This window comes from Phasianus colchicus, chromosome 1 (assembly GCF_987193195.1).
Source record: "Phasianus colchicus chromosome 1, bPhaCol1.hap1.1, whole genome shotgun sequence".
Classification (NCBI taxonomy): domain Eukaryota; kingdom Metazoa; phylum Chordata; class Aves; order Galliformes; family Phasianidae; genus Phasianus; species Phasianus colchicus.
The window spans coordinates 119,820,513-119,964,691 of NC_143436.1; the positions used below are offsets into that span (position 1 = coordinate 119,820,513).

A 144,179-nucleotide genomic window follows, 5' to 3' on the forward strand; every position below is an offset into this window, starting at 1 on the left:
GAATGGATTCACCGTGAAGTACAAATGGCATGAAAAATTTCAATGTCATTTTTAACTTTGCTTCAACAGACATAGTTTGACAGGGTTGATTTAAGATACATGGTCTATGTGGGATACACTGTTATTTATCATATATTGATCTGGCAATAATAACCCATGCTTTTATGAGATTTAACAACTGTAACTCAAATCTTGTTTGGTAAAACTGACCTGCCACTTGCAATTGATCCAAAATGCAGCAGCACACCTTATCACAGATTTGAGTTAGCCTATGCATCCTTCTCTGTTTTCTTTTTTATCCATATCAGTGTAGCTATAACAGGGGACTGGAACTGGTGGTATTAAGAACCCCCTTTGGCCTGTCTGATGCGACTCTACACTCACCTGCCACGTGAGATGCTCTTGCAACAAGTTAGAATTAAACATCTGCTACGGCGACTCTGGCAAAAGGTCATTTATATAAATCTGAAAGTTGGCTAAATTAGTTTTCCAGTCTTTAAAGCAGCCACAGATAAACATATTTTTTTCCCTGAGTGATTTAAAATTATGATTGTTGCTTTATTGATTGATGTGTTTTTCAGTCAAACTCATCCTTACTCTGCTGACTTTGTAGAATATTTAAGCTATTGAAATGTCGTTTTGTCTTTGTTGGTCACCTCCAGCATATTTGTGCTCTTTAGATAAAAGTGTTATTGCTTTGCTGGTTTTTTTTTGGTTTTAATTTTTTCTTTTTTGTAAGAGAAAGGTCACAAAAATTGCATAGCATTGTTTATCAGCACATAGTCCTGAGAAGAATGCTGTTGGAATTTAGAACTTGAATCAAACTCTCTTCTTAATAACCAAGATCAGAAAGTGCACCCAAATGACAAAACATTTGTAAGAAAAGAGAAAATTAATCTGAAAATTCAGAATTAAATCAGACAGTGAGATTTAACTGTAGGTGAGTCATCTAAGGAAAGTAAATGGACCATCATTGTCAGAATGCTAAAGAAGAGAATTTGAGCCCAACAAATTAGTAAGTTGTCTGTAAATTTTGAGTCTAGTCAGAATTCATAAAAATTCATTTTGGTTTTGATTTTTTTTTCCTTTAAAAATCAAACATATATCTAGCAGAGTGATAATTCATTTAATTCAAATCCAAGTTTCAAAGCTACTCTTCAGTAAACAATAAAGTTATTCTTTGCTTGGGCTTGTCCCATCCCAATGGACTATATATGATTGGCTTCATAGAGATTTAAGCGTGTATTTACTATGAGCTTAGACGTAGAATGGCTTAGGATGGAAGACAGCTCAAAGATCATCTAGTCTCTAGGGCAGAGACACTTTCCAGTAGACCACATTGCCCAAAGCTCCATCCAACATTGAGCACCTCCAGGAATGGGGCTTCCACAGCTTCTCTGGGTAATTTGTTCCTGTGTCTCAGCACTCTCTGACTGAAGAATTTCCTCCTAAGATCTAATCTAAATCTCCTCTCTTTTAGTTTAATGCTGTTACTCCTTGTCTTGTCACTACAATTCCAAGTAAAGTGTCCCTCTCAATCTTTCCTATAGGCCCCTTTAGGTAATGGAAGGTCTCTATAAGATCTTCCCAGAGCCTTCTTTTCTACAGGCTGAACAACCCCAACTTCTCTCAGCCCATCTCCATAGGAGATTAGGGTACTTCAGCCTTCTGATTATCCCTGTGGCCCTCCTTTGGGCAATCTCCAACAGGCCCACATCCTTCTTGTGCTGGCAGTTCCAGAGCTGAATGCAGGTATAGTTGCCCTCATGAGAGGGAACTAGAGTTGAGAAAATCATCTCTCTTGACCTTTTAGTTGCACTTTCTTTGATTCAGCCCAGGATACGGTTTGCTTTCTGGACTGCAAGGGCACATTGCTGACTCATATTCAGCTTTTCATCCACAAATACCCCTAAGTCTTTCTCTGCAGGGCTGCTCTCCATCCCCTCATTGCCCAGTCTATATTCATGTTAGGGATTGCCCTGACCCAAGCTTTCAGAACCTTGCCCTTAGTCTTGTTGAAGTTTATGAATTTTGCATGGCCTTGCTTCTCAGACCTGTCAAGGTACCTCTAGATGGCAGCTCTACTTTGTGATTGTGGGGTTTAGGTTTAGTGGTCAGTGGGCAGAAATCCCTTGGGCACTCCTTTTCCAGGATAGGTGACACCTATGTTTGGGTACTCAGATAAGAGCTACAGTTCTCTGCAGCCTTCTGGAATCACTGGCAAGGCTGGGGCTAGCTTTGTTCATATGTAGCTGGTGTTTGAGCAAATTCTTCAGGCACCGCCCATATTATTTCTCTATAAATTTACTAACTGAAGAGTCTTTGTGCCACTTTAGATGGCACATAGTTTGTAAACTTTGCTAGCTGTTGCTCTGCTATAAACTTTGTAGTTTTAAGACTTCTTTGCCCCTGTTTTTAATCTATACTTTCACTTCCAAGGCAATTTTTATCAGCTATATGTATATAACAAAGAAGATGTAATACTGACACGAGTAATGGCTTCACTCTGTGCTGTGCCTCCTTAGGTGAGCATCTCTGAAGGCAGAGAAGGCCAGACCTTAAATGTTACAAGCCACACCACACCAAATAAGTCATATGCTGATTAGGTCATGGACAAACAGTTTTTTGGGTAAGTTTGACACCATGTACCCAAGGAATGATGTTTTGGTTTGTGGTAGAAAAGCGAGTTGGTCTGTTGTTGAATGTTAAATTCTTGCTTATTGAGACTTTGCTTGGAGCTAATCAGCTGAAGATTGAACAATTAGTGAAGAAAATCGTTGTCCTCAATTTATTGACATGTGAGAAACACTGACCTTAAAACTATTGTGTTCCCAACTTTTTACATAGAGAAGTTTGGACAATTGTCTTCCTTTATATTTTAATGAAAAGCACCTGGCCTCCTCCATGTATTCTTCTTGATAGCATGATTTTTTTATGTTATATGTTGTATATCTATCTGTATTGCACCAATGTGTCGTGACTTGCGTATTTTCTTCACCGTAAGTCTTCTATCTGTATCTGCTACATCAGCATGTCCTACGTGGCATCTAAGTGATTTAAACATAAGATCAGGACTGAACTATGCTACTTGCTTTTGGTCATAATGGTAGAACCTAAAAGCCAAGATGCTTTTTCTTAGCTTTAACTAGTTGCTTTCATTTTGCAATGTTTTTTTTTTTTGAAATAGGAATTAATTTTGGACCAATAGAGATGTAGAGTAGACATAGCAGAATGCTGTCATGCATATATAATGGCATCAAGCACCTTCTGAACCAGTTTACTTACCACACAGTTGTACTTCATTAAGATATTTATTATTTTTTACCATTAGAATAGGTAGAAGTGCTTTATCTGTCTAATTAATTATTTCTCTTTATGTACATGCCAGTGTAAAGATACACATATTTACAAATACACATGTATAAAAAATTGAAATTTGCATATGCAGTTAAGCGCAAGGGATCATTTTCTATGCACACAGTTTTAAAAAAGGATATCCTCACTTTTATTTTATTTAATGAGTGTCTGAGTAACAAACTATATGTTCTTTCTGAAAGGGCACTTGGGAACAGTCTGATGTCCAAAGAAGAAGGCGTGTAACTCCTCTGCTCGTACTGAGACACACACGCAGGGTGTTTTGGGCAAATAGGCCTTTGGAAGCATAAATCATTTTCCAGGATTTGTTAAGCTTTTGTCATTTTTTAAGAGAAATCATTGCTGTCCCTTCCTACTTTCTGCCAGATAGAAATGGAAATTATATTTAGGAACAATATACGAGAGTACATACAGTACAAGAATATTTGACTTTCTTGCCCTTTTTCTTTAGATGGTTACACTCAAGATTTAAAATGGAAACATGTGCCCATGTAAAGTGATTTACCAGTTCTCTAAAGGATTATGTTGAAAAGAAAACAACAAATCCAATAAGGGAATAAGTTAGGAAGGGAATAAATGCAAACGTTTATAGACACAGGAGTGAATACAGATACAGACAATTCAGGTTGCTCTCTGTTTTGTAGGAATGAAGGACTAGTATTAGATGGGTTCAGGTGACAGAGAAACAAGTGCTTCTGAATGCTGTAAGCAAGCTTTCTCTTTTGAGGTTCTTTTGAAAGAAATTAAGCTTACTTTATGACAATCATATGGTTATTACCTCCCTCCCCATCACCTACATGGAGAGGTTAAAAGTTGTGAGAGGGGGCTGTGGACTTACTGAGGCCCATTTGATCTCATACAGTGGAGATGATGGTAACTTGAAGTGTTGGTTTTTGTTTTGTTTGCTTTAAATTCTCAGGTAAATGGTAAGGTCAATGACATCAGATGCTGGTGTCATTCACGTGAGTGGTGATGCTGATCCTTAGAAGCACTTCTTGAGGCTTCTGATTCCTTATGGGCTTTGATTTTCTGCTCTGTGTACCTGTAGCTTGCTACAGCTTGCAGGCTTGAGGCAGGAAGGAAGCAGTGGTTCTGTGCCATGCCTGTGTTTGCTGGGGACTGGACATGAGGTGACCCATAGTTAAAGTACATCCCTCCTTAAAGTTACCATCTCCATTTTCTCTGTGTCAGCTAAATTCCTCAGTGACTTTTCTGTCTGCTAGTGAGAAAAAGATCTTAAAAACTGGGAACATTGCCAGAAGCAGTTTTAAAGATGAGACCGAGATCCAGGAGGGAGCAAGACAGCAGTAGGCAAAAGCTTGTCTCAACTACTGTGTTTTTCAGCTGTGACTTTGGCTCTGCTAAGAGGTTGGATACTCTTCTGGTCCTGGTCTGTAGTAGCTATTGATGGAAGAAGACTGGCTGTTCCTGGGAACCTGCTCCATCAGTCCCTCAAAGCATTCTCCAGCAAGAATCAAATGCTATGGAAAGAACCAGTATACCTCTTCCTTGCATCTTTTACATGATGTTTTGTCAGATGCAGAAAAGGCTGAAGTCCTGGCCTGGTCAGAAGCATGAATTGCACTTCTCACATAGCAAATCAAACCTCCACTCCAAGGTATGCATGAGATGTGTAAAGTAAAGGCAAAATTTCATCTCTCAGGCTTTCTGTTCATAGAATAGAATCATCGTAACACTGAGGTTGGAAAAGACCTCCAAGATCATCCAGTGCAGCCATCCATCTACCACCAATATTTCCCCACTAACCATGTCCCTCAGTGCCACATATAAACATTTCTTGAACACCTCTAGGGACCTCACCACCTGCCTGGGATGCCTGTTTCAATGTCTCACCTCTCTTTCTGAGAAGAGATTTTTCCTAACATCCAACCTGAACCTCCCTGAGTACAAGCTGAGGCCATTCCTTCTTATCTTACCAATGTTACCTGGGAGAAGAGGCCAACACCCACCTTGCCATAATCTCCTCTCAGGCAGTTGTAGAGAGCAATAAGATCTCCCTGGAGCCTCCTCTTCTCCGAACTGTACAATCCCAGTTCCTTCAGCCACTCCCCATAAGACTTGTGCTCCAGACATATTTCCAGCTTTGTTACCCATCTCTGGATATGCTCCAGTGCCTTAGTGTCTTTCTTGTATAAAAAGTGAACACAACACATGAGAGTGGCTTCACCAGAGCTGAGTACAGTGGTATGATCACCTCCCTGCTCCTGCTGGCTATACAATTTCAGATACAAGCAGGGATGCCATTGGCCTCTTTGGCCACCTGGGCGTGCTGCTGGCTTGTGTTCAGCCAAGTGTGTTCTTCAGATTTGAAAAGTAGGGCAACATTTTTGACTTTGATAACTTTTTCTGTGAAGAATATGGGATGAAATGCACTGGAATTATGGATGAGCTGGGGCTGGAGAGAGCCCTTGCTGTAGCGAGAGGCGGTGCTGGTACAACCACTGCTGGCGCCAGTGCAGGCTCTGAGCTGACAGATGCTGACTTCTGAGAGGAATCCTGAAGACTGCAGAGATAATTGAAGTTATACACAGCCATAAATATTTAATTCCTATTACTGCATGCTGAGAATTGCAGTACTGCCTGCAAAACACTATAAAACATAGCAGCGTAAAACATATCAGCAATGCAAATAGCTGTAAATATTGTAAGGAAAATAGAAACATAAAATTAACTCTTAAGCTTATTTATAGCCATTGAGCTCAGAATTCTCTTGTGCGTATTGTGGTGGTGGTATTTTGTAATTATACCAATTCAAAATGACCAACTTTTTTCCTGGTGTAAAATATGTTGTGATTTAATTAAAGCAGAAAGCTAACTTAAGTGGAATTGAGAAAGACTAAATCAATTATGAAGAATACAATTACTAGATTTCAAAGTCTAGCAAAATTAGCCAAGTTGTATAACACCACATTCTCCGTTTTTTAATGTAAGAAGAAAGATCACTCCATTGTTGTTTCCTATGAATCAAAGAGGATAATTCCCAAAATTTGAGGAGGCAACATTTCTAATCATTAAAATGTAATAAAATAATTACTCAATGGTATTCTGGCAGAAATTTATACTTCTTTTCATTGGAAACAAAAGTAGTCTTTGGATTGGAAGTGTTGTGCCAAATCCTAATGAAAACTGTCATTTATTTTCCTCACACTTCCATTCTGCCCTTTTAACCAGGTTTCCCAGAAGCACTGATTTTACATGACTGAGGAGGAATGATATCCTCAGGCATGACAGGATGTGCAGTTTGACCACAGAACTCAGCCTACAGCGGAGGTGACATGAGTGACTCAAATAGCAGCTACTATTTTCAGCTTTGTACGTGTCTTTGATGACAATATATTCTTTTTTTAGTTGAGATATTGCTTTTTTTATTATTATTTTTAGGAGCAAAAATTAAAAAAAAAAAATTGTAACCTCCTTTTAACTCTTTCTGTTTTCAACCTAAATTTCTCAGGTAGTTTTTAATAGTTCTCCTTTGCCCTTACCTTGACCTTCACAGTCTGTAGATCTGGGCTGATAGTTGTTTTTCAGATGCATCAGTATGTTAAGCCTATTGATCAAGTAGCAAGTGAAAGTGCTAGAGAGTCATTTAGTATTCCTGAACATTATGATGTGCCAGTCATTCCACACAGCCAGAGAAGAACATTGCGTCTTCTTGATACATATTCTTCCTTGTGCTCTTCCCTGCTTGCTCAGTAGACTGCTTATAGAAAACTAATGTATTTTCTACTGAAGTAGGAATGTTACCAACTTTTCTAGATGAGGAGAACTTCCCAGAGGACAGTTTAAGAGGCTGGAGCTGTTGACAGAAGTCATACCGGTGTGATTTCTTTGAAATAATATGGCTGGGTAGCAGTGATCTGGGAGGGCTTGCTGAAGGGATGGCACTGAATCTTTGCTTATCTGTGGCTTGAAGGCTGATACTTCTGTTTGTTCAGTAGGAGAAGGGACCATGAACTACTATCAAAACGTTGCAAGTAGAGTCCCAGGTCACGTCTTCCTGGCTACTGCAGAAGAAAGGTACTGTAGTGAAATAGCTGTACTGCTCATCGCTCTTATAGTATAACCAGAGAAGTGCAAAATCCTCAGTTGAAATGGTTCAAAAGGTTTTCAATACAGAAGCTGTGACTGCTTAGCTAGCTCCCAGACTGAAAGTTGTTGAAACTGTTCAAGCTGTGGAAGTGGTAATTTGTACTGAAACTGCCAGAGCCAGAATGGTCCAACCCACTTCACACTAAACTGGACTGAGGATGTGCAAACAGTTCACTACATCTCTGTGAACTATGAGCTGAGCAGTAGTAATGTGATTACTCACAAGTGTGTAATATAGCTCTAGTCTTTATATCTTATAAAGATATTACATTTGGTATTGCTATTTATGCCAGGTGTATGAATAAAAGAAAAAAGAGCTACAGTGATTTTCCAGCATAAATACATCTAGGCTGTCAAGTCTGAAAACATCATCTGATCTCATTTTTCCTCTCCCTACTTTCCTCTCTGTCTCTTTTTCTCTCTCCCTCCTTTCCCAGACATGCATGGGAAATGATTATAATGAAAATTATTCCAGGAGTGGATCTGTTTCTGATGAGGTGAATAAAACCCTGCTTCAGGGAACAAAAACTCCAGTAAACAATTTAACTCAAATATTCTCACTCTTTCTCTGTAAATCTGTTTCAGTCTGACCGAACACTTCAGTGCCAATTCTGAATGTTCTTAAGATCTGATGCACGGTACTCAACAACCAACACCATTTGCTGGCATCACTGTTCAAGAGTTTCTTTTTCCTATAGCAAAAAAAAAAGAAGTTCTCTTAGAAGATTTAAAAAAGTTATATAATATTTGCTCAAACAAATCTGCACATTAATTAAAAAAAACTGCACCTGGGACTTGGTAGATGCTCAGTGACCATGTAATAGTCCAACCTTAAGAGGGTGTAAGTTCTCAATATCTTTTATCAACAAAAAAACTCCTTGGTGTTCAGACAAATTGCTTTGCGGCACTCAGGCAAAAAGCCAGCCATGCTAAAGTGAAGTCCTACAATGCTTTAGAAATGAATTCTGGAAATAATAGTAGTAATAATAAATCTCTTCTCAAGAAACAAAAACCTTGCTCGTTACTTTGTATGCCTTGCTGAGAAGTTGCTTTATCAGGCTTGATGAAATCAGCTAATGGTGTGCTGTCAATGCTGTGATTTTACTTCAGAAGTGGTTTATACTGACTTTTTAAAAATCTGCAATGAACTGGCTTAATCTAAACTGAGAGAAAATGCTCTTAATTTAAATAACACCATCTACATGCTGTGGTGAAAGATGGGCTGTGAAGTTGATTTATTTTAATTGGTACCGGCAGTCCTTTCAGGGGCCTCATTTTAGGAGACAGTGATATGCATTTCTTTCAAACTGTGGTGCACCTTCAACTTCCATCCTCCAGGACTCATTTGCTACATTGATCTGGCTGGAGGAGCAACTTTCTCAGCTCATCTTCTGCACTCCAGCTGCTAATCCTTCTGGATTTGTCTGTGATTTAGACTGCAAAACACTGTTGTAGTACCCAAGACAAATACGCTGTTTAGGTGAAGGAGGTGGTTCTGCCCCAGCAGCACACAGCTTCGAGTAGCATTGTTCACCCAGCTGAGAAGCAGCTGTAATGGGATGGAATGCAGAGCACACGTGTTGTGGGCCCGGCTCACGTCTGACATAAATATGGTATTTTGTATTCAACTGTGTTACAAAATGCCCCATTACAAGCAGATGCACGACCATACAACTTAACCTTAGCTGGTACTTGGAGTTTTTTATTTACTATTAAAAAGCATAATGAATAGGATATTACAGTGCCTGCAGTGTGTAGCAGAGTTTAATGTCCTGAGATTCCTGTTAAATATTAATTTGACAGCAGGCTCCAAATCTGTACTCCAGGTAAAAACTTGTCCATTTGGAATTACAGCTTTAATTGACTCTTGTTTCAAGTCATTCAGAGGTGGTAGATTTTTCTCTTTCCCGCAGCAGCAACAGTGAAGCTCTAGCTGGTACTACAGATAGAGGATATTTTTACAAGTCCTTTCCAAGGCTCTTCAAGGCTGTTCTATGGAAATGTCCTTGTTACTGGTGAGGACAAAATGATATTACATTCCTTGTCTTAAAAAGTAGAGGAACGGAATCATAGAATCGCTTGAGTTGGAAGAGACCCTCAAGGGTCACCGAGTCCAACTCCCTTGCAGTGAACAGGAACACCTACAGTTACATCATGGTGCTCAGTGCCCTGTCCAGCCTGACCTCGAGTGTCTCCAGGGACAGGGCAGCCACCACCTATCTGGGCAAATCGTCTGCCAGTGTCTCACCACCTTCTTGTAAAAAACTTCTTTTTATATCCAATCTAAATATCCCCTCTTTCAGTATGAAACCATTAGAAATGAAGCCAAGCCATGGATATATTTAAAACATATCTACCACCTGCTCAGAGCTCGCCCTGCCTCACACTCTGCCAGGCTGAGAACTGTATGGAAGGCCTTTATGAACTCATGTGAAATCATTAATAGCAAAATTTATATTGATGGAAATGGATGATTGTGATGTTCTCTGATTGGTCAATTTATTAATGACAAGACCTCCTTTTATCTTTTCAGATTTCTGAGAGGGTTTCTTTGCCCACTTGCACTCCTGGGTTCCTCCTCCATGTCTTATAAATACAAAAAAAGTTGCCACATATTTCATGCCCGTAATTTGCAGTGGACATCTCAGAGAATGGAAAGAATTGGAAGAGTGCTTAGTAAAAGATGATTTGTGCTTTTTCCTTTTGACCTAACTTTCCTTCATTGCTCACTCGGGTTGTGTTTATCAGCTAATAGGCTGACTTCTTACTCTTATTCAGCTGCATTATCAGTTATGCCCAGTGCATGCCCAGAACTGTGTGTACAGCAGCACCTACAGTGTCTAGTACAACCGGGCTCCCCTAACAACAGGAGTTTTCACTCACTTTGCAGATTTGCTTTAGGAGATCCTAACCTTCACTGTGCAGTCACATATGCTGTAACTTCAGGAACAGAAGAACCCCAAGGTCAATTTCTATGGTACAGTTTCTAGCCAAGCACTGTAAGTTACAAAGCCAAAACCAAAACTTTTGTGGGCAGGTGGTTACAAAATTACAATGTCAGGAAAATAATAGTGCTGCTAATAAAGATTCAATTGAAAAATACTAACAGAAAATATTGCATCCTTTGGGAGCTGTAGTGGTGCAAAAGCAGTAGGCAAATATTCAGTGTTTTGTATTTTAATGAGGGTTTTTATATACTTCTACTTTGAAAACACAAATATACGTGAACAGGATTTGGGATGTTTATGTTTTGTACCACAGGCTTAACTCAAGCATGTTCCAAATAGCCATACCTGTTCTTTGTGGAATACTCTTCAAAAGAGAAATGGAGGATTCAGTATAGAAAGTACAAAATTTTTTATTGGTTGAATAATTAAAGAAAATATGATCTGAGCACTATTTAAATGTTAATTTTCGTGATTTGCATCTGATTAGGAAAGGTTTAAATAACCTGTAGTGAAGTGGTACTTTTTCCATCATCATTTTAAAAATGAATGGTTTTCTTCCTGTTGAGAAATGCAGATTCAGTGTTAACTAATGAAAACACAGTTGCTACAGGCACGATCCGTCCTTACAAAAAGGATATGAAGAAGGGGGTAGATGTTTAGCTGCCTGGAAAATGGAGTAGATGCATGCACTTCATTCTACATAGCCCATCTGTGACTCTGCCCGTCATGCAATGCATGCTGCATGCTTTGCAGCAGCACCACCTTACCTCATGGAAATGAGGATAACAGGGAGCATCAATTTCCAGAGTTGAAATTCTCTACAGCTTTTTTTGCTGCAGAGGAGACCAGGCTTGTTGCAAACACTTTCTGTTTTCCTTTTATATATGTATATTTGGCATCCCTGAGCTTTTGTTTTTCTCATTTTGGTATAAATGAAAGCATGAAAAATTTCGAGGATTCCCCTCGGAGCAGCCTTCATCACCTCTTGATGTGCTGCTTGAGACCTTATTAACCACAAAGAGTTACTGCAGAAGCCACCTGTTGCTTGTGGAAACACAGTTGGCACATTTCATTGCATCGGTTTTTAAATCAAAGAACTGAGCATGGGTGAGAATATCAAGAGGCAGAACAACCTCACACTTTTTGTGATTCGGTTCTGGCCCTGGCACCCACAGCATGCTGTGAGACAGGGGCTGGCACAACCCATTTCTTCATTTCCAATGGCAAAACTCAGTTTAAAAAGAGCAGGCAAAATATTATGCTTTCCTATGTCAATGAAAACACTATTATTGTGTTCAAAGAGCCTGGTATTAATTCTCTCCTGGGCACTGACATTTAAAAAGAAACAATAACTTTTTTTTCCCCCCTTCGAATTGTGTCTTGCAGATCATTTCCATATCCTGTAGCTGAGATGCAAATGCAATGTAATAGATATATGGAGTAGACCAAGAGAAACACGTTAAACAGCCTTAATGAAATTTGGACAGGTTGCTTAGGTGTACTTGTTTTGTCTAATTTTTTATTTACTACTCTTCTTTACCATAATCAGCATGCTCCACTGTTCTTATTCTCACATATACTATCATCTCACATGTTCATATTTTATTCTATGGAGATCTTCCCTCTTAAAATGGATGCTCAGTCCTTCAAGTGATTGGATGTGTCCTCCAACACTCTTTCTCATACAGTGAGCAAAGAGAAGAGGAGAAAACAATCTGGAAGCAGAAGCATGCCGAAAGTTTAAACAGAAGAGTTTACATAAAAGAAGCTTATTTGAGGAAAATATCTGTTCTCAGAAAAAAAGGTGACCAAGTTGAAGATGAACCTGTGCTGAATTAAGTCAGTTGTTTTCCAGAAGACATACTGACAGCTTATTTTGCAGGCTGAATTCCTTTCCTTATCCCAGTTCAACACATTTCTCTAAATGCTGGGCAAAGTGCAAGTTGTATGAAGACAGAGGGATGCCGATACCTCCTTCTGGCTGTGAACATGCAGAAATGCAGATTTACTATATGTAATATTTTTACAGTGGTCCAAAGCTGTAATATGGAAAGCAATAGATTTAATAGTCCTGGTGAGGAAAATGATAAGATTACTGATTTTAATGAGTTCTCGCAGGAGAGGCTGAAGGCTTGGATTCTAGTATTTGTTCATGTATTCTATCTGGAGAACAAGGGGAACTTAGGAAAAATAACTTGTTTTGCTGCCACTGTGAAAAGCAGCAGAATGGTGAGGAACACATCCTTCCCATCCATCGTTCTGCATGGCACCTTCTGGGGCAGCTGCCCGCCCGGCCTTTGGGGGCCCCTGGTGTGCTAAAATGGGCAGAAGGGTCACTCCAGCTGTCCTGGCAGTTGCTGGGGCTCTTTCAGTTGGTGATAGTGAGAGCTGTATCAGGCCCAGAGGCTCTATTTATCTAGTTTTTTTTTCTATTGTATGCAAATTTTTCTAGTGGCTGAAAATAAGTATGGGCTTTTCTGCAAAATACAGTCAGTGCAGGGATCTGACTCTGGCAGGAGACTTGGGCTGTGGTAATACTGATTATATACAGCTGTATTTGTTCTCAGGTCATTTTGTGGTTTGGAAGAGCACTGCACGGATTGCTTTTTCTCAGAAGAACTTCAGGACTGAACACCTTTTTCTCTTTATAGGTTGATTGCAACTCTCTCATAGGATGTCACACTGTAAGTCTGCACTTTCAACAAGCTCAGGTGCAGCCAGCAAGGTGTGTGTCAGCAAGAAGCTCAGCACAGACTGCAAAACCAGGACAAGCTCTCAGAGTCCCAGCAGCTCTTCTCTTACAGAATCACAAAATGGCCTGGTTTGGAAGGGACCTCAAGGATCATGAATCTCCAGCACCCCCATCACAGGCAGGGCCACCAACTTCCACATTTAATACTAGACCAGGCTGCCCAGGGCCCCATCCAGCCTGGCCTTGTTAGTGCTACTTAGGCTAACTGGCTTCAAACCAACCTGCCTGGATGTTTTATTGCTCTGAAATCTTGCCACTGCTGTCAAAATGGAATAGATCAGCCTGCAGGTGGTGATGCCCATTAGGTGGTGGGGTTTGGGTCTGCACCTGGAATACTGGAAGGGTATAAAAATAGATCGTTTCCATATATCTCTTTGAATTCAGCACTCTCTTGTCTGATGTGGTGGCTGCATTGTCTTCTGGTGTGGTGGCCTGCTCTGCTTCTTGTTTCCAGGGGCTGGTCTGGGCCAACACCTTTCTAACTTGGATCTTCCATGCTGGACAATGCTCTCAGACACATTGTCTGATTTTTGAGTGGTCTTGTGTGGAGCCAGGACCTTAAAGGTCCTTTCCAGCTTGGGATATTCTATGATTCTACAATTCTGTGCTCTTGTTCACTGCTTCCAACTGGGACATGCACAGGGTGCTCTCCTTACTCTTTCTTTCAAAGAACTATCCAGAAAAAAAACCAAGGCTATATTGACTGTGGTTTCGAGCTATTTGGTTGGGACAGATATGGTAAAACATTTGGATCCTGTCCCCAAATGGGTCTTATTTGAAGATGCTTTATTTATTTATTTTTCCCCAAAAAGTCCTTAAGTCCTTGTTTCTGATGAATCTGCTTGCCTGGAATCTTTCCTAGAGTCTTGTTGTCCATTTGGTTGTAATTAGCTGTCAGCATGAGCTGTTGACATAGCATTTGCAATAATAATGCTTAAGGAATCTGATAGTTAACTGGAGTTGTAACACGAACAACTCTTGTAGTCGAGATAAGCCTGTGAGACTAGTTCTTATCCTACATTCCGTGAGCTGAGTTTAGCTTGGATGCTCTTTAGTCACCTTCTGCAATAAGGCTCCAAAGCCAGAGTCAACAACTTAAAGTATACTCAATTAATGACTTGTCAGATATAAAGATTATGCTGGACCAAAGGCCTATCAAGCTCAGTATCCTGTCTCTGACAGGAGTAGCTGATAATTAGGGAAAGGGTGTAACAGCAAAGAAAGTACTGAGAGACATTTCCTCAGTATGCTGTCCCACCCCAAAGTAGTTTATGCCTTAAAAATGTTCTGATCTTTGTGTTTGATAACTCTCTGTGGACTTTCTTTCTGTTGATTTGTCAAATTCTACTCATGTTTTTAATGAGTGCAGCATTTTGTGGCAATGAGTCTGGCAATTGAATGGTCATCCTGGGAGGAAGTCCCCACTTCTTTCTTTTCAAAGCTCTGTTTCATGTGGTGCCCTGTCGTTCTTGTATTTTGAGGCACCCCTTCAGGGACTTTGTGGAACTCTAACGAGAACCTACATGGATTGAGTTTGGGTGTGTGATGTGAGGCTCAGTATTATGGTCTGTACTTACTGGCTGTTTATATTCCAATTGCTTTTGCTTTATGTTTATTTCATCCTTATTTTGTTAACTTAATCAGTTTGAGAAAATTATTTGGTCTAATTAAGGTAGAATTAATCCAGAGACAGCGATAATTTGAGAGGCAGGATTTGAAGGTAGTTTATTAAATCTATGTGTCTTCAAATCCTTTGGATTCAATTTGCCTAGCTTTCATGCTGATGGATGCTGTATTAAATTATTTAAATAGATGAATTAAATCTGGAGCAAACAGAGGCTAATGCGTTTCACCCTCAAACAACAGGCTCCTGTAGCCAGAGAGCTTTTCTAGAAGAGCTAAGGAGACCATCGGGCACTACATGCAAAAGAGGTGGCAAAGGCCACATGAAAACCCCTTTGAATTCTCCTCTTGAAATAGTTTGCCAGTTCTTTGTGGTCAGATTAGCAAAGCAAAGCCAAGGCAGTTACAGACCGTGCAAGATGGAATAGCAAGAGAAAGCTCGGGCCGCAGCTGAAGAAGCCTTCTGATCAGTGGTGCCCTGGCCGAGAGCTTGCACAGTGCCTGTCTGATGGGCAGCAGAGATTTTCAGTCTCTCGTTCGTCCTTCTCACCGAGAATTAGGGAGTCTGGAAGAAATCAAGAGGTGGAATATTGCTCTTTAGTACCCGGGGACGCTAGATGGGGCTATTTGCTCACTTTGCAACGCCTTGTATCTCGTACCGCTTCAGGTGGTGGTGATGCTACTGAGGTATGAAGGAGAGGAGCACACCGTGAGCCGCTGTCGGAGCTGTTTTTGCTATTTCTTGCCCTTTGGTTCTCCATCTCAATCAGGACCCGCCTGCGCAGCTCGGGATGTGCAGAGGTCTCTCTTCTGGCTGTGAGACACAGCTCAGCATCATGAGGGAGAGGATGACCATTGCTCTTCCTCGGAAGCTGAAGGAAGAGGGGATGAATGTTGCCTGTAGAACAAAGGAGCGGAGACCAAGATGTTTCTTCTGTGTACCTGGTGAAAGCTCTTTTGCCAGTGTCACTGATCTGAGTGACCCAAGGCTACTATATGTGCTCCTTGCCTTTCCACACGTTTGAATCTCCAAGGGGATGTTGTGCAAAGGAGACTCCTTCCCTGTTCCCAGGGTCTCAGCAAACCCATGGTGCTTAACCCAATGTGAAGCCAGGCTGCTGAAAAGGCTCATGGAGATGGTCCTTGTGGAGATTAGGGTAGGGTTTGGGATATCCCAGAGCAGAGCATGTGCACCAGCACAGGAGATCCACATGGTAGTGGTACCCAGGACAGATTTCAAAGGGATGACCATGGGATGCAAGATAGATCTGACAAGTGCTGGCACTGTGAGCAGCCAGTGATGTGCATGTGTTGTGCATGGTCAGGCTGCAGAAAGGCCTCTAAAAATGTGAAAGCCTGGATTTCTCTTGTTAGTTTGAGGAACATAAAGTGAACCAAAAGTTGTGTTGCTGCCAGCCTCCACAGAATGTAAAGGACAGGCCACGGCTCTTAGCAACCATGCGACGTATCTATTGAAATAACTGTTTTGGATCAAATGTCTACATTTAGTGAATGAGAGAGCTCTGTTGATTTCATTATGATGAGAATTATTATTTTATGTATGTGTTTGCTTGTTTAAATGCCTGCAGTGCAATACTGTGGAAATCCTACAGGAATAGAACCAAATATTTAACTTAATGTCTTGTATGAGAAATTAAGCTAGTGCAAATGTTGTCTGCTAATATACGGGCTTTAAGAAGTTTAGACTAAAAACACCTATAGCTGCTTTTCAAAAGCAGCAGATACTATCCTTCCTTGCCCTCCAGGTAGGAGCACTGTCTTCTTTCTACTTTTCTCAAAGTTTGCATATTTTAGGTTTTGTATACTGCCTAACAACTCAGCATTTGAATCCCTTTTGTGTAAAATCAACAGCGGATGTGAAGCCCCTGGCTGAGCTAATAGAGATTTTGGCATTTCTCTTCTCTTGGGATCAAAAAGCTGCTCAGGCTAGATGATTTTCTTGGTTTAGTTTCCAACTCTCTTATTGTTTGCTTGTCTGTTTTTGCTTTGAGAGCAGGTGTTTAGATGAAAACAGAAGGTGGTGAGGTTTGAGTGACTCTTTTGAAGGGGATTTGTGATGGGAGACATTAATTGATATGAACATGTGCCGAGTTAAGCAACTACCATTATTAAATTAGAATCCATATCCTTTTTGTATAAGGGCTTATATTTCTCAAATGGATGGATTTCTGAAGCTTATTTGATTTGATTTTTTTTTTTTTTTTTTTTTAAAGTGGAAATAGAGTTTTCTCTTCAGCAAACTGCAGCCTCCAATCCCTGATCTTGGGCTTGTCTACATTTGGAAATGTACCAGAATAGCTATTCCAGCATAAGCTCCCAGGAGGATATTTTAGAACTAGATTAAATTAAATTGGAATCAAGAACTCTTATTTTGGAATAAGAGTGCCCACTTTGGGATTTATATTGAAATAAACCATCTCAGAATAACTGTAGCTATTTTGGTAAATTTCCAAGTGCAGACAGGAGCTTAGCAATGTTCTGAAATAATTATATTAAAATCACACTGATGTGATAGCTAATGGGGAAAAATGTCAGTACTGAGGTAGAACAAATTGGAATGAGTGTGTCTGATGGTGTCATACACTTGTTCTGTGTGTCAGGTTTGGTTTTTGTTTTTGTTGAAAAAAAGTCATATCCTTGGGGCTGTGTGTACAGTTTGTTATTGCTGTTGTATTAACAACCCCACTGTGCTGGGGACAGTCCTACAGTCACAGGTCCACCACTGAAGAATTTAGCAATTTAAGATGAATCCAATTGCTTTGTAATGATGTAGGTGTCAGCAACTTTGTTTTGAAGATAAAATATAGATTCACAACTCCTTGTTGTTTATGCCATTACTTATTCAGACAAAACTGCTGCTTATGATTTTTTTTTTTTCTCGAAGGACAGTAGAACAGGATGGTTAAAAGAAGATAGAAATTATGAAACTCACAAATTTGTTCTGTGTTTGTATCTATCATGCCTCCCCTCTCTGCTTTGTTTAATATAGATAGCACATGAGTCATTATTTACAGTGGAAAATGTAATGTGCTTCATCACAACCCTTGGCAAGGAATTAGTATAGACGTGAAATGAGTATGTCACCAGTATTTACATATACATAATATGTACAGGGAGATAGCTTAAAATAATTATTTCTAATTCAATAAGGAATGCTCCCGGTGGAGTAAGTTTTGCTATGTGTTTGAGTGTGCTCTTCCTCTCCTACCCAGGAGCTTTCATTTGTGCCTTGACTCCTGATGAGCGGAGGTGGCAGGGCTTTCTCTGCACAAAGGGAAGGTCACACTCTGTATTTACCAGCATTCCTTCTCACTTTAATCTTCCGCATACTTTCAACTTTATTTTGGTCCCATCTTGAGGATCTAAAAAAAGACGTAGGAATTCAGTGGCACAATTTCAAGGTTATCCCACAGGCCAGTAAATCCATAATGTAATATTTTTCCCTGTTATGGTACATCATAATAAAAAAAGTTGATATAATACGGAATGGAAAGGCAAGTTCTACTTATCAAATTATCGTATCTACATCGAATTCATGCTTGATCATAATGTCAGCTAATCCTTTGTAGCAATAATTATCTATTACCTTTATCACATTGAATTTGTTTCCCCTTCACTTAATTCAATTACCTTTTACATGACTGGGAAATAATTCCGAGTGGTCGCAACACAGTTTTCTTTTAATGGATGTTACTTCACTATTCTCTTCTGGATCTTTTGTCAAGAAGTGCATTAATTAAAATGTTTGTATAATTTGTCCAGATTTATCCTTCAGTACCAGATAATTGGTACATTTGATCTTAAAAGTGGAATGCACCAGCTCCAAGGACTGTGCTGAAACTGAAATTCTGTGGGCATGGAAACTTCTGTGCAGGTTGCCATAATGCTGCAGTTTGGGATGTTGGTTGTAGTCAGAAGCCTGTCAGCATTTCATTTATAAATCTCTTTATCTAGCAGTTTGCTGCTTAGCTATTAAAATGTGCATAGAAAAGATGGATATAAATAGCCCCAAGGCAACTTCTAAAAAAATTAAGAAGAAGTATGTTTTCATAGTATAAAAATGTGCTGTTCTGTGCTGTTCTGTGCTGTTCTTTAATAGGTAGCTGCCATTGAGAAGCTCCACATATGTGCATGACACCATACCAGTTTCCTGGGGAAAAGAGCTTTTCCCATTGTTTTCTTGTGGTAGATGGGCTGTAGGTTCCCCACGTGATGGAATCTCAGGGATTCCCACTTCCAAAGGAAGTGCCTTTATGTACACCATGCATGGCCTGTGCTGCTTTCTTATCAGTTATTTTATGTATCTTGATGCTCGTCCCCTAAGAATTGCAAAATATTGTGTATAGTAAGATGTGTTGGTTGTTTAAAGACATTGTTTGTATCCACCATATGCATTTTAACTGGGGTAGTGTGGAGCCAGATGATGGATTAATACAGAACAAACCAAGTGATTCAGAAGTCAGTAACCAGTAGAGTTCTCATTAAATGGAGAAGCTTTTATTGGATGCTGCTGCCTTGGCTGCTTTCCTCCAAATTACTCATCAAGCCTGGTGGTAGTGAGTAAAGTGAAAAACTTTGTGATAGATCTTGTAGATATTTTGAAGACTTTCACATACTAAATAGTGACAAAGATAGGGCTTTTGCTGGGCAGAGCAATTTGAATTACTCAGCTGTTTGTCTGCCACATGTAGATGAAGCTGTACTAAAAACGAGTCAGAATAAGGAAAGAAAGCACTGGAGCATTTTCAGCCAAGATCTACAGGACCTCACTCAGATGTCAAAAAAATGTATCTTCCTTAATGGAAAATAAGAGGCAACAGAAGGGCCTAGCCATCAATACAAACTTTCTCTCTTCCTTAGCATCAGTCTGAGGAAGATACAGGAAGGTGTAGGAAGAAGGGCAAGTTTGTTTGAAACTCTTGGTTGGACTTGATCCTTATGGGTCCCATTCAACTTGGTATATTCTATGATTGCTTCCTTCTCAATGTTTCTCCTTGAAGGAGTTAATGCAAGAAACTGGTTACTGAGATTTATGTCCTGAAATGCTTCCTTGCTCAGGACTACTGTGTGTGGTTGAGGAGATGTTTAAAATCTGCAATCAGTCATTGGCTCATGGGGAAAGATCCAGACCTGTTGGAGGCTATGGGGCTTTGGCTCTGATTTTAGCAGTCAGGGGATGGCTGAATTCTTCTCTTTTTATGTTAACCACCATGGAAATCTGTGAGTCTGACTCATAGGGGTTGATCATAACGAGATCTGGCACATACCCCAAATATCTGTTCTTTTCTGCTCTCCTGATAATCCATTGATCGTGCTTCAGTGTGAATAAAAATATTCGGAGTGTTCCAGTTTGCTCTCATGCTGGCCAAGTGGTTTGTTACTGGGTAGAAAAGCACTTCCAGGGACACCTGATCCTTCACCCAGCACCACCCACCTGGGACAACAGGGACCCACTGCAGACAGTCTATGAAGCTGCAGATTTATGCTGATACTTTTTACTCAGGAAGATGGGTTGCTCTGAAAATAATGCTTCCTATTAATTTCCCTTCACAGGCCATGTTTAAACTTGTAGAGGTATTTAGAGGCATCAATACAGGACAAGCGCTTAAAGCACTTAAAGCATCAGCAAGCTAGGGCAATTCAATCTGCACCTTGTCTTCTTAAATTGCCTTACCTCTAGAACATCACGCCACTGCAACCTGAAGTGTCTAAGTTGAATGAATGTGTGACTACCTCAGCTTCAGCATCCTTCACCTTAAAACTGCTAAACTGAGCATCTTCAAATGGGAACCTATTTTTCTTCCTCTGGGAGGCTTATGCCACAAACTTACTTCTGTGTTAGGACAATCGACCATTTTTTCCATTACAGAAATGGAAGATTTTGCTTCAAATATATGGGAAATAGCATTTTCATCTTTTCGTATTTTTCATAAACAGAATATTAGATAAGCCACCATTTGTCTGAGGACAAATGTAGATCGTTAATCATTTTGAAACATTTCAAATATCAGAAATGTGTAAAATGAAAGTTGTGTTCAAAGCTTTTTCCCACCCTTTTACCCTCTCAAAGCCCTGGGCGAGGGAGTAAGTGTAGCTTCGAATGGAAATTTTAGTAGAATGCAGTTTTAGATTCAGCACTCACTGAGGTTATTGCATCCTTTCTGCAGTAAGGCCCAAAGGACAGATGCTTTTTCTGTGATTCCCTGGCTGTAGGCAGATCACCAGGTGCTTTCCTAGAGATTAGAAATACGCTCTTCCGTGATACTGGCCTGGTGCATCTTCCTTGTTTCTGTCTTCCTTGAGGGCAAAAACCAGATACCTTGTTCTGAGGATCTCTGACTATTCCATGTCTGGCAGTCACTACAATCTAATTCTGCTGGACTTAATTACCATAATTTATTCCCTGTAGGTGGTTTCCAAAAATAGAAGTAGGTATGATCCCTGGCCTACGGGGCTCACACAAAAGACAGAATTAAAAAGACTTGCAGATAGGGGAGAAAAAGTAAGAGGAGCAATGGCTATGAAAAGCACATGGAGGAATAGACATAAATACTGATAAACTGGTGTGATAGTGTGACTTAATAAGCAAGTGTATTAAAGGGAAATAGTATAATTCAACTAGAATATAGAGATACATGAATAGTTTTCAGAACAACACACGGACTGGCAGCACCTTTATGGTATAAATCCTTACTTTTCTCTGGTGCCATCCGTGTGATCCAGTGAGTAACTCTGTCCCTCCTTAGTTACCCCACTTCTTTCCTACATCTTTCCAGTGCCTCTTCTCATTCCCTGTTCACAGCCCAGATTATATCTGGAGACTGTCCTGTTTGCTGCAAGCCCTGGAGAAGCCCCAAGCACATCCCCCAGGGCCAGAGCTCTGGGCAGTCCTGATGGGATCAGAGCCACACTTCACCCACTAGTCAATACGCTGGCAGTGCTTGAGGTTTCCCTGTATCAGATAACCCTTGTGCAAGGCAGCGATACCGACCAAACCTTCTTCCTCCTCAAGCTTTTCATATGACTTTGTACCTGCTACTTCAGACTTATCTGTGTTCCATGTGTCTGTCTTCATCTCCCCTCTGTGATGTGTGGCCATGCTGCTGTCTCCTTGACAGATGACCAAAAAGCTTGTTTGAAGTTTGCAAAGTGAATTTGTAGTGGAACAGGCTCGAGCATGGCTCTTCTATGGTCTCACATGAGTTCCTTAAATAGTGAAATCACCTTCCTTTTTTTCTAACTTTTCTGCAAAGTAGGGGATAAATAATCTAACAGTAGGATAGTGATGCCCCCCAAATAATGTTCTGATGTCCCAAAGCTGTCTAGGTTTAGAAACTGATGTTTGCTGTGTCAGTGGCTCTGCTGTCATGAGCTAGACATCAACTTGGCATAAATCTTGAGAGGATGGCTGCAGATGAAGACTCAGTAGACTATATGTGGCTGACCCTCTTCCACAATTGCCCCTGTGTGAGGAGGAGGTGAGATGGGGCTGCCTGCCCACTGCTGCCACCTGCAGACCCCCTCTGTCCTTCCTAGCTGTTTTTTTGAGGGATGAAGGGATCCCACTTGGAGAGGAAAGAGGGTACTGTGTCAGGAAATAGACTAGCAAATTAGAGAGATGACCATTGATGGTGAGTGCCAGGCTCACCACAGCAGCACTAGGATGGGAGGACCTTGTCTGCTATCATCACATCATAAAATAAGTTATTGCTTCAATTCTGAAATCTCTCTGCATCCTTTACTCATATATATTACTCAGCTTGCAAATCTATCCATGGTTGTCTCATTCCACAAGGGCTTTGCACATGGGAATTTCTGGATAATTTGGGGAAAGGAAAAGGGCCAGTTCTGGTCTGGTTCTTGCATTAAATCACTTGATTTATTTAGCACTGTCTCTCACTGCTTTCAGGAAGGAGTCTCCAGGCCTCCACATTAAAATGCAACTCCCAGTATTTTTGTTTCTTTGTTGCTTTGTGTCTTCCAGGACAGTGAAAGACATGGCCCAAAGGTACGAGCTGCTGCTCAGCAGCGAGCATACAAATAAGGGCCGGATGGAAAGGTGCCACCCTGTAGTTTTCCCTGTGTCCCCCATGCACACTCAGGAATGCCACATCAGCTGTGGCTGCAGCACACTCCCTGCCCTGTGGTGGGTGGATGTGGGCCACTCTGCTCATCTTCCAGTGGGAAAAGGGAGCAGAGGGCACTGCATCCTGTGTGCGGCTGCCCCACTGGTGCTGAACGACTGAAAATCAGGCATTCAGCAAAGTCGTGCTTTCCCTGGCAGCTGACTTAGTGTGTGTGTGTGTGAGTGGATATCCTGTAGGTGTCTTGGGCTCGTTAATGAAGCCGAGGATGTGAATAGTACTTAGCTGCTCTGGCATAGCGCTGCTGCCCATGCTGTTCACTCATGGCAGCGGCTGGGTGAGAGGGGATGCTGTGGGTGCACAGAGCCTTCCTTCCTGCTCTTGGCCTTCCACTTCCATTGGAAGTCAAACAATCAGAGTGTTTTAAGCAGAAGATATTTTTACTAAAGTCTGCCTTTAAGAAAGTGAAACTGTGATTAAGTAGGCACAGTTATGAAATTAAAAATAAAATGGATTTTTGCGGTTAAGTTCCATTGATGACAGTGCTGTTCATTACTCAGCTCAATATTATGTTTTCCTTAATATGGCATATACTTTCTTACAGCTTTTATGTGCAAGGGAGACTTTATTTATCTTTTAGATACATATTTATCTTGGGGATAAATAGAGAACGAGAATATTTACTTTTGTACGTTTGTTCTGTCTGTTTGCCATGATAGAGGACTATAAAACAGCTTTCTGGAGAAAGAAAGAGAATGACCAGAAAACTGCTTTTAGGAAAAAGTAAATAACCAGGAAAAAAGATGCAGTGAGCTGAGACTGCACCATAAAAAACCAAAAAAACAAAAAAACCCAAAACATACAAAAATCACCAGAGAGACTGATCTGGTTTGGGAACAGCACAAAGCAGCTGATTAACTGACCGGTCCTCTCTTTCACCTTATTGAATATGACAAGAAATTTAACAGAGAACAAAATCGAGGTGTTTGTAGAACAGCAACAGTGAAACCGTTCAGCATTTATAACACAACATCTTTATCTCAGATTTCACACGGCTTTGCTAGCTGCGTCCAAAACAGAGCCTAAAAAGAATAAAATAAATATGGAATGGTGCATTGTGATCGCAATCCTGGGCTGTTTATATGTATGCTTCAAATTAAGGGTTTGGTGTCATGGAAACAGCTTCTTCATTTGGAAAGCTCTGCAGAGTCGTGAGAAGTAAAAAGACTGATGAGAGGGCGAGGGAGGGAGAGAGAGCAGGAGCCGGGTCTCCCAGTGGCACCCCAGCACTGCCTCCAGCAGGGAGCTGCTCCCTCCCGCCCCGCTGGACCTCCTCTGCTTACGGTTTTGTAACCAATTTCAAGTGCAGCTCTGAATAATTCTCATAGGCGTTTGCTCTGCTGAAGGAATGTGTGTATATGGACAGGCTGTGTACTTTTGTGCATAGATTTCCTCTAAAAAAGACAGTATTTATCTACTAAAACTAATAGGTCCAGAATTTGTATTTCAATTGTTCTGTTATGCTTGTGTACATACCAGCATAGTATGCTTTGGATAATTTTAGTGCTAAAAAGACATTTTCTGGTGTTTGGCATCCAAGAAAAGTAGGCATTTATGTGAAGAAATGTTAAAATGTACTAGGATGGGAATCTCTTAAATGTATACTGGATTACAATATCTGGCCAGGGATTTAACAACACTGATTGCATTGTCCTTGATTTGATAACAACGTATCATTTTATCATAGAATGTCTCAGATTGTGAAAGATCTCAAAGCCCACTCATTTCTAAACCCCTTCCGTGGGCAGGGCTGCCCCCCACCAGCTCAGGCTGCCCAGGGCCCCATTCAACCTGGCCTTGAGTGCCTGCAGGAATGGGGAATCACAGCTTCTCTGGGCAGCTTGCCAATTCCTCACCACTCTCTCAGTGAAAACCTTCCCCCTGACATCTAATCTAAATCTCTCCTCCTTTAGTTTAAAACCATTTCCCCTTGTTCTGTTTTGTGGGCATAATTTAGATTACTCAGTAAGTTATTACAATAAGCAGTAACACAAGAACTCTAGAGGAACAAAATGAAAGGCATGTACTATATTTCTAGTGTGGTGCTATCACACATGCCACTAAATAACAGAAACAGACCAGTTTACCATTCTCCAAAATGTGAAATATTTAGAATATGGTATATCTGGGTCCAGCAGCCAAGCAGAGGATCATAGCAGCTCATCACTAGAAAATACTGACCAAAGGCATTTTTGATGCAGGTGGAGATGCTTGTGCCAGCAGCTGTCTGGCCTCACTTCACCTGCCAGGGCAGGTGGAAGGGTGGAAAAGTGGGAAAAAAATGCAAATGTACTTGTTTAAACAGAATCACTCTGATTGAAAGCTGTCATTTACTTTCCCTATTGCCACAAGAAATGGTGTTGCTGTGCGCACTGGGACTGGGAAAGTAGAAGTATTTGTGTATTTATTCACTTACGTAATTCCCAGTTTCAGAAAAGTGCACAATGAAGGACTGCAAGCACCTGCCCCCACAACCAGCCTCGTGAAGAAACACTGCAGCTCTGCCCACCTTGCTGTGGCTCCTGCGTCGGTCTCCCTCCTGCTCTCATCTGCACAGCCACGGGAAGAGTGCTGTGGAAGCTCTAATTCTGTTGCAGCAAAATCAGTGTATGAGGAAGAGTTTGGTATTGCTGTGAAAGGTGCCCAGCACTGCAGCCGCGGCAGATAACCAGAAAGCTGCAGCTGAACCAAAAACAGCTCATTCTCTGCTATGCAGAAATAGGTGGTAAAGAAACGAGAAGTAGAATTGTTAACTTCAGAAAACTGCTGAATTCTCAGAGAGAAAATGAAAAACGTCTCATTAATGCAGAGGAAAATGTAAAAAAAATACCAAGTATAGGAAATTTTCTGTCTTAAAACAGCTCGATAGTTAAGGTAGAAAAGCTTGGAATTTCTTTCTTCAAAACAAGGCAGTGAAGTGTGGTTTAGCTGAATAGCTCTGCCTCAGACTTTTCCTCTCTTTATTATCAAAGCAACATGAAAAGTGTGCGAGCCGAATCAAAAGAGAAATGACTGCACAGCCTTTCTTCTCCTTGAGTTGTGCCTTTGTGCATGACTTATTTCAGTGTTCTTGAAGGTATTGAGGAGCAGGATGCTAGATGGGATGAGAAAGTGTGCATTTCAGGAGTGGTTTTGTTCAGATCAGGAGTGCATCCTGAAGCAGTTCTTCCAGCTGTCTGCATGGACATTGTTGATTTTCATTGCAGAGCGGTCTCAGAGCTAAATGAACTCAACTCCTCTTGGAGGACATGGAGACAAGCGCTCCCAGCCGCCCATGGGCATTCAGCCCATCAGCCCAGGCAGGAGCAGTCTGAAGAAAATCTTCCCCATTTTCTGAATAATGTGGGCATTAGGTCCTCAGCACCAACTGTTTCTCTCCATATGTATTTTCTAATTGCGATGTAGACGCTGCCCTAGGCTATGGAAATGGCTTCGGCTGCTATCCCGCAGCTCCCTATCTGCATCTCTGGAAGATCTGTAACCTTCCCTCATTGTGAAGATTGATAGTAGGTGCCTGTTAAGCTCTTTGCAGAAGAAAACAGCTGCTTAAAAAGCAATTATTACTGGTAAGTGTACATGGTACAACCTATTGCTGTCTTTCTCCTGAATAAGTGATGCACAAAAATCCCCCCGGGAGGCAGAGTCATTAAGGAGCTATCTGGATACATATGCTTTTGCGAGTCTTTCATCTAGCTCAGAAGTGGGAATGCAAATTCTGAATCGTGGGGACATCCTGTGGCTTTGTAACTCTCTCTGGGGGAGAGGAACTCACCAGAAGATGAGTAGCTCTCACTCATTCACCCTGCTGCTCCCTCACAGGCCTGCACCTCCATCTGCCACCCCCAAAGACAGGCCTTGTGATGCTCCTACCAAGAACGTGGGTCCTAGATAATGTTACACAGCCCCTGGATGTTCTTTTTTGTTAATTCTGATTTCAGGGTGATGTTTTCCAGGTTATACTTTTTCTCCTTTTTTTTTTTTTTTTTGATTTCTCTGTTGTTTTTTTTTCCGTTCGTCTGATCATTGCATTTGGAGGGAAGATCATGGCTGTTTCCTGGAATCGAAACCCATGTAAAGATTTCCTAGCAAGCCTTTTTTTAGATATAACAATTTTAATAAGCACTTTTCAGAACCATTTTGAGACTCCTGCTTGCTTCAATAGCTCTGGTACAAAGACTTGAGGAAGATTTATCTGAATAGATGCAGTCATAAAAATAGTTTTTTAAATTGTAGAACAAGAGCTTTCTTAAATTACAGTGTGATGTCAGGAATGAAAATGGCTGGTGCTGGTGCCAGAGACAGGGAGAGAAGAGGGGGAATAGAGCAGGAAAGCACCAGTGCTGAAGCATGGTGGGGTGGTTGCTGAAGCGGTGTTGGTGCAGCTGCCAGGCCCTACAGCGGCCTGTGCCATGCTATGGGGACATATATGGGGACTGACTGCTGTGCCATGTCACCAGGCCTTGGCTTTTGACACAGTAGGAGTGTAGGAGCCTTCTTTATCTGGGTGCCATCCTCAGAGACATGAAGTCAGTCTTTCTGGCCACATTGGGTAGGAGTTAGATTGGACCCTAAATATTTTGAATGGCACTGAAGCTGAGCACGAGCTCAGTAAAAATTAAAGCATTTAACTTGAAAATGGAAGAGAAAACGTGAGTGTGTGTATAAACGACAGCTGTGAAAAAATACCCAACAACAAGTCATTTTGCTCATCTTCCTTTCCAGTTTTCATTTACACATCACCTGATACCTGTGAGGGATCAGTTTGCTGTTAGGAGCTGCAAGCACCACCCCAAACCAAAGAACAATAATTAGGGAATGCAAAAACCCTCTGAAGCATGAGTTCAAGTTCTTGCTGTGGCTGCTGTGTTTATTCTGTAAGTGACTTGGATAATGGCACTGCTGTCAAATGCAGACTCTCAAGGTTTGTAGTCTACAGTGAATAAAGAGAGGATGATGCAGGCAACTGTAGACATTTAGATGACCTACATTTTACCAATTTATGTCAAAAAGCATTCAAGGAAGACATTTCAGCAAAAAAACCCCAACAATGCGATGCAACAAAATACTTCATTCAAAGAACATAACTCAATATTTCAACAGATGAGCTGTTTTCTAGAATAAACAGGCAGTGATTTGCCTGCTGCACAGGGAAATTACCAGACTCGGTCTCTGATAGGAAGAACAACTCACACTGTTCCCCCCAGATTATAAGACCATATTTGGAAAGTGTAAAGAACTGTTGATCTAAGAAAATTAAATATTTTGCTCTATTTCAATGTCACTTGCTCCAATTCAAATGCAAAAAACAATTCAAGTCAATACATGCATATGAAAAGAGAAGGAAGTAGTTCAGAATAATTATGTTGGAAAAACAGAAATTCGGCTTGGTTACAGTTGTTAAAAAGAGTGGCGTTCCTAATGTAATTTGAATGCATAGGAAGTGTATTGAGAGAAGGATGTAGCACAATGTCCATTTTTCAGATTAAATTGAAAAGATGGGAAAATAATGAAATAATCTTACTGTACCATGGTGGATTTTTCTAAAAATCTTCATTGCATGTTTTTTTTTTTTTTCTTTTTTTAATTAAATCCACTGTTTTAATTTTGTGGATGATTTGTCAGACTGTGTGTGTGCATGCAAATGACAGAAAGAAGGAGCTTGCGATATTTAGAGTTAGCAAGCTTAAGTCTGGTTTCTTAAAAATACCAGTGCTGGTGGCAATGGTAGCAGCTCTCATTCTGTATACTCTTTCTAATGTGATTCATTTGTTATTAAATATTTAAAAAGCCTTTCCAGACATCCTGGGATGATTTTCTGCAGGTCCCTGTGTTTATGTCAATGGGCCCATACGCAATTGTAGCTCATAAAAGACAATTGTAAATCTGGCTTCTGGCACAAAGGACAAAAAGAAATAGAAGGTCATGGTCAAAATTTATTTCCTGCATCATTGCTGCTATAAATGCAAGACTATCTTGCACTTTCAAAGCAGAATTTGGCCTTTAGTTTGTGGTGTCTAATCCTGTTTGATTATGAAACATTATAGTAACACACAGACATTTATTGTAATTCCTTTGCTATGCATATGCTTGCTTTTTTACTTCCCTGTAGACTTCTTACTGGCTCTGTCCTAAGGAATATGCTGCTTTGTCTGTAATTAGATCTCCTTCTCTAGCCCAGTCAGTAAATGCATCAAGATTTCAGGGTCCTGTAGGAAAGCTGGGGAGTGACTTTTTATAAGGGCATGTAGCAACAGGACAAGCGGAAATGGTTTTAAACTGGAAGAGCGTAGATTTAGATGAGATGTTAGGAAGAAATTCTCTACTGTGAGGGTGCTGAAACACTGGAACAGGTTGCCCAGTGAGGTTGTGAATGCCCCTTCCCTGGAAGCATTCAAGGGCAGGCTGGATGGGGCTTTGAGCAACCTGGTGTGGACGGAGGTGTCCCTGCCTATAGCAAGGAGGTTGGAACTAATGATCTTAAAAGTCCCTTCCAACCCAAACCATTCTATGATTCTATGATTCTTTGTTTATCTCATCTGAAGATCATGTGCTGGAGCGGACGAAGCACTTTTGCTAAACCCAGTCACTCTCTGCAGGTTGTTCATTGGCTCCCTCTCCACTGGGCAATCTGGGAATTTTTGTGAGTTACAGAGATTTGTATTAAATCTTTTCCTTATGGCACTTCTATTCCAATTCTGCATCTCTTTTCTCAGCCATTTATGTTCCTAACCTTCCTCCAAATCTTTGGGAAGATGTGGAAATCTGAAAAGCTGACCTTGTCAGTTTCTTTTATGTGGGGCTCCACAGAGGGTTTTTTTGGTCGGTATTTAAGACTGCTGGGAGGTTTAAAAAGGGGCTCACGTATTTGTGGTATGAAGGAGGATTAATTGGTCTTTTAGGGAGGCTGAAGGTAAAGCTGGGAATTCAAAGGGCATAAGCAGTAAGTTTGATAAAAACTTTGGTTTGCCTCTCGTCTGTGGTTAAGTGGTCTCTCTCGTATTTAATTTCACATTTGAGTCTGCTCCTGGACTCAGAGATGAAAAGGCAGTCATTCCTTGAGTGGAAGTATTTAGGAATGGATTCCTCCCATTTTTTTTTTGTGTGTTGTTCATTGCATAGGGATGATCGTATGTGTTAATTTAGGATGAAGATTGCGCTAGCACAACAATGCTGAATTTTCTCAGGGATAAGCTGTTGCATATCCTCCACCTGAAGCCACACTCAAAAACAATGTGGAAATCAGAGTCAGGACAAGGCAATTTGCTTTATGAGCAGTGTGATTCACCAGGAGAAAATGAAAGATTCGGGGGAATCAGTCTGATGCCAGCAGAACATTAGTAACACATGAGTATTCCTCATAAAAATCCAGTTCTAACTAAATATTTTTGTTCTAAACAACTGCTGCTGAAATGATACATGAGAAGAAATATCCTACTTCATAGCAATGTTTGGAGTCTTTTGCCTTTCGCAATATAAAAGCATCAATTTTTCTTTGGCTTTTGTAGCTCTGGCAGATAAAACATAGAGGGTAGCTTGAAGGATCATCTAGTTTAACCTGTATTAGCACATGAATGCATGAAACAATATTAAAGAGAAAATAGAAACACCTCAGCGTTGGATCAAGTGCTCAATTTGTATTTACAGGTTGGGCTGTAATTGTGAAGATGTTGAATGACAGGTACTTGTTTCCCTGACTGCTAAAAAAAAGAGGTGGAGATTCTGGTGGAAATAAAATCCTCTTTTTCATTATTAATTTTTTTTTTCCCTAATTGTATTCAACTCTTTTTCTCCCTCTTTGGATAAAAATCTGTACATTCTGAATGTTTCATTTGCTTTTCAGGACTATTTTCTCAGTGGCATAATTTGACAGTGCTGGATTCTTTCTACCCATCAACATGATAAATATGAAGGTATGGAATATAAACTGTTTTCTGGCTTTCATTTTGATTTAAAACCCTTTTCTCTTTTTCCTTAAATAGAAAGTTTAATTAGAAGCAAGGTGAACACTGGGACATCATGAAACTAATCTACATATTTTTTCATTCACACATTGCATACTTTTGAGCTTTTGAATTCAACCTGTTGGGCTGCATACTTGTTCTTTCCACTGTCGTTGTGCTGGGACAACTAGTTTCTATAGTGAAGGCACTCACAGAAATGCATTCCAACCATTTTATGAAACGCACAGTTAAGCTTCGTTCCTCCCTTCATAACCTTCAAAGGTAGACATGTAACAGTACAAAGTGCTCCTCTGTCCGACAGAGGTTCCAAGGCTGTAACTCATGCATAATGGAGAGATGCTGAACAGAAAATCCCTGCTTTAGACACCAGGAAGTTATTTTCCACAGGACATTTTCCCTTTCCATCCAAATCCCATTTGCTGCAACAAATTTAACCCTCAGCATTTCATAATTGTGTGTAAAAAAGGGAAGGGTGGCCTAAAACTTTACTGGAAGCTACAAGCAGGATGGCCAAAGATAACTTTGCAGGGGTAGCAACTACAAGTAGCTGTAGCTGTGTACCCACACCAAACCAGGTTCAATTGCTTTTAATAACAGGTTGAATGGTGAATCTGTGCTTCCGTGAATGAATATCCACGCTCTCCTGCTATTTTCATCACCTGTTTCTCCTCCTTGTGTTTGAACTCCATGGCAGGGTTGCATGGATGAGGATCCATTGTGCTGGGTTTGATTTCTGGAAGGCAGTCAGAACTTGGGTGGATGTGGTTACCTCTGGGACTTTGCCCTCCATGAGCAGAGAAATGCGTCCTCCTGAGACTGCTCAGACTGCTCAGATAAGAAATGTGTTTGTGGGAACATGACTTTTTCTTTTCTGGTCATTAGGAGTCTAGGAGAAACAGCACACTTATCAAAATTGGGTTTTTTTTTTTTTACTTCCTCAGAAAAAGGTTACCATTGTTTAAAATTTTTTATTATTATTATTTTTTAATCATTCTTCTTTGGGATGGGAGTGCAGAGGACCTCATGTTTTCAAGTCAGGATTGAAGGAGTTATAAATCAAAGGGATATCTGTGGGTGAGCTGGGCCCACCATGAGAGATCCATGAGCTTTGATATATGAACTGATTTCTTGGTTTCCATTGAGCCAGTTGTTGTCAGCCAGTTGAGGACTTCCATCTTGAAAGACAGCCTCTGTCTTCAATACACCAGCAGTGAATGCTCAGAAAATATGTTTATGATGTTATAAAAAGCCCAGTGAAGTTTATTTTTGTCTCCTTGGCTTTGGAGGCAGCGAGCCTCAGTGAGGCTCTTACGTGAGCAGATCTCATTGGATTTTGCTCTTGATCTGGTTTAAATGTTTCTCACATTCTGTGGAAGGAAACACTCAGAAATATTCTTTTCTGTTGATTGACTACTGGAAGTCTGAATGTTAAAGGCTAGTGCTACTGAGTAAAATAAGTACAGTCACCCAGAAATGACCAAACTCTCAGCATCCGAACATTTTCTCTTACTCGGTTTTATTATAGTCAGTGTAGTTGGGCTTCAAGAAATCACAAAGCTCAAAACACAAACTTTTTTGGTCAAATTATTAATTACTTAGCACTTAGAGCCTAAATTACTGTTTTTCTTGAAACACCTCATAAATGTCAAGTTTTAAAAAGAGAATATATGGTAAACAGTAAAGGGTGAAACTGCATTTTGCATGTTAAATTTAACTATGACATGGCAACAGGTCTTCTGTAATTAACTGCATCGGTTAGAAATTAATCTCACTGATTTATTTGAAAGTAGGCTGGAGCATGAATGTTTCTTAACCAAAGCCCAGATGAGAAGGGCCTTTACATGAATAATAGCTAAGCAAGAAAAATAGGGGATGATAAGAGTAATTTTTAATTAAAAAAAACAACTTTTTCACACTGTCTTCTCTCAAGTTGTCTATTAACAAATGTGTCATTGCTTAGATGAACATTTGGTCCAATCAGAGGGATCTTTACCAGAACACTGTCATTTTTCAAACATTTATAAAAACGTCCTGGTTTTATGTGTGAATGTAGTGAAGCTTGTAGATGTAGAATGCTTTGCAGAGTGACTAAGCAAGCACAGAGTCAGATGGGTCTTTTCAGTGCAGAGTCATCTGATATCACTCACGGCTCTTATTTAGATAAACGCTTTGCTTAAAGATAGATGCTCTGTGGAGGTAAGGCCGTAATAAGAACAGAGCTTACATAGGAGTAAGTAGCATAGGCAGCCAAAGCCTTCAATATGATCAGAGTCTCCCGTAAGTCAAACTGTGAAGCATTATAATTTAGCTATAGCTAATTTGTCTCAAGGCATCTGGCTCTCAATTCTATTAACCTGTAGGATGCCTAAACAAAAAATTATACGTATGGTGTTATGCCAAAAAGGAAATTATTTCCAGAAAGTCATCACTTGCATGAAACAGAGTGTTTCAACAAGCAGTGAAATAACTGCAGATGCTGTACCTATGTTACTATATCAGAAGAAGATAAAATAATTTTTTCACTGATTTCTTGAATTAAAAAATATTCATAGAAAATAGAATCATTTGAGTTGGAAGGGACCCCTAAAGGTCCAACTCTCAAATATTACGTGTGTGTATATATATATATGAAATACATATATTATTTAAGCAGAGGGAGCTCCTTGTTGAGGCAGCAACTTCCTCAACTTCTTACATTTGATTTTGGGAACTGACATCTTCCCAGTCTGAATCTTACCCAAAGTTTCCCTCGTGCATTTGGACACCACCTGGAGCTGCAAGTGCACATGGTGCAGCCAAAGCACCATCTCTGGAGCTGGTGGGTGCTGCTGTAGTCATTACCACACATGAGTTTGGCTATTGCAGTAGTGGAACACATCAGAAGCCTTGCCAAGCTTCTGCTGACAGATCTCAGGCTTGGGGTAAACATGGATCTAGGCTTGCTGCAGAGAGTTGAGTCTGTCTGTGCGCTGGTGGTTGTACTACAGCCCAATGGGCTGGTGGGTTGGGTCTGTGATGAGGCAGTGCAGCTACTCAGCACTTTGCTCACAGCTGCAGTAATGAAGGTGCTTGAAATCGGTATAAAATCCTTTCTTCATTCGACAGATTTGAGTAAAATTCTAAAAATATGCAGAACATACTCCCACAGAACATGCCCACACAAGCCTCCTCCTCTCCCCATGGCTATCTGACATCAGTAACTGTGGCAGAAGGTGCTTGGCGTCCTATAGTTGCTCCACACTTTTGAATAGATCTAAATCTTTAGATGGGCCAGCAAGATCTCATTAAGAACTGTTTGCCATTCAGCCATAATGGCTTTTGGGCATGTATAGCGAGTATGAGGTTGGCAGAGCAGGTGCTGATTGTGTTGACTGCAGTACAGATGGACACAATGATCTGACCCAGGTGGGTTGAGGGTGATATAATTTGCTGTTGTGCAGAGAGAGGAGAAGATTTTGGAGATGGCACAGTCTGTAAGTGGAAAGGGTAAACAGGAGGTGCTGCTGAAGAACTATGGGTTTTGCTTTTGGATGCAGAAGAGGGTTGCTATAGGAGGAATTCACCCCTGCAGTCTCAGCTGGTGAAGGACTGGCCGTCCACCTGAGGACACTGCACTAACCAGTGCTTCCATTGTTCGCAAAAAAGAGATGACTGCCTTACCTGACTGTAAAAGTTCCAAACTCTTCAGCACATGACAAGCTTTGCAGCAGGAATGCAGGAAAGCTGAGGGAAGAGTTGGGCTGGTGTCAGAGTTGTTTCTTGCTTTCCCTGTGAAAACACCCCTGCAAGACTTCAGTTTCTTCTTGCTTCAGTCTGCATGCACAGGGCTAGTGCAAAGGATGGAGCAGAAGGAAAGCAGAGAGCTGTAGCAGTCTTGCAAATGGTTCAGAAGGCCACTGGTACACAGTCTGAGGGATGTGTCAGGACTGTGGTGAGAAAGAATACTGTCTCTAGGAACTCCTTATATTTTTGCTGCAGGAACTGGGAAAGTAGAGTAAAATGCAGCAAGCTCAGCCTCCTGGGATGGGCTGTTAAATACTGCCCTGAAGAACTTGATTTTTTCTTGACGCTGCCTGAATCCCACAGAGATTTAAATCACATCACTTCACTGACATTTTTCACAGGTGATGCCTGTGTTCTTCAATTTCAGGGTTTCTTATCTAAGCCCATTGATCTAACTTGAAATGAGATGAAGAACATTTGGAGCTTCCAGTGGAGACCAGGAGAGCTCTGCCTTGCTCCAGGGAAATACAGGGAAAGACACCAGGTTCCCTGAGAAGAAAGTCAATCTCTAAGTGTTTCAAATGTGTTGACCTTGTTGGCATTAACATATGTGTATGTCAGCTCTGTTTGTGAAATGGACATAAAGAAGTCACATCTCATAGGAACGAGGTCATTGTTTGGGGGAAATTGCTGAGGAGTATTCAGGGAAATGGGTAATTTTGACTGTGCATCTGGATTTGAATGATAAGGCGAACGGTGAAGCACTGAACAAAGACAGAAGCAACACAGAGAAAACCTCAGCAGTGCCAAGTTCCAGCACTGAAGGGAAGCACAAGGAAGGAGGCTGACAGAACACGGTGCAGTGGTTCTGAGCTGCTCCTGTGCAGCAGGGCCTGGTATCTTTGTCCAAGCATGCTCAACTCTAAAATATGCTTGCCACAAGTGCTGGCACACCGCAGGATGGCAGCCACAGAGAGCACCAGGTAGCAGTAGGTGCGCACGTATGCAACAGGGATGAGCTTGTGAGTTAATTTGCAATTCAAATGCAGTTACTGAGGTAGATAAATTTAATTATTTAGAGACATTCAAGCCAGATTTCGGAGTGCAACACTCATATGTATTTGTCAAAAATGATCATTTGCTTCATTTACTCTGCAATGATTTTCATATTTGGAATTGTCACCTCAGCTCTTAAATTTGTGATGTATGGCTGGCACTGAAATATCTGAGAAACTCCAGACAAAGAGTGAATACTTGGGAGCACAGCCGGTGTGCTCCTGATCCAGTTTGACAACAAGCAGGCACTATTGCTTAGTGCTCATCCTCAGAGATGATGCTCAGCACCATCTGGCAGATGTACATGGGGAGAAAACAGTACGTCAGAGAGCCACGTTATCATCATGGCCATGTGTGTAACCATGTGGAGAAGACCAGGAACAGAAGCTGTAAGTTTCAGAGAACAAAGCCCCGGCAGATTAATTCTTCAGCAGCTAATGGGGAAATCTGGCTCACCTTATTGACCTTGGTAATTTCACTGAGTGTAACTTGCATGAGAAAGGCAAGCAGAAGCCACGAAGGTCTGGTGAAAGATACTGGAGGAACACACTAGAGACAGAGATCAACATTACAAGCGGTCATTAGGGCAGAAATAGAAAGAAATTGAGAGTAGACATGCAGCAAGTTTTCCAGGAGTTCACTGTCATACAAACAACTTTACAGATGCAGCATGATAAATAGTTCCTAATTTCCAGCATAAGCAAATCTAGTGCTAGCATCTCTTAAAGGTATTTCATGCAAAGTTCCACTTGGCAACTGTAGAACCACAGTGATTCCTCATAATTAATCTGTTCTGCTTTCTGTGGTGAGATCAGGAGCACCAGCAAGCTTCACAAGCACACTTGTAAATGAGAAAAATTCAGAAAGGCTTTTCTCTCAGCCCCAGTGACTGAAAAATTCAAAGAATATTGCTTGTTCATTTCAGCTGACCTCACAGCTTTGTTGAACTGTATCCTTTTCTAAATAAGAAACCTACTTGTTCTGCTTTCTGATGGATTACTCTGATTTACTACCCAGCGAACTACAAGTCATTTAGTATTTCTGGAAAGGCTCTATACTACAAATCAAATACATGATTTTGCATCACAACAAAAAATGTTTTGGGACAGTGTCCTTAAAAGTGGTCTTTATTCACTATTATTCTATCAAATTTGTCTTCTTGCCCTATCTGTTGTACATCACAGTGACACGTTCTTTTCCGAAAAGACTTCTAAAAGGAAATACTAAATTTTCTTTCTTTCACTATTTTGTGCTTGGGGACCTTGATTTTGTAAATGGAAGCAAATCCTCCTCTTGTGTTAGGGCCTAGAGATGAATATATTTGACTGTACAGACAACTCGAGTACATACCTGAGTTTGTTCCCTTGCTCAAACATGGTCAGAATTCAAAGCACACAGTACAGGAGACTGTAAGTCACTCTCTCTGGCTAATTAACATGATTGTATATTATCTGTCCTCCCATCCCCAATGAGACATGTAAAGAAGCTTACAAGCCTGATGTCTCCCCGTGGATTTTCATGGCTCCAGTAACTAGACTATGTTAAAAGGAAGAATAATTTGACGTTTGCACAGACAAAATAGGCTTGAAGACACAGACACCCTATTGCATTTTAGGGTGAACTTTTAAATGATGGTGTATCCCACTCATGCTGATCTGTAGTACACAATGTGCTGAACTCCTTGTGTGCCATCGCACAGGTAGGGCCACTGAGCCACTGCCTGTAGCATTGCATGTAGTACTTCTGCCCATCCCCTTGTCAGCATAAAGAACCTGAGCTGATCTGATGGAAACCATAAGATGAGAGGAAGTGGGGTTCTCCTCTGGCTCCAGGGCAGCCATGTCATTTGGATGGGGCAGCACAAGGGCAGCTTGACAGCCTGACCCTTTCCTCTGGAAGGCACACATCAAGGATACTTGAAGGAGCCAGAGCTGACAGTTGGTGCTGTGCTATGCCAGAGCCTACTCAATATAGGAATCCCATCACAGAGAGATAATATAGGCTGGGAGATTGTAGGAAATAAGATTACTGCTGCCTGTGAGGTCACTGGGAAATGGGCAATTCTACAGCCTCCAGAAACCGTCTGGTCTCCTGCCAGCCCCTCCAGATGGCCATGGACCTCATAGGCTACCAGCACATATACAGTGACACTGAGTTTTTGTTTAAACTGTTGGGAGATCTTTGAACTGGTGCCACCAGTGGAGCATCTCTCTAACTCTTGTGCGACTCTATTGCTACCTCACTTGACCCTTGTTTGCAGTTGTCATACCAGACCCATCATGCAGAGTGACTGGAAACTTCAACAGTTCAAGAGAAGTCTCAGTGTGAAAATCTGATTGCTTGAACACAGGCTTTGTGCAGTAAGTTGTAAGTCTGAAGAGACTGAAATGATTAAGTTTTGGCTGCTCATTAATTTTTCAGTTTCCAGAGAAGAGGAGGCGGGGGAGGTAAGCAGGACTGGGGAGCCATGGACAGAAAGAACAAAAGCAGAACTCTTGATGGGCAGTGCGGAGGTGTCAGTTTATTCATTTATTTGTTTTATCCTGTACCACTTCCTGGCTAGTTTGCATTAGGCCCAGTATGAGTTCATGAAATTTGAATGAGTTTGCAATACTTTTCAGATAAGAGTAGTTCTTGCATAGAAAAAAAAGGTAAAATATAGTATTCAATTATGCAAGAATAGGGATAAAGTACAGAGCAGCTGACTAGAGGCAAATAGACTAAGTGCTGGAGGAAGCAGGGGTGCTGTTGATGTATCTTCTAATGATTCTTTATTAAGAACAGACAGTATACTCACTCTCCTTTTCTGGCTCCTGTTCAGCTAGATGCCATCAATATAGGAAAGCTAACAACAGTGGTTTTGGGATAGGCACATATTAGGAGTGTGATGGAGACTGCAAAGAGACAGAAGTGCAGATTCAGAAAGAGTATTGTGCTTACATTTTCTGCAATGAAAACAGCATAGATTTGAATGCTGCCATTGCTATTGATTATCATTGGGTTCACTGAGAAATACACACAGTCAGAGACCTCGAGTTTGATTTTATATGGCTAAACATTGAAGCAAAACTGTCATTGGCTTTTCAAGGCAAAAAAATAAATTATTGGGATTTTGAGACTGTTTACTATTTTCTTAGAGTTGTTTTAAGGTCTAGTATTATCACAGCATTTTGCCAATATCTTTTTTTTTTTTCTGTTTTTTTTTTTCTTGTTATTGAAAACATCACACAAGTATATTTCTCCTTCCCCCCCCTCCCCATCCCTCTTATTTCTTTACCTCTATTTTTCCTCTGCTCTTTTAATCTTCCCTCTCTCCTTGCATGCCTTTTATTCTCCCATTTGCTCTGTCCTCTCCTTCTCCTCCCTTTTTCACCATGCAAGCTCTCCCACTTTTACATAAAAAGTCAGCAACAAATGGCTGTTTTAGATTGCCTATTTTGAGGTAAAGAAGATGAGCCTTTCCATTTGAGAATTGAAATGTTCTTCATAGCTTTGAATGACTTTTTTTATAGCAATTTGAAACAGTGAATGTCTGAGGTGTGCTTACAAGGAAGATGATTCTTCAGATGTAAACTATGTGTTTGACATTATCCACAGACAAAGTTAAAGAAGATGTGTTTGGAGAAGACATTTGATGGAGTGGGATGCATTAAACATCTAACAAAGTGGGATTTGCTACCAATGCTCCTTGCCACTCAAATATTTTACAATGTTCAGTTACTGTAGTCCTTAATTGTCTCCACTGAAGTCACAGTAATAGAACACCCTCCATATAATGTGATCATCCAAAGATCTGAGAACATTAGGAAAAAAACATTGTAGTCTTCTTTAATTTTCCCTTTTTCTTTTCAGAATTTTCTTGCTGAGGAGCCTTGCCAATTTTCTGCCACTGTCTGCATCCTTGGTATGTTACATGGCAGATAGGCCTGCAGACCTATCTGGCATTTTCAGATTTCATGAGAGATGTGAACTGAAAGTTTTCTGCACAAGCATTTATTCTTTGTTCCCTTGAGCAGAAGGAGAGTTCTCACTGTTAGTCCATGTGCTGTACACTATCATACTCTGATTCCAAATGGGAGTAGCTTCTGGTATGGTGATAGTTTCCTTCTGGCAGGGACTATTAAGATGAGACTTGAGGCTAAGGTCAGAATCTTTACACCTGAGTGCAAACAAGGTGAAAGCATATATATAACAGTGAAATAGAACAACTTGGCCATAAATATGGAAGACGGGGGCATAGGGGGAGAGATGGAGCGCTGCTTCTGCTCCTCTGGTAAATACTGCTTCCCTTCAGCCAACTAATTGAGGAAGAGGGAGCCCAAGGAGGGTCCCTAGTTTGGCACCAGTGGCAATTCCTGCTGTTCATCTTAATCCAGATGCAAGAATCCTATTCAGGGGATCAGATTAGGAGGTTAGTGAGAGAAAGATCCTGTGTAGGCTGACTGAAAGCAGGACCTCCTGTAGCATGAAAGAATCTCTGCTTGGAGAATGGAAGGAATCTGTTGGCGTGCTTGCTTCAGGCTGCTGGAATCAATATACAACTGTGGAGCAAAGTGACTGCAATGGAAACACACAGAAAGCTGTGCTAACAAAATTTTGAAACCAATTTGCCTTTAGATATCCCCACAAACAGAAAAAGAAACACCTGATAAATTATTCATTGTGAATTATTTGCATAGGCTGATAGGAAGTCATTAAACACCCAAAGATTGATTTACAAGAAGGAAATGGAGAAAATCTTTAGAGTGGTATTTCTCTTCTTCTCAGCTTCCAGTAATTGTCTCTCCGGTGAATGAATTTGCCTCTTTCTTCTGCTGTTATTCTGTACTTCTTGGATTACTTTATAGAATGTTTTACATCAGAGATTTCCTGTGAGCCAAAGAGCCTGGATTTCATAGCTGTATGTTAAAGTGCATCAGAAAACAGTAGAAGGCATCACATTTTCTCTTCTTACTTGTGGCTGAATTGCTACAAATTTTTAAATTGCCATACTTAAAAGTATTAGCTACAGATACATAAACCTCCCATTCTTTAAAAACACATCTCAGCCTCTACAGGCCAAAACCCAGCTCTCACGTTAAGTAATAGGAAAAGTCATTCTAAGTGCCTCTGTTTCAGAATATCCAAACTGAGCCAATTTAAAGGGACATAGCTAGGGGCAACCTAAATCACTGTACCATACTGAAGTTTGAAAATACTGGATTATACATTTGTGTTTGTAGAAAAGAGGCTGAATCTTTATCCAAGATGTTTTGAGCAATTTTTTGGTGTGACTTGTTTTTGAAACCCTAGTAAAGATGTTCCCACTGGCAGCCTAGGTAGCATATTCCCACTGTGTGCCTATTCTTGGAATTAAGATGTGGAAATTACATTATATTTGCTGCAAATTAAGCTGATTTTGTCTTACTCCACCTTCAGAGAGTGTGGCAAACACTTGATACCTGTTGTTCTTGTATATCCTTTTCATACAGTATAGTATTACTGTAATTTTCCTTAAATTAATCTCTACTTGGCTAGGCAGGCTTTCCCACAGAAGGTGCATTTTCCCAACTCCTCATTTTCATTCACTTCTGTACTCTTGAAGCATTGTGCCTGAGGTGTTTAGCCAAAGGCTTGTCCTCAAGGTAAACAGAAAAAAAAAAAAAAGTTTTCCACGTCTGTTATTGCTTTGATAAATGTAGTAAGGATTAGATTTTGTGGTTTTGTTACTAATTTTCAGTGAAGCAGCGAATGAGTGCAACCTCAGATTCTCACTTACAGAACTACTGTTTAGCTGATTTTCCCATGTCTTGTCTCCATGCACTGATTTCTCTCTGCTTGTGGATTTGTCTTTTCTGAATTTCTCATTGTCGATACCATATAATTCTTAGAATGTGCCAAGTGCCTTTTGACTTCTAAATTCAACCGTTGAAATTGTGTAGTCCTTCTTAACTTAGTACTACAGAAACTACTTTATTAATATCCTCTCCCTTCCATGACTACTATGCTAATAGTTGTGAAAACGTTGAACATAGTTGGGCCTGGACAGCCCAAGCGAGATCTCCCTTCCATGTGTCTGCTAAGTAAAACGCTGAGCTCACAAAATATGTACTCGTGCGTAGCAAGAAGGTACAGAGATGACGTTAAAATTTAGCATAATATTTTGTATTGTACCACAATAATGCTGGCATTTAAACAAAATTCAATTTTGTAGTCTTTTTTTTTTTTTTTTTTTTTTGTCCGAATAGTGCTGCTTGACACTGTGATTGCTCTGTATTCAGAAGCATAGATCAAAGCTGCTACCACAAAATACTGTGATTCACTAACCATTGAAAAAAATGATATGGCGTCTCTACAAATGATGTAACTCTAGCACTCACTGTACTTACATGAGACTTGTGACGTAGCGTTTGCAGAAATTAATAGCTTGCTTGCCCCTTGCTCCCTCTGTGGTATTTTGGGTATCAGTCTTTATGATCGCTTATCTTTGTTTCTGTGGTTTAGTGAGAAAAGAAGAAAGATGTTCACTTTGCCAGAATTACGGATTACGTTCCTTTGCCATTGAAGGCTGCATTGGCTTAAGCTGGAGGGGAATGGGCTGAGATCACCTCTTTTGCGTTGGAATATCTTATGTGTGTGTGAGATAAATGAGAATGAACATAAATGAGGATGGGAGAGAGGGAGGGTGGCAGCGCAGGAGGGCAAAGTGCCAGGAAAGCCTTCTTCCAAAGAAGCACAGAACTGTCTGGAAATGTGTGCTGTCACTTCCTGAGGAGAGGGAGGGAGACCGTCCTGAGGAAGCCTTTGAGGCAGTGCCTTCACATCTCACAGAGGCACTGCAGGCCAAGCCATGGATCCTTGGGTGAACTGGCGGGCCTGGCTTTCTGCTGAGCTGCAGGTCACCCGCCTGCTTTTTAAAGCATGCTGGAAAACTGCCTGTTCTCCATCCAGGCGTGGAAGAGTTAGCACAGGAGCTTTTGCCCAAGAGAAGAGCTCCTGTGTGACCTCCTCTTGACTGCAGCTGAAGGGGCTGTGCTGCACAGGGCCAGTGTTGGCCTGGCACTCAGCAGAGAGCCAGGTGCCTCCTGTAACCTCTGGCACACCCATCATTTGTGCAGTTCTCCAGCTCACTCTTCCATTCCTTGCCCCACAAGCTTTGTGGCCGAGGGGAAGGCCCAGACATTAGAAACTCCCCCAGAGCTTCATTACCGGCACAGTGAGCTGTAACCACGCTACTGGAAAAACTTCTGAGCAGTGACCTAATTCAGGGTCCTGTGTCTGCAGAAATGTGGTTCTCCCAGAGAGGCACTTCCTAGCTAACCCCTCTTTTTGCTTCCATTCCCTTGGTAAGCCTGCAGCTCTTTGCATAATTCAGCCCAATAGGTATGGCGTAGTCCTGGCTACTCATTGCCCAGTCCTCAAGGGCTGAGCCACTGCCTGCCCATTGGCCTCTATGGGAAGTTGCATAATGCCATACACACGCAAGGGAGAAAGGGATATTTTTAAATGTGTGCTTTATTATTATTTTTTTAAACCTGTATAAATAAATACAAAATGACAAAGAGGTTCATGTTTACTAAACATTGCATTTGATTGTATGACATTACACAGTGTGTGTCACAATAGTTCACCTTGTCATTGTGTCCCTTTTAGCTGTTGGTGCATAATTCTACAACTTAGGATACGCTTAGTCCTGAAGCTGCATCCAGCCACCCTTTTAGTGGAACCCCTGAGTGCTTACAATTGCAAGAGTGTGTTAGGGGAGCGCTTGAGCCAATTGGCTGAAATTGGAGAATTTCATCAGAGAGGTCTGGCACAGCAAAGAAGCTAATGGGAGGGTTGGGATAGGTTCTTTAGAAAAGAAAAAGAATTAAAGCTTGGAGCATTCTTATTTTGGATTTCCTTCCCCTTAGCGGTTAGTAGGAGTATATCTGTAATCAAAATCAGCAGAGAACGCGGGTTCAGTTAGGAACAAGATTTTTTTCATGCTCACTGAGAGCTGGCAAATGGACTTGTATGATCAATTTTTACCTGAAGAGCTGGTTCATATTTTGATAGGGGTGAAAATATACTCAACCATTTCATGAAGTGCTGGTTCTCCAAGCCACTTACCATCTTCACCCAATGAAGGTCAACTGCCAAGGCTTTACAGACATACTCAGGTCACTATTTGCTTGCTTGCTTCTTTGAACTGTACTCCATGAGGTTTTTCATATTCTCTCTAATTCAGAAGGCATGAATGGAAATACTTCACCTTTACCTTTTAAGCTTAAAAAAAGTATTAGCTGGAAATAATTTTTAACTTCTCTTTGACCATTTTCAAGCAAATTTTTGTATTCAGGTAGACTTGAATTTTGTGTAGACTTTCCTGCTATTTTGTGAAATATATTTATTTCCTATAGGTTTTAGTAACAAGCAGTAGCTGTAAAGGATGACCCTCAAATTTACTATCTCTGATTGGCCACCTAAGTACACTTTATTTGTTTGTTAGCTGATGTAATGCATATTAATGGAAACTATGTCTAAAGAAACAGTTATAGATTGGAGTGGTGTGTAAGCATGAGGGGACTACTGAGTGAAGTGTAACAAGGAGTTAAGATCTGTAGAGAGAACTCAGGCTTTGGTGATCCTTCCCTGACTATTTTTTCCTGGATCAGGGTATTTTTTGTAACATTTAGCAGTCTGCATTCAAGCCTGTGTTTCCTCATGTAACATTTAGCAGTCTGCATTCAAGTCTGTGTTTCCTCACGCCTATCAGGTTTGCTGGTGTTTGCAGTTGTTATCGCCTTTCTGATCAGTGCTGCTCATTTGCAGCTTGTCTGCCCCATTTTCCTCTGCTGGAGGAGTCAGACCTCAAGACACTCCCTTCCTTTAGCAGCATTTTGAAATAAGCTTGATGGGTGTCTTCCTTACTAGGGAACTATTTACCAATTTGTTGTTTCATAGAACGACTGTATCCAAACACAGACACTCCACTGCTCTGGTGCTTGGCATACTGCTGTTAGCTGGGTCTGAGACTTCATAATGTTCTCAGAAAAGACAAATCTTTTCTCAGTTCAGCTTCCACGACAGCCCTCCTGCACAGCAGCCTCTCATTCACTATAGCTCCTGAAGGCTGGTCAATAATACTGCCTAGTTTGGACAGAATTTTTGTAAATGATTTTATCAGCCTCAAGTTTCGACTTTTTATGTGGTCTGATAGTGATAGAACAAGGGGATTAGTTTTAAACTAAAAGAGGGGAGATTCAGGCTGTATGGTTGGAATGAATTCTTTTCTCAGAGGTGCTGAGGTGCTGGCACAGCTGCCCAGAGAAGCTGTGGTGCCCCATCCCTGGAGGCGCTCACGGCCAGTTTGGATGGGGCCCTGGGCTGCTGAGCTGGTGGGGAGCAGCCCTGCCCATGACAGGGGTTGGGCAGTGTGGGTTTTGAGGTCCCTTCCAACCCAAACCGTTCTGTGATTATGATTCTCTAAGTTTGTTACTCAGTAGGATTTTCTCATCAGAACTAAGGCAAATGTGAACTTTTTTATTAAAGAAATGCCCATATTTTATGCTGAAAATCTGAGGAATGATAATTCTGTCCTCCTCTCCTCTTGTTCCTGATGTCTTATTTTTACCTGCTGGGCAATGTGTTTTGGAGCTGGCTGTTATACTCTGCCATATCAGTATACTGAGAACCCAGAGATTTCCTGGCATAGGAACAGAGTATGAAGAATCTTTTGAAAATTGGAGAGTGGAAATGGAACCTCACAAAATTACTGGTAATGGAGCCTTACAAAATCTGCTGCCACTTAGGAAAAATAATGAGACTTCTACCTAGACTTTTACTTATTCTTTTTCCTGCTGTTGCCACCTTTGTTTCCTAATACGCTAACGGAGGACAGAGATGGCAGGTGTGAAAAACATTCCGTGTATACAAAGACCGGTTTGATCTAAACAAAAACAGTTATCTCAGTAAAACCTGCACTATGAATCTCAGATGGGCTGCATGGCATGAAGCCAAACGTTACCAAGCACTGGAAAAGCGCAAGTGTAAGTAGGCCTGGATGGCATCCATAGCACGTCCATGTCTTTAGCACATCTACAGAGTACCACAGAGGCCAATTTGTCTCATAAACCTTTAAAGAGCAGTGGAAATATGAATGCATGTCTCTCTGATGAAGGAGTAATAAGGCTATGCCCAGCAGCAGCTCAGGCATGGGGTGCTCCTCATTAAGGCTGTGCTGGTGCAGCCTTGGCTCCATGCCCCAGGTACTTGGGCACCTGAGCAGTGTCAGAGGGGCTATCTGCCTTTGGAAGAGGACTGGCAATGTGAAACTCAGCCTTCGGCTAGTAGGGGAAGGGAGAAACAGTCACCTGGAGAATGACCAGCCATGCTTTAACCCAGTGACATTAGACCAGCAAAGTCCATGGAGAGATGCTGATGTACACCAAGAGTTTGCTATTACATTTCTTTCTCATCATTTAAAAAAATTTTCTCCCTTACGCAAGCTCCAGAGTTTAAAGCTCTGTTGTTGTAGGTGTCAGTAATTTAAAACTCTTACCTTGTGTTCAGCCTGGTGCTGGAACAGACCACCTGAAGAATTAGTTCTTCAGGCCTGTGAGTACATCTGAGAGTTCTTCCATGCAGGTTTTTATGGAGTTCTCTACAGTAAATTTAGGTATCTCTGATGTGAGTCCAATTTTTGTCTCCCATTTCCAATATATATTTGTCAGTTCTACCTGTGAAACCTTCTCCATAAATTTATTATTTGCTTCTCACTTCAAATATTTTGTATTCTGAGATGCTGGCTTTTGAAGCACATGCTGGGAAAAGAAAAGGAACTCACAGATGTTAGCAATCCTTTCTGTAATTCTGAAGACACATATGTCAACTCCAAACTTCCCATTTCTAAGCCCAATTCTTTTAACCTTTCCTTGTAAATGAGATTCTTCAGGCTTGGTGTCACCCCTGACTGTGAGGCAATAACCGTTCCTTTGATAGAGAGATTTGGAGAGTGCCAAATGAGTCGTCTGAGAGGTATTTTTCTCTCTCTGCCTCTCTCTTTACTCTCCCCACTTCTGCAATGTCCATATTATAAATCTGCTGGATAACATCCACACAGATGGGGACATTAAATATACTATGGTGTTCTGACAATGGGCTTTGAATGTTTCTCCTTTCCAGATTGAATAACGTACGTCACATTACTCCCATATATCAGAGAAAAGCCAGCGCAGCAAGATGTTTTTGGCTTTCCTGCCATAGCTTCTGTAGCAACCCTTCCAGTAAGGTCTTAACCATAGGCAGAAGTGGTTCCCATCAGAGGAGCTGACCAATGGGAATATCCTGAAATCATACCTCCCGGCAGCCCCTTGGTGCAGTGCGGTGATTTACGCAGGGCTGAGAAGAGGCAAACCCAGGACAGCTTGCCATCGCATGCTGCGAGGAAAGAAAAGAGGGAAATTCAATTGCAGATGTTCTTGACTTGGAGATCACCTTAGGAGAGCTGGTATTTCCCACTTCCTACCGCAGGTGATGTGCATGAGGGCTCCTTTTGTCCAGAAAGAAAATCGATTGCATTGTCAGAAGAAAAAAAAATCCCTCAGAGAGATGAGTATTTTATCAGAGAGGTATGTCTGTTTCAGATACATTAAAAGTCAGCTGTTTTTCTCTGAGTAAGAATTCTGTTCAAAGAGCTGGAGGGACCATTTGTTATTTGCAGTAAGTTATGAGCCAGAGTGCATCTGACTGATCTCTTTTTCTGTATGATACTGTGTATATATCAAGCGAAAGTCTCCAGCTCTGGGCTCCAGCCTCCATTACGAATGATATCCACCTTTTATTCTGAAGCAATGAGGTATTGAATCTATATTTGAATTCGTATAATTAGGCAGCAGTGAATTTTCATTTTCCTTATGTGAACAGACCCTGTGTATTGTTAGGCAGCCCTGGTATAAATTACAGCTGCAAATCTTTCATGCCCTCATACAATTTCGCTCTCTCCTCCTTCTCCTTCAGACCTTCCCTCTCTTTGCAGCTCAGAAGTTTTTGTGTCATTTCTCTCCCATCCACCTGGCACAGTAATACCCAAAGATTTCCTTTTCTCAACGCTTCTGCATTTCTGCAGCTCTCTTCTTTGTTCCCACGCTCCTTCATAACTTCTCTCTTGCTCCATTCATGCTGATACATTCCTAATTCCAGCACAGCTAGACCATTCTTCCTACCAGCTTTCAACTATGTTTTTGGGTTGTATTTTCCTCTTTTTTTTTTCACAGAGCCATCTTGAGTTGTGTGTATATAAAATACATAATTGGTATGGGGGTGTCTGCACTATATATGTATTAGTGGGACATATCATTTCCTGATTAGAGCTAACAAAGACAAAATCATTTTCCCTTGCAGAATCAGTGAACAGATTGCTAATTATGAAATGTATGTGAAGGCATATTTTTTTGCACATTGTGTTTTCAGGCATCACTTTGTTTATATACATTCAAAATTTTGTTTCCAGCAAACTTCACCCGTTCAGTGTGGTAATTTCTAGGAACACAAGTGTCAGTTTTGCTCAGAAGTATGTCTGTTCCCAGGACAGGCTGTGTTCAGGGGAACTGAACGTGGCAGAAGTGAATCAGAATAGAACGTTCTACACACTGTGACCCCCCAGTTACATCACTTTAACCAGTGATGGCCTGATAGACATCATGTTCTACTTTTTCTAGATCGGTGCTTAGCACATATTTCAGTTGCTCTATGCCAGTAAAAAGAAATCAGCATATCAAGACCAGCTCCCCATAACAAATCTATATTTTGTTTAACCTATACACAGTTAAATGATATTTAAAGGGATCATGTAAATGTGAGCACGCTGCACTGTTTCAAGTCCCAAGTCCTGCACAGTATGTGTGTGCAATGTAGTTGTACAAATTATGAAATGTGGCAGTTTGGAATTACAGTGTTCTGATGATGTGAGAATGAACAGGTGACAGGGACTTAGGGCTGGAGCATCAGTCCTATGAAAACAGGCTGAAGGAGCAGGGCTTGTTCAGCCTGGAAGAGAATGCTGCAGGGAGACCTCATTGCAGCCTTCCAGTATTTAAAGGGATTTTATTAACATGAGGGAAATAACTTTTACATGGGTAGATAGTAATAGGACAAGGGGGAATGGTTTTAAAGTAGGAGAGGGGAGATCTAGATTAGATGTGAGGGAGGAGTTTTTTTACAGAGAAAGTGGTGAGGTGCTGGAACAGGCTGCCCAGAAAGGTTGTGGATGCCACATTCCTGGAGGTGTTTAAGGCCAGGTTGGATGAGGTTCTGGGCAATCTGATCCATTACTTGCTGTAGTGGCTGGCAGCAGGGGAGTTGGATCCTGATGATCCTTGAAGTTCCTTCCAACCCAAGCCATCCTATGATTCTACGACTAGGAGTGGGTGATAGAAGTCACCTTTGAGGAGCACTCAAACTCCCCATCAAACCAAAGTGGCTGAAAGATTTGGCAAGTGCTATGACAGCCCACAGCCCTTTCCCAGTCCTGCTGCTGTCTGCATTGATTCAGGCCTGGGTCTGGCTCCCTCACCCTCGAGAGGGAACTGATTCTTATCTCATTACTGCAACCAGCTGCAACAGAGCAGCTGTGCCTGTCACCCTTGTCACTTGGCACAGTGCCATGCTGCTCCAGTGCAGCAGTTGGCCTGAGTGGGTTTGCTCGGGGAAACCCTGGAGAAACGTGAAATAGGGAAGGGTGATGGACTGCAGGGATGGGAAGATCCTGGGGCAGCAACCGGAGAGAGAGAGATGCGCTGTGATAATGATGGGGTTTCCTAGCTTTGTGGATGCTGAAGTATTGGGAAATTCCATCACCACCAGTTTGTGATAAGACTAGTTCTTGTGTGAGCAGAGAACATGTGCCCCAAACTGCTCCAGTGTCCCTCTCTGGTGGCAGCTGGAGAGGATGCTGCCTGGCTGCTTGGAGAGGACAGGCAAATTGCTGTGCTGGCAGGGCAATGACATGGGTTTCTGCAGCACTTGGGGAGCACAGGAAGCAAAGAGAGAGACAGCCATTTTATTTTAGGCTTATGCTGTACATTGAGATTCATTATACAATTTTTTTTTCCCTAAATTAATACAAAAATAGTAAAAATAGGTTAAAAAAGCCCAAATGAAAACCCCTGACATCTTGCAAGCCATTTATGTGACACACAGATTAAGACTTCTTGGAGCTTAAATAACCTAGAATTATTTATACTGACTTTCCTTTTTTTTTTTTTTAAATTTTTTTTCTCCCCCAGAAGTGAAATAGTGATGACCTGCAGAATACCAGGGGGTGCCCCAGGAGATGCTGAGCTGCTATCCCCCAGGCAGGGAGCTGCATAGGGGCCATCTCTGCAGAAACCACACCCCTCTGCCCCAACCTGTGCATGCTGGGCAGGAACACACTCCAGATCCACTCCTGGGTCCAAGCCTTTGCCATATCTTAAAAAAAAACAAAACAAAACAGATTTTTCTCTTGCAATTTCCTGGCAGAGAATGGGATTCACAGATGCCCATCCCTGCCAAACTTTGGAACTAAATCTCCCCATTCTCTAACAAGACTGGGGATAGGGAGAGGGAGTAAGGTTTCCCCTGTGCCTGCCTTGGGGTGCCAGGGTGCCCTGTGGCAATGGTGGGGTGCCCAGCTGTGAGAGGAGAATGCTGCCCACATACATCTCCTTCTCATTGGAGATGCAGGAATATATATTTCACCCCGATGTATGTGGCCCAAATTGTACAACTTGGTTTGCATGAGTTTGAGTTTTAATATCCACGTATTTAGGGGAGGGAAAGGCTTTGGGTTACCCTTTCTGTTCAGGGTCTTCTAGACGCAAGAACAGAGAGGTGCTCACGCAGAGGTGTCAGGCAGTCCAGGAGCTTGCTCTATGCACAGGCTCTGGGCTGCATACACCCTGTGTGCAGTGCAGGGCAGGGCTGTGACATGCACTCAGTGCCCATGCTCTAGTTCTGACCCAATGCATGTCCTCTTTCCTTCCTGTGCTCCCATCCTGCCCACAGCTCCTGTCCCCACCTGGGTAATTGCAGTAGCTCCATGTGCACAGCAAACCTAAAACCAGCTCCTCCACCCTGCTCAATTTTCTCAGATCACCAAGAATGCTCTATTTCCAAAGCTAAGCAGCAGGAAAAAAAACATCCATTTGCTTTTCAAAGTTCTCCCCCTGCAAAAATCACATGCTAAAGAGCTCATTTCTGACTTTCTTCCTGTTTAAAAGAGAAATCACAACTTCTTTCTCCCTCTCCTGAATTTTCTCAGTTGTGCCGCTGCTGTGTTTTGTTTCCTCGGTTAATAAAAATAAATGAGGTGTTGGCTGTGGTGGGATTTGGTGGCTTGCTGGAGGACAGCTAGCCCAGAGAAAAGCCTTTAAAAGTACACCTTTCAATTTACAGTACACATGTTACCTGAATGCAGTGCTGGCTCAGAAAGCTTCTGAGAGCAGATGCGAATCCTCACATGGCTCAACGCAACCTCAAGCCACTCTGGTGTTGTTTTCCCTCCGGGTTCATGCAGTTGTCCAAGATAAATGCATTTGCTTTACCTCTGAAAAGAAGTTCTTTTTCTTTGCTAGGCAGATTTTTCTCAGCCTTCACAGCTCCAATTTTAATTTAAGTGGAACAATTTCACTTAAAGCTTTGGGCAGAAAATCCTGGCTTCATCACTTAATTTTTATGGTGAAATTATTCCAGCTATACCAACTTTTCTCTCTTCATTTTTTCTTCCAGTTAGGGAACTTGTAAATTGAAAATGGGCTTGTACTAAGCCAACATTAGAAAATATCTTACAAGAAAACTGGAGTGGTGTTAGTGGTCATATGCACTTAAGTTGGTTCTTTTTTCCCATGTTTACCCTGTAGTAAAAATATACTGTACACCATACCTTATTGTATGGAAATTTTAATGTTTGTAGAAGATAAACGCTCTCAGTGAGCCACAGTCCTATATATTCTCTTTTGCTGTAGTCAAAATTTTTGCTGTTAAATTTTAGTCAGTGCCTGGCAGTGTATAATAAATACTGTTACTGAATGTATACAAAAAGTGGGTCATCTCTATTGTAAACAAAACCACAGTGAAACCTGGGCTAGAAAGCCTCTTAAGAGGGTGACGAAAACTTCTTAAACCTAGGTAGTCTTCCAAACGGAGGCTCACCAGTGAGGGTAAAACTGATGCACAGTTTGCCATTTGGAATGCTTTGGACTGAGAACAGAGCACATAGTACCTGCACCTGTATCAATGGATGTGGCACATACCAATTGACTTTGGTGGAGATAATTGCTCCAGAGGAAAAAGCCTATGGGAAGGAAGGCAAAGTGAGTTAGCATAGTCTGAGACCTTGAGAACGTGCTGTTTGGGGTTCATGTTGAGGTATTTGGACTACCTGTAGAGCAGGAACATTTGTTGTCTATTAGAAACATCAGGATTCAGGCAGGAATCTCATAGACTTTGGCCAAGAACACCCTAAGCATTTTCATGACTTCAGATCACCAAGCCTACAAGCGGGGAATGGAAGGTCAGCTTGAGGTGAAACATGATGAAGCAGGTATGTAAGTTGGTTTTGTTTCTGTTTTGGGTTTCTAGGGGGCAGTGAGGCTTCAGAAACTGCCTCTCACCTGACATGGACTTCTCTGCAGGGACCGGCATGTATCTTCTTCCCCATCCCACCTGTGGGCAGCCAGCATGAATAACTGGTGAGTAACAAGATGCTCAGAAGACCTGGTGGGGGAGGAATCTGCCTTTAAACAGATTTTTAGAATGGGTTGGGTAAATATCCCTCAGAAACAACTTCAGTACCATTAGCTCTCCCTTGGGGCAAAGGTGTGGTCTTCCACTCACCCAAGCACGTACTGTGGCACTTTGCCATGGCACTGCCTCCATACACTTTCCCCAACAGATCTGAAGACAGAAAGGCAATTTTATCATGGGTTTTATCGCTTTTCTTGAAGATCTCTGAAGGCCTCTCATGCTGAGATGTAATGATATCTTTGAAAGTACAAGCTTGTCATTGGACATCTCTTTAAAGACTCTCCTATCTATGCATTTCAATTAGATGTGAAAGGCTTACGGAAGCTCCCCTTGCATCCAGTGTTTGCAAGTGATAGCACGAGGGGTAGCAGAGGTGTCAAATCAGTGTTTGCCATGTATTTCTCTCTACCATGTACAAACCAACTCTTTCACATGTCTCCCGTTTCCAGGAGTCCCACAAGCCAGTAGATTGCTGCTGTCAGAAACAGTTTGCAATTCCTCTGTAGCTCTCAACTGAGTTAATGCCATCTGAATTTTAAAAGCCACTGCAGTTGCCTGTTGAACAGTCAGAACATAGGGAAATTGTAATTGAAATGACATAATGACTGCCACAGAAATTCTACAGTGGAAATACATGGGAGGAATGATTTCTGGCTTAAAAACATAGCCCCACACCTGAGTCTAAGGAGGGGAAAAAGGCCTGTCCCCTCACCTCACATTCACTTGGCTGTCTCTGAATTGTCTGCCTGTCTGACTTCTGCCAAGGCTGATGTGGTTACTGCTTCTCAGCTGGTACTGCAGCAAATAGTGCTCGTTCAAGCAAAGAGCCTGTGCATTCCTGGACTCAGCTTCCTTCTCTTCTGGTCAGAGAGGAGTTATGCAGGGGAAGGCTAATGCTGCCAGCTGCACTGCCAACTTGTTTTGCTACTCAGAACGCGACAGATTGCCTCAGGGAGGGCAAAATATCTCTCATCTGCGAGGGAGGAAGCTCTAGAAGTATCTGCTTGCTTGAAATTTAACATTCACAAGGTGGCCTTAGTGCATTTTGCATGGGGGTGGCTGGGACTTGACGCTATAGAGCTGCTTCACACAAAGCAGCACCCCCAGTCTGCGGCCAGAGCTGTGCTAAGTCTGTGCAATGCTGGTGCCCTGCAGCCGAGCACCAGGGCTCCTGCAGGACCCGATGACCTCCAGGCACTGGCAAGCACCACGCCAGCTTGTGCAGCACTCTTGGGTCCGTACATTCATGAGATTGCCTGACGTACATGTCAGCTTCCTGCAGATGGTTTTTTTGCAGGCCATTTATAGCTGGAGCACTCTCAGCAAAACCCAGAGAATTGGCTCATGTATCCCAACCCGGTAACAAACCACTGAGTAATAATTATGTAGTTCTGAGGGGTGGAGGGGTGCAGGGTGGGAAGAAATGCTTTGTTATCTGTATTACTCCATATCAGAGATGCTGATGGAATTATTTAGAACTCACAGCTCCAACAAGAACCAGTAACGTAATCTTTTTAAGGTACTTTTTTTTTCCTTCTTTTTTTCACTTGGATGCGATGTTTCCAATAGGCTGCTTTGATATGGGCTCTTTGGGGACACTGTTCAACTTCCTAGTATTAAACTTTAGTTTGCTATGTACAACTCTCAGGATCTGCTATCTCTTGGAAGAGCCCATAGCTGTCAGGTCTATTGCTTTACTGGTACTCCAGGAAGATGGAGGGATTAAATTACACATTACATAAAACTACCTACTAATCCTTTTAGTGTGCATTACTAGTGAATGGCCTGAAATAGGCTCTTACCAAAAGAGCCCTAACATTCACTTTCTCGGCAACGTTTTAGTACATGAGGTTTGCATCATGGATTTTGGTGCTGAAATATCCAGTACACCGTCTTCTGTCTGCTGCTAGATCCGCTCGCATGTATTAGTAGAGTGCTAACAAGGTTACAGTTGGTAAAGCAGGTTACGTGTTTAGCTAGTAGCGAGACATTTATAAAATAGAGTTATATGGTTTCTACAGTGACAGAGTCACTGGGATTTTCTGGTTGTTTTTTTTTTTTTTTTTTTTTTTGTTCTTTTTTTGTTTTTATAAGAAAAAGAAACAGCTATAAAACCATGATTAAAAATGTTACGCAGGATGATTTACATTTTAAAATAAGGATATTTTTAGAAAAAAAAAAAGTGATTTATAGCATAAAAGTGTTTGGAAAGTGTTTGGTTGCTGTGTACTGCCTTCTTTCTCAGTACAGTTTGCTATCTGTTATACAGTCTTGCATAAATGTTTAGATTAGGGGAGAAAAGAAAAATTAACCATGATGGCTAAGACCTATAAGAGTGGACTCACTGACTTGAGTTATTGCTTTGCAGAAAGTTTGTAAAGCCTTTACATCCAGCAAATACTTAGTGCTACTTCATCCTTGACAGCTGACCTTTCAATCTGATAGGGTTTAGCAACAATAATTGCAGTATCTGCAGCACAGGCAATGCATAAGGCTGCTTAGGAACCCAACCTCTCTCATTAGATTTTACTTCACGCGTCTGAAATTCATCCCCTCTTTGCACAGGTGTGCAAATTCTCTCGTAATACCTGTTAGTGGAGCTGATCAAGGTGCAATCCCCTGGCTCTTTTATTTTCTTTTAAAATTTCTCATTTTGAATATTCCTGGATTTAGCTTAGAGGGGGGAGGAGAAACCTCCAAACCCCTTTCTCTCCCCAGATACTGAGTCAGTACTGGTTTATTTTTTTCTCAGTAAGACCTACTGTAAAAAAGCAACAAACAAACAAGTTAGACTGTTGTAATTTGGTCAACCACTCGAGTGCTATCCATATCCACCATTTCAACACACTCTATTTCCTCACGGTTTTCAGGATTCTTCTTCTCTTTCCTCTTCTTCTTGGACGGTGGCAGAAAAGTCAATATCACAGGTAAAATGGCAAAGCAGTGAAAGAAGGTGACTAATGCTATTAAAAACAAGCACCTGAACAGTGTACGGGTCAGATTTGAAGGCACAGCTGCAAGAGGAATCAGACCAACAATATAGCAGAGGTAGCTCTGCAAAATAGCTACCCCATGCACTTCCAGGGCATTTTTCACCCATTTAGTTCTTGTGAACTCTTTGCCCAGGACAAAGGTTGATAACAGTGGAGCACAGTTGTCAATTGTATAATTAATTCCGTAAATCAAGCACAACACAGAAATACAATCTAGTTCCACTTTCCACAAGGTCATAAAACCTATAACTCCAAACTCAACCGAGGCAACAGTTAGAGTGAGCCATACATTGATCAGAGAGTCTGCCACCAGGAATGCAGAGAAGAAGAGCAGAAATAAAGCACTAATGCAGGAGTTTTGTAAGGGGGCTCCCACTGAAGAGGCATAACGATCCATGTACACAAATGATGGATTGAAAACGATGAATTTCACCTTGGAGGTGAGAGAGAGCTTCCTCAGGGTTTCCAGGAGGTCGTAAAGTTCTTCCCTCTTGGATTCCATTGTCTTGGCCACCAGGAACATTCTGGAGGCCACGACATCAACTTCATTGTTGTATTTCTTGGAAAAGATGATATCCTCTGAAAAATGGGCAAACTGAGGGGCTTTCAAGAAGGAGTTCCTCAACATATCAGTGAAATTTTTCTTGGGCAATCCAGTAGATATGTTGAGTTTCCGAAGGTAATTTAAGTAGCTCTCAAACCAAGATATCCTCACAAAGCCCTTGGTATACTCCAGCACGTCCTCCTGGACACTGGTGTTCCAGTATTCTATCGACTCATAGATGTAGAACCCAATCACCGGGCTATAGTTACTGAAATACTTCTGCTGGGCAGTCGTATACTCAATGGTCCGTGTAGCGGTCGCTACGATGTTGCTCAGGTCTGACCCTTCACTGACCTGCAGGTAGCCCATTAAGGCAAAGGAAATATAAACAAGGTAAAAGAGAACTACAAAAGGCTTGACGTAAGTGTTTGTTATCCAGTCACAATAATAGCGTTTAAGGAACCACACCAAAAGATGACTCTCATAAGTGTTCGTTTCCTCTGAATCCGTTGTGTCCTCACTGAATCTGGCTGTCAGAAGAAACCTATACCATGCAGGCTTCTCTTGCAATACCTCTGGCTTTGGTACCTTTCTACAGAAGATACTATGCTGGTAGTTGTTTTCTATGTAGCCAGTAAACACCAGGCTGGAACCATAAAAGGAGAGTACATAGAGGTAGTTGAAGAAAATTGCAATACAGGAATTGCAGCAGAAAATCCTGGCTGCTTCAATGTTAGTGAAGGGACTGGCACCTATTCCAAAAGTGACCAGGTACATGGCAGTGGTGAGGGAAAACGAGAGCATGGAGTCTGCAAATACGGCTGCAGTCCTCTCTTTAACATGTTGGTCTTCTCTAGTTTTTCTCCAGGAGGACAACATTTCAAAAGTCCCATATAACCCATGACCTACAACAGAGAACAAAGCAAGTATTTAAAGTACTCAAATAAACATGTGGAAAAAGGTAACATGGACATACTAAAAGGCTCCAAGGAGATACACCTGGATGTTAACAATTCTTGAGGTAAGCATCCTGCAGAAGAGAGAAAATATTATGGAGCTCTAAGCCACTGAAGCGTGTTTGCTACCTGACTAGCAAACCTTACTGCCAGAGCTGGAGGAGAGTTCTGCTTCACTGATGCAGGGTTGATGGGTTAAAGAAAAAAGTATTTTCTCTGGCTGGCTGTTCTGTTTCAATATTTTGGAGTGCCTGTGATGGAAGATGCTTTGAAATTAGTTTTTCTTGGTGATGGAATCTGACCTGTGGTGGAAACAAAGAAATATGACCTTGAAGTGCCAATGCTGGAAGCAGAGCATTAGTTGGCTGCTTTGTAGAATGACTGCAAAAAATGAAACCTTCATATAAGCTGAATTCTGTCAAGTAAATCAGTCACTGACTTCTCCGCTTCCTATACAGATTTTCCATCAGGAAAAAGAAATCCTAGAAATGGAACAAAGAAAGAAAAGCACAAATAACTTTTAGAGAGGAAGAAATGCAGAATTGAAATGAAACTGCTTAAGGCATTAGTTTTCTTACTTCAGCACGTCTAAGGATTTGTGAAACCAAATGCAGCTCTTTTTCCCTCGACAATTCGTATATTTTGTAATTAATTAATTAACTCTTAAAATGGACATTGTGTTCACGAAAAGAAATAAATAACAACCAGCAGAACTAAAATCCTGCGGGTAACTTCGAAGTGCAGACAAACTGAGAAAATTGAATGGTTTTATTTTAATCTCCTGTTGGCCATCCTTCTCTTCTGGTTCCTATTTTATGACTGATAACAAAGATGCAGTCTGGGGCTACTGACCTCTGCTCACTCATAGTAGACTTGAGTTAGGAGTGCAGTCATCAAGCAGGAATCAGATGAGACTAGATGAGATGAAAGTTGGTTTTACACAGAGGTGAAAGGAAAAAATACAGCCTTAACTAAAGTGTAAGACTCTAATACTCATATGTTATAACAGCTGCTTGCCATTGAATCCTACCCTATTCACTGTCTTTTCTCCCTTGTTTTTTTTTTTTTTTTTTCCCTGTCCTGTCTTTACCTTTCCAGTTTGCTCTTGTCCTATCTCCAGAAATTCTCACAAGCCAGTACCCAGCACTTTGCTCTTACCCATTTTCTGGTAGCATTAGATGAAATGATCAGAGCAGAATTAGTCACCGACGACAGTGAAGTGCAGCCACAGGGCTGCTCAAGTTGGTGCTCCAGTCCAGCAGGTCAGGGTAATTCACAGATCTCCATTAGAACTTCAGGCTGTCTGCAGGCTACCAAAATTGTTCTGTCGGCCATGTTCTCTTCACATGTAGATGGTTATCACTTTTGACAGAGAGGCTACAAATATCAGTCAAGAAACCCTAAACAAATGGGATATCCTCAGGAATCAGGACATACTGTGCCCTTAACTGGGCTAAATATTTAATTCACTTTACAAAGTAACCCTTTTTGGTCAGTACCTTTAAAGACAAGGTAATAGGACATCTGGTTTACTTCCTTATCACTATCACCTGGTATGAGAGTAAGCAAGTCCGCACTCTTGCATCTAGCAGATACCATGCCTACATTGTTGTTTGGAATCATGGCATGGAACACGACTGTCCAATTTGTAGCAATATTACAGTCCTGGTCTTGATGTGGCATTTGGCCTTCATCTTAATTGCCCTAAGCAATGTTTTACAGCTGCTTTCAGATGCCAGGTCAAGACTGTCAATTTGATAACTAGCACTGTGCCCTCTCTTAAAACTAATGGGGAATACTGGAACTCCCCAGACGTAAAATAAAGCAAAAAGCACAATCAGTGACTGGCACCCTGCTGTTAATTATGCTTCAAATAGTTATGTTCTAGGCTCAGTAGGGAAAGCTATTAAGCTTGCTTCCAGTGTGTTCTTTGTAAAGACAGACTGACCTTTATTTAAATGTAACTGATCACTTGCCAAAGCAGGGAGTGAGAGGTTTAATCCATTTATGGCTCCCATAAGTCCTGCAGACAGGCTTCTCTGAAAATTTCACATGGCATCGTATGCATTAGCTTCTAGTGAGCAAAACAGTATAAAATGAGGTCATTGAATATTACAAATTACTTCCATCATGAGCTTTAGTTATAGCACGTTTTTGCAAAACAACATTTCAGCATTAATAGGCTCCTGACTAAAAATATTCTGATAGCTGCATTAATTCGGACAGCCTTTGACTTTGCAATGAAAAAAATATTAGAGCTAATTAGATATGAAACTGAGCAAGATTTTTTATCTGTCATAAGATTTTGCATAATGTCTGATAAGATAACTCCTGATACCCTGTATTTTCTTTAAAGATGAAACATAAAAACACTTTCAGGACATCACTCGCTTCTACACAGTCCTTGAGACTATCCTAAAATGGCAATTGATTTGGAGGACGGTTCAAGCAAATGCATGGAGAGGCATCTCCTCATGTGCTTCGCAAAGCCAATGGAAAAATAGTTAGATACCATTCTATTTTAGGCTCGGCCCCTCACTACTCAATCTGTGTGCTGGGAACTGTCATTTTCCTTCAAAGGCACACTCTCGGACTCCTCTGCCCATTTGTACAACAGCTACAGAATTCTGATTTACCTCTCGGAAGGCCTGCCTGGATGGCCAGCAGACTTGCATACTGGCCTGACCCCATATGCTACAAGTAAAAAATGAAATCTGAACTCATACACAAATTAGGATGGCTGACCAAAGATTTAGCTATCATGAGATGTACCTAACTTAATGTACTCATCTAACTACTGACTACATGCAAAACTTGGAATGACTATCTGCAGCACTGTCTGATGCTTGTACAGGTCTCAATAACAGAGATTAGGGCTGATAATTGGTTCATGGAGGCATTTTCTGAGAATTTCTTTCACTCTCCTCTAAATTTAGTTTCCATTTTTTGCATCCCTAACTGATTTTATTCTCTTGCTAGTGCTATGTCTAACCTATATAATATTAATGAGAACAAGGCAATTTTTCCATTGCAAATAAATTATGTAATTACTTTAACCGATTTTCCCTTTTTACTAGCGACTTAGCCACAAATCTGTAATGATTTGCAGCAATTTGTTCATTATTCACCGTCACTCAGTAAATAACAAATATGAACTCAAACAGCTAATGGGCTATTGGAGATCTTTTGCTGTTGACATTTGCTATTATGATTCACTGGTCGTGCCCTACAGTCAGGCTGTACAACTATGCTCTGAGAACACGGAGTACAAGGAAGGACTGGATTATTTTATGGAAAAGAGATTCTGAATGGGCAAATGAAAATGTTATAGGAATATGAGAAAGGTATTGGAAGAAATAGGGACCAAAACCTTTTTGTGCATGCTGTCCTGTTCTACTACTTTTCATTGTAGCGGATACCCCTACCACATGTCTTGGACAACTGAGGACAGAAATTATGACTTTGTAGACAAAAAAAAACCCACAGAGCATAGCCACAGTTACATATTACTTTGGAGGACCTTAAATTTAGCATGGGCTATTTTTAACTTTAGAAAATAATAACAATATCAGTCATAAAAACAACAAGTGATTCCTAGGTTCAATAGAGTACGTTTATGAGTAGCCTGAAAATGCTATAAAAAGTTTCATTAGTCTCCTTCAGGATCGACTACACATGCTCTGCAAAATCAGTGTAGAGTGCGCACGAGAGAAAAAAAATCTTGTGGGGAGTTGTGAAAGCGAAGGCAACATTTTCTACTACTTATTATTATTGTTACTTATATAATTTTAAACAGTACTTTATGTACAGGCACTGTGACCATTCCTTTTAGCACCATTTTAAAATATTGGAAAAGAAGTGCTTCCTTTCTTCCTCCAAGTGGTTGCTCAAGTAAGAGGCATCTGGCAGCTGAGGCTTCAGGCTGGCATTAAAAGCAAATGAAGTTGGGGGGTTTTGATCTTATCACAGTAAGAGGAAGTCTGAGTATTCAAACAGATTCTTCCAGTGGGAGAAAGCATGGGGAATGACTTAGAGTGAAGTTTTGGTTCATTGCAGTTTTACCTATCTATGAAGTCACATAATAACAGCACACTGAGGGTCTTGTTTTGTTCTTGCTCTTTGCAAGGTTGTGTGCCTGTGCGTGTATTTGATACGTGAGCAAAAGCACTCTGAATAAAATCTCCCTTAAGGCCCTGACGTTGCATTCTTTGCACTTCCTTTGGAAGGCAGCATTGTATGGGCAATTAATTTAATTCATCCCATTTTAGGACAGCTGCACACAAAGCTTAATGCCCTCTGATCTCTGCCTCAGCCATGATGAATGTCACACTAGCATGGATGATGCCCACTGACCAGCAGCATTCCAGTTCACAAAGCCCCAGTACAAGCACAGAAAGCTCCAGCTTTCTTCTCCAGCACTTTCTTCTCCAGCCACTTCTCCAGCAACAGGCTGCTCTGGCAGCAGAGCTGGAGAGAGAGGTCCTTCTCATCCTTTGTTATGCTCCTCCTCTCCTACCTGAGCCTGCTGCTTGCCTGCTGCTCCCAAGGCTCCTGCTCCTAGGGCTGCTCTCTGCACCAGACTAACAGGATGACTGGGATTAGAAACATTCACGACATTTTTTGAGAGTTACTTTTTAATCCAAGTTGTTTTCCTGACACCAGTGGCATGAACGATGGGCTGAAAATGGGAATGAGTCATGGCAGGATGCATAGATGTGTCCTTGTGAACTGGACCAGCAAAGCCTGACGTGGAAGCATGGATGTCGCTAGGCTTAAGTCAGGATTTTGATTTAAGGCTTTTGCCTCTATTGTAATGACTCTATCCTTGCAACACTATCGGTTCAGCTATATAGCAGTGCAGTCTCACTTAGGTTAATGCAAGTCAGAAATCATCCCAGTGAACGGAACACTTGTCTGCAAGAGGAATTTAGTGTGCAGTGAGGAAGTGTACAAGTTTACAGAGCACTGGCTATCTTGCACCAGTGTTCTTTGTGGAAATTTGGAAGAGCAACTTAATTCACATTCAGAGTGGAGTGAAATATCATCCACGGAGACAAACACTGGGTGAATTAACATAGAATAGCTAGGATGCTATAAATTCACATCCCATCTTGCTGCCAGCGCAGGCAAGCTCTCAAGAACTGCACTTGTGCAGAATTAGTGTGTGGGAGATCAGAATCATATTGCAGGAATTGCCCTTTCCAAAACGATATCTGTAATAACATATGATATAATGAAGGTGCAATGAATTTTCCTAGCTGACAGTATTAAAAATAACAATGTACATCGCTCAGCTATGTGATTGCTTTCCACAGTAATGTCAACAAAGAAGCTGAGACAATTTCCCTGTGCTGACTTACTTTTTCCAGATAGATCAGTGAGCTCATCAGCACTCGTCTTATGAAAGCCAAGTGAAAACGCTAATCCTGACTCCCTTTGCCACAGAAGTTGTAACTGACCAGTTGCTGAGGGCACAGGTGACCTGCTCCAGGTGGCCTCTCCCAGCAGGCACAATGTTAATGCAGAACACACCACAGGTTCACAGTGCAGCTGAATAAGCAGACAGAGCAAGAGAATTTGCATCCAGCTGAAGCAAACATCCAGCTTCAGACCCTTATTTACACTAAAATAACAACACAATAGAGCAAATCCAGATCCTTCTACATGCAAACAGGAATAGTACCAAGCCTAACTTAAACAACAGGCCTCTCCAGGTTTATCACAATTTAGTGGTGTGAATTGACCTGAACAGCTAAATCACCATCAGTTACACTCTTGCAACACAAGGATCATTCTAGATGAAATTGGTGGCCCACACACTGTGCTGTAACACTGCAGCTTTGTGGTGTTGATGGCAGACACTGCACAGTTGGACATCCCAAACTGCGCAGACTTTCCTGTCCCAAGCAGTTCTGCTGAGCAAAAAACCATCACAGAGCCACAGAGTATCCTTTGGAAGGGATCCACAAGGATCGTGGAGTCCAACCCCTGGCTCCACTCAGCACCACCCAAAATCAAACCCAACGTCTGAGAGTTTAGAACTCCAGCACTCGGGGCCGTGCCCACAGCCCTGTGCATCCCGTTCCATGCCCACCGCCCTGTGGTGCAGCCCCTTTCCCTGAGCCCCAGCTGCCCTCCCCTGACACAGCTCCATGCCGTTCCCTCGGGCCCTGTCGCTGTCACACAGAGCAGAGCTCAGCGCTGCCCCTCCGCTCCCTGTGAGGAGCTGCAGCCGCCATCAGGCCTCCCCTCAGCTCCTCTGCTCTGCACTGAGAAAACACAGGGACCTCAGGTGCTCCTAAAACGCCTTGTCCTCATGGCCCTTCACCATCTTTACAGCCCTCCTTCCAGTGCCCTGCAAGTCTAGCTTGCTTGTTCTGTGCTTGTCTGGGTGTTTCTGACAATCCACTCACTGTAGGCAGCCGACCATCTTAGATGTGTTCTCCTGCCCAACACGAGTGAAGTGCCAAGAACACAGCCTGACTTCACACCTCCAAGCATGGGCTCAAGGGGCAAGTACCTCCATATATAGTAAGGAAATGCACAGGGGAAAAACAAGATAGTACTGGTATAGGTATATGCTGTACAGATCACAATGCTTTCCTTAACCTACATCATAACTGGACAACAGCTATGGCAGCATACCTCAAGCATATAGCGCTGTTGGGTAGGTTCAGTATTTGCAGTTACTGTCTGAAAGACTAGTACATTTTACATATATATTAATAAGGTACACTATGCCTGCAGATGTTAACAACTTTATTGGGATCTTCCCCAAAAGAGAAGCATACTTCTTATATATGTCAACCTGCTGGGCAGTAAGGCACAAAAGCAGCAGATCAGGCTCTGAGGCTGCTTTACATCTGCATACAGCCATTTCTTCTCAATTGCTGGGGCCAATCTCCCCAGGCTCCCTTAGATCCATCCCAGCCAGAAAGCCCTGGTTAAGTCCATGTGGCTCTCAGCTTGCTGCCAGGACCACAAATATGAGCACCATGGTGCATTCACACCAGACAAAAACCTGCCTCAGTCTCCTGGAAGATCATCATTGTGCTTTGTGCTGTATTTACTTGGCAGAAAACTAAGAGAGATGTTTAATACTAAGCTGGAAGTATCTGCTGTGTTTCACAGCTGTGGGTGGCTGTGCCCACAGGAGCGCAGCAATGCAGAGCAAGCGTGCCTGCACACCACGCAGCACGAGCTGCTGCACGCAGAGAAGAAATCATCAGCTGGTGCTCCGTGCTTTATGCTAGGAGACCACAGCGTTATTTTTAGGTTTAGATCTTGCAGAAAGATTCTCTGGGCTGTTCAGCCTGAGCTCAGATTGCTCAGTGCGTAGGCAGGAAAGCAGTGTGTTTCTTGCAGTCCAGCACAAGGTTTCTGTCTTGTTCAGGTCTTGCGCAGAGCCTCCAAGCACAGCGCAAAAGGGGCTCGTTTGCTCCTAACACCCACACAGATCCGCTGCCCGGCATCGTTCTGATCTCAGCTTTCTGAATGTCTGATTTAATATCCCATCTATCTTCTCTCTTTTTCTAAAGATAATTTTTGAGAACGCAGCACAGGATTAGCACTCTCTGTGCTTTTGTCTGTTTTGGTCAGTGTTCACTCTTTCTGAATCACTCTGAGTGCACATTTGTACAAAGGATATGCTGATGGAAAGGAGCACCCTCACGCTTTCTGTCTTGCTGTACATACCCAGAACCAGTGATACCGGGGTACAGGATACACGATCTTTCCTCACAGCAAACAATCAACAATGGTCAGACCTCTCAGAAGCCAATACAAAGCACAAGCTAATTTTAAGAGCACGATCTATATGATACCATTGAAACTAAAGTCATTCTAGACAGAAGTCCTTAGCTCTGAAGTCATGCACACACACAAGACAGATGCAGTTATTCCCGTATTTTTTCTGTCTGTTGGGAGAAGAGAAGCAAAGAGCAGAAGTATTTTAAATAGCTACAACTAAACTGTGCCTCAGTACTCATAGTCCTCATGTTACTCTGACCACTAATTAGCAATGACAGTAACATCATTCGTCACTTCTAATTTTTGGTGGATATGAAAACTATACATTATAAAAAGCCATCTTCTCACTTAATAGTGCATTTTCAAAATATTTTTAAAATCAAACCAAATTCAATTAAAATCTCTCAAATCAAACCAGTTATTACATAGGTTGCTCCAAAAGTAATGCCTCCTATTTATTTACATGGAAGCTACAACAGCAACAAAGAGCACAGTAACACTATATGACAGAGCAAATTCTCAGCTACAAAAGACTGCTTTTCAATAGTGTTATGAGCTCTGCATTTTCACCAGCAATGAACAAGAGCCTGCATGCTGCTCTTGGAAAAATCTGCACCTGTGGATGTGATTCACTGTCACTGTCACTACTTTTGAAACGCACCATCCACCCCTCGCTGTGCTCACATTCACTGTTAAGTCTCCAGAAACATTCAGTAAGTGTCAATGAAATGTCAGTAGGTGCCATTTTTTTCTTCGTGGAGGAATTCAAGTGTTGCATGGAACGAAACGTAATGGAATATTGTTGGGATGGTTTGACCTCTACTGTCATACCACCATCACCTGCTTCTGACATCATGGGCGAACACCATAAAGTAGGAGGCATTACTTTGAGAGCAGCCCGCATATAGCGATATATGGGTAATCCAGCAACTACCTGGTTAATCTTGAATTGTGCCATTTATTTCAATGCAAGTTAAAAAGACTGATTTAGCATTTGGGAAAATGCTGTGTTTTGCTTGGATCATTATTTTTGAAGCAGTGTAATATTTGAGTTTCTGTTGTTACAGTGGTAGCAAGAATGTCAGATAAGCACATTTTAAAAACAGGAATACATTTGAGAGGAAATTTGAGTGGCTTTTTTATTTTGAGAAAGATAAGCAAAGCAAGTTACGATTCAAAATCTACTTCTAGATACACAGGGAATATTTCATTCCCCTGAAAAAAAGGTAAAGGCTTGTCTTGGTGCTTAAGTAGCACACTGTCAAGTCTGTTTAAATGTGTGACTTGCTTTCCTCTGTTTTTGGAAAAGACCTGGCAAAAGTTGAAAGTCATATTTCACTCAGCGCGATGGAAGGAGTTGAGCATTGATGAAATCTGATTTTAGCTGTTGGAATATTTACATCTGTGCGTCATGATCGTCTACCCCCCTATTTGAACCTTCTGCAGAGCTGACCTGACGGAACTGAAGCAGAGCCAGAAGTGCTCAGTCAGGCTGAGAGGAACACATGGGGAGTAGAGTGGCCACTTGGGATGGGGACGTCTTGCACCGGGGTGGCTAAAAAATGACAGGTGTGGCCAACAAGCTTCACTGAGATGCATGAAACTCAAGCCTTGCTGGCCAAGGGGATTGTCAGATGTAGAGTTAAGTATCATCAGGCTTGTCTTGCACCTGACATGCTTAGAGAACTGCAAATGGATTTTCTCCCTGAAGTGAGCTTTCAACAGATTTTATGCACGTTGTGTAAAAAAGCCAATAACTTAAAGGTAAATGAAAGCTACCTGCAATCATCTGTGAAAGGTTAACGCTCACCACGCAGCAGAATAGCCAAGTGACACACTGTGCCTGACAGTTACTGATGGCAGAGCAAGGCACAGTGAGCATATCTGGGGCGAAATCAGCTTTTACATCTCTTTTGAATTTTTAAGCCCACAAGCCAGAATATCATTTGCTTCTAGGAGATTTTTTTCCTTGTGGAACACAGCACAGTGGAATATGGATTAGTTTACCACACTTCAAGCTGCCTTTTCTGGTGAGAAAGCTGAAACCAAAACAACTCACGCATACTTATTCCAATTTAACTTAACGTAATCCATCTCCACCAGTGTCCTCCTTCAGAACACAGAGGTCTCACCACCTGAAATCCACAGCCCCCTGCCATATGTGCCTGTCAGCCACCTCCTGTTTGGGGAATGCCATTTACGAGAGACAGTAAATGCGATGGGGACCTAAAATGAAAAGTTGCATCAACTCCTAATGACCTTCCCCAGGTCTCCGTGGAGCATCTGAGTCTAGTATGCAAAGTATTAGAGAATCATGGAAGGGCTTGGGTTGGAAGGGACCTGCAAGCCCACCCAACCCCAACCCTGCCGTGGTCAGGGCTGCCCCACACCAATTCAGGCTGCCCAGGGCCCCATCCAACCTGGCCTTGAGAGCCTCCAGGGATGGGGCACCACAACTCCTCTTCACAGTTCCTCTTCTCCATAAAGCACTGTATTTCCTGAGTCCATACATGTAAAGGCTTCACTGGTATCTGTGGTGGTGAAAAGGGAACATGGGTGCATGCTGGCCGTGCTGCCATCACACCTGACTGGCTTCACATGCAGTTCTTGCACTGCTCAAGAAAGAGTTGTCATGACAGTGTCTAAAACACTGTTACTGTGTGTATTTTAAACCTATCTCCTTTCCATGCCTCTGTGGCTCGTTAGCATTCAGGTTCCTCAATGGATTTAGGGCAACAGATCTGTCAGGAGGAGAACTGGAGTGAGAGAGGCCAGCAGGCGAAGGAGGTGGTTCTTCTACCTGCCTGCGGATTGAGAGTCGTAGTTTGGGTGAGAAGACTGTAGTAGGCCGAGGGAGAAGGGCTGTGCCAGGGGCCTTCCCCTCCAGGAGATGGCTGAGGGACTGCAGAAGATGCTTGGCTACTCAGAGAGGCGAGGAACAAAAAAAACTGATTAGGAACATAACTGAGCAGAGCAAGATTGAATTGGGAAGGCTGAGCAGATGGAGTGACAAAAAAAGCCCACAACAGTGTGCTTCCAGGGTGTCCCTGGAGCCTTTGGCAGAGCAAAATATGCAAGGGATGAACAGTGGAAATCACTGGGAAAACTGAAGCAGCAGCAATCTTACTGCAGGGTATGGTGGGAAACTATTTGGGAGCTAAGGATGCTATTGAGGAACACTGAGAAAAGGGCTGGAGCAGTGGATACAGCTACAGCCAAGGAGAAAAAAATGAAGAAAGCTGGGGAAGAACAAAACACACTGAAAGCAGTGCTGGGATAAGGGAAGAGAGTGCTGCACCTGGAATGAGAAGATGGGCGAGATCTGCTGCAGGGGGCTGCCCCAAAATGCAAATGAGATGAGGGAGAGGAGAATGGGATGAGGGAAAGCATAGGGTGATGACCCAGCTGAGAAGAGCAGATTTCTCCCAGCAGGCAGAGATGGAGGGTCAGGTTGGCAAGAGAAGTGAGAGAGCTCAGTGCAGGGAATAAAGACAAGAGAGGCTCAGTACACTTCACATTTTTATTAGCTGACAGCAGAGAAAACGGTGGAAAAATGTTATACAAAGTCAAACATCTGCGTGTCTGTTACCTTTACGTGTGGACTGAAGGGTACCTCAGGAGATGTTTCTTTCTCTTTGTAAATCTTTATATGTAACCAAAGTTGACACTTTGGTTTTATTGAATATAGCAAACACATGGGTGCTTGATAGGGGAGATAATGAATGCTTTTAGGGCTTACAAATCTGGCATATGTCACAAGTCCCTAGTGAGGCTGGTACCTTGCAAGCTGATCAGGGACCCTGAACCCTGCTGGCCCAGCTCTGCATCACTTGCGTTCCTAAGGGGCTGTACAGTGGCTGCTCCGGTCCTTTTTTCCCTTTAACCTTTGCTGTCCAGCCTCCAGCATCCCCGTGGCCCCAGTGCAGAGCCCTCAGCAAGCAGTCCTGCCCCTGTGCTCCCTCCAACCCAGAATCCAGAAGCTGTGACCACACTGCAGGAGCTGCTGTGGTGCCATGACACAGGAGCTCGGAGTGAGGGATACAGTAAGAGAGTCCCTCCCTGCTGTGTTAGTTTTGGCACCAGGCTTGTTCCCCTTCAGTTTACAGAAAGCTTCAAACTCAAGCTGCTCTCCTAACTGCTAGCTGTGTTTCCCGTGCCAGTTCTACCTCGGACCCGATGCTAAATATAAGCGTGTGGAGCCAGCCCTGTGTCTCTCCCCTATTTGGCAGTGCCTGGCACCACCAACCGCTCTACGGAACTGAGCCCTGCCACCCAGCTGGTGGCTGGGAAAAGCTGTGTTCCTCCCCTCTAAGTATCTCCTTAAGGACAGAGGGCAGCACGCAGTTTGCTTCTGAGCCCCCATGTCTAGTGTTGTGCTGCACCTGCAAGAGGTAAGAAACTCAGGCCAGAATCTCACTCAGCCAGCCCTGCTGCTTGATCAGTGCCTTGTTTTGTGGCACTTTTTTTTTTTTTTTTTTTTTTTGAGGAAACTGGTATTTTTATAGGATTGGCAGTTATTAAACAATATTTAATGCATAAAGGAAAACTTGCAATGAATACATTAGCATCTGTGCCAGACCAAACATCTGTACATTTCAGTGGAACGAGCAGCAGGAAATCAGAATTTTGTTTCTGCTTTTCAGCTGGCACAACAACTCAACTATTTTCAATTCGTCTGAATTAGGAAGAATTTGTTCTTTTGGTATATAATTCTTAGGGTCAAAAGCGGACAGACTGCAGCCAAGTATTCCATGTGAACCAGGCATGTGAGTACCTCTGCCCTTACACGACTCTGCTAAATGCGGGTGGCAGCAGCTTCAAGGAACCGGCTAACTCTAAATACACCCAGATGAATGGTGGGAGCCTGCCAAGCTGATGAGAAGATCCCCACCAGACCTGCTGAGCCTTCCCTGGAGAAGAGGGAGGCTGCAGGCCGCATGCAGCCTGCTAGCCTCCTTGCAGGGGGAATCCTGTACAGGCATTGGCCCTGGGTACAGGCAGGCATTGGTGACTGCATTACCACAACTCAGTGAGTTACCTTTCATCAGCTGAGCTACTGTAACCTGCCTTAATTAAAGAGGAAAATAAATTAGGAGACAGTACACTGAAGGTGATTAAATCCAAAACACAGGAGGTTTAAAGTAATATGTTGTATTTAACAGGTGGGGAAAGCAAAAGATGTTCCTGCCTGCTCACACTGTCTGAGCTTGGGAGTGCAGCTTGCTTAGCTGTGCTAATTTCAGTACTTGTAATTGTCCCAGTGGTGCTGAAGCTAAGGACGAACACACACAGAGGCTGGCACCCTTCCCTGCAGATTGCTTGTTCTTGGAAATGGCTGGTGCTGAGGGATGCTAAGGGAAACATGATGGGTAAAAATGAGCATTACAGAGCGCACCGAACCGAGGGTTCTGCGGCCATGTTGTCTAAATGATTAACACAAACTTATGACTGGATGAACGACCAGAGCTATTCCAAAAGGAATTCCTGAAAATATGAGAAAGTGGGTAATTGCAACACATTGCCGACCATCTTCAGTGAACGTATCTTGGAATAGCAGTGATGACATCAGGGTGAACTTCGCAAACAGGAGCAGTGGTGTGATATAAATGAGACGTTCAGCAAGGACAAGGGTAAACCTCATACTGGAACCATCGGTTGTGCATACATGGCAGAAAGCAGCATGCATGGTCGGTGAAACACCGCGTGCAACAAACCGAACGCCAACCACTTCAGATTGCTGCAAAAAATGAATGTCATGTGGGGATATATGAACAGGAGTGCCATATGTGAGATGTGTGAAATAATCCTCCCACTCTGCTCGGTGCTGAAAGCCTCAGCCCAAATCCTGTGCCCAGCTCCAGGCACCGCACTCCACAGAGGATGTGGAGCAGCCAAGAGCAATGAGTTTGCTGTAAGGCCAGGAAGAACCACCTGAGGGAAGCTGGGATGGAAAAGAAGAGGACTGCACAACTGGAAGTGTTCCCAAATATGTCAAGAAAAAGAAAATACATTGTTTTCCAGATGCTGTGGATGAATAAGGGCAGCTGAGCTGCGAAAGGGGAATTCGGGTTAGACATGATGCCAATGCTGCAGAGGTAGCACAGTGAGCGATAGCGGGAAGCGCTCCAAGGAGGCAGAGCTGGGGAAGACATGATGTTGTCCTGCAGCAGAGGTCAGACCATGTCTGGGAAGCCCCCTCAATTCACAGTGCTGATGGAAAGTTAAAAATCCTCAGCTGCTACAAACCAAGGAAACTTCATTAATGATTTATACTAGCAGAGGGGCCTTGCCCGAAATGTGTCCAGCGTAAGCGTTTTTTCTATCTAATTTCTGCTTTTAGCCATGAGATTATGAGTAATAGCTATGGGACTACACTGTTAGACAGAAATCCTTTAGCTTTCTAAAGGTCAGTTAATCTATGATCTAATCTGATGGTCACTGAAATTAAGTGGAAGTAGCTCAGCCAGCTATAATGGAAAGTGGTTTGTGTCTCCAGCCTTCAGCTACCTTGAGCTAAACCTTCCTCTGCAAGCAAAGTGATGTATAGGAATGAAGCACATTTTGAAATGCATGATGAATCTTGTTGTTTTACTGCAGCAGAAAAAAAGAAAAAAAAAAAAGAAAGAAAAGTCATGCCTTTCCAGCTATTACTGTTTTAAAGCAGCTCTCATTAAAAACTCCTAACCTCAGTGCAGCCAGGGAAGTGTGTGAGATTCCCATGAACACACTGCTCTGCCCTGGCTTGCTCACAGTGAGAGCTGAGCTGTGCATCTGAAACTCACTAAGCACAATCAGATTTTTTGTAATGATCTGTAATATTTAAGGATTCCAAATCTCAGTGTAGCCACTATCAGCGAACTCATGATTTGAAAGGCTGCCCCGGAAAGCAGCAGCCTTGCTCCCTGAAAAGAGGTAATATTTCATATTTCAAAGTAACCTTCCCCAGGCACTTTCCTTTCAGAGGCTGTACTTCAGACTGTTTTCCTGCTATGGCTACTCTTTGTAGCTTACACAGACTACTTACTTTGAGAAAGAGATTTTTCTAACACATGCAAAAACATAAGAACCCACAAAAGAAAACAAAGACCCTGGTCAGAAAGCCTTCGACTCTGATTCCTTGTGCCGTTTCTCCTCTAGATGATGAGGCAGTTTAATTTACACGGATATCACCTGAAAACAAGAGTGACACGCTGCAGCCGATCCAATGCAGCTGAACTCTCTTTGTCACCAAATACATTCTGCACATTAGCTGGTAGTGTGAGGCACTGAAGCATAGTCTTTAATTAAAGTGCAACAATACCACAGATACAGCACGGGCATGGCACAGGAACCTGGTGCTCGGTATAAAAACAGCTGTGCTGAAATGCGACGTATCACTACATGATGCGACTAAGTCAGTGAAGGCACTCTTACTCTTGAAATCTGAAGTATTCCTGAGCACTGATTTTCAGCTGGGAAAGCTGTGATCAAATCAATGCATGTATTATTCTCCACCAATAAACAATGCTGGGAACGAGGGCACATTAAACACCTACGGCATGTGGAGCTTTTCACGCTGCTCATGAACCAAACACAAACACAGAGGCTGTGAGATCCCCAGAGCTCCTTCTGCCCCTTGGGAAGCCCTCTGCCTGTCTGGTTGGAGGGCAAACATCCTGAACCACCGGCACCAACACAAAGGCACGAGATCACAGCTTGGGAGCTGCCTGTCCTCCTCCTGCCCTCCTTCCCATCCTCCAGAAAAGATCCCGCAGCACAGCGAGGGGCTGCAGCACAACGCACAGGGAGCTCCTGCCCTGCATTGCTCTGCTCTGCCAAGGAGCGAGCTCTCCATCCGCCCTTTATTTGTCAGGGCAGCCGATACTGCCAGTCCAGCAAGAGAGCCACGCGCAGGTCTCCTAAAGCTGGCCACTGAAACGCAGAGCAGCAGCAGCAGGGCTCCTTGCACCGCGCATGGCAGCAGCACGTACTTGGTCCTCACCACCACGTGGGCACTGCGCCATACAGCAGAAACCCAGAAATAATCGCAACGTCCGGGCACGGCACAAGCTGTTTAGGAAATGAGGCGGTGCGGATTTGGCACGGGGCAGTGTTACAGGGAGCAGATACTGGGAGTCATGCAGTGCTGCTTCTCCGCCGGCTGGGAAAGGCGTCAGGGAGGCACAAACACACAAAAGAGAGAGTAGGAGATAGTTACCTAACATGACGAAGGGGATCCCCAGGAAGGTGGAATTGTATTTCCCACCAGTGAGATTGATGATCCCGGCTGCAGTCAGGGTGGCAAGGGTCACGGTCAGCAATCCCAGCAGGCCAAGCCAGGGTTTGCTGCGGACACAATCCTGCATGGAGCAGCAGAGAATGGCCAAGGTGACCACAAGGACCAAGCTTGTGATCAGGTAGCGTTCTGACACCCTGCTCGTCTTCTGGAAATCCTCCTTCAGCGAAGAAGAAGTGAAAGGATACATTTTGACTTTCCTGTTGGATTTCTGGAAAAGTTCAACAGTGTCACAAAAAATGGATTCCCACTTTTCTGCCACCATGTCATTCAAGGAGTTGATTGCCTGCAAGTAGTAGGTGAGCTGAATGGCTTCTGCAGACTTCACCCGGTCTTTGCTGTGCACAGTAACCCCACCAAGCTGATGCCCATTATACACTTCCCTGCCATCCTTTAAGTGAGTAATCGGATAAGTGATTGCAAAATTAGTTCGATTAGAAGAACGAGCAGCCTTTAATTCCTCCAGCACATGCACTATGTCGTCCACTATGCATGTCTTGTCATTGTTCAGGATACATATATGGGCAAACGTGTAATTGAAACCAGGTCTTTGCACTTGGATCCTGGTCACAGCAGAGTGCAACTACAAGGGAAAGAGAAATCACAGACGTTATTCATCAGTTCATCCCGCTCGGCAGCAGCCAGAGCAACAGCGGCTCGCGGCCTCCGTCCCTCTCCTATTCCAGCCAGACAACAGCAGCGAGCGTTCTGGTGGCTGCAGTACTCACGGCAAACTCAGCGCAAAAAAGAAGCATGCATTAAAATAGCAGCATCACTCTCCTGCGTCCCTTGCTGGTATCGTGGGCAGGTGAGGTGGCAGGGACAGCCTGGCTGGCACAGGGGATGTCGTCACGCTGGTGACCCCCAGGCTGCGGGAGGAAGCTTGGATGCAGCCCGCAGAGGAGGGCTGGGATCATCAGCACCTGGAGCTGGCACTGGTTAAACCATCCGCTTTTTGTCTCCCCCTCGACCCCATCAATCCCTCTGCCTACCCTAGAGCGAGAAGTCACAGAACAGCCACCAGCGTTCTCCTCTCTGTTTATCAGAGGAAGCCTTCATTTTAGAGCCCGTGGGCTATCCCTGCTTACTGTTTGCTTTCAGGCAGCTTTTAACGCAGCCCTCCTTTAAAAGTTGCTTTGCATCCTGCTGAAATTTTCCATGAGCTCTGATCCAAAGCACGTTCAGTTATTCTGGAGCATCAAAAGGGCAGAAAGATTATGCTCTCTTCTGACAAAGTACAGAAAAATCGTACAACCCCTTCTGAATCCATTGTAATTAATGCAGAAGAAACATGACATCTAAAAGACATTAAGGGAAGAGCGCTAACAAGTGGGGTTGCAGTATTTTTCAGAAGTAGAGCATTGAGCCTGCTAATGTAGGGAGTCTTAACAAAGTGCAAGCTGGTTTGGGGGTATTTTCCTTATGAAATACCTTGAATCATTGCTGTCACCATGCACATCCTGGTGTGCTGCGTTCATTGTGCAAAGGACACCAATACCTCCCATAAGGGTGCTGCCAAGGCCAGGACCACCTCTCCTCCCACCAAGTCTGAGCCCCAGTGGCTGAGTGTCCTCTGCTATCCTGCAGTGGGTGTGGGGACATCTGAACCTCAACGCTGGGGCCCCCACATGTAACTGCTTCTGCTGCCCAGTGCTGGCACTGCCTGAGACTGACAGCCCACATTCAGCTTGTCTCTAGAGGGGAAATGGCCACTTTCTGCCTTAAGATTTTGAGCAAGACAAAAAGGATGGGCTAATCCTAACAAGGATTGGGACACAATTCCTTGTTTTGTACCTGCATACAGTTTCCCAAGGAGAACAGTAGGTTGCTGCACCCAGCAGAGGCTGGGATTAAGTGACATCTACTGGAACTAGTTCCTTCTGAAGAGAAACGCTGATTATAAAGCAGAAGATAGCACATGGCACAGCAGCACAGCTCATATACTCGTCTGGTGACAAGGGATGACACGTTTAATACTCAGGGCTAAAATCCTGTAGAACTTAAATGGTTGTAGAGACATCTCTGTGCCATTTCAGACCTATTTGCAGAAAAATAAAACCAATGCCATTTGGATGATACTATCAATCTGATTATTTTACAGTTACATTGTACTGTCTGTGATGGAGTATAAATTTAATCAAACCGCCTCCATTCCTCAGGTTGATATGATGTCATATCTGCAAAAATACAAAGTTCTTATAATCTCAGCATTTCTCCAGCAGTTTGGAGGTGTGTTTTTTACACACTTGAGCAGTTTTTATTTTCTACACAAGAACAGTTCAGTACTGACATTAGAAAGACAGATTTGAGAAATGGACTGAACTAATGAACCTTTTCATGGCACTGGGAGAACACAGGACCATATCATGGTGAGAAAGAAATTTTCCATCTTGGTGGGAGAACAAGTAACTTTCTGTGTGACAGATTAGGGGTTCTTGCACAACCTTTCTTCTAAAACCATAATAAAGAGATTTGCAAGAAAGTACTGGAGAAATGAGCCTGCATTGGGAATTCTTCCCATCTTGCTTTTGCAAAGTTCTTCAAGAGCTGTTTTAGAGCACTGAATTCAAAGGTATGGGTGGGGAAAATGCCCTGGCTTACTGAATCAAAGACAGGCATCTGATTTTAATTTGTTTACAATGGCAGTTGCTGTATGTATTTCATTGACAACAGTTGTAAAGCCAGATGTCATATAGAGAAGTGCAGCTGAGGACAACTAGGAGCAACAAAAGGAATTTACTGCTCGTATTGGATTAACAGTACAACTGCTTCAGAAAGGATTCATCAAGTGACACAAAACAGAGGAAGGGAAACTGTCACACAAGTTTTATCAAACTGTGTGCTGCTATTTACCTACCCTTCCTCCCTGCTGCATTTGCTTCCTTATACATCTGAACCTCTTTCTTTTAATATTTAGGTTATAAAATAACCTCAGCTGTCACAGTTGCTGTAACATCTTCAGCAAAAGGCTGAATACTTGTTGCTCCTTGGGCACAATGATTTTGGGCTCAGGGCCCCACAATGCTCCCATCCTGACACAGCAACAGGGCAGCCAGAAGCCTGGGTCTGCCAGCAGTAGGAGGTATGGATTGCCCTGATGGAGACAACGTCATCATGCTCAGTTCTGAACAGCAGGGAACTATATCCTAAATAAATCCACCAGATTCTCATTTACCCAACTGTTTTCTTATCCTTGCTGATCCTATTAGTAGAGATGGAGAGCTAAAAGAATATCAAAGGCTGCCTGAATAGCTTTCCTTGAAGGGAGACACGTACTGCTTGCTCATCGCTCACAGCCCGTTTGGTTAGCAAGCAATGCAAGTGACCTGGGAGGCAGCTCTCCTCCTGGGAATGCTGCTGGAGTGCTGCAGCACGAGGGCTGTGCAGCACTGCTGGAGTTTTCTGGCCACGGCCGCACACGCTGCTTTTGGCTGAAAGTGCTCAGTCATACAATCATAGACTCATATAATCATAGAATGGTTCTAGTTGGAAGGGACCTTTAAAGGTCATTTAGTCCAACTCCCCTGCAATGCACAGGGACACCTACAGCTAGGTCAGGGAGCTCAGAGCCCTTTTTAGCCTCACCTCGACTATCTCCAGGGACAGGACATCCACCACCTCTCTGGGCAAGCTGATCCAGTGCTTCACTGCCCTTATTGTAAAAAACTTTATCCTTATATCCAGTCTAAATCCCTCAGCAGAACAGCAACTTACATCCCTCTCTCTCCGTGTTTCGACAGAAACACCTTGGTCCTGGCCTTTAAGCCCCATGCTTCCTGATCTGTTCACTTCAAATGGAGTAAAGGTGGCTCCAACAGGGAGATAAATCCCCTCCTGCAAGCAGCAGCAGGTGAGGCTTGTGGGCCTGGTGGGGTGCCAGGATGCTGCTTTTTTTCCTGAGTCCATGCAGAAGATCCAAGGAGCCACATGAAGGGAAGACGAAGACCTCTAGCTCCACCACTTTGCATAGAAGTCCTTTTTGTAATGCAGAAGCAAGTGTCTGCTGCCAGGGTTTGATGGCTCGCTCAGACTACAAGAACCTTCCTACAAGGCACACAGATCCTGTCACAGCAGGGAGGGCTCAGAAACTGCCGATTCACCTGCAAAATGCTCTGATCCCAGAAACCCTCTACGGCCACGTTATGCCATCTGCTAGCCCAATGAAAGCCCATGAGGGCCCAGCTCCTCATTTGTGCAGTCCAGGGAGACAGGGACCGTCAATGGGTCCTACCACAGACCTCCACGCAAGCCTGCATGGAGGCTGCGGGTGAGGCCTGTAAATGCGTCAGCTTCATCAAGCTCCCATTTCATAGAATCATAGAATGTGTTAGGTTGGAAGGGACTCTAAAGCCACCCAGTCTGAACCCCTGCCATGGGCAGGGCTGCCCGCCACCAGCTCAGGCTGCCCAGGGCCCCATCCAACCTGGCCTTGAGCGCCTCCAGGGATGGGGCACAACTGCCTGTCTGGCCAGCTCCCTGCTACTCTGTTTCTCATCCCATTTCTCACTTGTGGAAGGACAGCCTGACCCTGGGAGCTGGGTCAGCCACCAGCTGCAGTATGAAGGGTACACATAGCTAGCCTGTGCTTGTCATACAGCCTGTGAGAACGTGTCTGGCTTTTCTGCGGAGCAGTGCTGTGCAGTGTTTTATAGGTGACATTACTCATCATAAGGACCTGAACACGCTTTGTTACTTGACATATAGTCGATGAATGGCCAACTAGATAAAACTAGTGAGATATACGTATGTCTTCCCCTATTGCAAATGAGCTGGCACACAGAGTCATGTTTTACTCATGGGAGTAAGATCTTTGCCATGCCGTATTACGTGCCTTTGCTAATATTTGATTCCTTCAGTCTTTGTCTAATGGTCAAAACCAAATACGAGCTTCACCTTTTTCAGTGTTGCCAACTCATTATTTTTTGTCATTTTTACCAAATCTGTGGTTTCCTAGAGCATCAGTGGTGCCTGAAGCGGCATTTTTCTTTTTCAATAACCTCAGTTTTCACTGCAAAAAGAAACATCTGATCACACCGTGTGGAGGAAGGCCTGAGATGGCTCAGAAATAAAGTAACGAGTGAACTCATTACATATTACTGCTTAAAATCCCAGCTCTGATTTGAGCTCTGAACTGCCTTCTGGTTTGAAACAGTGGTTCTCTATACAGGCTTCACAAAGCTGGCTCACTCTTTTGGTAAATTTTTATGGGGTACTTGTGCCAAGGAAAATGAAGAGAGGAAAAAACTTTTCTTGGACTGCCTTAAATTTCATCACTTTCTCTACGATCTCAGTAATCTCTGTCATGTCTTACCTTTGCAGAGTGCTTTTTTATTTACTTTGAGAGACTGCCTCAGTGAAAAAGTGAAAGGTTTACATGAGAGAAAAGACTGACAGAGCTTCACAAAAGACAACACTGTGCAAACACGGGCAGAATTAAACTACTAGGAACGTAATTTAACCAGAAGAAGATGTGGACAGGAAGGCAAGGAACTTCTCTAAGAAGGGCCAGACCTTGGGGCCAGCCTGGGCACTTGGGTCCAGTGATATCTGTCAACAAATTCATGGCCTTCAGCAATTAAATCGGGCTTCAGAGGTTGCTGGTGCCAGCAATCTCCCAACCAAGGATGGGGGCTGCATGCACTGCCAGAGGAATAGGCTGGCTGCTCCTAACAGCGTGAAGAACACATTAGAAATTGTAGCTGGACTCCTTGTCCAGCAGTCCTACAGTCAGATTTCCTGCAAATATGCTAAGATGATAATTATGGAAGTAATGCATTTTTACAACTAATTTTCCAGGTGCCTAAAACACTGTGGATTGTATCTTCTCCAAACAATTTTCATGTAATTAAAATCTAAAATTGTTCAAAACACAAAGCATCAACTGAGCTGCTCAAACATGTATGTTGGCAGATACATGTACACGTACACATTTCTGCCTATCCACTTGGTAGCTACAGGTAATCGTGAGCTAAGACATTCCTACTCTGAAGTGGAGAAGCTTTTCTAATGAATGTGATCTTAATTCTGACCAGCAGCATGGCAAGTTTACCTGGATTTGTTTCACCAAGAGGAATACAGCCTGGTTTGGGCTGTATTCTTCAGACTGCTACTGGAGGATGTGATAAGTGGGCAGCACAAGTGGGCTCCTTATGTGGAGCCTGGCCAAGGGCTCTGAAATCCACTTCTCATTGTTTGGCACAGAGGGGAGGACTTCACTCTTGCTGCTGATCACACATCAGCTTGTCTTCTCTCTGTCCTTACAGCACCTCTTGGGGGGCAGATGATGCAGTGGTCACCCTAACGAAGAGCTCCTCCAGCTGAGATATGGCAGATGGCTCCTACTTCACTGTAAAACCTCTAGAGCTGCAAGCTCACAGTCCTTCATGTTCATCATTGTATCTGCTCCTTGTCCTCTGCCTCAGCAGGAGTGAGGGGGCTGTCCTATACACCCCAATGTCAAGGCTGTTTTTCAGGTCACTTAGTCAGGAATCTTCTGCATGGTCACGTTAGCCAGCTGTACTCCTGCAGCACCATCTGGACACCAGTGGCCAGGCTTCGGTGGCCAAAGCTGTGTGGCATCCCTGACCCCTGGGCCTCATCTGGAGCATGACATCCCCTCAAGAGATTCTGTCCCCTCAAGCACTGTGCCACAGGAGGCAGAACCTCGCGTGATGACCACATGTCTGGTGGCTGCCCCTCTGCAGCATGCTGCTGGCTGTCCTTCCCTGGCTGCGCCCAGATCTCACCTGTGTATCTTAATTCTCATCTGTTTTCGCATAAGATACGTTTTAGCCCTGCAGCATTGTGCTGCTATGACAACAGGCTTGCACTTCTGCTGCTTTCACACCCTTGTTTTTCTTGTATTAGGACTCTTCCCCTCATCTTACAGCCTTGCTCTGAAGACATGACTTCATCCTTTAATTTTTGTAGCAGAATTCATTATTTGTTCTGCTGGCAATTCCTTTAGAAGCGCCGTTAGCGCGGGAGCTATGCAGAGAAGGTGGAGACTACTTATCCATTGCTAGATCTGCAGCTGGCTGTCTGCATCCAAGCATTCAGAAGTAGCGAAGTTTTGAAATGCAGGGTCGGGTGCTTACGCTAGTCAGAGCTGCACCAGACCCAGCCCTCAGTTCTGCTACAGCCAGCACTGAAACAATAGCTTCAGCATGCCATGTTGGTACAGCAAAACAATTAGAGATAACACAAACATGGGAACACAAACATAGCTGTTTCCTCCACGAGTTTCCTCACACATAGAAAATAAATGGGGAAATCCGGGCAGACTGTGGACAGAGTGTGCAGGCACACATGGGCACAGACACAGCAATTAAGGGGCAGAGGGAGGAAAAGAAATCCAAACAAGCATGAGGTCTGCAAAAATTTAGAGTTCAACTGTCTTGTTTTGCAACAATCACAAGTTATGTAGCACTTAAATAAATGTGTCCTTATACGTGAATATCTAATTTCGGTATTTGCTTGTATGTGCCAATAGGTATTTAACCAGCTAACTATACGCCCTGATGGCCAGTTCATAGGAAAGAGGCAATGCACAACCAGAGTCTGAAACTCTGTAGTCGGGACATTTTTCTTTAAGAAATAAACTTTTATCTACAGATTTTCATATAGGCAAACTGTAAATACAATCCCTTTCAGTATGGAATGTCACATTTCATTCCCTTTTCATCTGTAAATCTTAAGTAGAGTTACTGGCAAAAAAAAAAAAAAAAGTACTGTGTTAATGTAATGAACAGTAATAAAAGTGGAAGACAGGATATTCTTCTGAAAAAAAAAAAGGAAGCTTTCATAAGAAAACTAAATTAGATTGTAGAATAATGCAGTTAACTCACTGTAAATATGGAGGAATGAAGAGGCTCAAAATGATGAGTGTCTCAAATCCTGGCTTAGTCAGGATGTACTTTCAAGGGTTCAAAACACCTGGTTAGGTCCGCGTTTCCTGTGAGCCTGCATATCCTGAACCTGCCAAGTTTCTAGCTGCAAGTCGAAGTAAGGCAGTGACCTGGTAGGGGGCTGCTCTTACACTCTTTTCAGGCTGGATTCTAGGCTTAGATGAGTTGTACAGAAATTATACAATCTTCTGAACTTCTGCAGGATGGTGCTCACCAAAAATCCAAATTATTTTTGTTTCTCCAAATGTTTCTTGGAAATACAGGGATAAGTGCAGATCTTCAGTTGGGTGTCAGTCCTTCCTATCTTTCTTTCTTTTGACAGAATGGAATCTTGAGGAAGAGAGAGGCCCTACACATTGACAGCCAGTGCCTTGTGCCCAGCTGTCATCACTTCCCTCCAGTATCTCTCAGCTTCAGGATCATCTCTTGCCCACCAAGACTCTCCAGAGGCTTCAGTTGGATTAGTTCAAGGCCAGAGAATCAGGACAGGTTTAGGTTTCTCCCCGTCTCTCTTCTACAGATGACCACACCACCTGGAAACGTGATGGATGGCAGGCGCAAAAACAGTTCAAGCATTTATGGGGAGAGTTATGGGAATTACGGATGGACATTTACCCAATTTAATCAAAGCTATTACAAGAAGGCAGTCACATGCTTCCCTGATAATGAGAGCAGAGTCTTGCACAGAGCAGCTAGCACACCCAACAAGGCCAACTGGCACACATAGGCTGTCAGCTCCTGTTTGGGGCACGTGCCTGGGGTTTGGGCACGGGGCTGGTCCCTTCACCACCACTGCCAGCCAGCCAGCAGGGAGCTGCATAGCTGTGGCACCTGGAGCTACTTGGGCTGACAGCGCGCCTGTCAGAACTGCACTGCGCTAACCACAGCACTTCAGAGAAGCCACCGAAGAACTTACCACAATAATGAATGAATTAATTAGGATATTATAGTGACTAACTTTTGACAGTACCACTAAGTTTCAGCTGTTCAGACCCCAAAACTTCATATCCCTTTACCAAGGGGATGATAATGGAAGCTCACTTCTTCCTCTGCCGCAGACAGAGAACATCTCTTTCCCTTCTGTGAGACCAGGGCAGCAGTAGCAGCACTGGGCACTCCTTGCCTGGCAAGGTAGAGGACAGCAGGTCAGGGAGCCCAGAAAAGCTCTTTCTTGGGGAGGCAATGCTCCCCCAGGAAAGGGGAGGTGAGCAGTGTAATACCACTCACAGGTGGGATGACACTGATGCGCAGCATCTAGAGGTGCATGGCTTTGCCCTGGGGCCTGAGGGAATTTTTTAGATGGTTTTGCTCCTTTCTGCCCTCCACGTACGGATACGTGTGTAGGAGAACCTTGATGGCCCCTCTCTCTCTGCCTCCTCCTCTTGGTGAGCCCTGCTGACACAGAACGATATGGCCCTGCGTCGCAGCCTGCATGGTGACACGGGGAGCCAGGAGCTCTCCTTCCCAGGTGGCTGTGCTGACCTGCTGGGCACCTCAGGCTGCACAGACACAGCTAGGACAAGGGATGGGATCTTTTCTGCAGAAGGCAGGCTGGGATTAATTAGATAAGTAAGGAGTTGGAAATAATGCATCAAAGATGCCTGACAACGTCAGATTAACGGTATGAGTAAACAGGCAAATGGCAATGGTGTTCATTATCTCACCGAATAAGAAATAATCATTCTGTTGGCAAATTCTGCCTGTTAAAAAATGAGGCAGCGTTAAATACTGACAACTTTCTAAGTTATGGCTCTTTGGCTGATATGATAAATCTGACGCAGAAGTTTGCTCGTGGAGAGCTTCAGCATTTATTTGTGTGTCACTGTGCTATCGATAGAACCACAGATCTCCAGAGAAAGCAGCAGCGCAGAGAAAAAAAATCCATTGCCATCATTACCCTATGACTGAGTAAGTGTGTGCGCTGGATGCGGATGCAATCCACGGCACAAGGAAATGAAGGAATGAAAACCGCCTCTGGAGTTTTCTCGCTCGGCGGTGACATACATCTCTGTGCCTGCGCTCGGCAGCGCGGTGTGCCCAGCACTGCTGGGCAATACAGAGAAAATGGGATACGGAGCACACGGAGGGGCACTGCACTACAGCTCTTTGCATGGCTACACTATAACAGTTATTGCCGTGCTTAGCGAGGGGCGCATCTCCCCGAAGTGCCTACACGCGCTATCTGCGCCCATGTTCTCGCTAGGGAAGGGGCACTCCCCGGAGCCGCCGAACAGATTTTACGCTGGTTCTGCGCGGTGTGACAGCCCGACACAAGCGGTGCCGAGCCCCCGGGCTTTCCATACACCAGAGCGGACGTGGGGCTGAGCCTGCCACACCTCTGAGCTATGCGCACCATCCGAGCCCTGCCCGGTGAGCTCGACCCTCCCGGCACACGCTCGCTCCCGTCCTCCCCGCTCCGACACCGCGGCGCAGCGCTCCGGCACACGCTGCGGGGAACGTCCCGCTCCGCGCCGCGGGCAGAGAGATGCTGTCAGCGCTGCCGGCTGCGCTCGCTGTGGGAGACGGCTCGGTGCTGCCCTTCGCCGTGCTCCCAACCGCTCGCGGAGTTTCCCGAGCCGCCCCAACTCGGATAAAACACGCGCGAGCGCAGGGAAGGAGCGCGGGGCCGGCGGTGCGGTGCCCCCTGCGCGCTTCCCAACTGTTGCGGGAGGCGGCGGGGGCCGCGGTTACCTTGAGGATGAGATCGGTGTGGTGCTGGTCCAGCATGTTGGCCTTGCGGAAGGAGGTGATGATCACCCGGCCGTAGCGCCCCGGCGTCTGCAGGTCGGAGTAGAGCCGGTGCTTGGAGCGGTTCACCGGGAAGAGGCTGTCCACCAGGTTCCGCTCGATCTTGGCCAGGCTGTGGGTGGGGGCCAGGAGGTGCTCCACGCTCTCCTCCACCTGGTAGCGGCTGAAGCTGGCGCCCAGCAGGATGGAGATGAGCACGGGCGCCGAAGCGAAGAACACCGGGTGGCTGGCGACGAAGTGGCCGAGCCGGGAGAAGGACGTCCCCAGCCCCCTGTGCAAGACCTGCCGCAACATCCTAGTGCGGAGGGCGCGCAGGAGGGCGAGCGCCGCGCCGGGGCCCCCGCGGCTCCCCCACGGCCCCCGCAAGACCATGGGGCGGCCCCGCCGGGCGCCGCCTCCCCGCCGGCCGCGGCTGCGGGGGGCCGGGGGCCGCCGCCGCGCGTCTGCGTGCGGCCGTGCGGGGCGCGCCGCCTCCCTCCCGCCTGCGCGCGCGGGGCGGCCGAGGCGCTCCTGGCTGTGGCCGCCGGGCGGCCGCGCGGACCGCGGGGAGGGTAGGGGTGGGGGGGGCCGCCGCCCCGCCGCCGCCGCCCCTGGCCGCGGGCAGCGGCCGGCGCCGCTCGCCGCTCCCCGCCCCCGCCGCGGAGTTGGCGCGGGCGCGGGGCCGCCCGCAGAGTGCTGACTAATCCGCCGGCCGCGGCGGGCGGGGCGGGCGCGGACAACCCTCCGCGGCGCCCCCGCCGCCGGCGCCCTCCGCCGAGGGGCCACGCCGGGCGGCGCCTCCCGCCGGGGCCGCGCTCGGGACGCCGCGCCGCGCCCCGCCCCGCCCGGCTGCCGCCCGGCCCCGCCCGCCGCGCCGCCACATCCCCGCCCGCCTCGGCGAGCCCGGGCGGCCCCGACGGGCGGCGGAGGGCGGCCGCTCCCCGCTGAGGGAACCGAGAGCGCTTCGAGGGAGCTCCTCCGTCCGCGGATCCGCCGCCGGGCGCGGACGGGGCGCCCTCGGCCGCCTCGGGGTGCCCGACGGCGCGCCCCGCTGCCCGGCAGCCCCCGGCCTCAGGCGGCAGAGTGGGCATGTGCGGCGCGTTCCGCACATGCCCATTAGGGAGGCCGGGAGCCTGCGGCGGGGCCGCGCTCGTCCGGACCGCCGTACCCGGGACCCCCGAGTAGCCGCCGGGCAGCTCCGGGCGCCGGCGGTGTCTCCCGGCGCGGGGCGCGATCCCCCTGTAAACCACGTGTTGAGCTTAACGACCAGAGTGGGCGAAAACGTGTGTTTGTGACAAGGGGCGAGAGGCTGTTCGGGTTCCTGGCGCTCATCAGCTGCCCCCGGCTTTTAGTTGTCAGCTCGGCGGTGCCGGTGCGAGGGCCCAGCTGCTGCCCGGCGTGCTGCCTGCTGGTGGGCGAAGGGGAAGTTTCAGTCTGAGGGTGTTACACCTGTTAGGCTGTGTGAGCAGCAGCGGCTCCCTGGTGCGGTTACTGCTGGGCTGACTGACATCGTCCCTCCCTGTGCATCTCTACAGTGTCTGACCCGAGAAGGTGTTGTCACACAGAAAGCCACCTTGCCATCGTACCTACTTCTTCCCTCACAACAAGGTTGCGCTTGAAGGCTAGACCAGTGTTTTGTAGCTTCCAACACGGCCAGTGAGGGGATCGTCTGACTGAGTGGAGCTAGGCTATGCCCACCCGTGTCCCCTGACTCTCCCAGTTCACCACGTTCCAGCCCGGTGGGTGCATGCCTTGTGCTCCTTGTCATTGGCAGCTCACAAAGAGCACTTGTCATTGCTACTGGCAGTGTCATGTTGCTTTTGGTCTCCATTAATTGACTTTTATCATTACTCAAAATGAAGGGGGCTATTAATTATTTCAGCAGGCAGCCGTTCCTCCACAGCAACCTCAGCAAAGTCAATGTGAGGAGCTGGCATCCAGCACAGTCCTCAGCATGCTGAGGCTGGGGTCTGCAGGCCTGCCCAGGCTGTAGGGAGCAGCCCTGTCCTTGCTGAGCACCCCTCAGCTCTGCCTGTCTTCTGCAGGGAGCAGGAGGGCAGGATTTCCATCATCACGTCTGTGTGCCACTTTACTACAGCTTTGAATGGTGCTTTACAAAATAGGTAATGATGTCTCATTGCTCTGGAGAGTTCCCAAACTAAATTAAGGAGAGAAGAATGGGAAGAGATGACCATCCAATGAGGTGCAGGTGCTGGGGAGTGGGATAAGGAGGGGGAGGGCAATGTGATTATGTCCTTTCAAAGTGAATGCCTCAGGGCAGCCACTTTTGGGGAGAGTGTAAAAGGGAGATGGAGAAAGGCGTGACTCATAGAGACAGCATCTGCACAGGGTTTAGGTCTGCTATTGAGAGCGGAACGCTTCTTTCAAGACCTGTGCAAGGAGACTGATGCTCGGCTGCTCCCTGTGACTTAGCACTATAACCCCTTCCTTCTCCCTTCCAAAAGGGGTCCTGTGGAGGAAAAAACTGAGAAGTGCTGAAGGGGGGATTCCTGATGGGTGATTTCAGATGAGCGAGGAGGGCCTCTGAGAAAGGAGAGGTGGCGGAGCAGCTGGATTGGCCGCAGAAGGTATGCGGAGAATTGGGATTTCGTGCTGTTCTGTTAGGCTTGAGGAACCAGAGGAGGTATTTTAGGAACGTGTGCATTAGATTTAGTGCTGTGACTGGGGAATGATTTTTGCAGCAGAGTGATGTGTGGTGCAGGTTCCAGCTGGAACAAGGTTACCCACAGTGAGGAGATGGTAACAAAAGTCGTCTTTGTTTTTGAGAAGGAGCTAAAAGAAAAAAAATTCCAAGGAGACTTTGGCTAGGTTTGCAAGGGTTACAAACCCTTTTTCACTGAATTTCCCTGTATTATGTTCATTTGTACCTGTAGAAAGTCTTGGTGATGGCATGTTGAACCGTTCTGCTTGTGCCAAGGGATCAGAATGCCAAGAGGCCAGCCCAAAGTGGCTGGGGAAAGCAGCAATTCTCATCTTATCACCCAACCGTGCTCTGCATGCTATTTCTTGGCCTTAGGCCTGGGACCTGGGCCAGCACCAATTAAATTGGTGAGGGCACAGACAAGGTTAATGACAAAGTTAATCTCCCATCGCTGATTGGTGAGGGAACCTCAGAACTGGTTGGTGGTTTTTGTCTGTTTGCAGTTAACAGGAGAGCATAGTCAAAGGTCTCCCTAATTCCAGGCTGAATCCTGTTGCAGAGGGAAGATTACCCAAAAGTACTGATCTCTTCACTGATGCGTACAGCACAGGGATGGCAATTTGCTTATACTGAAAAGAGTGTTACAGAAACACCATGGAAAATTGTAAGTTGGTCTTGGTGCAAATAGTAGTTTATATTTAATAAATCAACCATGGCCAAGGGGTGGCCACGCGTGTTGTCGCTTGTACTCACAGATTTCATTGCCAGAATTCAAGATGGCTGATTCCTTACCTCCTGAGACAGGCAAGCAGCACAATCAGCCTTGTTGAAATTCTTCCTCTTATGTCTGTGAGCCCCCAGTGTTCATTGAACAGAAGGGTGAGAAGAGATAACGGTGAAGGATTGCTATGGCTGTGCATGCACTTTGGCATTGCATTCTCGGGTGTCCTGATGTTCTGCCACCCATGGCGGGCTATATGTACACTAATTGGACTTGCTAATGCAGATCTTGGGAGGAGACATAGGAACCAGGAGGGATCTTTTTGCGTGAGCTAAAAAAAAAGAAATTCTTCCTCCTGGTACTGCGTGAACACGTCTGCTTTTTGCAGCCTGTCCTGAAAATGCAAATGCATAAGTGCTCCTCACTGGCCTAGTGGATACGGAGACATATAAAAAGAATGTAAATCACCAAGTAGTACTTTGACAGCTGACACCCATGCCTTTCCCGAGGGCCCTAATGGTCACTCTTCGGCAGCTCTTTGCTGATTCATGAAGACTGCTAAGAGAAAGCGTGTGTGACTTATCTTTTATAGAGTGTAATAAAAAGAGGGAAGTGCCCCGTGTGGCTGAACTGCAGCTCTGTGGTCTGTCTCTGAGATGCTCCATTAGCTGGCTGCTGGCAGTGATGATGCAAAAATGGGAGATCCCTGGTTGAGCCATTAGCATGAGCAGGCTGAAAAACTGTAATGTCACAGTGAGCCTGTGCTTTTCCTTTGCTTGTATGAAAACTTGGTAGAGGGGAAGGATGATTCTGTTCCCTTGGATGTTGGCATAGCTGCACAAAAGCAACGTTCTGCTTTTGGTTAGATTCTCCCATATTCTGTGAGATGCAGGCTCACTTAGCCAAAGCCTTTGGACCATTATTCTCCGCCTATATTTTTGGCCAGGTTCTCTGATGCTCGTGTCTGACCAGACTTTAATCCTGGCCTCTCACCTGTTTGTTTCAAAACACTGACTGCTGACATCTCTGTCAGCGCTGCCTCCAGCATTAGGAAAGGGTCTTTCCTTCACCACAGAACAATAATCTAAAGAAAGGTCCTTCCTTGCAGAAAGATGGATTAAGTTCTTGTTTTGAAATGCAGTGTAAATGGTCCTGATGTACTGAAATGTAACAGCTAATATAAGCAGACGAGTCAATTTACAGCTTTCATACTACATTTTAAGAAATAAAACAAGCAGACAAGACAGCACAATAAATCTGCCCGCTGTCCCAATCTGGTTGATATTAATTGAATGTAGTTTTAGCAAATAACTGGATGATGCGGCTTCCTAAAAATAAGAAATGCACTTACATGAATTTGTCCAAGGAGGCAGAGGACAGTCTTAAACAATATATTCTTTAGGATGAAAGTCTTTTGACCAATGAAGCAGCGTATATGTTTGGTTGCTATCTTGTGTGCACAACATGCAGCTCACGTTAGAACAACTCTGACTATACCAGAAACACAATTACATTATTCAGCACTCAAGAGAGACCAACAGAAAAAATAAATATCATTTAGGGACAAATTATTCTAGGAAAACAGGAATTCACCACCAGGTGTATAAAATTAAGGCTTCTTTGGTTTTAAAGAGGCAAGTTTTAGTAGAAAACAAAAACGTTAACTAGGAGTTTAGTAAATATGTCTGGAGACACTGGAATTTTGGCAGAGCGTAACTCCGAGAATAGTGTGAATGTTTCTTTTCTGTTGATGTGTCTTCACATAAAACTGGGCAAAACAAGTAGGTTGCAAGTAAAAGCAAAATAAAACACACATGGAGATACTGAAATAAGATAGCATTTCATTTCAAATTCAGGAGTAAATGTATGCATATACACACCTATATACACGTATATGTGTATGCAACTGTGTATATACACCATATATAGATGGCACGTGTGGAAGTGCATGTTTACTTGTATACATTTCTCTGAGTATACCTGTAAATAAATATTTACACGCAGGCATTAGTGAAGAAAGGACATTTAAATCATATAGTAGTAAAACTTTCTGATGGCAATATCTTTTGCAGGGTACTCGGGTCATCTGAGAACTGTGTAGACTTCATTATTGGAGGATATTAAAGGCAACTGAATGAATTGGTAAGGTGTGACACAAGCATAGCTAATTCCACTTTGGGGCAGAAGGATGGATGAGGTGACCTTGTGGTGTCTGTCCACCAGCACTATGTTCTGTGACTCTAGGATATAGCTCAAGAGTAGGTTAGGTGTTCCACACACATATCTGATAAAGTAAAATAGTCTGCGACTTGTGAATGCAGAGGCATTTATTACTGAGATGGAGGACAGCTCCATAGCTCACCTACAAGAACAGAAATCACAGGCTTGTTGGTAATCCCTGGCACAGCAGCCAAGCTGTAGAGGCAGCACTGGTCAGTCTATCTCTCACCTGTTAATGCTTTGCATTCTGACTTAGATGCCCTTTATAGCCTTTGGCTCAGCTTTGTGTCTCTAAAGCTGTTAGTAAAGAGAATTATCTAAATATGAATTACGGATGTGCAGCTCTGGGACAGCACACTCTGACTCAGAATTTTCTTCATGCTGCTCTGTCACGTTCGTCCACCTGCATCTAGATTGCATATTGAGTCATATTGACAGTGTAGTTGGCTATAAAGTAAGAGACCTTCAGTAAAGGATATTTTAAAAAAACCTCTTGTATTTTTTCCTCAGCTTTTCAGAGTGTGTGTGTGAACTGGTATCAGGTTGGCTATGTTTTAAACTATCACAGATTTTCTGTATCATTGACAGGACAAAATGTGAGCATTGGTGGAAGTATGGACCAAGGATAGAAAGCTCCGGGAAGCAGGTTTTGCCACTTTTCCCCATGCCTTTGTTTCTCTAAAATGGGGCTGAGATAAGCTGCTTCTCACTGGGAGTGGAGAAAGCAGAATTAGCAATTTAACAGCATGTAGGAAATGCGATGGGATGCAGCAGTGTCGACCTGTACAGTGTTCAGACCAGAGAAACCTTATTCATAAGATCATTCATAACATTCCCTTTGTTATGATTTATCAGTTGTTATTAAGTGCTGAAATGAGCCAAGTAATCCTATGAAAAGTAAAGGGGAAGTGAGTTTTAATTACTCTATACTCAGCCCATTTTCAGCTTCCCAGCAAAACACAGATCCCATATAACACTGTTAGAGCCCTGCCCCATCCTCCTTTCTCAGCACAAACCAGGCAATTACACCAGGTAAGTGCTTGGCAATAGTTTGGCTGTACCTCTGTGCTGTTTCACTGTCAGGTCTTGAGCTGCTGCTGTTCTTTCTGTCTGTCACAAACATGCCTTTTTCCTGCATTGCTGTAGGTACTCAGGAATGAAGTTGTAGACTGTCTACCTTCAAGAGAAAATAGAAGATCAATTAGGATTTTTAAGGAGCAAACTAAACAAGCAAAACAAAATATATTAAGAGCAGGAGATGGGCTATTGATACATCCCTTATGTTACATGTGATCACTAAAGCATATCACAGCTCTTCAATAGCACTTCAAAGTGCCCTGTTACTTACTTACTTACCCCATGTTGCCAAGCAGAGAGTGTGCAGGGCAGTAGCTGAAGGTTTCTGAAGGCTGTGTTAGGGTAGGACAATAGCCTGTCCGGTGTTCTTTTTAAGTAATGAAAAGCTTCCATGACAAAACAAGAAACATACAACACTGAAAGCAACCCACTGCAGTAAGTCACAGATGTACATTTTATGAAAAGGTGAGATGCATAGGGCATTGATGGAGAGCACTTACGAAGCACATTTTCAGTTCAGAACTACTAGAGATTTAAGCAGGTGTGTATGCAAAGTAAGAAAATAGCTTCCTATTTCTCTTGCATGCCTTCACAGGAGTGGCTTGATGTTCTGATTGTTCCTGATGCTCCTGAGGTAATAACAGAAGCAGGGGATTCTCCTACTGTACAGCATCCATTTGATCTTCAGAGGGTTTTTTTGGTTGTGCTTTCTATGAAAGCTGCATTCCAAACAGCACTTTCCACTCACGAATGCAGAATTGTATTATTACTGTGAATGTAACATGTTATTTTACATTTTAAACAAGGAGTTGGTGTTCTACCTGGGTAAGTGCCATCAGCGTTAGATGACACACAATTAAAACTGAATGTCAAAACCTGATTTTCTAAGGCAAATGTTTAAAATGGCATGCGTGCCTATTTTTAGATCAAAACCCCTTATCAATCCGTACACTGGCTTTCCTAGCAAATATGAACGTGCAGACCATGGCAGTATGAATCATCAGCTTGCCTCTGATCAGAATTCAGGGTGTGCTCTGGATTGTGTATAATACTAATTGAGTTTGGCTTTGCACCTGAAAGCACACACTTTATTTTGAGTGCATGGGAATATCATATGAGGAAAGACTGCTTTATATTTCAATGAAATTTGCTGTTAAATTTTGAGGAAATCATTAAGGACATCTTTTTTTTTTTTTCCTCAAGGCTGCTGCAGATGTACATTTTGGTTCATGGGAGATGAATTTTGTTCCTAAGACTAAAATCATGATTTCATTATTCTGTAATGTTTATGTCACGGTAGTACTTAGAGCCTCTTCTTGCTGTTCCTGTAAAGTTCTTCCCAAATTCACTAACTCATAATAATCTCAAAAGTCACTATTTGCACATGCTTAGCAGATGGTTCCTAGGAGATGGCTGCTAAAACTACACTGCATTTAGCATCCTCGATGTGGGGCTTTGCAATAGCTTTTTTTGGAAGCCAGGGGCTGCTCTGGTCCCTGGCAATTCTGTTAAGTCCATGGAGATTGTTTAGATTGTTTACCTATATACATTTTGTGCATCCTCCACTGATATCATGGGAGGTGAATTAGTCTGACTGGAATGGCAAGGAACAGAGATGAATGGAAATGCAGAAATTGTAGGAAGCTGCTGGGGAATAATGGTGCAAAGGGAGAATGGGTCCAGGTAGAATATAACACCAGGAGTGAATGCCAGGCTTGGGGTACACACTGCTTACAGGACTGGGAAATGAACAGAGATACCTTTGTAACTACCACTGTGCATCCTCTTTGTGTTTCCTCTCCTCTACTGCCAGAGAAGAAGAGCAGCAATCCCTGCAAAGGGAATGTTTCATTGGAATTCCTTGAAAACTTCCCCTCTTAACTGTGTATTAGGAATTCAGATTTGCTGTGGCCCCTCTGAAACATGGAGATTCACAGGGGGGGTGGAAGACCATGTGCTTTACCAACATCCCCCTTCCAGAATTTATGCACATATACATGTTTAAAAACATTCAGGTTGCAGAGTGAAGCACTGAAGCGTTCAGAGACACCTAATTCAAGAAGTCAATATGACCTTAATTTGGCCTCAGTGTGTGCACACGTTGTACTTGCATGGTTACACATTTGCTTTTTTTTAGGCTTGACCCCTTATTAGATGTCCAGGATCGATGGAAATTAGGGAAAGTGAGTTGCATGTGGAATGAGCCTGTTCCCCAGGGGCCAGGCCATGGATGCTGGATGAAAGCTGTGACTGAGCAAAGCAGAAACCATCAGGGAAAGAAGAGGAAGCATCTGTGAGTTACGCAGTTTTGTTAGATTAAAAATTAGATTTTGTCCTTGCCTTTTCCTGCTGTGCCTGACTGCCTGGGGACTCCGACATGTGGGAGCTGGGAAGCACGATTCCGTCTGGGTGAAAGCACAGGAGGAAAGTGTTTGTCTGGGAAAGACAATCATAGAACCATTAAGATTGGGAAAACCAGCAAGTCTGACCGTGAGCCCATCAGAGTTGCAGAAGGAGGCTGAGCACAGCCTCAGCTCCTGACATTTGTTGGCTGTCTTCTTGTCAGGGCTGGGAGAGCCTCTGCGTAAAAGAGAAAATGAAGGTAACGCTCATCGCTCTGTCACTGATGTGTAGCAGCGGCTTAGCACAGCCTGGGCAGGGGTGAAAGCGTCTGCAGCCTGAGAGGGGTGTGGAGAGGGAGGCGAGGAATAGCCACAGTTTGCCAAAATCAAGCCTTTAGAAGTGAGGAAAAAAAAAGCTAATTTTACAGTCGCTGGAGATGCAGCAGAGGATAACTCAGGGGAAAAAAAACAAAAAACAACAACAACAAAAAAAAACAAACAAAACCACAAACCAAACCAAAAAACCCCAAACTCGGTTAGTTCTCGTAAAGAAAGCAGGGCTCCCGCTTCCCGAGGAGGCCCGCTGGGCAGCACCGGGCAGTGCCGGGCGGCGGCGGCCACGGGGCGGCGATGTTGGGCAGCGCTCCCGCGGGCCCGGGCCGGGGCCGGCCGGGGTAGGGGTAGGGGTAGGGCCCTGCGCGGGGCCGCGGCGCCATTTGGTGGCTGAAGGTTGAGCTCGGGATCCGGGTTGGGACCGGGCACGTCCGGGGAGGGCGGCTTTCGGGCTCCCAGAGCATTGGCGGGGAGATGAGGCGCGGAGCAGCGGGACGGAGGACTGAGGCAGCTCGGCGGAGCCGCGGTGCAGCGTCGAGGTGTGGGAAGTCGAAGCATCTCTGAGCAGCGGCGGCAGCAGCAGAAGCCGAGTGTCTCTGAGCAAGTGTCAGAGTGTCTTGGCAACAGTAGGAGATGTCTGCAACTTTCCCTGACTCCCGCAGAAAGCACGTCATGTAGGCAGGGCGGCGGTGCGTGAACGCAGCGCTGTGAGCTTGGGTTGGAAGTGTGCGCATACACAGAGAGCAAAGGCTGCTCTGCTCCGGGCAGGGACCCGAGAGCTCTGTGGCAAAGGCTCTGGCATTTTTCTCTGGCCATTAATTGGTTGTTACAAATCTGCAGTGCAGTCATGGCTTTTTTTTTCTTCTTCCTTTTTTTTTTTTTTTTTTTTTTTTTCTTTCCCCCTCCTTTCCTCTCCTTCATATTATTTGTTCTAATGGCAATATTAGTTTTAACTGGTGGAGAACACGAACTAGTTTCTTTGGTAACCGAGTCGGTTAGACACCCACACGAAGTTGGAATGTGTGAGGTGCAGACATTTTCCTTTTTTGAAAAGCTGTGGGCTTTGAAAACCTCAGCAGTAGGGCAGCAGTGTGTGTTCTCAGGGAGCCATTCCAGAAAAAAGTTGTGTGTGCCATATGCAGATTTATAGCTAAGTCCTGATCTTTTGTTTACACAGACATATGGAACTTGAATATATTACCTACAAATTGATTTCTCCGGTGACTTTAGGATTATATACTTCTTTATCTTCCCGTTATTTCATCCTTCTCCCGTTCCCCATTTGTAGAGCATAGGTGGCTGTGAAGCAGCATGCAGCAGGAATGCAGTGAAGGTGAACAGGCTTACAAATGTGCTGCATTACTTCTTACTTTCCTTGGTGCAAGTGAAAAGCTATGCGATGAATCTGCCTCCTGATATTTTAGAGGTGAGCCTTTGTAGATAGCTTATTTTTAGGATTTAAATAGAAAGGTGGTCTTTGTCTTCTTGGTAGTTTTTTTTTTTTTTTTCTTTTTTCTTTTTGAAAGCAATTAAGTACGTGCAGGATTAAAATTGTGAATGTGAGTAGTAGAAATATGACTAATAATCCCTGTCCTATTGCCTTCATCACAACTGGTAGTTTAGATTCTATCAGCAACAAAAGCTTGGAGACTTTATTGCACTTCATCTAGTAATACACTGAATCCTCCCCGCACATTAAAATGTACATTTTTAAACATAACCTCTCTTGCTCCTGTATATGAGGCAAGATTGTACTGGTACCTGAGAACTGACAGCCATACAGAGAGGCTAAGCCTGACAAGGCCGTGGCATTGTTCTTGTCTGAAGGAGGTGTTAGAAATGAAACAAACAATGAAGAGTGAATGAGGAGGTTTTACCTTTTTTTTGCTTCCCTCTTCGGAGTCATCTATCATAAAACAGAAAAGTAGGTATGTGTTGAGGTAAATATGTTTTTATGTTAATACAGTGCCTTTTAATTGCAGTTCTTCCAAAATGGGAAAACCCTGACATAAATATGGAGAGCACCTGAAAGTACTCTTATGCAGCACTTGTTATTTCATAACACCCCTTCCAGCACTACAACAAAATACGTAGCACACTGCACTAGAAAGCTGGAAAGGATGCGCTTCCTAGTTTACAGGAGCCTGATGAAGACAGAGCTGAGTGATAATGTAATAAACACTTTTTTATAGTACTACATAGTTAAAATTTAATCTGTGATAAATAAAAGGTAATGAAAACATTGGTTGGAAGAAAAGCTTGACTTAACAGAAATAGAAACACATCGCTTATCCTCCTCTGGGTCGCTTATGTCATCCTATGGCCACATCACTTTCTTAAGCCTGCAAGGAACGTTTCCCTCCAGGCTTCTGCACATTCTGCTGTCTCCTCCTGGTGCCAGACACAGTACTTCTGCAGCATCTTTCTGAGGCACTTCCCGTCTCTCATTGCCATAGAGACAGTGTGTGCCTATTAGAGCCAACCACAGAGATGTGCTCACTCGAAACCAGGGATGGCTGGAGGAGGCAGACCATGGGCAGACCCATAGGCTTAAGTGCTGGGGAGAGGATTTTGTGGCAAGGCTGTGGTCTGAGCAGTTGTTTAAGTACAGAAGGGCAACAGGGTCCGGAAATCCTCAGCAGGCAAAGTGATCTCATGGGATGCAACCAGACAGCTTAAGAAACTCATTCCCAGTGCTCTGGGAGCCATATCTGAACCACACCCTGATGCTATTTGTATAAAAGGTGGTGCGCAGCATGATTTCATATTCTCAGTAATAAACAAAATGCTGTGTATAGGAAGAAGCCGGGGCTTGTAAGAAGAGCATAGCAAGGACTCAAGGCAACCTTGATTCTCTCCTTTTCCCACTTGGCCTCTGCTTTGGGGGAACTGGGGTGGGTGCATGGTGCTGGGAGTTGTGGCCCTGTGCTGGCCAAGGGATGTCTCCCAGTGGTAAGCCTGGGTTCACAGATACACTCAAGCTGTTGAAGCCTGAGTCTCAGTGGGGCTAATTAGCTTCTGTGCAGTAACACGTGGCAAAAGGAGTTGCAGCTCCGCATCTAACTTACGTGGTAGCCTGCCTGGATGAATCTGTTACTTGAGCAGCAGTAGTAAAGCCACAAGAACAAGGGATGCAGCTGCCAAAATGTAGCTGAGGCACAAAGGTGGTATCCAACTGCTATTGTTTCTAAGACTGTAACTAAAAATAGCATTCACAGATATAGTTTCTTATTGATATTGCAGCCCTTTCAGCCTCAGTTTGCCCCCCCTTTTTTTTCCCGTTCTTTCACATAGCACATATTTTAGTCCACAACAGCCCTTAAAAATGTGTAAGAATACGGTAGTATGTTGGGCTGTAAATATAGTCATAGAATCACCATCATAGAATGGCTCGGGTGGGAAGGAACCTCAAAGTCCACCAGCCCCAACCCCTGCCGTGGGCAGAGCTGCCCCTTACCAGCTCAGCTGCCCAGGGCCCCATCCAACCTGGCCTTGAGCGCCTCCAGGGATGGGGCACCACAGCTTCTCTGGGCAGCTGTGCCATTGCCTTCTGCTCTCTGAGGAAGGAATTTTTTTTAACATGAAATGTGAATTTTCCCTCTTTTAGTTTAAGCACTGCTGTTACTGACTGCAAAGAGAGCCAGCTTGTAAGAAAATGCAGTGTTAGCTGTACAAAGAAGCCTGTGTGCACAAGGGGAATGAGCGTGTAAATTGTCAGGGGATAAACAAGGAGAAAAGAAGTTGCTCAAAAAAGAAGGGGATGAGAGTCTATTCCCCAGCTTTACTGCTTCCAGTCTTCTGTTGTGAATTAGCAACAAGTACTCTTCAGACTAACCTTGTTTTCCCAGCATGAGCATGCACTACTTCAGGGTTTGTGTCACCATACTTACATATACTTTCTTAAGCTGCAGCTGTTGTCCCACCTGGGGGGGAGGTGAGCACTGAGATGTGGCTGATCTAAAGCCTGTTGTAGTCCTGTGCATTTAGTGCCTGGGTCAGACTTGTGCTTCCTCTTTGAAGTCTTGCAGTGTTTAGCTTGCCAAACAACACCACCTCTGAAGCAAAAGTGCCTAATGTAGCAAAGGCTGGGTGAGCTTTACAGTGCTTTCATCAAAACTCAGGCTAAGCTCATTATAATGGCCTTCATGTGCTACAAATATATTAATACACTTCTTGGAGACAGAGCCTGCTTCCATTATGCTGGTTCCCGTGGCATGCATGAATTATTGCCTACCAGAAAAGTGTTAAGTGAAATGTCACCAGGGGATTATCACTTCCCTTTCCTGCTGAATTGTTTTGTAGAACCAAGCTCCCACCACCCTGCAGGAAAGCCTTGAGGAGGAGTCTTGGAATTGTGGTTTGTGCTCCACGTTTCCACTTTTAAGATCTTTCTTTCTCTCTCACTCTTTCTTGCTTTCTCTCTTTCTCTGTCTTTCTCCCTTTCTCCCTTTCTCCCTTTTTCTTCCTTTCTTCCTTCCTTTCTTTACTTTCTTTCTTTCTTTTTTTTCTTTTTTTTCTTTTTTTTTTCAGGAAGGAGGGAAGAAATGTTATTTTGCTCCATGTTTTTTCTGGTATGAAGACCTGGCCACGGCTCATTCTTAACACATCTAGCTGCCTTTGGAAGGCCCGGGATACTTTCATGCTTCCATTGCTCTACCTCTCCCCATTTCCCTGCATAGAATCATAGAATGGCTTCTATTGGAAGAAATCTCAAAGATCAACTAGTTCCAACCTCCCTGCTGTGGGCATGGTTGCCAGCCACTAGATCAGACTGCCCAGGGCCCCATGCAATCTGGTCTTGAATGCCTCCAGGGGTGGGCACCACAGCTTCTTTGGGCAGCTGTGCCAGAGCCTCACAACCCTCCGACTAAAGAATTTCTTCCTAACATCTAAACTAAATCTCCTCTCTTTTAGTTTAAATTCATTACCCCTTGTCCTATCACTATCTACATGTGTAAAAAGTTGGTCCCCTTGCTGCTTGTAAGCTCCTTTCGATATTGGAAGATCACAATGAGATCTTCCTGGAGCCTTCTCTTCTCCAAACTAAACAATCCCCAAACCCTCAGCCTTTCAGCATAGGAGAGGTGCTCCATCCCTATAAAAATCCTCATTGCACTCCTCTGGATCTGCTCCAATAGATCTGTGTAATTCTTATGCTGGGGGCCTCAGGCCTGGACACAGTACTCCAGGGGAGGCCTCATGAAGGCAGAGTAGAGGAGGACAATCACCTCTTTCACCCTGCTGGCCACCCCTCTTTTGATGCAGTCCAGGATACCATTAGCTTTTGCTTACTCATGGCCATCTTTTCATTCATCAGGACCTCTGAGTCCTTCTTGGCAGGGCTGCTCTCAAGGATTTCATCTCTGAGTCTGAACTCATATCTAAGATTACCCTGACCCAAGTGCAACACCTTGCACTTGGCCAAACGTGTCTCAGCAGAGTACCTACATCACTTGTAGCAACCAACTGTGCGGCTATGAACTTTTGGAGTTCATCGTATTCCTCATCTGCCAGCTTTTGCTGCCAGTGCCAGCAAAGGTTTCTTGACCCCTTGCCTCTGCTCATGCTCACCTCCCATAAGATGTACGCACTGTTCTGTGAGCTCTGGTCATTATTCACTGTGATCATTGCCTAATGGTGACTTCTGCAAACCGGTGTCACTAAAGAAGGAGTGTGTGTACTGCATACACATGCAGTGGGTGATGAGATGGAAATTGCTTGACATGTTGGTATTTAGTGATGTTAGATGGGTACATCCTGCAGCATATCTCAGCCATGTAATGCTATAGTAGCCAGGGATCATAAGACATTTCCTACAGTAAATATAACACCTGGGACAAAGATACATGGATTTAGGTAGTGATAGATTAAAACCTGCTTGTGGTGCAGTCCTGATGCTGGTTTAAAAGGTTAAAGATTAAAAATGACATTAAAAGTTTGTAAGCTTCTGTCATAGCATTGTATCTTGTCCAGGCTGAAGGGCTCACATCTTTTTTCTATTGCATTTTTCCACGTGCTCCCAAACACAGTGTGTGTCTCTGCACAGCACCAAAGGGCCAGCAGGGAATATTAAGACGTGTGTGGAGCAGAACACAAGAGCTTGGGATGAGGCACCAGCTGCAAAGTCAGCTCTGCTAAATGCTGCAACCTCTTTGGGTGGACAGAGTTGTGGACAATGTCTCTTCAGTCAAGGTATTGTTGTAAAAACCTTAAGCTTGGTGTCTTATCACTTACGTTTATAAGCATATGTTCTTAATGATGTGTTCTCCAGAATGAGCTAGTGTTGCTGCTAATTTAAAAGTCACGTGCAGTATCTTTGCTGTCTTTGTGATTTTTGAAAATGCCTGCTTTCTTTTGCTGACTGTCCCCTTTATTAAAAAAAAAAAAAAAAAAAAAAGAGAGAGGAGTTTGTCCTTTTTGTTTTGATTTCATGCTTTGGAGAGAGAAGATTAGAGCCAGATGAAAATTCTTTTAAATATAGGACTCAGAATTCAATCACCAGATATGATTAAAAAACTGGATTTCTAGATCTGCCTACCTACTGTTGCTGAAAAAAAGCAAAGGAAAAAGGTGGTATGACACACAGAGTACACCCATAATGATTTCATTCGCTGCAGAGCCATCCTTCAACAAAACGATAACTAACCAACCCTTTTGTCAACACAGCACTATTCAATTTATCATTTAAGTTGGTAGGTAAACAAGAGAGTTAATGAACCGGGGACAAGTTGGTCATGATGGACAAGAAATATAGGGATTCTGCATTGCTTTTTCCCTTGTTCATCCTTTCATACCTGTGCTATTTTGATTTGGCACCAATTTCACTCCCATTTTACACTTGCCTTGCACTGCAGTAAATAATTACTCAAAGATGAAGACAATTGCAAATCAGGCTTGACATATTTCAGAGAGCAAATTGCAGGAAGTGCAGTTAGGACTCCTTAGGTGCTTGCCCTGGTTCTGCAAACCACTTTCTAAGTGACCCTGGACAATTAACCTCTCTGTGTTTCTGTTTATCTAACTGTACTACTTCTCAGGGGTGTTATTAGGCTTAATTTATCAATCATTCAATACACTCATATGGAGTATTTTGAAATGCCTGCTGAAAGAGACCATCTAAGTGCAGAACAGTATTTAGAAGGTTAATTCACCTGTTAAAATCCATTTGTAGCTGGTTCAATTTACTTGGTTTTATGAAGAAAAATTGATCCAAAATATTTAGCAAGTAGAAACTGAAGAAAACCAGGAGAGAGTTATCAAGATCATAGGTATTTAAAAAGATGTGCAATTTCAAGGAGTGGCTGATGGGTCTCTTAGGCACAATATATGATACTGAGTCTTTCAAACAAGGTTAAATATAATAATTGAGAGAAAAAGATATCTGTAAATAAGGCTACTCAGAAAAGACAATTTCCAACTTTTCTTCTTCTCTTTTAAATGAAAGCTTCAGTTACCTCAGAGAGAAACAGAGTTTGCAAGGTACATGTCTGAGCTCCTGTTTCTGTGACTGCAAAGCTTAAGGTTGCAGTCCACGCCTGAAGTAGGCAAAAAAGTTGGTGGTTTTTTTTTTTTTTTTGGCCAGAAATTTCTTCTTGGATGTAGGAAACCACCTTCATATAATCAAGTTTCCTAATGAAGATGGTAAGTCCTGTTGCCCACTGGGAAACCCAGGTCCTTCTCTGCAGGGCTACTTTCTGGCAGGTCAGACCCTAACCTGTGCCAATGTCTTGTGGCTGTTTCTCCCCACATGCAGAACTCTATACTTGCCCTTGTGGAACCTCATCAGGTTTCTTTCCTCACAACTCTCCAGCTCTCCCAACTTGCCTTACCTCTGTGCAAACAGAGTATTTTGCAATGGCTGCTTCAAGACTCACACCAGAGGATCCAAGAGCAGCCCTGAAAACTGGGCTCAACCATCCATGTGCCAAGGCAAGGCACAACAAGAATGGAGGCTTGATGAATGCATGAAGCAAGGTGCAGCTGTAGAAAGCAATTTTGCCATTGACAGAATTCTTCAGCAGCGCTTTGCAGATAGCTATTGGACAAGTTACACTGTAAACGGGTAAGAAAGAGAGAAAAGAGAATGTGCATGCACTGGGGAAGATAGCAGTAGAAGCTGAAGGAACTGCTATTTTAGAGAGAAAGGTTTGAAGATGTATTATACACGAAATGACACAAGATATGATGCACAAGCCCATGTATCACTTCATTTACAAATCAATCCTGCATGCTAAACAGGTGTGATAACATCATTTTTTTCCTGATTAACAGGGCATTTTCCTTTCTTCTGAAGCCAGCACTTCAAAAAAAAAAAAAAAAGGCAAGCAAAAAACAAACAAGTTTGAGCAAACAAGCTCATTCTCCTTATTGCAATGTGTATTCTAGGACTTGGAGAGCTTGCTTCTCCACCCAGGGAGCACAGCTCAGTGCCAGGCTCAGGCTGCTGACTTAGCTTTTCTCCAGTGAGCACTGCAGCCTTTTTGCCTCTTCCTTCCATCCCAAGTGGCAAACTAATCCGGCTTTTTCTCCTGCTGGCCAAGAAGAAAGAAAGCAATTGAAGGAGTGTTGTTTCTATGCTGAAATACTTGGGAGTGGTTGGCTTATTATGGGATGGGAGGGTCATAAGAGTGCACAGATAGAAGAGAATAACTAAATTGATGTGAGAGTGATTCTTGCAGTTTGCTGTTTCTGAAGCTGAAAGCACACCTTTATCTTTACATCTATTCTGGGAGCTCCATGGTTTATTTGCCTTTGGTGTGAACTTATTTCTGCCTGGTTTCAAGTGCATGCTCCCAAGCCCAGCAAATGAAGTGATATGGTGGGTCTGTCTCTCCACTTCTTTGAACTTTGGGCGGACAGTCACATTTGTGGAAAGCACTCTTCATACTGCCAAATCAGATTGTGCTGTTCATGTTAGCATTTCAGGCTGGAGTACAAGCATCACCTAGTTTTTCATTCTGCAGGTGAGATTTAGGGGCAGGAATCACAGCTGGTCTGCTGCTCCATCCCCAGCACAGCATGCCATTATGCTTTTCATCTTCTTCCTTTGAGCTGGGTGAGAAGTGCTTCAACTCTTTGTGAGCTTCTGTTCAACCATTACCACATCTGGCTTAGGGGGTATGAGTTAGAGTCTCTCCTGCTTTCCTTAGGGGTGCAAGCTCAGTAAGGAGCTGCTGATAAAATCATGCAGTTCTCCTTACAAATTAGGAACTTATTGTATAGCTGCTTGATGTAGGAGATAGCAGAGTCCTGAATTTCCACCAAATACACTTTTATCTCATCCTGAGTCGGCTGCTAGATGTGGCTTTGCCAGCAGAGGCATGGTGTGATGGTCTTCTCTAGTGATGGAGTTCTGGTGCACTGTGCCAAGGTCTCAGATAAAGAGCGCTGGCACAGAAGAGGGTGCTCCCTCACCTGCTAATGCTCCATGTTCTTTGTGCATTATGTCTATTTTCACCAGCCAAGAAGGTGTAGTGAGCAAAACCCTTAGAAAAACAAAATGTATTCATCAATAGTTTGTTTATACATCACTGGTGAATAAATTATTTGTAAGCACCAGTGCACTGTTCTCCATAGAAAAGTTATAAAACCCTGTCTTGACTTACCAAACCCTGGCCAAGCCTTCCTTACTCGTTTACACACTCGCTATAGCATTTCCTTTTTCCATTGCTTTATTCATAAGATGGTGATTTTTATCGCTCTCTACTCAGTAATAATGTGGTTCCTATCCTCCTTGCTAGAAGAAATTTCTTATTCTTTTTAGTACATATAATCATTCTTTTCTTAATTTATAGCATGTCATGTATTATTCAGTGACATCTCTTGGCTCTGATTACAGGTTCTATATAGTCTTACAAACTTCAAAAAACGATTGTTTAAATTACAATAAAATAATATCCAGCTCATTTATCTGGTGAATTTGTCTTTCATTTGCAGTTATCAGGGCCAATGTTTTTTACAAAAGAACTTTTGTCAGGATTCTTGCAGAGGGATGGGGCTGATGTGCTGTATTCCTTGAGAAAGAGCTCAGGGGAGCCCCACCTGCCTCAGGAGATGGATTTTTAGGTTGAGAGAGAAAAGGTACATGATCTTAGTGACTTGTAGCCCAAGCCAGAGTGTGCTGAAATCAGTGGGAGCAATGTCAGTTGATGGCAAATTGTGTCTCAACACATTAAAATGCTTCTGACTGAAGCTTTGTTGTCCTCCTTACCACCTGCAAACTCACCCAGAGCTGCTCCTAAGGGACATGTGAACTGTGAAGTCTTTTATAGGACTCCTGTGCCTCTGTCCCTCTGCTCTCCTCTGGTGACCTGCACCAGTGAGAGTCAGTGGTTTGGTCTGAGATAGCAGGGAGACTCCTACAGGAGGTAGGGCCAGTGGAAGTGGAGAAATGAGAGGCTTGAGAAGATGATCTTCCTGACCCTGATGAAATTAATTCTCCCACTATTTCTCAAGATCAGTTAAATCCTCTGTGCTGAGGTATTTTCCCATCAATCCAGACGCAAATTACCTCTATTAATAGTTGAGTTTTGTGGTGATGTTATGCAAGATCTGTTGGAAAATGAGCTTCTGTTGTTATTAGCAGCGGATGTGCAGAGAGGACAGTGTACTTGCTCCTTTTAGTTCTGAACATCCTCCTGCTAGTTTCAGCCAAAACATTCTTGCCCTCATATTTAGCTTTTTTCCCCATATATTTAAGATGTCTGTAGTCCCCCCCCAATCCCAGCTACATGCTTTCTGTCTGAGGAGGAGAATTTCCTTCTGTGCTATTGAAAAAACAGAAGACACAGTGCACTCATTCTTGGGCTAGTCCTTGGAGTAAAACTACTAGAATTATGCAGAACTTTCCCCTGCTTTGAGAAGACACACTGACACAATAGAGAAGACCTTTTAATGTTTTTTTTTAGGGTGCTGTAGGACTGGGTGCGGCTGATGGATGTGATGGGTCTAATCTGGCTACCCCTTTAGTTCCCTTGTTTGTATGGAGTAATGCAAAAAGTATGTGTAAATTTACCTTATTACCAACCCAAATATGTTTTCTTCTTGCTCCTTCAGTCTATCTCTACTTCAGAAATTCAGGTGGATATTTCTATAGCTGGTACAGCTCGTCTGCTTGCTTTTATGTTTGGCAGGAGCCATTTCACTGGGAAGTCACTCCTTCATGCTTCAGCCTTCGCACCAGCTCTGGGATTTATTTTGTCTAACTTCATCTTCTCAAGCTAATGGTATGTCTAGGTCCTGACATCTTGTATCTTGGGACCATTTCTAACGCATATTCTAAAAGTCCCTGGAAAAACACAGTGATGCTTACAAGGAGTTACTTCAATCTGCTGCAAAGATACTGCTGCTGCGTAGTTTCTGCCTGGGTGTCCAGATTTTTCAACTTCAGCTTTCTCACTTTTGAGGGAACAGGAAGGTGCCTGGATATCCACACCTAGTCCAGACCCCTTGGCTCATTCTTCTTGCACTCAGTTGGGTTAGTGTGGGGTGAGCTGCAATGAGTGACTCCTCCCCAGATGGCATTCCCAGGATGGGCCTGAAACCATTTCTAAAAGGAGGTTGGTCCCTTTTTGCCAATCTGCCCACTGGAAGATCTTATTTGCACTTCCAGTGCCAGGAAGAAAAAACCAAACCACCACACTTCCCATCCCATAGTGATGGGTACACAGAGAGTTTCTACAAGTTCTTTTATAAAATAAGAATGGAGGTTTTTCTGTTATTGCTTTTTTGAGGATTCTTGATTGAAAATCTGCAGTACCTACTCTTCTCTGGTTAAGATCCAGCACTGCAGAAACTCATTTTCAACTATAGTTCAGCTGAAAAGTTTAAAGGCTGCAGACGGGAGTTGGAGCAGTCTCTGGGTGCTGATTCTTGTCAAGTTTATAGATGTATTCCTAAGTAAGTCGTTTCTGTTCTCTGCAGGATGTTGCTTCTATCTCTAAGGGCTAGGTTATGTAAAAATAATGGCATAAGCTGCCTTAGCCTGGCAAAAACTAGGAATCAATGAAACACTGCCTTTTCAATCAATCCTCTTCTCTAATTAGTGCTGCATGGAGGAGCTATCTTTTAATAATAATAAAAAGAGTAATTTAGTTGATGATTGATGGGAGAAATCTGAATATGTTATTAAAAGCACCAATCAACCATGTATGGAGGGGGGTTAATAAAAATGATATTTGTCAAAAATCATGAGATTTTTCAGTGTGAATCATTTATGTGACTTCATCAGGTAGGCCCTGTAACTGATGTGCTCAGGTGTGGGGTATGGAGGCAGATTACATACTTCTTACCTGAGGAAATTTGCTACGGGCTTTGCAGGTTTCACTGGAAGAAAAACGCATTTCAGAGGGATGATCTGAGTATGCACAAGGATGGACTGGGCCCAGTCAGCCCTGAGGAGTGAAATGAACGCAAAGCTGAGTCACTGGGGTTATCATTGATATATCTTAATGCAAAGATTGATTGTGACAAATAATTGCTTTTTGCTCCGATGCTGTTCTCTTTTCATCAATTTGATTTTGAGTATTGTTTTTTACTAGTCTGAAATTGTAAGCCATACACATGATATTATCTTAAAGTGGGAAATGCTTCCTGGGTCAAAATTCCCTTACTGTACTGCAATATTAACTCAAACAAGTAATGAGAAGGGGGGATACGGTCTTTTACTTCTAACCTGTGTTTGAGGAAACAGAGCTAGTAAAACTCCAGCACATACATCCCACAGGCCTCAGCACAGAAATATGTGAGAAGCCAAAAAAATAAATTCCATTCATCCAGAAGAAAAAGGCAAGAAGAATCAGAGAATTTTGTCTTAGATTGTTGGACTGCCTCAGTCATGTAACATCTCTGGAAACACGATGTTATTAAAAACACCCTACAAAGACTTATACACTTATACTCTGCTGTAGGTCCTCCTAGTATAATCTCCACTATTAGGAGGCACTAGAGGTTCCCTGAAAAACCCCAAGCCAGGTCTGTGAAGTCTCCTATCCAGCTCTCATTGCTATGATACGGCATGACAGGTTTGTGGTGACAGCTGCTGTAAATCACTGGGTTGAAGAGTGGGGATCAACATGGAACAGATCTGAGTGCGGTTGGGAATAAGGCTGCATTAAAGACAGAAATTTCTGTATGCCTGTTCTCAGGCACAGAAGGCTGTGTAGTGCTGGTTGTTTGCTGTTCTTCATGGCTGCTGTGTGTGGGTTTGGAGATACTGACTCCACCCAGCAGGGTCTATCCTGACACAAGTGGCTCATTAAGGAGCTCCATCTCCCTGCTGAGGAGAGTATCCTTCAAAGGCCATCCAGAATGCCACAGTTAAAGTGCTCTGAGGGAGCGTGCATCTTCCCATGGACAATGAGAAGAGACCAGCCTCTTCTTTTGAGCTGCTGAGTTAGCAGATGTAAATACCCCCACAGTATTGTATAAGTAATCTCACATCACAGCCTTGGTTCCTATCAGTGTGAGCTGGGGCAGAGACTAACTGATTGCAACAAGGCTTTAAAAGGAAATGCAATTAGTTGTAAGTCACCATTTCAGAGCGGCTGTGCTGACAGCTAGGGGATTAATTCTGCTCTCACTTATTAGGCACATGCTCCAGATTTTTGATATAATTTAAGTTGAAGAGAATATTACATGACAGGCATCGCTTTAAACTTTTACAGATTCTTGGATCTCCTTCCAACGTTAATTGTAATCCCATGCGATGAGCCTATTCATTTAATGCAAACTCACTCATGGGCTGTGCCTCTGATGCAGCATTCGCTGGGAGCACATCATTGTTCTGCTGCTTCTGCCCGTGTCTGCAGCAGGCATGGACTTCCTGCAGTGGCTGCCATCAGCAATTGAGTTGGACTTAATGACCCTTACGGGTCTCTTCCAACTTGGTTCAGTCACAAAGCTTCCATCTTGTAAACAGACAGGTCTTCCTCTCTGTCTTGCTCTGCTCTCCCTGTCTTTTCTCATCCTGTGCTTAGAGTGGAAGAAATTTTGACATGCACCGGGAGCACTGAAGCCCAAAGGCGTGGGCTTTCAGAGGGTTGGACAAATCTTGAAGATGCAGAAAACTCCTGTGAGCAACTACAAAGTATGCTCCATAGTGCTTGTGGGACCAAAGCAAGCCAGAGGGGTCATCAACACAGTCACTGAGTGTTTTTGGAGTTGTAGCCCTTGATGATGGGACAACATAGGTATTGGTGACCCCCAGACTATGGCCTCCACTGAGCAGTGGGGTGTGAGGTGCTGGTGGTGTTGGCACACAGCTGGGTAAGCAGCCTCCATGCTCCATCCAGGCAACATGCCCTGGGAGAGACCTTGCGTAGCCCTGTGTCCTCGGGGTAGTCAGAAATTGTGGTCATTTGTGCTGCCTGAGATATGCTGCAAGAAGAACTTAAAGCTGGCAGGAGAGCTGGCATTAGGAAGGGAAGCCTTGGCATTTTCCCTCAGCAAAATGCTCAGTCAGCTGATGGTGCTGCAGCTGAATCTGAGCCGTGTCACCCATCTCGCTATTGTCTTATTACTGCTGTCATGCTGGTGCTGCTTTTCCGTATCATACACAGGGGTTTTAACTGTTTAATTAGCTCAGAGGGAATGGTGTGCATAAAGGGCTTGATTCTGTAGGATTATACTGAGTCACAGTACTCAGAAGGAGCAAATTCCAGTACAGCAGAACCAATTTGGACACCGTCAGCCTCCACACAGCACAGACTCCAGAGAAGATTGCTCTGACTAAAATACACAGCTATGGCACAGCTGAACGTGACTCATAGGAAATAGTATGCTGACCTGAATACGCATGCTGCATGCGTGCTGTGGGTGGGCAGCTTAAATGCTTTGCAAAACTGTTTCTCTTAGTCCTACTTTCCCCATTTGTGATTGGCAGTAAAAGCCAGAAAGGATGAATCTTGATTCTCCCCTTTGCCCTGCTAAAGAAATGCCTCACTCTACCAACATCAGGGCTCCTCTGTCACCCCGTATAAACATGCTCCAGCATCTAGCTGCTGTGGGAGGTGAGGGTGACATACACAGAGGCAGCGGGATGGGGTGAGCTGTGGGGTGTGTGGGGACCTCCACAGGAACATGCATGCTGCATTTGCAGGATGGTTAGTTTCCGTCGTTGTCTATGAGAGATACAGGCTGCTAAAGGAGGCAGTGTGAGAATACAAATGCTGATAGGATTATAATGCCTTCTGGTTTACAATGGGAAAAAAAAAAAACACCCAAAACTTCACAATCCCTAAACCCTACCTTGAGCAAACAGGGATGAAACTCCTTTCTTCATCCATTCTGCTCATAGGCAGCAGCAGCGGTTTGGCAGCTGGGTGGTGACAGTCTGGATACAGCAATTCCCATAGACTGGGTTCAGGCACATACTCTGTCATAGGAAAAGCCTGCCTCTGCAAGGGGAATTCAGGAGAAAAAAGAGGGGCTCATGTTTTCTTGTTGTTAATGAGAAGGAACTGGCTTTAACTGAAAGTAATTGACAGCATTAGGGTAATGATAAAGGACCGGTCTTGTTGCCAGAAAGATGGATTAGAGCAAGAGACATTTTTTGAGTCCAAAATTATTCCAGAGGCGAGGCAGTGCATCCTCTCTAAATCCATAGGGATATATAATGGATCTACTTAAATTTTCATATTGCAGCACAAAAACTTTCAGTCTCCAAAACAGTGAAACCATTTTTTTCCCATCATCAGGGATCAGATCAAGATTATACTGGTCTGTGGGCAGCTGGTCCATGTCTGCAGCTGAGCTCTTGCTACAGGTAAATGTATGTATTTGTTACCATGACACTGTATGTCACTTTGTGCCAGCTGAAACATGCTCACTGTGAGAGAAGACCATGCCTGTAGATAAAACATTTCAGATATTTTTTTTCCTGTATTTTTCTGCTAAATACTTACCTAGTATGACAGCACCATATGAACTGTAGTTCACTGGTGTGTGCTCGTACTGGCATTTCTGCTGTGCTTGGGCACTTGATTATATCGCATTGACTGAACAATCCTAGATGTATGTATGACTACAGATAATTGAGTGCAGGAATGTGTAGCAGAGAATTCACCACTGTTTAACTAGGGAGTGTCTGTACAGCAACAGGTCTGATTGAACGGGTTCTTTACATCTAGGCAGTATTTGTACTTATGGGTACGGTGTAGCTCATCTAAAGGCATCATGTTCATAATTTCTCTTTCTTAGAAATAAGAGAGAGAATCTTCACTGTGTTTAGAATAATATGAGACTTGAGACTGAGAATAATATGAGATTTGAGACTGAATGTGTACAAGTCTATGGGGCCGGATGGCGTGCATCCCAGGGTTCTGAAGGAGCTGGCTGAGGTGGTTGCCGAGCTGCTCTCCATCATATTTGAGAAGTCGTGGCTGTCTGGTGTGGTCCCGGATGACTGGAGGAAGGGTCACGTCACTCCCATTTACAAGAAAGGGAGCAAGGAGGACCCCGGGAACTACAGGCCGGTGAGTCTCACCTCTGTGCCTGGGAAGATCATGGAACAGATCATCCTGGATGACATGCTTGATCACATGAGGAAAGGGCGTGTGATCCGTGACAGCCAGCACGGCTTCACCAGAGGAAGGTCATGCTTGACCAATCTGGTGACCTTCTATGATGGAGTGACGGCATCAGTGGACAAGGGAAAGGCGACCGATGTCATTTACCTGGACTTGAGCAAGGCCTTTGACATGGTCCCCCACCACATCCTTCTCTCCAAAATGGAGGGATGTGGATTTGATGGGTGGACCACTCGATGGATAAGAAACTGGTTGAAAGGCCGCAGACAGAGGGTGGTCATCAATGGCTCTATGTCCAGGTGGAGGCTGGTAACGAGCGGCGTCCCCCAGGGGTCTGTCTTGGGACCGGTGCTCTTTAACATCTTTATCAATGACATCGATGACAGAATCGAGTGCACCCTCAGCAAGTTTGCTGACGACACCAAGCTGAGTGGTGTGGTTGACACGGTTGAAGGACGGGATGCCATTCAGAGGGACCTCGAGAGGCTAGAAAGGTGGGCCCGGGTGAACCTGATGAGGTTCAACACGGCAAAGTGCAGAGTTTTGCACTTGGGCTGGAGGAATCCCAAGCATCCCTACAGACTGGAAGGAGCGGTCCTTGAGAGCAGCCCTGTGGAGAAGGACCTGGGGGTCTTGGTAGATGAAAAACTTAACGTGAGCCAGCAGTGTGCCCTTGCGGCTCGGAAGGCAAATGGGATCCTGGGCTCCATCAGAAGAGGGGTGGCCAGCAGGGACAGAGAGGTGATTGTTCCCCTCTACTCTGCTCTTGTGAGGCCCCATCTGGAGTACTGTGTCCAGGTCTGGAGCCCCCAGTACAAGAAAGACAGGGTGCTGTTGGAGAGGGTCCAGAGGAGAGCCACGAAGATGATCAGGGGACTGGAGCACCTCCCCTACAAAGACAGGCTGAGGGAGCTGGGCTTGTTCAACCTGGAGAAAAGGCGGCTGCGGGGTGACCTCATTGCAGCCTTCCAGTACCTAAAGGGAGCCTACAAACAGGAGGGGAATCAACTCTTTGAAAGGGTTGGTAACTGCAGGACAAGGGGAAATGGTTTTAAGTTGAGGGAGGGGAGGTTTAGGTTGGATGTCAGGGGGAAGTTCTTTACAGAGAGGGTGATGAGGTGCTGGAACAGGCTGCCCAGAGAGGCTGTGGGTGCCCCGTCCATCCCTGGAGGTGTTCAAGGCCAGATTGGATGGGGCCCTGGGCAGCCTGGTCTAGCATTAGGTGGAATGGTTGGTGGCCCTGCATGTGGCTGGGGAGTTGGAGATTCATTATCCTTGAGGTCCCTTCCAACCCTGGCAATTCTGTGATTCTGTGATTCTGTGATATATTCTTTGCTGCATTGAGTCATTGATGTGCTGCTGCTCATTCCAGTATCTTGGGGAACACCAGGAAGGAGCATCCCTCTTGGGGCTGTGGGACAGAGCTTCTCTTCTAAAGCCCCATTGTTTTTATTGCCTGTGAGGGAGGGGAGTCAGCAGAATGCTGATTTTTAAGGGGCCTAGGGAAAATATGATAAGAGAAAGACAGCTGTGCCAAGCAGATCTGTGGAGTAGCATCAGTGGAAGGAAGAGTGAATACTGCGTGCTGAGGAAATTGCTATGTCTAGAGTCATGCCACCAATTGGTCATCTCAGCATGTAGCTGCAGGAGATCTGATTGATATGATCCACGTGAACTTCCAAGTCTTTTGACTTCAACAAAGGTCCCGTTAAGAAACTAGGCAGCCATAGGTTAAGAATGAAGACCTTGTAAAGGTTAAACTGTTGTGTAAAAGATAGGGAACAGAGCATAGAAACACCCTGTTCTTCCAATAGAGAGAGGTTACTACTAAAGGTGGAGAATGCTTTTTGCTGAGGCCTGTGTGATTCAGCACATGAACTGATGAACTCATTTATGAATATGAATATGAGTTTATATGAATCTTTGAATTCATTTATGAATAATACTCCTTAAAAGTGGGTGAATTAGACTATTGAAAAAATTGTACTGATGATGCTATGTTTTTCAGGGTGAGAGCTGATTGTGCAGAACTGCAGAAAGACATTGCTTTGGTTGAGGAACAATAAAATAAGAAGAACAGAAACTTCATCAAAAGTGATGCATGCTGAAAATCGATAGTCCTGATTTTGTGCATGAAATTGGTACACTGAGCTGGCCAGGAGCACTCAGGTGTGGGGACATGGGGTTATGCTGAAGGCTGGTGTGGACCCCTGGGAAGGACCTCTGGGAGGAGGTAATGGAATTAAAATCTATGGAGCTTTCTGCCTGTGTGGAAACACCTCTGGCTCAGAAATCCCTGAGCTGCACACTGGTGGAGGCTGGAGAAGTATCAAGGGTAAGTAGCTTAAATGCCCCGCCATTACTTTGGGTGTCTGCTTCTGGCTGCTGTTGAAGGCAGGATGCTAGCACAGCTGGCCTCTCACCAAAGGCATGGCTGCCTGTCTTACTTTTTTACGCCTTCAAAAAAATCTCAGTTTTCTAGTGTTTACTGACTGAGCCACTAAGAAATACTTCTCATTTTGGACAGAGAGCGCATAGGAAACAGGAAAAAAAAAATCTCCAAATGTATTGGCTAAATTCAAAACATGGAATGAATTTTCTATGTCTGCGTTTAAAGTAAAAGAGAAAAGTACCACTGTGCTTACTGAGCAGGTTAATGCATCTTTGGGTCTAGATACAGGACACTTAGTTACTGGGATATTAAATAATCTGGCTGTGAAAACAAAAATATTTATTTTTAATTTTTTTTTTTTAAATTGTCCTGCATAATGCTTGTTTTTGTATTTTTTCCTCCTATAATTGCAGAAAGACTCATATACAAACATATATTCAAACAGTGATTTTAGAGGAAAAGATATTCTTATTTTAAGAGAAAATACCATTCTGTATCTCACATCAATAAAAGTAAATGCTTTTTGTCAGCTATTATTTCTCATTTTGATGATAGAGAACACAATTAAGATTGGAAATTTTAGAACCTGCTTACTGCTTAAGACCCAAGAATTTTTGTGTATGCAAATAAGAACATCCATATGCAAATGCCACCAGAAAATGCTTTGATGACATCCACTAAAGATTTATTTCCATTTAAATCCTTGCATAGAGAGAATTCTACAATCAAAGAATTATAAAGTTGAAAGGGTCTTTTGGAGATTGTTCTCATGCTTTTACTTGAAACGAGACAAATTGAATTTAAGACCAGGTTGCTCATGGCCTTGTTTGTATGAATTTGGGTATTTCCAAGGCTGGAAATCCCACAGCCTTCCTGTGCACTGCTTCCATGACCACCCTCATTGAGATGTGTTCTCCATTTGTCTATCTGCTGTAGCTTGTGCCCATTGCTGCTTGCCCTTTTGCTGTGCACACCTGAGAAAAGCTTGTTTCTGATTCTCTGTAATCACCATTTGACAGCTGTGGGCAGCCTGAGCATTCCATGTCCTAACTGAGCAGCCCCAGCTCTCCCAGCCACTCTGGCTTTTGCTGGGCTTGACACAATATGTCAGTCTGTTGTACCAGGGATCCCAAACTTCATCCCTCCCCACCACTCCACTTGCCAACTCACTAGTGTGAAAAGCTCTGTGTAAGCTGAAATATGTGTTTCATGTCAAATTCAGTGAGTGACCATCTAAATGATTACTCAATAGGAGAGAGAATGGCCTCAAGTTATGCCAGGGGAAGTTTTAGTTGGATATTAAGGAAAAAACTTCCAAGAAAGAGTGGTGATGCAGTGGCACAGGCTGCCCAGGGAGGTGGTGGAGTCACCATTCCTGGAGGTGTTCAAGAACCGTGTGGATGTGGTACTAAGGAACATGATTTAGTGGGTAACACTGGTAGTAGGTGGGCAGTTGGACTAGATGATCTTAGAAGTCTTTTCCAACATTAACAATTCTATGATTCTATTCTATGTTTCTATAAAATAGCAAGTCCTGCCTACCTTGCCACGTGCAGTATTTAGCTTTTAAGGTGGGAGGTGGTCACAGGTCTTATTTGTGAATAGAGTTTAAACATAAGAACATGTGAATATGATGGAAAGGATATTTGTTCACCTATTACCCAAATATTGTGCAAAGATTTGGCACTTGTTCAAACGAGTTTGGTGTCCTTATGGTCACATTTTATGCCTGAGACAGTCCTTTTAATTGCTGCATTACGGAGCTGGCTTCTGAGTCCTTTTGAAAGCTTTAATTTGGGGGATGATCAACTTTTAGCCCCAAAATCTAGAAACTTTTGGGTTTTCTTTGAACTTCTATTTCTCAAATCTTTTTTATAGCTGCTTGTGTGCTGAAACTATTTGAAAAATCAGCCCTGGTCTTACCGGGTTGCTTAAATGTATTCCTAACATAGAAGGTATCCCACTGAAACCATCTACTTCAAGTTAGGAACGTGTTTGTACTCCAGGAAGATTTGGTCTTTGTTCTTCATATTTAATGAGAAAAAGGGTGCGTACAGGGAAGTCAGCTCTTTGTTTTTAAATTATTTGGGCTTTTTATCCCTTGGCATAGCCATTTTCTCAGTCTTAGCAAGATATTCATTTCCAGAAGTAAATTGTGGCATATTTTTGCACAGATATTCAAGCAAGATTTCTTGTTTAAAATGTCATTTAATTTGTCAACTTTATTGCAGATTGGGGAAATGGTGCTGAATGCAGCTGTCACCCTCACTGCTTGGCCTTGGCAGGTTTTCTAGCAAGAATGAATCTTACAGCTTGTCTACCCTCCAGCCTTAGTTAGCTGGAACTAGTTTTTACCGTTATAGCTGCTCAGCTGCAATTAAGAGGGCATCAGAGTATTTGGGAATTCCTTGGGCCATTAGTTTGAGCAAGTCTAATTACGCTAGGAAAGTTTTTTTTTTTTTATTATTCTGTCCTTTTAATTACCTAGAAGTAGTTTATTTGAGAGCAAACTATCTGGATTGGTGAGAAACTAGTGTTTATGGATACCCACTATTTCAGTGACACAACTGTAGCTTTTAGTTAGGGCTGTACAAAACCCATCGGTTTAGCTTTGGTGGACCATTTGTGAGAATTGCCATTGTTTCATGCAACTCTGAATGGTTTGTAGTTTTGTTTCATTTAGAGACAAAACACCCATTTTTGCAACAAAACATGGGCTGACAACACACGTCCACAGAGCCAAAAGTAGCCCTGTTCCAGCTGTATGTACCTGAGCTAGATAAGCAACAATGTTTTTATGAGAAAAGCCATTGGTGTTCTTTTCCCAGGGAAGCTGAGGTGGATGCAGGCTCCTGATCCTGTGTGGTGACACACTGGAACAGGTTGCCCAAAGATGTTGTGGAGGCCAGGTTGGATGGGGTCCTGGGCAATCTGCTCTGGTGGATGGCAGCTCTGCCCACTACAGGGGGCTGGAGCTGGGTGGGCTTTGGGGTCCTTTGCAACCCCAGCCATTCTGTGATTCTGTGATCTTTTGGGCTCAGGAGACTCCAGATCTGCAGCTCCTGGCCTTTGCTCATCCACATGCAGCCCAAAACTATGTTGCTGACCTCAGACTCCACCTCACCAGTCTAAGGCTACAAAAGTTTGAAGAAAATTCCTGCTGTTCAGAAAAGGATATCTTGCTTTTGATTTTACTACACAGCTTTTGTGTTGTGCCAAGCTGCTTCTGTCCAAAGGCAAGACTTTCCCTTTGATTCTGAAGACAGCAAAGTGTTTCTGAGCCTCCAAAAGACTAGTTAGAGGAGCCTTGCCATTGACATCAAATAGCATTAGATCCAAGGAAGATCTTTCTGAAGATACTGTAAACAATTCTGATTTTTTTTCAAGCCCTACATTGTAATATAGATGTTTGCATCACATCTGGTCATTCCAAACTTTCTTTTTCTCTTATTGAATTTAGAATTAATAAATTTCTCAGGTGTAATATAAATGCATAAAAATAATGCTCTAGAATCACTTGTGGGAACACTTTATCTCTGTATTTTTAATAGGTGTAGATACTGTCAATATTTTTTATTGTAGATAATCATACTGAGACCATTTGGCATGCATTTATCTTGAATACTATTTATTGTCCATTCTGAATCTTAAAATCATATTTTTTTATAATTCAAGTCATTAGCCTTTCTGCAGATCGGCTTATTCAGACAGCAGAATTTCCTACAAGTCCTGAGTCATTGTTTCAGTTATGATGGAATTTACAAAAGCAGTTCACTCTGTGTGTTTTTCAAGGTACAGAAGCCAGCCAGGTGCTATCTGTACAAAGTGCTAAATAAGCAATTATTTAACAAAAAAGAAGAAAGAAAACTTTGACAGCAAAAGTAAGCAGCCTGTGCTTATCAGTCCAGTTGTAGCAAGGCAGTCACATCCACAGCTGCTATCTGTCACTGAGTAACCACACTGGTGGAACATACTGAGAATGGGAAAAGAAGGCTGAGCATCTCTTCTCAAAATACTCAGGGCAGATTTTGTCAGTCCTGTTCTTAGAGTGTCTTCCTTGACTGGTGTAAACTTTGTTGCATTACATGAGTGGAAATGAGGGTTTCTAGCTCAACTGGCGTGCAGTGATTTACAAGGGATGCTTGTGTTCTTTGGTGACTGCAGGGTGAAAAGCTTATTTTGAGAGAACAATCTCTCAAAAGGATAGTTCTGCTCTCCCCACTCTGGCATGAACATATGACATACTGCTATACATTGCTGGGGTCTGATAGTGTGGACTGTGCAGCACCAAGAACAATGGAAAATACAAGAGCATCTGCACTTCTACTACAGGGACAGCCACAGTGTTTAGTAGTGATGGAGAATGTGAACAGCACACAGCAGTTTTATTCACCCCTACAGTGCTGGTGTGGGTGACTTTCCATGACTTATGCAAAGTCATGTCATGGACACATCTCAGGGGAATGAGGTGGGAATTGGCTCTTCTTTCGACTTGATGGGCAAATTAGAAAATAGGCAGAAATTTAGCAATATTGCACATCAGTGACAAGTTGCTTGGACTTGTTCCCCAAAGGAGTGAATGACTGGCTGGTGATATTTCAACAGGCCTTTTTGTTAGACTGTCATACACTATTATTTATGACCTTGCACTGAATTTGAGGAAGAACCAGAGGACAGTCCTGCTTGGATCTTGATCAGTTGCATGAAAAAGCAAAACTTCTAATTTGTACTGGAAGATCTGAAAGCATTCATCACTTAATTTTTGAACTCTGAAGAAGGCCTGAGTCATAGTAGTGTTGGCAAACTTGAGATGCACCTTTTTTCCTATGTCTAGGAGCTTGTGTTTACCTGGTTATACTGAAACAGTGTACCATAACCAGAAGGTACTCTGGATATATCTATGATCTAAGCAGTGGTATCTTAGGGATTAACTACACCATTATGTGACTACTCGACATCCCTAACATTAGAATCAGCCTAACCTGTGTGGTGCATGCTACTGCTCAGAGCACTGAATGTGCTACGGATAGAGCCTGGTCTTTGCTTGGTAAATAATTAAATTTTCATTTTCACAGAAATTTTTCTGTGCTAAATCTAAACCATTGCAAGCTAGATGTGTAGTCTAAAGCAGGCTTTGGGGAGTTGTTTCATATATTTCTATCATCTGATTCAGGGCAGAATGTGTTGCCCTCTAGAGTATGCCCATCTATCTCAGTTGACTACACAGGGACAAAACCTGCTGAGTTTAGACTAGAATTGTAGACAGCTTCTTGTGATGAATCTCACCCTTAGTGTACTGGCTCTCAGTTTGAAGAAAACGGTGATGCAGGGGCAGGAAAGCATCTAATATCTACTGAGTTCATACACAACCTAACACATCAAAATAATTGTCCTTGTAACCTTTTCCTTTTTGACAAAGACTCAGTCTTGCAGAGAGCTAACTCTCCTGTCTTGCTGAAAGCTTTCAGCAGCAGCAGGGGTTTCTCTACAGCTCATGGGCAGTATGCAGCACTGCCCAGGATTAGGACTTTGGTACTCCCATGCTGCTTCTGACAACTTAAAGCATCTCTTGTTATGAAAGACCACAAAAGGCCTGCAATTGATTTATGAGCAGGTGGAGCACGTAGACACACTTCTGAGAGCAAGGCCTATTGTTGTAGCTGTAAATTACCCGATTAAACATTAATCCTAACCATGTGGGACCTGGCACACCAGAGGTGTAATTATTTAATCTGTAAATGTAATGGCTTTAGTTATGTAAAGAACCATGCACCTCGGAATGGACAGATGATGCAAACTGCAGTCACAGATTTGCACGAATGTACCTTGTGGGCCCCATCACAATGGATCAGGTGTTCATTTATTTGTCTTATTTCTGACTGGATGGCACACGTCCTCTTAAAATTAAGCAAAGGAGAACAGTAACACACATCTCTGCAGGTAATAACATGGCTGCTGAAAACTATCTGCAATTTTGAGCAACTAAGTGCTATTCAGTTAAGTACAAATGGTCAAATGGTGAGAAAACTTTTTGTGGAGAAAATGAGCCAGCCTTGTTTTTTTTTTTTTTTGTCCAAACAGTTAATTTTGCAATTTTTATATATCTCTCTCTCTCAATTTCTGCTCACAAATGTATCTTCTTCTGACCTTTTGTAACTATACTATGTAACTTGTAACTTAATTCACTTGCAGAAATAGGAGAAATCAGCAAATGTATTCTTGCTTGCATTGTAGCTTAAATTCCATCTCCTTGACTTAAAAATAGTATAAAATGAAATGGTCTGTCAATAGGAATGAGTTCTTTTTTTTTTCTGTTGTGTTCAGCGATTTTTTTAAAGCTTTCTCTTTTTCTTTCTTCCTTTTCCTTCTGGTTTTAACTTAATTTAAAAGTTAATTGCCTGTCTTAACCAACTTGATGACACCAGTTTAAATCTACAGGAATCTTGTTCTAACTTTTTTTCCTTTTTAGGGAAGGGAAATGCAGCTAAAATTATCACACAGTTTGAATCACAAGAGAAATTGTATTGGAAAGAGGGCAGCAAGCTTCAAACACACAGAAGGCTGGTATTCCAGGGAGCAGCCTTTGTTTCCTAGTGAGCAATAGACATGACAAAAAGTAATGAACTTAATTTGTAGGAAGACAACAAGAAAAAGTTTCTAAGCATAGATGAAGTGAAGGACTAGAATACATTTCCTGAGGATGATACTATTGGAGATCTCTAAGAAGAAACTAGACGGGCACCTGTTAACACTAAGTTAGGTGTGGTTAATTGGACACTGGGAGCTGAGGTCCCTTCTTCAGATTCCATGTTGTAGAGCTTCCTCTTTGCCATGAACTCATCACTAGTAGAGTTGGGCTAAATGAGTGAAACCTCTTGTTTGGAATTCCCATATGTGGGAATAGACAGTAGAAATGAGGGTGATGAAGGTAAGTGGGATACCCTGTTGGCAGTGCAGGACGACTTTGCTCAGTGTGTGCTCCCAGGGCTCCAGCTGTGGCTGTGTCCCTGCAGCACCTTCCCATCCAGTGCCTGAGGGTTAGGGGATGAGAAATTACTTGTTACTGTGCAGGTAAGTCCCCATTTATCAAGTGGAGCATTTACTGGCTATCAGTGAGTAGATCTTGACAATGTTTATTTCTCTGAGTTGTCCTGCTCCTGAATTTTATGCAGCTTAGATTTTATATTACTCAATCAGCAGATCTGATAGAGGAAATCTGCACAATTAAGATGATTAATTTTCCATGCCACCTGTCTTAAAGTATATAAAGTATACCTGTTCTGCCATGAGTGATAACTACAGATGATGGATCAGCAAGGATAGGCCCATGTTTAACACTTTAGTTTGTGATTTTGTTATAATCTATGACATGACTGATTATGCCATGGCCTGGAGCAATTTATTGAATTAATGAATTACTTACTAATACATGAGCGTGATTAATTGAGATGCCTGTTTGGATCCTATTCTGCGTAATGAAGCTTGAGCACTGACAGATGCAGCCTGTGGGCCTGATTCTGTCTGTCAAGAAATGATGGGAAATCACTGGGATTATACATGCTAACAAAGACTACAGGACTGTGTTGAGTACACTCCCAAGGTGAAGATACCAAGCATCTCTTACTTCACCTACCTGGGAGATTTGCAGCCAGACATTTCTTATGAGTGAAAACATTTTGTCCTTATATTGCTACCTTGTTTGCCTTTTCCTCCTTCAGCTCTTACTTTTCTGACTGCTTACTGTGATTTACTGCCAACACCTGCAATGACACGTCAAGATTGGTAAACACTGGCATGGCATGGAAGACTGGAGTGGGATTCAGAGCTGCTGAAAAGAAAGTCCTTGTAATGCCTCGTTGGGCTTGTTCTTGAATATATGTGTTCTCAGGATTGGTACATTAACATTACAACTTTAACAGCATATGGGCAGAGGGATGGGAAGGCATTATATCCTGGGATGGACCCTATCGCTCTTCTCCTCCTCAGCCTGTCCTGCATCACCACTGTGCCAGTGGCAGGTAGCTGTGAGTCAGAGGCCTTTGCCTGTCTAAATTGCTGCTCCTGTTGTTCAGACAAATCATGGAGGAGCAAATCTGAGGAAGGTCAGCAAACCTTTCTGGATGATAGAAAAATTGTAGGCTTAATATCTTCCCCCTCAGAAGGGTGATTTAGGACTGCTTTGGTAGAAGTGAGTGGCATAAAGCAGCTTGAAGGAGGAATCAGATCTCTGTACGCTTGAGCTTGTGTGGCTTCTGGGAATTGGAGAGTTCGAAAGGGGGACTACAAGCTCCATGGTCTAATTTTCATGCCTGTATGGAAGATGTGTCTATGGATCATTGCTATTTTGCTGAGGAGCTGAGTTGTAGTAATGACTAGAAAGCCACTGAGCTTATTGCTCCATGGGGCAATATGCCCATTTCTACAAAATGGGCCATTAGCACTTGTGGCACAATGAAACTACTGTCTTTTCCAGGCCCTCATTACAATACCTTAACTTTAATTTTACTTTTGCTATCTCTTTAACTGAATTGAAGGAAAGGATGTTAGTGGGGTGGTCAGAGAGTAAAGCCTGGTAATCAAGTTTGGGCTTAACGAGTTATTTTGGTCTTCAAAATAACTGTGGGTTTGAATTCAACTGAGAAAGCTTTCTCTTTTACCGAGCAGCTTTACTTAAGGTGCTCCTTGTTATCTACTTCCATGCCAGAGCCATTTTAAGCCTTTCACTATTTTTCAACTCAGTCAACACCATGAGCTATGCACTTTTGCCAGCGATGAACAAGACTCTGCATGCCACACTTGTAAAAACCTGCACCAGTAGGACTGACCCACTGTTGCTGTCACCATTGCTGTAACACACTACCCCCCACCTCACTGTGTTCACATCCACTAGCTGCTGTCCATAAACATTCAGCAAGTGTCAGTGTATGTCAGCAGGTGCCATTTTTTCCACAAGAGTGAATTCAGTGACACACCTATTGTTCATACTCATTTCCATGTCAGATGGCATTCTGTAAGAGTGCCCCTTTGCCTGTCACATGGCAAAAAAATGTAATGGGATATTGGTGGGAAGGTTTGACCTGTACTGCCACACCATCAACATCCGCCTCTGACGTTGTGGGCCAGCATAATAAAATAGGAGCCATTACTTTTGGAGCAGCTTTCATACCTGTCATGCCAGAGTAGTGGCTCTCACTTGGTGTGGCATTAGAGCTCAGATGAAGTTGTTCATATGAAGTACTTCATATGGTCCTTTCAGACTAGGATCCCAGAGCAGAGGATACTTCCCCTTAAATTACACCAGGAGTTCCTGCTCAGTCTTCCTTCCTTCTGCTGTGACTGCATCTGAACCATAATGCTGTTAGGCTGAATGGTCTCACCGTTCTGGCCTTTGAAGGAGAAGCAAGGCGAAATGTGTGAGGCAAAGCTGTATGTCAGAGGCAATGTGTGGAGTCCTCCAAATACCCCTCTCAGGCTGCTGAGATTCACTGATGATAACAGAACTTTGAGAAGCCTGCATGACTCATGGTGGCTGTTTGGATTCCTGTCTGGAAATCAGGACCGAGAAATTCAGACTGTGCATCTGTTAATGAAATGATCTCCTGAGAACAGCTTTGCATGTGAGGGATGTTTATTTTGTGTGTATAATTTGTAAGGCCGCCATTAACTTTTCTCTTGACCCCTATTCCCAGGATGGTGGAAAACAGTTTTATTTGCAAATAGTATATTTCAAGGTCTATGATTTGAAAAATCTTCTTGAAACAGCAATGCAAATACTGAGCACTGTCTCTGAGGCCCAGAGCTCGCACAGTACTTTTCTGATTGTATTCGTGTCTTTGAGTATTCTCTTATACGGAGTCCCTGCAGCAGAGATATTGACAGAAAGATCCCCAAGGTTTGAAGTTTAACAGGCCGTGGGAAAGAGTAGGGAAAAGTATTTAGAGGAGAGTGGGAATCATAGTTTTCTTCTGTTGATGTGATGTATTGAACAATGGAATCTTTTTTTCGCTCTAATCCATGTGAAATAGGCATCCTGTGAATTTGGGGGCTGAACAAAATACCCAACCAGTAAGAGAAAAGCAAATGCAAAGGGAATAATCTGGATGAAAAGAAACAGAATGATAACCAGAGGTGTGCAGTAGAGTAGGATGGCACTTAACTGCGCGAGCACAGCTGTCTGTGTTTGCAGGGGATTAAATGTCCTTCAAAATGGACACGGACCTAAGTGTAATCACTTAGCGTGGGAGACCCAAAGGCATTGAAAAAAATGTTCAAGGTCCTAACAGCACTCAGCTCAAATGAAATGCTTTGGCTCATTATTAAAATTTTGAAGGTTTGCAGTGAAACAGAAATATCATTTTATTACAGTGTTTTGTTTAAATCAAGTCACATAATATCAATGATTTAAGGGTTTTGCATTAAATGATTTGACTTCTCACTAAATCACATCATGTTTCAAAATTTTCTGAATCCCAAGCACAGATGAGATTCGTGGGATGGAGTTCAGAGGATATGGAGGAGGAAAAAAGCAAAAAAATGTGTGTGGGCAAATAGTTTTTTGAATCTCGTGTGTACCTAAAACACCTCTCCTGGAAGGGTGGTGAAGGATGGAATTTGAAGGCTGGGTTGGAAAGAAAGAGCCATCTTGGGGTCTGAGGAGAAAGATGTGTTTTGGATTTAGGATGAGAATAATCATAGAATGGCTTGAGTTAGGAGGGACCCCAAGAATCATCAAGTTCCAATTCTGAAATGAGAATAATAACACACCAATATTCTCGTTGTTGCTGAACAGTGCTTACACAGAACCAACTTTTCATCTTCTCATGCTGTCAGTGGGGGGCTGGGGGTGCACAAGGAGACAGAACCAAGGTAGCTGAATCCAAATGACCAAAGGGGTATCCATATGGTGTCATGCTGAGCAATGAACTGAGGGGATTTGGTGGAGGGGAGTGCTGCTGCTGAGGGACTAGCTAAGCGTTGGTCTGTGGGCAGTGAACAATTGCATTGTGCATCACTTGTTTTTTGTATCTTTTATCATTACTGTTATTCTGTTCTATTGAATTGCCTTTATCTCAGCCTACTCTCCCCTGTCCCACTGTGGGGAGTGAGCAAACGCTGTGTGATGCTGGGCTGCCTCCTGGGATAAACCATAAGGCAGTGTTGGATACCAGGGTGAACCCTCAATACTACTTAAGAGGTGTGTGAGAACAAAACTCCCAATTTCTACTGCATGGCCATGGAAAAAAGAGTCAGATGCACAATCAAGAAGATACAAGACCTGATTTCTGATGCAATAGGTTTCCTTCTGCTGCATTTCTTATACATCAGGCACAGACTCAAAACATGCATACTGTTACACTTTGCAGTAGTACCCTCTGGATTCTCATCCCATTGAAACAACTAATAAACTGCAGAGAGAAGCCAATGAAGTGTGTGGCTTGACCTACCTTAGCTAAAGTCAGTGAAAATAGCAAGAGAGAGAGGGAGTGCTAAGCCCCCCCAAGGTGATGCCTTGGTTCTGCTCCCTCTGCTCCGCCGAGGCTCTCCCTGGTACTGTGCTTTCTCCAGGCTCTGAAGTACAACTGTGTTTTAAAAACCCCATAGAGCCAGAGGCATTTCCCCCCTGCTTTTATTCACTTTATTTGCTGATGTTGCTTTGTAGAAAGAAGTCCACATTGCAGTGTGTGTTGGAAGGGGGGTTCAAGCTGCACTTTCTGTATGGAGTGCTTGAGAATCAAATTCACTTTGCTTTCATGAGCTATCCCACTGCATGGGCAAGCAAAATATATTACTCCCCACGGTTGTGGGTTGCAAACACATGAGTAATGGCACTGAGGAACTGTGAAATAGCTCTATGTATCATCAAATACTGTTAAGGATCAGAAAACCCAAAGAATACCAAGATGTTCAAGCTCACAGTCAGGCTTCTCCTTTTCAACTGTGCTTTCCCCCTGTGGTGCTCAGAAGTCAGATCTCTGAGCAGCAAAACCTCCTCCTTTCTCCCACTCTTACTCTGGCTTTATTATTTGCAATGGAATGAGTTATGACCGTCTCTCAGTTTGAGATCTGGAGAATCTCTTGCCATGAGATGGGGAGGAACCTTCCAGACCCAGGGAAGGACACCTGACTAACAGGGTGACCAAAGTGCCTTTGTCATCTGCATGGGAACATCCACTTATGGAGCTCAGGATGCTTGACTGAAGAGGAGCCAAGACCAGATGGGCAGATCTGGCCACCCATTGGTTTCACAGAAGGCTGTGAGCCCCGTGTCTTCTCTGAGTCACAGGAGACCCATTTGGTGGGGAAAAAAAAAAACAAAAAAACTTCTCAGCACAGTGTCTGATTGTGGTGGGTAATGACAATATCCTATACTTCAGGGAACTCCCTTCTTCCTAAATCTCTGCAAAATGACTCAAGGAGTGTACTGCAATCAGCTGGGGATTGCTGCCATCTGATAGCTCTGGAGCATCTGCCCTGATTGCCTATAGCACCCTTGATCTCTGCAAGTAAGCATAGAAGGAGAGTAATATGCTAGGCTGAGCAGAAGTAGCTTTTTGCAATGACAGGGACAACCCAAATATGAAGTGTAGTAGTGATGATTTTCCTGGGATCTTCTTTTCAAAGCTACTGCAGATAGCAGTTAAGTAAATCACTGTTGGAGAGTTTCATTGTGGTAATGCCCTGTGTGTCATTTTATTTTTCCAGAGAAGTTTGTTTTTGGAAGGATGCATCCACAAGAACTAATAAAGCAATCCGAAATGCACATACTGTATCAGTGATTAGCGGCAGCACCAGGAGGATGTTATTGCAGCATCCCCAGCCAAAGTCTGCTGCCCAAGGTGGTCAGCTCAACTTGTTACCAGCTTCTCCTTCACTTGAAGTTGTGTCTGCATTGACCTTTCTGTCACCTTTACCAGCAGACATTTGCAGCTGACTCAGAAGCTGCTGTCTCAGCTGAGAATGCCCTGCTTTGTGAGTCATGCAGTGTCTCTACAGGCAAACTGCTTAAAGGGCATGGTTGAAAGTTGGCCGTTTCTGTGCTTCTTGAGCATCATGCTGCCAAGTGGATTGGAAAGCGTCAGTAAATGTTGCATTGTATATGATTATTTTCCTGAGTATTCTTCTAAAGGCACTTCCTACATCAAACTACATTGCTCTGTGATTCTAATTCATATATGTGCTTGATGGAGAGGCAGAAAAGTCCTCCTTCCAGGTTGGTCTTGTGATGGGTACCGCTAATGTGTCAGACAGTGAGTCATCACAAATTTATTTGATTTTGTGAGGTTAGGCTGCATTTTCCTAAGTCCTCCCAATGGCAATAGTTGCTTACTTGCACATCTGACTTCAGAGGAATTATTGAGACCCATAGAATTATCGAGATTCATAGATAGGCACTGCAGAGAAGCAGCACGTAGGAGATGTCCGCTTATTCCACGTGGTAACATCTAAGCTCTGCCACTCATTAGCAATCAAAATGTAATAGCATTCAGTAATGGAAAAGGTCACGTCTCTGTCAAAATGTTACTGGAAGCACTTTTATCATGTGGCATATCAATGTTTGAAATACTCAAGCATGTGTGTGTGTATATATATAAACATCATATACATATAGTCTGTCAGGACGAGCTGATGTCCTGGGTGTATCAATCCTAAACATTCATGGCAATGGCTGATGTTGCAGGTACCAAGCAGAAATCATGAATATTTAGGAAAGTCCAATGAAACAAATAGCTTATAACCTAGTGAAGCAATTTTCCAAGACTACGGAGAGGAAACAGTGAAGGTTGTCATCAAATGAACCTGTATTCTTCTTGGTATTAGATTTGGTTGAATAAATTGCATATTTTTCTTGTAATTCTTTTAATTGCCAGGCACCTAATTTTTCAATGCTTCATGTGTAATTATAAAAATGAGTGTGCTGTAACCTTTATGTACAAGCAAGATGATTAGCCTGCTGTCAGTCACAGTGGTCTTTGTTGTAGAACTGCGCATGGCAGATTTGTTACCTAAAATGCTTTGTCTTTCTGCTAATGAAGCACTGGCTCTTCAGGATGAGATTTACAAAATAAGATTTCACAGAGATGTGGTAATGACCCTGAATTGCTTTTTGGTTTAGTAAAAATTTTTAAATCTGTTGGGTTTTGCTTGGAGAAGGATTTATTTGTTTGGTTTTGTATTTTGCAAATGTGTCCAAAATGATGATGGTTCATTCCTTGCATTTCAGTCAGAAATTGGCAACAACAGGTATTAAGCACAGAAAAGTGAAAATAGTTGTGAAGATCTGTAAAGAATTACTGTTTCTCAAAGCAGTAATGGAGGGTTTAGGGAAGGCACTGCAGATGTGAGGCTACTTTCCCCAGTGACACCTGAAAGAACTCTTCTCTCCCTTCTAAGCTTGTCTGGGATCCAGTTGGTTCTTGCTATTTCATCAAATATTTCTAGAAAACTCCTTTGAATGAAATAATCTCATCTGGGAAGAGCGTTCAGGCACTGGAACAGATTGCCCAGAGAAGTTGTGGATCATAGAATCATAGAATGTCTTGGATTGAAAGGGACCCCAAGCATCATCAAGTTCCAACCCCGCTGCCCAATCCCTGGAGATGTTCAAGGCCAGGTTGGTTCTAGGGAAGTCAACCCTGTCTGTGGTGCAGGAGTTAGGACTGAATGGTCCTTAAGGTCCCTTCCAACCCCAACTAGTCAATGATTTTATGATTCTTCTGCAGCAGAAGCAACTAGAAAGTGGTAATTTCTTGTTTAAGTATACAACTGAGGCCATTAAGGTGGATGCTCTTTCCCACAGTGAGGGGAACCCAGCCCAAAGCTGGTTGAGTAGCAGAGTGCGGGTTTGGTGAGACGTGCTGGTGACACCCCAGCAGCATGTGAACCAGGGTCAGCTTGGATGTGGAGCGGGTAGGGCTTGCCATGTTAGCTTGCTATTCTTCTCCAAGGAGGGCAGGGAAGGGTAAGCTGTGCTTCTTTTGGATGCAATAGTGCCTAGCATGTGTTCCTGCAAATGTGACATATGGGTGGCTTGCCATTTTGCTAGTTATGAGCTTGTCTCCAGTTTCCTGGTGACTAGATGTGCTTGGTTACAAATGGCCTAAGGAAAAGCTGTGCAAAGTGGCTGTTCAGAGTGCATTAGTATGGACCCTGCTGTAAATTGCATTTGGAGAAGACTCTCAGCCTTCTTTGACAATGAGGGAGGCTAGACGTGTAAGTTCAGACAGCCTGAATGTCCTCCAGAGATTTTAAAATCTGGATAAATGTTTAAAATAAATGCTCTATGGCTATTAAGTTTGTGTTCTGCAATAGAGGCAAAGCAAAAGGGCTTGGCCAGCAATCCTGCACCAGGCCTCTCACTCTTGTTTGGGACCAGGCATGTCTTCTTTTACAAAGAATTCCAGTCTGTATTTAAAGGCTGCAAGTGATAGAGAATACCTCGTATCCCTGAGTAAGCTGTTTCAATGATTAATTATCTGCACAGTTAAAAATTCACACTTCATTTCTAACCTAGCTTCAGCTTCCCGGTGCTGGGTCTTTAACAGCTGGTAGAAAAAAGACATGAGATCTATCTGTGTCTCAGTGAAGCCCCTTGTAAATTGTGATCAAGCCACCTTTTAACCTTCTCTTAGATGAACTGCACATATAAAGATGCCTTTCATTGCAAGGAGAGCTTTTCACGTTTTTTTTTCATGGCTTCAGTCATTTCTGAGGGTCTCTCCTGGGTTATTATCTCTGCCAAGGTGACTTCTGGGCACATGCAGTAGCTCTGTACACTATTCCTCAGCATTTCCACATTCCCACGCCAGGGGCAAGAGCCAGGTGCCTGCAGCAGCCTGAGCATCAGGAGCCTGGCACCAGAGCAGGGGCTGGGACTCAGAGAACTGGCTTTGGTGGATTCACAGAGACATTTTGACATTTTCTTCACCTTATTCTTTGATAACAGGTAGGGGAAACCTTCCTAAAGCTTTTCTGGACAGTGGAAAAATATTGATAAATATCCTTAATTTTCTCTCTAGAAATGCATTATGATGTGGAGGGACAGCTAGATTTATGAGTAATTGGGGAAAATGGGAATATCAGTCCTTTTCACTCCCAGGCTTGGCAAGTAGTTGATTGTCCTCAAGCAGCATATACCAACAACATGAAGTTGCCAGTTACCTTTGGTTTGGTCTGACTGGTATTTAGGTGGAGATGATAGCCTTCCCGAGGTTTGGTGACCATGAATTTGGTTGAAAAGATCTGGAAGGCCATTTTATTTAAGATCTTTTGACTAAAGCTTATCAGAAGCTCCATGGCAATCATGGGGGCTGTGCCATGCTATAAGGCCACGTGGATCTAGATGTGGACGCTGTGCACTTGGGCATTGCTCCCATTGGACTGAAAGGAGGAAGACTGCAGGCTCCAGCCATCATGTGCTTACCTGGGCTCTGCATGGCTGCAGCAGGCTGCATTTGGAATGCCTTTTCTACTCAGCTCCAAGGGGTGTAACTGCAAGCTCCCCATGGGTCTGTGGTGCAGAGCATGCATGGATCATTCAGAAAATGCACTCTGTTGAGAAGCATTGCTGGTGTAATTTTGGAGATCGTGGGTGGGCATGGTATGGCAGGATATTAGCAATTCTTTGTCTCCTGGGTTTAGCAAGGCACATAGCTACCATGCTACCCTCGGCTTCATGTAACTGATTGTGCAAATCATGCTCTAGTGAGCTCTCCTATGGCAAGTAATTTGCACAGATTGATGAAATTCAGGTGAGAAACCTGTGTGCTTTATTGTGGGTAAAGAAGTGCCCAGGAATAAGCAGTCTGTGAGTAGAAGCAGCTGTTGCTGACTAACCTGTTACTTGATCTACGAGTGAGCTCCAGAGAACTTTTGAAACTGTGAGATATTGGCCCGATTTCTCTTGGTGTGTTAAGTGGGCTGAGGGTGTAGAATTGGTTTTATATAGCAGAGGCTATAAAGTCACTGTGACAGAGTGCATCAGATTCCACCTGCCACAGCAAAGCCCTTACTTTCTTTTCCTGGGCAGGTGTGAAAAGCCCTGCGGTAAAGTTTTCAAATTGCAAAATATCACCAGCTGCCTGGGCAAGAGGTGAACATTACAGTCGTGTTCTCCTGACTTGCAATTTGGTACTGAAGGCAAATGGCTTTCATTTCCTTGTCAGTTCCTGAGGTTGTCTCTGAGCCTCACGGAGAGGTGACATGCCTGTCAAACGTCATGGGAGAGACCGTAAAGTCTGACAGCAGGGCATGGGCTGCACTGTTTGAGAACTTGGGGCTGATCATGTCACTGAATTCACCCTGATGTGCGGGAGGAGAGACCCTGGGGACAGTGGGCCATAGCCCTCCTGTAGTTTGTTAACGTTGTGTCTCAGTGTCAGTGCACTGCACATGCCTGTCTTCTGCAAATCCCCTTGGATTTCCTCTGAACAGGGTAAATGTGAGCCAAATGAACCGTCTGGTCTTTTTGTAAGAGTTTGGCTGAATTGATTTTTGTGTTGACTGCAAGTTGGGCCATGCAGACAGCACACTGTATGTGCTGTGATGAAATGTCTTTATCTATGTACGTTCAGATGCATGTAAAGAGATGCTGAACTGTAGTTTTGGACTGCTTATCTAGAAACTAGTGTTTGTGCTCAGAGAAACAGATGCCTAAATGGCATTGAAAAGTCCATGATAGATGAACACTGAAGTGTTAGGATATCCCTGTTTATCAGTACTAGCAGGACGTGCCTCTGCACCCTCTCCTCACTTTTCTCTCTATGGCATGTCAAGCTTCCCCTTCTTCTCAGAGCAATTTGTGCTCAGCACAGGGTCAAACACTTCAAAAAGGAGAAGTCTGAGTATTTGTCATGGGAGATTTATGGGTCTGAGACTCAGACACAGAGTAGAGATGCTTGGGCTGTTGAATATACACCTGCTGCTGGACACCTCAGAGCTTGATGAAGGCGCCGTGGAGTCATCTCAAGAGGAGATGTTTTTACACTGAAAATACTGACTGTGAAGGTAGTGTTGCAAGAATCAGGCAAACACCTCATTACTGTCAAAGGCAGCTTTCTGCTCACCTGGTGCAGCCCCTTCTTAGCTCTACACAGCAGGTTAATCTCTGCTTCAGAGGTTTGGCTTGGAGCTGGTCAGTCTGCTTTAGGCATTCCTACCAATGTGTCTCCAGTATCTCTTCTTGGCTCAGTGAGGTGTCTGCTATAACATTTAGTAGTGTCTCAGTGCCTGAGAAGATGTTATTGCCACAATCTCTCTGGCCTGGATGCCAGCAAGGTGTCTTGTTTAATGGAGCTGAAATACTGAGTCATTGAAGAAGTTGTTCTTCTGTGCCTCTTTTCTCTCTTGCCCATTATGTTTAGACTTTTTTTTCTTGTCTTGGGGCTAAGCCTCATGGATGGCTCTAAAAGTGAGATGCAAGAAGAAACAACAGTCACTTCCCTTTTTAATCTTTTCTGATAATTGTTTAAAAGAAGTATTTACTACAACTAGTAAGTGGCTGACTTGACAAGAGCAATGAGATTGACACTGACTGAGGAGGAAATGTTAGCTGTGCCTGTTTCAAACCCTTCATTCCACATCCATTTTATCCTGGTGACCAGTGTCTAGTTCTGATGAGGACAAATGGCTTAATGGTTCAGTGCTGTGACCTCTTCTGGTGTGATGTGTCTCAGTAGCTCTCATCTTGAATTGCTTCAGGAGAACTAGAACAGGACTTATTTTTTATCCCCTTTTCTTACCTAATTGTTCCTAAAATGTTTCGAGGCCTTCATTGGTCATCATGAAGAGAGGCACACACTCTTGCTGTTTTGAGGTGATAGAAAAAAAAAGAAGGGAACACCTTTCCAAGCTGCCTGTTAAAGGAATTGACGGTGGCAGCCAGCGACGTAAAGCAGAGGAGGTGTATTTTGGTCAACTAAGCCATTTTTCTATGAATCACCTTCTCTTTTTCATTCAATCCTACTCTGCTCCAAGAAGCCATCAACAAACTCAATAACTCAACAGAAACAAACCATATATCTGCTCAAGAACAGACCATTAAGTCTGTAGCATCCTGCTTCCACTCTGTATAGCAGTGGATTGGTTCCATATAGTTAGGGATCCTGCCAAAGACTTTTCAGAAGTGACTAATGGTTCTGTGTGCATCAGTTCTTGGCACCTGAACACCCACCCCCTGAAAGTCTCATCCATTATACATGCTGTTATATAACAAGCAGCCCAGTCCTTCCTCATCAGGGCAGCACTCTGGTTTCCAGGGGGAACAGATTAAGTCTTTAGGTTTCTCTCTCCTTGCATTTGCCAAGAGTGTTCCAGAAATAGCGTCGTCCGTACGTGCAAATCCTCAAAATCCATCTGGATATCTGTGTACTGCTTAGGGTAACTTCAGTGTTAGGATCATGCAGAATTAGAGCACATTCCTTTTTCTTTTTTTCTTTTTCTTCTTCTTTTTTTCTTTTTTTTCTTTTTCTTTTTTTTTTCTTTTCTTTCAGCAGAGCTGGCAACATTTTATCTAAATGCCATTTCATTTTAAAAATATCCCTTCCTCTGAGTTGTTTGGTACATTTCTCTGGGTTGCTTGCATAAATTTAGGTATTAAGAAAAAAGCAGAATGGGTTGGAGAAAACCAAAACAGCGCTCTTTACCCACTCCTCTTTCACCAGCCAGCCACCATTGTTTAGTACAGCCCTTCTAGGCACTTGCTGTGTTTTTCTAAGCAGGAGCAAAGCACCAGCAATTGCTGGGATGATTGGGAAATTCACCACTGTGTTCAGCAGAGCCAGGAACGTATGTCAGGTACTTTGAAACCACCCTGCAGATGCAGATAATTTGGTGTGTTGGAAATGAAGAAGAGTCTGAACCATTTTCTTCTTGTCCAGCCTTACTACCAAACCCAGATGTTGGTCTAGAAAGTAGATTGATTACTTCTGTAGGCCTCTCTGCATTCCGTGAAGTCCATAGCTTTGCGATGCCTGCTGGCCAATCTCCTAGACTTTTCTTTGTATCAGTAAACTTGTGGTCTGTCCTTCTTCCAAGGGGAGACATAATACAGTTTTGCCCATACTGATAAGGCGCCACAGGACTGCTCTGCTAGTGTGAAGCTGCAGAGCCTGGAAGTCAAGGTCCGTTTTTTGATGAAGCCAGTCCTGTATTGCAAGCACATTGTTACATTAAGCAAATCATCATCAAACGTCTCAGAATGGACTTCACTAGTTAGGTCGCTTACATAAACTTAATGTGGAATGGCCAGTGTTTTTGCAAAGCCAGTTGATAATTATCAGCTGAGCTTGACATTTCTGCTAATGGATTAATACAATTTATTGTACCGTGGAAGAGACCTTTCCTGTAAAAGAAGCCAATTTGACTTTCAGTTCTAGGTGGAAGATAATATCCAGCATTTTTTTTTTCTAGAGACATCTTCATTTAAAGTCCAAGATAATTTCAAATATGATTGACATTCTTGCAAATCTTTGATCTTTCGCTTGGCCAAAAATACAGTTATTTACTTTGCGATTAATCTGAAAACATCTCTTTTTCTCTTTAGGATAGCTGTTACCCTTTAGGGAGATAAGATTTAGTTTCTGTCTATCATTAATTCTTTTTATAAACACCCTCCAATGAAATACATTTGAAAAACACACACAGTGCACTTCTTTTCATTAGCCACAAATCCAGCATACTCTGATTAGCAGAGTCGTATCTGGTCTCTCATCTCCTTTACAGATTGTAGTGTTTATCTGATGGCTAAATTTTAATAACTGTTTCAACCCTCAATACTAGGAAGAGAAGGAAATTTTTCTAACAGGATGGATTACTGCCACGTAGTGTTTTATTTTACTTCTTATTGTTAACGACAGTCAAGAAGACTACAAGCCTGATGTCTAGAAGGGAATTTTAAAGTTAAACTTAAGCAAAATAAATGTTTCAGAATGAGAAGAATTTTGATTGGATGTAGATTAAAATAATTAGTTAATGAAGAATGACTATGCTATACCAAACTACTATCTTTTTTTTTTTACCAATTGGTGAATAATTCTTGTTGGAATCTAAGGCTGTTGAAAGCAAATCCAAGAAGTCTTAGCAATCAATGGGTGTGTAGTTATTCTTAGAATATTTGCAATGAAGCTATTAATGTATTTTAAAACTTCAATGACTTTTCATACTCCAAAATATCTTTGTTAGGCAGATAACAGTAAAAGCATTTTTTCTTTTGGTAGTTATTCTGGCTTGCATTTTCATTGCTGCCATGTTCAAGCAGTAAGCCAGTTTTTTTTTTGTTTTTGTTTTTTTTTTTTTTTTAAAATGCAATTATTTCCTAAAAAATCCTTCTGGCCCAAACTCTTAAAAGCTTTGTTGCATGACTTTTATGTGTAAGGACAAATTTGATTTATGATCTTTTAAAACAAAATAAGCACTCCTTCTCTCTTCTTATACTGTTTGTTATTGCCTGAGTATGTCTACTAAATGGGCAGATTTACTTGATGTTCCATGAAACAAAGCAACTGGGCAGAAAATGGCATTGTCTGCTCTATGTGGAAGAAAAAACTTTCTCTTATGCAAAGACTTGAACTAAATCTCTTGCCTTTTGACTGTAGGGACACATCTTTGGCTTTTACTAGGCTGTCCTGGCTCCACCTGCAAAGCTCTGTGATAAAGTAGACTGCACTGTCTCTTTTTGAATGTGAGTGTAAAGTACATAATATGGCTGCACAATGTTGTCAGAAAAGGACATGCCCACATCATTCAAATTAATGTTCTCATCCAGATGTGGCTAGTTGGTTAGATATTAGAATGATTGCTGCTTGGCCAAGAGAATTTCTCTTTTTGTTTTGCAAGACATTTTGTCATGGAACTGTACTGAATGTCTAGTTTTCAGGAATTTAATTTGATATTTCGGAGGATGACAGATTTATTTTAAGGAGCTCAGATGTGAAGCCCAATTTTTCCCCCCGGTAAAGAGGATTAGCTAGGGGAATCAATGGCCAAAGGGAAGGCTGGATTCACCATCCCTTGATCTTCATAGCCCATCAGAGTGCCTTTCTGAATGGCAATCAAAGAAGGGTTAGCTGGCTCTCTCCAGCAGCAACTGGGTGATGCTCTGTGGCTTGTATGATGAACAAGAGGAGCTTGGCTACTCCAATGGCCTCTTCTGGCCCTGAGATCTAGGAGCTAAGGACCAAGCATCCTAGAGAAGGTGTGCATTGTCCCGTACATGGTACTGCACTTTCCTGGCCTGGTGGTACATGGGGCAGCAGTGCCCCAATGGTGCTGAAGACTCTTGGTCCAGGGTAATGAGAAGAACCAACAGTACAGACTTTGTACAGTATAGGGATGCTTCTGCCCTATGCAGGTGTGTTGGCTCCCTCTGTGAAGTTGTGTCAACTTGTAAGTTATTTTCCTCCTGCCCTTCTTATTGTCTCTGTTTCATATTGTTCCTGTCAGAGCCTTCTTTGTCTCTTCTCTCTTGAGTGTCTTCCAGTTCTCTCCTAAATCATCCCACTCTACAAACTGGTTTGCCTTTCCTTTCCCCTGGATATCCCACCCTACTCCTATGCCCCACCACTTCCCTCTTCTCTTTCTGTCTCACCTACCCTGGAGAGCATAAAGTCTCCAGAGCCCTGCTACTCTGTGCATATTTGCTAGGATTGGCTTTTAGGTTAGTGCTGTAGGAATACACAGAAGTCTGTGTTATTTGACCTGTTTGTTCCTGAGTGGGCCATAAGGAGGTAAGCACTCAAAGCAGGGGTAGGTCGATCCCATTTATCTGCATTAATGCTTGGCTACATCCTCATTAATCCTTGGTGTTGCAGTTCCACTGTAGAAAGTGTGATTAATAATAACAACAATAATAATTTGTAAAGATTTTTATGTAAGGTGGAAGGGGGAGAGAGAATTGGAAACTGATGTAAGTTATTGCCCAGATCATAAGGCTGAAAGTTACTCTGAAATTAAAGTTGTGATGAAAAGTTGTTTAGTTCTGTATTATTCTGTCTTTGTCTTAGAACAAAGGTTTCTCTTCAAGGTCATTGCTTGCACTTGATGCCTGTACCAACAGAGGACCATTTTTCTAATCAGCTGGTCTGTTCATCTAGAAATGAAGAAGGAAATAATTCTGAATATGGTGTTGCATCCTGCAGAACATCCTTGCTGGAGCAGGAGAGGCAGTGTTCTACAGTAGTGCAAGCTGGGGTTCAGCACTACTATCTTTCTGTATAGGGTCCTGGTCATGCTTCCTCTACCCAGTGAAAGAGGAAAGCAAAACAGCGACACTGGAGCTCGGAGATCTGGTTGCACCCTTGCAGTCCTGGGTTTAAGAGAACCTGAAATGTTTTCTGAAAAACGTACTTTGTATCCCTACCTTGGGCTTCAACAAGAGAAGCAGCAAGGGTTGCTCTGGTGTTCAGGACTTAGAGTATGTACATGAAATCCGGTTAAGGGGGAGGAGACAGAGGAAAAAGATTTTTGCCATTCCTTCAGACTTTTTTTTTCCCCCAACATTAATATTTCTCAAGCTGACGATTGGGATCAGAAGATTTACTTTGTTTGTTTCTGAGTTGTTTCCCTCTAAAGCAGTAATTAGTGAGTGCAACTGCTGGCAGACGGCAGCACGAGCCCCTTCCACCCCACGTCCCTGTGCTGCATATTGGCTGCAAAAATGCACGTTGTCTCAACATGAGGACAAGGGACCTGCACCAGTCAGTTTGGAAAGATAACTGATTGACTTTGAGCTGATGACTAGTACTGTGACTATCATGTTTGATGAAAAAAACAGTGACTTTCCCTGGTAGGAAATGAACATTGTACAAATGATGTGGAAGTGCTTATTTTATTAGAGCATCTCTAAATGTGAACTAGAGAAAGAGAAAGAAAAGGGAGAAAAGGGATTGCAACAGAATAAAAAGTGACTGTATCTATTTTCTCTTGTAATATTTGCAATTGGCTTTGGAAATTGGGAGATTAAATTTCTGTTTTTAAAGATATTTGCCAGAATGACACAAATTGTGCTAGTCTTTTCTGCCATGTTTTAGTGGCACGGGAGCTTGCGTAGCCCATTTTTTTACTATTTGCTGTGCATGCAGCATCTTTAATATTAACAGCGATGTGTGCGTCACTGGGAGTGCTGTGGCAGGTAGGAGAACACGTCGTCTTCTGGGAGAACTATGCTGCTGTTTTCTATTTTTTGGCTATGCTCGATCTCAGTGCAGTGGTACATATATATTTTTTTTAATGGCAGAATTTTACAAGTGAGTTTGGTTCGGATTCCCAGTCAGATACAGTTCTGACCGTATAGGTGTTTAACCCCGTGTGTATCCTCTGTGTGTACAATGCATATTTGCGTTAACAAACATTTCGGGATCTTGAAAAATATTTTCAGGGCATACTCCTGACAGCAGTGGAACTCTTTGCACATGCACTGGCGCAGGTATAAATTGGTTTTGATCCACAGAAGATTTTTGATGCATCCTATTTTTAAGCTTAAATGAAAGCAGGCTAAATAAACTGTGCAGGAAATGGGGCGTACACAGCAGCAAGCTATTATCACCTATATTCAGAGACTTGTATCCCTAGGGTATCTTTGCAGTCAGTGGAGATAGAGATATTACTCCAGAGATGACTCAAAGCACTTAATTTGGCACCTCAGGAGACTAGTCTTGTAATTTAGGTGCAAGAATTAGGTGGCGTGAATAGCCCTCCCTGTTTTAATTCCTAGATGCAAGTCATCCAGAAAATGGTTGTTGCCATGCAAATAAATAACAGGAGTGCAAACAGCACCAGTGGTTCCAATAAAGACTCCCTACACCCCCTGGCAAGCTGACTAACCTTTGCATCTCCATGCCACGAAGCCAGGGCACGAGGCTCTGCAGGCTTTCTTGAGCCATACTCATAAAACATTGGCAGCACACCCTCTGATCCTGGGAGGGAAGTGGGGAGAGAAGAGGAAGTGTTTTAACAGTATGCAGCTGTTCGATATCTTCTCTGTTAATGGGAGGTGATAAATGCAGCACTCCTTGGGAGGTGGGATGCTGCAAAATGGGTTTCCCTCCTGGGTGAGTTGGTGAGGAGGAAGGGCAGGAGTGGAGGTGGATGCACACATGAGTTTGAGGCAGCCAAGCACACAGTGCTGAGGCAGAGAACAAGGAGCCTGGCAGAGCACATGGCGGCGCTGCTCCAGCAGCTCTGCCTAAAGGGCTGTAAAGTATGGCATGGCTGGAAGAAACTGGCTCTAAAAGGACTCAAGTGCCTTCCATCTGCAGGTGTTCTTCTAAGAAGGAAAGGAGAACACAGCTTAAGCATGCCACCTTCCCCTGGAAACCAGACTAAGCTTACCTGTGAGTCCCTGTGTAACCCCATATGGTCTTTGTCCCAGGGCTGTCCCAATGCACAGAGCCTGTCAGCATGCTGCACATGTGAGGTGCCCTGCCAGGGGACAGCTTTGCTTTGCAGCTGCATCTGTCACCAGCACAGGGACAACACTAATGAGCCTCGTGTCCCTGCTGCAGCCTCGTGTCCGTGCTGCAGCCGCCAGCCTGAAGTTGTGCCGAGCAGAATGGTGGCTGCCATAAAGCTGCAAAGGTGTCAGCACTTGAGACTGAAATGTGCTGGGTGGGGATACACTGAAATTCATCTCTCAGTGCCTCTGATTTGAAAATTAAGTCTTTTACTCTTAGAAGTCCCTCTAGCAAAGAAAACTGGACTCAGTGCCCAGCAGGAATCCTTGCTGCAGAGCAGAAGGTGAGTTACATATTTTTTTCCTGCTGTTTTCAGCCTCCCCAACTTTCATTTTTGTCAACTGACTGTGAAAGGTGTTGGTTGTCTCTGAAGCAGTATGGGCAGGCTCATACTGAAAAGCTTAACTCTCCTATGAAATGCTGAGTGGGAGGACTGGCACAGAGCTGAGCTTGATTAGTATTGAGCGTAAGTTTTTCCTTGACAAGGCTTTGGCACATCTCTGATTTTTTACTTCTCCTCTGTGCCAAGTCCTTGCAAGACATGTACTGAATGTCCAGTGCCAAACAATCCTTTTAAATATTAATCACTAAGAAAGCGCATAAAGTCTATGGTGCAAAAATAGTGTGTGATCTGCTCCAAAACAAAACAATGCTGGGCCACACTCAGTTTTTGTTTCTTGATTTCTGTGTTCTCCGTGTTTTAGATTTTCTTCCTCTTCCTATTAGCCATTAGTCCATGCAGATCAGATGATATCTGTCATAAAATCATAGAATCATTTGAGTTGGAATGGACCCTTACAAGTCATTAAGTCCAACTTCCTTGCAATGAACAGGGACACCTACATCTTCATCAGGTGCTCAGAGCCCCGTCCAGCCTCACCTTGAGTGTCTACAGGGACAGGGCAGCCACCACCTCTCTAGGCAACCTGTGCCAGTGCTTCAACACCCCTATTGTAAAAATCGATTTTATGATTGTATGCTCTTCAGTGCCAAGATCTGAAGGCAGGAGATCCTTTTGATTGGAAGCACTCAGTGCTGCCAGGAAGGGAGGGGACAGCCATGGACACCAGGCCTAGCCTGCAGATTGCCTGAGCTGCTCCCTCTCAGCAGCTATGATAGGCAGGGCCTGCTTTCCTGCTGCCTTCTCAGGGCTGGTACTCTTGCTTTTTATGTCCTCCTGTTCTCCTTATTTCGAAAACATTATTCAAATGTGTTTCTGATATTCTGCAGGCTCTTTGATGCTCTGGGATTCAGTTCCTCTTGGGACACAAAATCGCTACCTTATTCCCTCTTATTTCTGCTCTCTGGGATGCTGTTACCCATAGGAAATCAGTTTTTTTTGGCTTTCCTGTGTGAAAGTTTGATTGTGTTTTTGCAGTAGAAGCTTCTAATATCAAAGTATAGGCCCCTTCTAAACTTACAGCCTTCTTACAAAATGGTTGCATAGGTTGCTTTTCACAATAAGATGTGGAGGCTGAAACTAGCACAAGATAGGGCAAATATTTTGCTTAAAAGCAGAAACTGGAGTTATGACTAATCCAAGATAAGGCAAATCTGCAGGGTAGGCTTAGCATAGGACAGAATGATCGTGATAATCTCTAGCACAAGACAGAACAAAAGTGATAACCTTAATCTCTAGAACAAATGCAATAACCTTACAAAATATTGCCCTCCTACCTCCATAAAGAAATACAAGATATATACTTAAAAACAACAGGTTGGCTACAGACCTAATATGGAAATATTCCTTAGTAACTGCGTCGAGAAGATTGTGAGCCTGGGATGCTCAACCAGTGAGTAAGTAAGAGAGCTGATAACGTGTGTTGGGAGAAAGGATATATAATGGTGTGTATTTTGTTGGCAGGGCATGCGTTTTCTCTCTTACCAGTGTGCATCTGTCATTGCAACTGTGAATAAAATATGCTGCCTCACTAACATCCCTCCCAGACTCAAACTTATGGGCTGAGAATGTTTCTCAGGCCTGTGGGGCAATGCCTTATAGAAAATATGAACTGTTTAGCCTTATTTTAAGGACAAATGCAAAGCATGTCACTGAAAAATAGAACATGGATTCCCCTGCCTTTGTGCTTCGACAGTGTCTGAAGCCTGCCAAAAAGTCTGTGAATTTCACATATGACAGAGGAGTAATGGAATTAAAATTTGCCTTTCTCCTATTGGCCTATGAAACCTTGCGCTCTCTGAGGCTCGTTTCTGTTCAGCTGGCAATTTAGAGGAAGCTGCTGTTTTGAGGGAACATGCCTTGCTCCCAACCTTCACCATGAAATTCAGTTTTGCTTGGCTTCAGAACATACTCCAGAATTTTCAAAATGTCACCTTTTCAAAAATTGTTGGGTGGGTGGAGTTTCTGAAATTTTCATTTCAAAGCCCAGAAATGTGTTTTTCCAGTTTCATGTTTTCACTTCTATTTTGTTATAATTGTCACTCTTTGTGACCTGCCAATGGCAGTAGAGAAATAATATGTCCTGATCTTCTTGATTATTGCACTGGACAGGTAGAAATATTCTAATTCTTTTTTTTTTTTTTTTTTGCCTAGGGATAACTTATCACAGGGGTAGCCATGTGAGACCAAAAATGTATAATAAACTCTTCAATTAAAATTTGAAATGACAATGTTTCATTTTAATTGTCACGTATGAATACAAATCAAAGTGAACATATTTCATGTAGTATCAATTTTTAAAGAATGCCATCTTTTACCAGAAAACATTACAATTTAGAATTTTGTTGCAGCTTTAATCCTTCTTGCTAGAAGTTGCAGTTCAAAGCCATAGGAAAACCCTACAGTATTCTACAATTTGATAGAGGGTTTTTTTTTTTTTTTTTAAATCTAAAAACTTCTCAATTTTTCTTAAAAATGCAACCAAAGAAGACAGCAGATAAGTGGAGATAATGCACATCTATTATGAGCAAAATTTTGTCTGAGTTTTTCCAGCGCGGCCCCTCAAAATACGTTTTATTTATCTCTGTACTGTTACTAAAGCTGCTGTAACAGCAGGATAATCCTTTTAAAATGCAGAAGTTACAGTGATGTGATGAGAGTCCCAAAACCATTTGTTGTGGAAATGCAGTCATTCTATTTCTTCCCAAGAAATGTATCCTGACTTGTGTGTCCAAGTGAAGTGAGGTTAGCTCACACATGCAGGTTGTAAAGTAAGCTTCAGGCTGACAAAGGTGATGGAGACAACTAATAGTGTGGTCCAGCTGTGGGATATAGCTGTTCACTTTAAGTGTAACCCCAGGAGCATATCATGTCATGTTGTATTTAGGTCTGCAGATGTATGGTTTCTATGGGACTACCTCCAGCAGAATGTGTGAATAGAAAATTCATTAAAAAAATTTCAGTGAGCTTTGCTGAGAATAAGGAAGCATGACTTCTATGCTCTTGTGAGACCCCACCTGGAGTACTGCCTCCAGTTCTGGGGCTCCCAACACAAGAAAGACATGGAGCTGTTGGGGCGGATCCAGAGAAGAACCATAAAGATGGTCAGAGGGCTGGAGCACCTCCCTTATGAGGACAGGTTGAGAGAGCTGGGGCTCTTCAGCGTGCAGAAGAGAAGACTCGGGGGAGACCTCACTGCAGCCTTTCAGTACCTGAAGGGGACCTATAGAAAAGCTGGGGAGGGACTTTTTGTAAGTGCAAGTAGTGACAGAAGGAGGGGAAATGGCTTTAAACTGAAAAAGGGCATATTTAGACTAGGTATTAGGATGAAATTCTTTACTGTGAGAGTGATGAGACAATGAACAGGTTGCCCAATGAGGTGGCAGATGCCTCCTTCTCTGGAGGCATTCAGGGTCATGCTGGAGAGGGCTTTGAGCAACCTGATCTAGAGGGAGCTGTCCCTGCCTATAGCAGGGGGGTTGGAACTAGATGGCCTTTAAGGGTCCCTTCCAACCCAAATAATTCTATGATTGTTCCCAAAATTAGCTGTGTTTGACAGTATGAAGTGAAGGAGGGGAGAAATGTATGGAATTAGTTGTGGTAATGCCAACTCTATGTTAGATGAAAGCATCTCTGTAGGTTTGTGTTTTTCAAGGTCTGTATGTTGCTACTTTGGACAAATGACATCTCCAAGAATCCACAGTTAAGTTTGAAAGATCCAGCATCTGTTCATCTCTACTGTCCAGTTGAAGTCATTTCATTCTCTTACATCCTTTCAGCCGCTTGCCCTTGCAAATCGTGAGATGATCAAATTACCTGCTGAGGAGGAACACTGGCATTCCCAGCCTCTGGCAGGTTGAGAGGAGATGGAGGTCTTGGGATTTACTCTCATTCTCTGTCTTCATTCCATGTGATGAGGCCAGCCATGGGTTTCGGGGAGCAGAAGGCCTCTGGCTGGAGCACAGCCCCAGCCAATGCTCTTTGTAGCATGCCCTGGCATTGAATACTCCAAGGCTATAGGGAAAGCACTCGGTTCCGGCTCCTGGAAGATGGGAGCACCATCACTCCATAAGGCCTGGGAAAAGTTTGACTTCCCCCAGGAATATGATTAAAAAAATGAACCCCTCTCCACCTCCTCCAAGTAGGTTAAGTGCTGAACTCCTTCATGTATCTGATATCTTATTATATTTCAGATGCTGTTGCTACACCCAACTGGGATATTTGCAGTGGAAATACCCCAAGAGAAATTAGAGCAGTTTTGGTAAAAGTAAAAATCCAGAACTCAGGCTCCTCTGCATTGCATTGTGATGGTATTTGGAAAGAAAGAACTCTGTTTATACAGGAAACTTCTGTGAAGCAGGACAAACTGGGCTTCACAGCTCTATGCTACTGTTCCAGCATGGTAGTTAGTCATTTGAAAGCCACCTGCAGTGCAAAATGCCAGTCAGCTCCTGAGGCTTCCTCTGTAAGTTTCTCCCTGCTGCTGTCATGAGAGTTGCACAGCACTGTTCCCTAGCTTCTCCGTGTCCTTGTATGCTGAGGGCAGGCTTTCTCACCCTTTTAGTCAACATCAGTCAACTGAAAATTCTTTGTGCCTTGTTATACTACATGGTTTGCATGCAGGTGTGTGTATGTGTGCATATACTTTGCAATTCCCTTGCAGATGGTAGTGCCAAACAGACTGAGGAAAAGTTCTCATACAGCCTCAAAACAGGAATATAGCCTTAGATAAACAAGGGAGAGAGGACTGGGTCTGGGGCAGAGGGAAGCTTGTTTGCATATCTGCAGCATCTGCTCCTCAGAAATGGACTCCTGCTGAAGGTCTGCTCTGATGGCCTGATAACCATGCTGGGTGTGCTGTCTGTTCTCAGAAGCAGGGACCCAAGGAAACTGTACTGTACATAGGGCCTTCCTTCAGCTCCTGGAAAGCCTTGTGGCTCTCACACTTGTTTTTTCCTCTTTTTTTTTCTTTTTCTTTTTTTTTCTTTTTTCTTTTTTCTTTTCCCCCAGAGCCCTGTAAGAATGACAAGTGCTGATTATCCAAATAGATGCTTGTTGGAAAATATTCTCCTCTCCATAGAGCACACTTCCATTTGTACTCTGCTTTTCAGCAGGCTTCCATTACCTTCAGGGTACTGATGTGTAAGCAGGATCTCATGTGATAAGAAACATGCATCCTCTCGGCTTTAGAAACTTACTTCTTATCTCTAAACTAATTTACCACTTTTGTACACAGAAATGCATTCCCTGTGAGGACAGGCTGAGAGAGCTGGGGCTGTTCAGCCTGGAGAAGAGAAGGCTGTGGGGAGACCTGGGAGCGGCCTTTCATTACCTAAGGGTAGGGAGGAGGGGCTATAAGAAGGAAGGGAATGGATTCTTTTGCAGGGTCTGTGGTGATGGGACAAGGGGAAACAGTTTCAAACTGAAAGAGGGGAGATTTAGATTGGGTATAACGAAGAAGTTTGTCATAATAAGGGTGGTGAGGCACTGGTGCAGGTTGCCCACAGAGGTGGTGGATGCTCCGACCCTGGAAACACTCAAGGTCAGACTGGATGGGGCTCTGAGCAACCTGATGTAGCTGTAGGTGTCCCTGTTCATTGCAGGGGAGTTGGATTTAATGATCTGTAAGTGTCTCTTCCAACTCAAACCATTCTATGATCCCACTTCTGCCACAGGGAAAGGCTGTTAGCAGGTGCAGTTACCCTAAAGCACCCTAAATGCTCTAAAATCACACTGTAGCCTACCTGGAAACAGTTGATGCTCACTTGCTTTGGTGAAGTGAGGCTCTGTGATCAAGGTGGAGAGGCAGACAGATGGCTGTACCAGCTCCTCTGATGGCTGCATGTTATCCTTCCAAGTTGCTGTCTGTCAGGCAAAGGAGACTGAGTTCTGGCTTTCACACACATTGGCCAGGAGACTGTTAGACCAGACAGCTAAAACACATTGGTGGGAGCAAGGATATTCTCCCTGGAAAAGTGCAGCTGCTAAATAAATAATGAATGGCTTTCTTAGAAAATTGCTTTCCCTCTCTAGGTGGTTGAATGTCTTTCAGGATTCAAATCTTCTATCTGTGGCCTTTGACTAAACTTCGGAAGCCTGGTAGAAAACAGAACAAATTACTGAAACAAGCCCTAGATAAACAAAGCAGCAGCAGCACTGTTTCCCCTCCTTCTGCAGCATTTTCTTTAGAATGCTAGATAGTATTTGCCAGATTTGTACACATGTCTCTAAGGAATTCTGAAAACACTTTCAGAAATACCTGTCCCTCTTCCAATTATTTCCATTCAGTAAGTAGCACTATTGCTGCTCGGTGGGGTCTGAAACATTAATGACATTTCCCAGCAGGGGCCCAGATGGATGAGGCAAAGTATACAGAATTGGTTTAACCATGGAAAAAAGCATTGAAATCAGAAATCTCAAAGTTATGGTAAGTTTTGTAATTTTATTAGTT

The 144,179-nt window shown here is 43.4% G+C and overlaps 1 protein-coding gene and 2 long non-coding RNA genes across 6 annotated transcripts in view; 2 read left to right on the top strand and 1 right to left on the bottom strand.

Moving 5' to 3' along the window:
• Positions 1-2,608, top strand: part of LOC149919990 (uncharacterized) — an 8,970-nt gene extending 6,362 nt beyond the window's left edge. The window contains exons 4-5 of one of the 2 annotated variants that reach the window (XR_016460243.1): positions 309-450; positions 2,526-2,574. This is a non-coding gene — a long non-coding RNA (uncharacterized LOC149919990). Of the gene's footprint in view, positions 1-308; positions 451-2,525 lie in introns of both variants that reach the window. The other variant, XR_016460310.1, reaches the window with a different exon arrangement.
• A 40,603-nt stretch (positions 2,609-43,211) lies between these two features.
• On the bottom strand, positions 43,212-84,012 carry PTCHD1 (patched domain containing 1). The gene is made up of 3 exons (XM_031599317.2): positions 83,575-84,012; positions 72,899-73,559; positions 43,212-56,901 (listed from the first exon to the last, which is right to left on the bottom strand). The coding sequence occupies exons 1-3, from the start codon at positions 84,001-84,003 to the stop codon at positions 55,247-55,249; spliced, it is 2,745 nt and encodes a 914-aa protein (XP_031455177.2). The 5' UTR covers positions 84,004-84,012; the 3' UTR covers positions 43,212-55,246.
• A 781-nt stretch (positions 84,013-84,793) lies between these two features.
• LOC149919991 (uncharacterized) lies at positions 84,794-91,053 on the top strand. Of its 3 annotated transcripts, XR_016460536.1 has the most exons (5): positions 84,794-85,733; positions 86,076-86,936; positions 89,066-89,135; positions 89,802-89,859; positions 90,886-91,053. It is a non-coding gene; the product is annotated as an uncharacterized LOC149919991 (long non-coding RNA). The 3 variants fall into 3 exon arrangements; XR_016460461.1 differs by having other exon boundaries at positions 89,066-89,859; XR_016460405.1 differs by lacking the exon at positions 90,886-91,053 and having other exon boundaries at positions 89,066-90,625.
• Positions 91,054-144,179: the final 53,126 nt, after the last annotated feature.

Coding starts and splice junctions, on each gene's coding strand:
- PTCHD1 (XM_031599317.2), bottom strand. CDS start 84,003: ATGGTCTTGCGGGGGCCGTGGGGGAGCCGCGGGGGCCCCGGCGCGGCG. Junction 73,560..83,574: donor ACACCGATCTCATCCTCAAG/GTAACCGCGGCC, acceptor TTTCCCTTGTAG/TTGCACTCTGCTGTGACCAG. Junction 56,902..72,898: donor GATCCCCTTCGTCATGTTAG/GTAACTATCTCC, acceptor TCTCTGTTGTAG/GTCATGGGTTATATGGGACT.